Here is a 144,179-nt window from a genome sequence, read left to right on the forward strand (position 1 = left end):
CCAAGTGTTTTTTCACAACCGTTTACTGTTCGAATGAGCTCATGAACTAATTGCTCAAAATAATTTTCAGAGAATGCTTTTAGCACAATTTCGGATGATGTTTTATGCGTACCTCCGGATTTAAACATGTATTTTCCCCAACGTATCGAGTCTAAATTGAAGTCACCACCATCTATAACTGTATGAGTCAGGTACGTGTTTGAAATTTGACTCATGTTTTCTTAGAACTCTTCAGCAAATTGTATCATCTGTGTTGGGAGATCGGTAAAAGGATCCAGTTATTATTTTATTCTGGTTGCCAAATATGACCTCTATCCATCCTAAATCATAGGAACTATCAGCTTCAATTTCGCTGCAACTTAAACTACTTCTAAAAGCAACAAACACGCCACCACCAACTGTATTTAGCCTATCCTTTCTGAATACTGCTAGGTCCTTCCGAAAAATTTCGACTGAACTAATTTGCGGCTTTAGTCAGCTTCCAGTGCCTACAACTATTTGAACATCAGTGCTTTCTATTAGCATTTAGAGCCCTGGTACTTTCTCAACACGGCTACGACAGTTTCCGAGTATTATTCCGATGGTTCCTAGATTTACGTTCTTCCTGTGTTTGACCTGCATCCTTTGAGACTGAGGCCCTTTTTGTGTTTCCCCGAGACCTTTTAACCTAAAAAACCGCTCAGTCCACGCCACACAGCCCCTGCTACCGGTGTAGCCGCATCCTGTGTGTAATGGGCTCTTGACTTATGTAGATGAAAGTGGAACTCCACCACCGTACGGTGCAAGGTGAGGAATCTGCAACCTACATGGCCACAGAACCGCAGAGCCTCTGATTCAGACCCTCCACTCGGCTCTTTACCAGACGTCTGCAGTCGGTCCTACCGACTATGCTGCAAATGGTGAGATCGGCTTTCATCTCGCAAGCGAGACTGCAAACTTAATACTTCAACGAGCTGCTCGAAACCAGAAAGAATCTCTTCTAATCTAAAGCGACACCCATAATTGGTACCGACGTGTGCCATCACTTGCAATTGGCTGCACCCTACGCTCTTCATGGAATCTAGAAGGACGCATTCCATGTCTGGAATGACTCCATCCGGTATGCACAATAGAGTACACACCGACTTTCTTCCCCTCCTTTACAGCCATATCCCTAAGGTGACTCATAATGCACCTAACATTGGAGCTCCACTGCCAATAATCCGACCCTCTGTTACTACCCAGATCTTGCAGGCTGAGAGGCCTCAAACAGCATAAGCGACTGAATCTGGCCCAGGAACATTGTCAGGCACACACATCACCAGGAACCTGTTTGTCTGAGTAGCCGGGGAGGTCTTAGTCTGCCCCCCTCCCCCGCACCCCAGAAAGCATTTCGCAGCTTGCCATGCCCCGAGGGGACCCCTCACTAGATCGCAGGTGAAGAGTCAACCTAAAATCGAGCAGTAACTGGGGTGGTCACTGGTGCAGACCGACCGTCGGACTCGTGGGTCAGCCGGCCGTTGTGATCGAGCGGTTCTAGGCGTTGTGACCGAGCGGTTCTAGGCGCTTCAGTTCAGAACCACGCTGCTGCTACGGTCGCAGGTTCGAATCCTGCATCGGGCGATGATGTGTGTGATGTCCTTAGGTTAGTTAGGTTTAAGTAGTTATAAATCTAGGGGAATGATGGCCTCAGTCCCTTAGTTTTCAGAGCCATTTGAACCATTTGAACTCGTGGGTCGTTACGAACGTCCACTGGATCCCCACAGCCGGTTCATAACAGTGATGCCGATCCACTGTAGCCTCAAGGTGTGTAACTGGAGCCAACACAGCCAGGAGCTGAGAGTGAAGTGTCACCAACTCAGCTCGCGTACGAACACAGCAATCACAGCCCCTGCCCGTAGTAAAGACGGTCGCAAACTACACTACGTAGGCAAACAAACGCCTAACGACACGCACTGTAGAACTCTACTGGTGACACTGAAGGAAACGCAAGAAGTTTATCTACTAAATTAGATTAATACGCAGAGATTCAAAAACTAAACTACCAAAGCACACAGGTGAAACTAAATAATTCGCTTCTGGAAAAGAGCTTGTAAAATGTCACAAAATCGGTTACTTTCTGACACAAACGAGGACGCAAGAACTGTGTCTAGTACATACTAAATCATATTTTAAGATTCCTTTTCTTAAGGTCTTGTGTCAGTATTTGTATGGGTTGGATTGTAACAACTGTGTCTATATAAGCAATAAAATTGGACACGCGTTCAGTGGCTTGTTGCATTTGAATTAGTCTATACTATCACTTCCAAAAATATTTACCAAGATTTGGAGCTGTGTATTCTCAGAGCAGTTTACTTTCCAACTCGGCGCTTATAGTATGCCAAAACAGGCCATTTGATGTTGATCGATTTGTATTATAATGCACCCCAAGTCCTCGTCCTCTCCTCGCCCGTCCTCTCCCCCTTCACCAACACCCTTTCCTACCCATATTCAACTGAGAGCTGAAGCGGTGGATGCATGTCCCAACAGGCGAAATACACATAACAGGGTGATTATCTTTCCGCAGTCTCAACAGTTCGAGAGAGAGGGCGCAGTGGCAACACACAGTACTCGTATGCGGGAAAGCAGTCATTAAAAACACCTTCTGACCATCCACATTCAGATTTTCCGTAACTTCCCCAAAACGCTAAATGCGAATGCCGGAATAGTTCATTTGAAAGGGCATGGCCGATTTCTCTTTCCTATTCCAAGTTTGTGTCCCGTCTTTAATGGTGTCATCGTCAAGTCGTCTATTCTGCTACCGTCTCAACGCATTTTGGATAGTTTCGTGAGAGATGAAAGCCGACTTCCGATTTTTTTTCGTTTACTTTAGGGTGCAAGTATCGTACAAGACACTATTATTCACAGAATCGCCATTCGTTCATCAATAGATATAAACAGCTCCGTTGATAAGATGTACCATTTTCGGTGCAGTTTCTACTGTGTAAGCAAACTAGACAGCGAAAATTTGGAAGACAACAACGCTGAGTGTGATTCAGAACATTACATTTACGTATTTAGTGCTTTTTTCTCCTGACGAGCTTAATTTAACTCTGGCCCCACTCGCCTGTAACACACACCGGTCAACAATTGCCCAGTTTAGGGTCCGTATTGTGTAGTCCGTTTGAGCGTATATTAGTTTCGGAATGAGTAATTTACAGTAAGAATTCCAGCTGTGTTGTGGGATCTGTCTACAACAACCCGAAAAATTCATGTTCACAACATATTTAAGAGCTCGTTTCGCTTCTACAGATGTTAGATGCGAAGCACAAAGCACGCGTGTATCTCAATACTATACTAAGAAGCTGCGAGGAAGAAAGTGTTTACGAATGGTCAGAGCTTCTTCTAGATATTTTAGTGCTGTTGTAGAGTAACGTATTTTACCCCGCCCCTCCTCTCTCACCTTTTCAGTCGCTCAAGCTCATCCTCCGCTCTCTAACAGACATCTTTAAAATGTAGAAACGTCACCGTGCAATGACTACTTCAGTGCGAACACAGCGTTATTATTACCGGCGTGAAGTCGTCGGTCTTTTACCAGTTCTGAACTAGAGAGTTTATATACCAATATAAGTGCACACATAATAATTGAGTATTTGCAGTGTCACTGGTCAGTAATCACAAAAAATCACCACAAATGATGTACATATTTACAGCCTAAAAATCACTTCACAATAACATTTAAATATTTCAGCTGACTCATATGGGACTGAAATACATTTTTTGTATTTGGTTCGCGTTACTTCTGAAAACAAATTTTATGGAAAACTGGAAAATAATAAGTCTACAGAAAAAAATAAACGTCAATTACCTTATAATCTTGGTTTCCATTTATATTAGTATTAAATTTTCGCACTTTTTTATAATATATTATGACGTACTTCGCACTCAAATATTTTAGATATTTTTTCTTATTTCAGGGGCCATGAAGCTGCTAAACAAAAGATCATACACTAAAGGTTTTCGTGCGACCGCTACGATCGCAGGTTCGAATCTGCCTCGGGCATGGATGTGTGTGATGTCCTTAGGTTAGTTAGGTTCAAGTAGTTCTAAGTTCTAGGGGACTGATGACGGCAGAAGTTAAGTCCCATAGTGCTCAGAGCCATTTGAACAAAAGGTTTTCTAACAGTTGACTTTCAGCCCAACTCTTGAAAGTACTATTGAAAAATTCCAGATGATTTTATATGTAAATTGTTCAGCAGAGAGAGTACAAAATTCATGTAAATTAAATAATAATTCTGAAAGAAGATGTGGAGAGTTTACTGAAAAAGACACTGAATTCTTCAGACGTAAAGATGGTACACTGAAAAGTTCACTGATTGGTACTTGAAGCTACTTTTATTAAGTAACAAAAGCTGGTCTTGACTCTACATACAGTACCCAATTGATCTTCGAATTGCCTGAAAACAAAACACCTTATACGACAAGAGAGGATCTCATTGAGCCTGGAATAATAGATGCGGTGAAGTTAGTTCTTGTAGACCAATATTTGTAAAATAATAAAGGTCTATCGACTCATCTAAGTTCAACACAAATAAAGTCTTTTATTTCATTTCACTGAGATTGTACTGGTGGTACCATCCCATTACTTTAATTCAAGGTACACTATATTTTTAGTATCTCGTCGCGTTTATAATCCGAGAGCTCTGGAGAAGGGATGTACCGAATTGTGTTACTTTAATTTCTGGAGCATGATTTGCTTGCGTGGTTACGTGAGTAGTTGTTTTTCCTTTGAGTATCATGTTACTGCTAGTTGTGTTATGTGTGAATGAATTGCTAGCGTCGTTTCGTGACTAGAGTAGTGAAATTTTTTCTGCTACTTAATATCTGGGACAAATGCTTGGCAAAGAGGAAGTTCAAGTCAGAGATAACCTCTAGTGGGGAGTGTTAAGTCTGGATTGTCCTACAGGGTTGGCAGCGGCTCTTCCCCAGCCAATTTGCATAGCTCAAAGAAACCACTAGGTAGCTCTCGGCCATTTTTCGGCATTTGGGTTGCTGCTTGGTAAGGGAATAGACGGTTTCTGTGATTGTCTCATTTAGGTTGAACAGTGAAGTATCAGAATGAAGTATAGTATATTTGAGATAGCTAATCCAGTCTTTTTCTGGTCTGTTTCAATTATGGTAATGTTGTGATCCCCATTTTTAGTAACTTTGAAACGTCCCCTTAGAAAAATTGCCAATACTGCCAGCTAAATAAAAGATTCTAACTACTGCAGTCGCTAACTACTGATAGGCATAGTTAGCAAATAAAAGCTAAACAAAAAATTCTAACTACTGTAGTCACTAACTACTGATAGGCATAGTTAGCAAATAAAAGATTTTGATAGAGAACAAACAATGTATTTACCTTAATAGTTTTCAAATGTCATAATATATATATCAGTTCATGACATCCAGTCTTACAAATTTACTGTCTCTGATGGACACACGTCCAGATCATCCGCTCTCAAAACTCCACCATCTCTCTCACCACATCCACCACTGCCGGCGGTTCACCTCCAACTGCGCAACACTATGCGCTGTTAACAGCCAACTGCCCAACACTACAATAGCGAATTCCAACAATGTAAACCAGCCACAGACTGCTCACAGCACAGTCAGTGATTTTCATATAGAGCTCTACGTGGCGTTACCAACATAAAAACCTAAACAGCCTACTTACAACTTTTCAAATAAATCCAGTGTTTTGGACTTAAGTTTTCTAACGGAGCCTTCGTTCTCATTTCAAACCAACTGGGTGTGCTTAACTAAACGGTGACTTCCGCACGTTTAGTGTATGCCTACATTATGCCATGTTGTGTTTTGCCTATTCATTTTCATTAGTTTTTTTTTGTAAAATCTTGTATCATTTGAGATAACGCTCGCCCAAATAAAGCTGTTTTAATCCAAAATGCTCTACAGAGCGTCGACATGTTGTCTTGGACTGCTAGATCACCAGATCTGTCTCCAATCGAGCACATATGGGACATAATCTGATAACAACGCCAGAGTCATCAACAAACAGCATTAACCATACCAGTATTGACCGACCAAGTGCAACAGGCTTGCAACTAAATCTCATAAACTGAGTTCCGGCCTTGTATAACACAATTCACGCCATTTTCATGCCTGCATTCAACAGTCTGGCGATTACATCTGTTACTAATGAACCAGCATTCTACATTTGCAATGGCTTATTTCGCTCTTACATTAACCTGTAGGCCTAATTTTGCTATGTTAATCACTTAATTATGTTGGCTAGAGTAATGTATTCCCGAAATTTCATTACTGTACTTTAATAATTTTGGGTGTTGCGTTTTCTTCCGTGAGTGTGTAATTATTTCAGCTCGATTATCAATAAGCATGAATAGTATGAAATATATAAATGTTCTTGCGTGCGAAATTAATTAATTTTGTCTGCCAAATTTTGTGTGGTCTTTGTCTTCATGCTGCCGAGTGGGCATGGCAAGACAAACAGCGCACCATACCCATCCTAATTAGGTTAAGGCTAGTTACTGCGTTGTGATGTGCAAAATTTTGGCTACGAGCCAAGAACGATCCCCAAATAGTGCATACAGAATTTGCCACTGATTTCCATTCACCTATATTGTAGTGGCTTCATAGTCAATGAACCCTGATGGTTCTTCTAGATTTTGATGTGAGGCAATGCATAAAATTAATGAAAATCAGTCTCATAAATTATTATTTAGATGCGTACAAACTTCTGAGCTGCAATCAACATGTCTTTCGTTCACGCCACAGCACAGAATCAGCCACCCATGCCTATGCTGAAGAGGTTTTCAGGAATCTTGACAATACAAACATGTGTAGTGGGAATAAACTTAGATCTATCGAAAGCCTTCGATACAATAAGTAACCAAATTTTGTGAAACAAGATGGAGGCAATAGGAGTAAGAGGAGTTGGTTTGAATCTTACCTTCAAGCCAGAACTCAGGTTGAAAAAATCAACTCAGATCATAATAACCAAAAGATCAAGTGGGTTTCAGATGCAAAAAAAGTGGAAAGAGGCATCCCACAGGGCAGTGTTCTTGGTTCCTTAACTTAAGTTCAAAATGGTTCAAATGGCTCTGAGCACTATGGGACTTAACATCTGAGGTAGTCAGTCCCCGGGAATCGAACCCCGGCTCTTAGGATTGACATTCTGTCTCGCTGACCACACTTTATTTTTCCCAACTTTTTTGTTTATTTTTATTTTTTCTTTTCTTTTCTTTTTTATTATTTCTATTTTATATATATAAAGAAAGAAAATTACCTCTTACACTTCTGGCGTTGGCCCCTATCACCCATACTACCCCCAAAAACCTATCTAACGTAAAAACAAAAACAAAGCTAGTGCCACCGCCACTTTCATCCTAAAGCTAACTAGGACGGCCGTGAGCCACCACTTCAGTTTCCGCCCACGAACAAAAATTCAATATGCCTCTGAAACTTTTATTAAACAAAGAAAAGGAGAAAGGAAAGGGTACAATACTTTATTATATTTTATTTGTTGCTCATTTTGTTCTTATGTATATCTTCGTAATTATTTTTTTTGTTCTATTTTTCTTTTTTTCTCGGGGGGTGTCTACAGCAGCCAGACGGCGGGATGTCCTGATCGTCTTCTCGTTCATCGAGGGTGAAACACCCTATAATTACCGTTGATGTCTCTCATCAGTCCATCATGTGCAATCTCTCAGTTTCTTCTCACATCTGGTACACCGCAATGGTCTGGAGGGTGTAGTGGGACGCGAAATTGAAGCGGCACCCATCAACCAGTGTCAGCCCAGTTTGCAGGTGAATATAAGTTTAATTTAGTGTTTTGTTTATGTATTTTATAATATTTGTAATGGTTGTGGATTATCTAAAGTTTTGTATTTATTTTTATGTTTCATGTACGGAGAGGGCGGCGCAAGGAACGGAGACAGCATCTTCACTGCCGGGACCAGAGAGAAAATTGCTGACCACTATACGTCGCGGGTCTACACCCAAAGAGCAACAGAAGATCCTGAAACCGACAAGGCCGCCTGGAACTTGGCAACGGCCGTAGCGGCCATCGGGCGTAATGATTAAGTTTCGGAGCGAGGTACACGTTGACAAAATGTACCCGCATGATCAAGTCAAGTGGTCGAAAGTTATGGAGGCGAACTTGCGTGCTGATCACCTTAAGTAGCCTGCGACACGTGTATGCTGCTGTACGCTGCACGTTGCCACGGAACAATGGAAGGTAACTCCCAAACTCTTCATCGCAGGGACTTCGGTAATGGGCACAGGCGTACTCGTTTGCAGTTCTCTGCCCACATCCATGTAGTGCTCCTGGCCACCTCTCCGTATTGCTGAAGCCTCGCCGTACATATATCTTCTGCGGACATTGCCAAGAGTACTACATCGTCTGCATAGGCACAACATTTAAAATGCACATCGCGGAGGCGAATGCCCTCTAAACGCTGTCGTAGACCATGAAGTGCAGGCTCGAGGGCGACGGCGAAGAGAAAGGCTGACAGATGACATCCTTGTCGCACTGAGCGCTCTATAGCGAACGGTGGCGAGCGGTGGCCGTTGACCAGAACTGTGGAAGGGGCTCCGTGGATGAGACGGAGAACCACACCTGCCGATATTGAGGACATTCCCATCTTCTCTAAGACAGCCTGCAAGAAATGGTGTTCAACTCGGTCAAATGCGTGGTCTAGGTCAACCGCCACGAGGGCTCCTTCTAAGCGGCAAGCCGACATGAGCGCCACCACATCTCTATAAGAGCTTAACGCCGTGTGTATATTTCTGCCACCTCCCAGACATGTTTGATCGGCATCAATGGCATCTTTGACAACAGCGAGGAGGCGAGCACGAAGAATGTCGGCAAACAGCTTATAATCCGAATTCAATAACGTCAACGGCCGGAAGTCTTGCGGTATGCAGCCCCCGATTGGTTTTGGCACAGGGATGATCATGCCCTCCAAGAACTCGGGGGGGAGGGGGGGGGGGGGGGAGAGACGCGTAAGGCCCGATCCAGGAGTTCGCAGCATATCTGCCGCCAGACCTCCCGCATCAGGTCAGAAAAGGTGCTATAAAATTCAAGCGGAAGACTATCAGGTCCAGGTGATTTGTTTCTCGTATCCCACGAGAGGACTATGTGCATTTCTTCCCATGTGACGGCCTCCAAGATTGTGGAGTCACCTTGCGCCCTACCCTAAGGTGGCAGGTCGTGCAGGTCGTCTTCAATGTCATTCTCACGCCGTTGATCTGCTAGGTAGAGAGTGCGGTAATAATCTGTGAGGGCACGGGGTATGGTAGTGTGTGTCTCTGCGCGTTGCCCATCCGCAGAAATAACTGCCGTGATGAGTCGTCCATTTCGGTGTCTCCTTTCTCTGACGATGTGATAAAGAGAGGCCCGTTCCTCTGGGATGGAATCTTGCGGTCTCGATCGAACCCGCGTGCCGTCCAATCTGTCAGCTGTGATCTGCAGAAGACGCGTCTGTGTCCGGTGGACGGCCATTTGGCGCTCTGCGAAGGTGGTTGAGACGCTAGTTCCCGCAAGACCGTGTAGTAAAACTCAGAGGTGGATCGGAACCAAAGCACCCTGCCTCGTCCATATGCCATGAGCTTGCGTCGAAGAGCTGGTTTGGCGCAGTATGCTCACCATCGTGTCGTGGAATCATAGGTATGGCGCCGTCGCTCACATTTGTGCCAGGTATCAGTGATGGCTACACGGCAAGCCTCTTTCCGGAGAATGTTACCGTTAAGAGTCCAAGATCTTCTACTACGGTTCGTCTGTTGTCGTGTCAGAGTCGCGGTACAGATGAAGGCCTGGTGATCTGTGAATGCTGTGGGCCACAGCTCAGCACCAACAGTTGCTGCCCAAAGACCTCAGGAGACATAAACCCTGTCCAACCTGCTGGACGAGTAGCTGGTGAAGTGTGTATATTCCCATCGGTCACCGTGGATTATCGTCCTTGTATCATGCAAAACGAGGTCTCTGATCATAGCATGTAGGGCTGGACATGGGACATGGTGAAGGATCTGATCCTCAGGGCGTAAGACGCTGTTAGAAGTCCCTGTCCCCCACCAGGTGCTCTGTAGCGCCTTGAAACAATGGAGTTACCTCAATGGAGTAATAGAGTGTTCGCTCTCGACGCTTCGCAGTACCAGACGGGGCATACAGATTCACAAGACGGACTGCACCGATGATGAGCGCAATGCCTCTCGCTGATGGCAAAAACTGAATATCCGTTTGTTCGATGCTATCGCGTAGTAGTATGGCTGTACCATCACCACCGTCGGAAGTTGGGTTGACGTGAGACGCGTATCCATAAACATCCAGGAGCAGATCAGGCCGTACCTCGTGAAGAAACACGATATCAATGCCTGCCGCTCGAATCGTGTTCTTCGACAACAAAGTTTTGATCGTGGGGCTAATGCCGTTGACATTGACTGTACCTATCCGATACACCTGGGTTCAAATGGCTTTGAGCACCATGGGACTCAACATCTTAGGTCATAAGTCCCCTAGAACTTAGAATTACTTAAACCTAACTAACCTAAGGACTTCACACACACCCATGCCCGAGGCAGGATTCGAACCTGCGACCGTAGCAGTCCCGTGGTTCCGAACTGCAGCGCCGGAACCGCTAGACCACCGCGGCCGGCTACACCTGGGTCATTTGATAGTACGATGACGTATCCTGCAGTCAATTAAGCCTGTATGCGCCACATCGTCCGTCCAACCGTCCCTGTCACCCGCACCGTATATATTATTGATCTGTTGAGACATCCGACGATCCGCCTGCCGCGGGCATCTGGTGTCACTCGAGTCTGATATCATTCTCTCCATCTCCGTCTCGGACGCCCAATCACCAAGCTGGAGATGTGGTACGTTAGGCGACGCATGACGCTCTTCTGATGTCTTAGCCGCAAAATCGCCAGGAGGTTCGTCGGTGAGCTGAGCATCGTCAACTTGGCTTTGTCCTGGGGCGGACGTTGCGAGCAGCGAACCAGGAACCGTTGGTGTGAGGTCCACAGCCCTGGCCGTAGATGGGTTTTCCTCATCCTCCTGCAACGTGTCGCCATCTCGAGAATCATTTCCTGCGGACAGTCTCCTCTTCTTTCGTCGCTGCTTGCGGGAACGCGTGTCCGCGTCCTGTGGTTCACGACAAACAGTAGGCACCTCCCGCATCTCCGTGTCCGTGCTCGAATCGATTTGCTGACGCTCTCCTTCCTCACACAGCTGGGGTGCAGACGTGGTCGCTGCTGTCGAGCACGGCGACGGTTCCGATGGAAGCTTCGTCGTCGTGGGCGCGGAAACCGGGCCAGCGGGGGTCGGCAACTGGAACGGAACAACGTCCGCGTCCGACATGTTCCTCGCTGCCTCAACGTATGTAATAGGCAGCGTTGTCTGTTGTGATGTAGGCGTCGTGTCTGCACGTGGTATCTGGAATAGGCATCGCTGCAAGTATTCAGAGCGTACATGCCCTTCCTGCCCTCACCCTGAACAAGTCCGTGGTTGACCGTCATAAATGACGAGCGCTCGACAGCCACCAACTGTGACGTACGACAGGTTGTGTTTACACAGTTCGATTCGCACCTGACACACTCCATTCAGTACAGGATACGTCTCGAACGTATGCCACTTTTCTTCCTCGTGACTTAGTACTTCCCCGTAATGCCGCAGCACGTTCACGACAAGCGTGGTCGGAACTTCAAACGACAGTTCGAAGATTCGTATGTTCCGAACGCCAAGTCCTGCATAGTCAAAAGTCACTACACCCACGTTGCCATCCGGGTGGTTGAAACGATATCCATGGGTGGAACGTCGAAGAAGTCGTTCGCATGCTGCTTCATCTATATAAGTTTCAGGTAAACTGTAGTGGAGATGATCGAAAGATGTATACCGATAAGTTCCTGTGGATCGACGTGCATTACTTCACGCAGGAAACACACTTCTTCGTAGTCAATCTGTTTACACTGCAATACCACTGCCCGCGCTAGTTTACACGGCCCGCTTGTGGAGCGCAGCACAGAGCCCCGCGCGCGTCCGCTTCACAACACGGCTGAGAGCCGACTTGATCGTTGTGTTTGGTCGTTGCGGACGCCACATGACTTCCGTTCGTTTGTTGATCCTTCGACTCAATTTTTTTTATTACAGAGGCCAACCGGCTCTCCGACCGAACACGCTGAGCTACCGTGCCGGCATCTCATTTTGTTCTATATTGTTCGTTGTATATGTTCGGGGAAGACGTCTCATGACAACCGTTCAGGTTGTTCGATGATCCGTTCACTCAGTTTTTTTATTACAGAGTGTAGCTAACCCTCTGACCGAACACGCTGAGCTACCGTGCCGGCTGTTCGGTATTGTTCGTTGCGTTTGGTCTGCGCGGACATCACAAGACATCCATTCACGTTGATCGTTGATTCTTTTACTCAGTTTTTTATTACAGAGAGTGAGCAGCCCTCTGACCGAACACGCTGAGCTACCGTTCCGGCACTCAGCTACCGGGGGCGGACATTAGGATGAAGTGTCCATAGGGGTGCATAGATTTGTACGAGACCTTGCGTTGTCATGTACTCGTAGAATCAGAAGTTGGTTTGCCGCGCGGGATTAGCCGAGCGGTCTAGGGCCGCTGCAGTCATGGATTCTGCGGCTGGTTCCGCCGGAGGTTCACAAGAGTCCTCCCTCGGGCATGGCTGCGTGTGTTTGTCCTTAGGACAATTTACGTTAAGTAGTGTGTAAGCTTAGGGACTGATGACCTTAGCAGTTAAGTCCCATAAGATTTCACACACATTTGAACATTTTTTTTTTTTCAGAAGTTGGTTTGCAGTCCCAGAAGATCGTCGCATTGATTTTACCAGCTGAGGGTGCGGCTCTGAACTTTTTCTTAGAAGTGGTGAAGCTCCTCCAGTGGATTACAGTTTTGTTTTCGGTTCGAAGCGATGAACTCATGTTGCATCGCCTGTGACAATGTTCTACGAAACACTGTTACGATCAGCCTCGTAAACCACAAGAAATTCCGCTCAAATGATCCATCATTGCCCCTTATGGTCTTCTGTTAAGCTGCGAAGAAACCAAGAGGGTACACACCTTTGAGTTCCCTAGCTGGTAGACGATTGTGTCAGCACTAGCAACAGAGATCTCCAGTTGAGCAGCGAGATGTTTGATTGTGATCTGTCGCTATTTTGAGGACTCCGCCACCAATCGGAAATTCACGTAAAACAACAACAGGGGCTTAAGCAGGAATGTTCCACGATATCCCACAGCATAGTCCTCACTTTTTTAAACCGAAATTATCCGAGGAGAAAAGTATTGCTTTATTTATTGACAGGTTTGCGCGACCTGGTTGGGATGATGACAAACGCCTAACCCAATGACTCACCGTGCTTTTGTTCACTGCTAGGACTCCGTAGACATTCTGTAAGCGCCTATGAATATCTGCGATGCTCTGGTTTGCCGCCACAAGAAGCTCAATGACAGCTCTCTGCTTGAAAGGCACCTCCGTTACAGACGCTATTTTGAAGGCTAAGTATAGGATCGCCACCAATCGTAACTTCATGAAACTATAGGGGCTTAAGCAGGAATATTCCACGATAACCCATAAAAAATTCCGCATTTTTTAAACTGAAGTTTGCCGAGGGAAAACGTGTTGCATTACTTACTGAAAGCCCCTCGTACAGAAGACGTAGACGTTATATGATAAAAACTAACATGCCTAAGCAAGAAGACAATATTTTCATTTCTATAGCAGCGTATTTTGCGGCGAATTGTATGGAAATATGGCAAACATTTTCACAGCTAAACATAAGATTACAAATATTCGTCACAAACTGCAGCTTAAACAACTCAGGGATGAAGCTGAGGACGCTTTGATGTTTCCGGAACTGACAATGGTGCTCGACATTGACAGATAAAATTAGTCGCAAGTTATCATCAGTTGCTGTTGTTGTTGTGGTCTTCAGTCCTGAGACTAGTTTGATGCAGCTCTCCATGCTACTCTAGCCTGTGCAAGCTTCTTCATCTCCCAGTACTTACTGCAACCTACATCCTTCTGAATCTGTTTAGTGTATTCATCTCTTGGTCTCCCTCTATGATTTTTACCCTCCATGCTGCCCTCCAATACTAAATTGGTGACTCCTTGATGCCTCAGAATATGTCCACCAACCGATTCCTTCTTCTAGTCAAGTTGTGCCACAAATTTCTCTTCTCCCCAATTCTATTCCGTACCTCCTCATTAGTTATGTGATCTACCCATCTAATCTTAAGCATTCTTCTGTAGCACCACATTGCGAAAGCTTCTATTCTCTTCTTGTCTAAACTAGTTATCGTCCATGTTTCACTTCCATACATGGCTACGCTACATACAAATACTTTCAGAAACGACCTCCTGACACTTAAATCTATACTCGATGTTAACAAATTTCTCTTATTCAGAAACGCTTTCCTTGCCATTGCCAGTCTACATATTATATCCTCTCTACTTCGACCATCATCAGTTATTTTGCTCCCCAAATAGCAAAACTCGTTTACTACTTTAAGTGTCTCATTTCCTAATCTAATTCCCTCAGCATCACCCATCTTAATTCGACTACATTCCATTATCCTCGTTTTGCTTTTGTTGATGTTCATCTTATACCCTCCTTTCATGACACTGTCTATTCCGTTCAACTGCTCTTCCAAGTCCTTTGTTGTTTTTATTCCTTCTCCATGGATTTTAATACCTACCCCGAATTTTTCTTTTGTTTCCTTCGCTGCTTGCTCAGTATACAGATTGAATAACATTGGGGATAGGCTACAACCCTGTCTCACTCCCTTCCCAACCACTGCTTCCCTTTCATCTCATCAGTAATAAATTCAATTAGCAACCATTTTTATGTTTGGAAAAATTGCCATTTACAATGTTCAGTGGGTAAGGAACATTTTTCGATAGCAAAAATCGACACGAAGTACAGTTTTTTGTGCTCGACGAAGATGACACAGGAAAATAAATTGTGATAAAACAGAACTGGCAAACTTGAGGTTGGTAGGAAGTATCCATAACTATAGCAATAAAGCACAAGAATACTGTTACCACGTATTAAAAGTGAGGAAATGGTTTTTCGACTATAGTACGATTAAAATTAAAGGGGGTAAGGAATGAAACTGGAGCATGTCTTACGACATACTTTGCCTGAAACCAAACCGAATCTAAAAATGAATGTTAAAAATTAGCAGTAACATTCGTGTCATTGTTTTTTTGTTTTAATAAGCATACAAAAAATGTGAGTTCTATTTGTTGGAACGTAATTTCAATTTTGTTTGTCTTTTGCTATTTTAAATTTGGAGAATTAAAATAATTCAATTGAAAGTTAAGTCCTAACTTTGTCGGAGCTAATAGTTGAGTGGCTGAAGTCTAGCGGCAGCTCAAGTTCCAAAATGTGTCGCTGTTGCCGCAGGTACACACTTCGCTTGGTATAAAACATAACTGTAGGAAACGAGTGCTGACCTTCAATCTCCTGCAGGCGGCACGTGTAGCGGGGATGCTTCGTCGGCTGACGGCGTGGTGACTGAAATATTTCGATGCTCACACAGTCCCTGTCCATGTGCTCTCTGAACATACGTATAGCTGACAACTCCAGCAATTCGTTTTCCTTTGATACCTAACAAAACAACATGCAGTCAGTAATTAAGGATGATCAGTAACTTTTGATTTGTCTGAAGTTATCTCAAATTTTATATCACATTCCCGAAAGGAATACGGGTTCAAGAATGAGCCATGATGCTTTTAGCATTCTTAATAGGGTCAACAGGAAGATTTACGCACTTATTATTTTCTGCGTGGCTCATTTTATGAAGCAAACCTTTCATAAGACCCTTTTTGTCGGTTTTGGTGAAATGACGTGTTAAATGTCCAACAGCTTACCATCACTGACTATGGAGGGTGCATTGCAGTGTTTTGTGCTATTTATCAGCGGCGTAGAAAGAAGGATGCTGGGGAAGCGGTCCCCAACGGGTACCAGCTCCTTGGGCGTGACGAAACTTGCTACGTACTGTGACACGAGTTGTAGACATCTATATATTCTTTCATCGTCACTCCTGACACTTTACGTATTTGGGCAGACAACTAGAGAGTTTATGGACTGGGCCTGACCCATTTGCATGCGCGCGTTTTAGTGTGAAACTAGCGTCTAAACAAAATGGTATGTATGTTTATAGTGTATATGTCTGGAATAGTGTAATCGGAGTCATTATGGTATTATTATTTCACGTTAAACTGCCATTACTGTGCTTCCGACCCTTGCGAGTGTTGGCATTGTTCTATATTCTCGTGAATGACCGGAAGCGAGTGAGTGCTATCTTCCGCAAAGGATAGCTTACAGAAGATCGAATAAAATATTTATTCATTATTGTGTAAGTAAATGGGGTTATTTATGAATATTTTTGTATGTCATTTTCCTTTCTCTTAGTCGTAAGGAAGGTGACAAGGGGTTTCGTATTCCTTGATTCAACGTGCCTAAAAATTATTGCGAAATTACTTTTCGATAATGATGATGATGAATCTGTGAAGAGCTTCTCTGAGCTTAAAACTGATAAGTTTTAAAACAGTGAACACGAAATTTATGTAGATATTACTGCCACTTCTAGTGTTGAAATTGTCACTGTAGACGATGGTTCCTTTTGATGTGACCTAAACGGTAAAACCAAATGAAAGAAGCAGCTATGATACAAAATGTTTTGTTATAATGCCGAAACACTGTTTCCATACTGCTGATAAGTAAGTGTAAATGCTGTTTGCACTTAAAGAATCAATAGTTTTTATAATTATTTCGTTTTTTCAATGAGCAGTCGCCCTTATGGACTAAAATAAATTTTAGATAAAATTTATTTACTTATTGTTGCCGAAATAAAATTTAAAAATGTACACAAACATGAAACCACATCGTCCAAGTGGAGGATAAAAAAAGGCCTGAAGTTTTGAAAGAGCAGTTGCTGGGCAGCTCAGTGCTGAAATTTATGAAACTTTCGACGTCCGCAGACCAAAATGACGTGGAAGACGATGTAAAATCGTCTGAATCTGAGAGTGACTTTGTAGGTAACGAAACAACAGCCAATGTGACAAAAGTGAAGAATCAGTTAGGCGGGACATTCACAAGGAAACTGAATGGGTCAGAGAAAACGTAGAAAATTCTGTAGATAATTTTAATGTAAATGAAAATAAACTGGAGGACTGTGCACCAGACGAATAAAGAGAGAATGAGGAAGAAACCACTGAAAGTAGTGGTAACATTTTGTTTTATGACTTCTGTTAATGGCCTTTCCCTGTTCCAGAACATCTAAGGGGTTATTTAATTAAAATAGGGAGTGAAGCATTTCAGAACAAAGGTGTACAATTTATTTTTATTAACAGACACATCGTTAAGGATAAGACGAAAAGTGCTAAAGAGTAGTAACATCCGATGGTTGTGTATCTATCAGAAAAATGGTGAGAAAATTCTGGGAACCTCGATGTCATAGACAACTAAAACCCAAAGTTTATACTGTTTTTGCTACAGGCACTTAATTACAGACACAAGTTTGAATAATGCATCTCAATTTATCACTAAGTTGCAAGATCCGAGGAAACGTAGTTGGAAAGTTGACAACAAAGAATCGTCAGAGAAGTATCAGGCTGGTTTTGAAAAACAGAAACTCTTCAGATAAAGTTGCATTACCAACGTAACAATATACCCACACAACATGTAAAACAGAAAAAAAGAAAATGGGGAAAATTTTTAAAAAAAGACTGGCGCCGCTATGTTTTTGACTGAAGAAAACCATGGATTTTGTAGCCACAGAGAGCATATGGTGCCACAAAGCGAAGGAGATTATCTGCACCTAATTAGACTGTTATCTAAGTATCACACTGTACCAAGGGCAAACTTGATAAAACTAGAGCAGTCTACCGTCACAATCGAGTGAGCTCCTTATCCGCTACCACACAAGACGAATTTATCTCACTTCTGGGTGCAATTGTTAAGGAAAAGATTTTAAATGATATAAAAAATGTAAGTATTTTTCCATCTTCTTTGACAGCACACTGGGCATTTCGCACATGGGCCACATCAGTGAAATCATTGGTTAAGTTCCTAGAGCATAAATGTGGAAGCTCATGGGATAGAAGTAGAATTTTAAATCCTTTATAATAGTAAGTGTATATCAAACATTTGCTAGTACTTTAATCTGTTTGCGAACCACCTAGGATACCATTGGCATATTAATAGTAACAATATCCGTGTAGGACACAAGCACCACTCAACGATTTTTGTCTGTTATTGGAACTCATATTGGTAAGTTAACAGTCGTAGTCAGACTTTCGGGAAAGTTTTAATTTTAAGTTTGGAGTCGGATAACAAATGACATAAGAAACAATTTTTATCTGAAATAATCATAAATTAACAATTTTAGAATGTTTTTCTTAACGTGTACTGTGAAACCTTGCTTCCTGCTAAATTTCATGATCCCAGGTCAACGGAAAGCACCCTATCGACTTTGATGAGTGAATTTACTAATATCAAAATATACAAAATAAATGACCTTATTTTTTAATTTCATTGATGCAGAAGCCTAAATTTTTTACATCACCAACAAGGTAGTGGGACAAGGCTGACTATGGTGCATTTTGGTAGTGTGGCTTGTCTACATTCAGGGACAAGGATGCACTAAAGGGAAAACCTACTGTTCTCTTTTCATTCACAGATACTTAACCTACTGTTCTGCTAAGGGGATTAAGACCCCCTTGGGCATAATTCACACTTTTGACTGACAGGTCCTTAACCTATTATTCCCCCATCCCTCCTCCTCCTCCCCCCACCATGGAATATTTAAACATTTGCAGCCCTTTTTTATTCTGTTCATGCTTGGAAACGATAGGTAGGTTTAGTTTATATCTGCTGCCAGAGTCAGGGATGTTATATTTTTTTATTATTTACTTTCCGCACTTTTCAGAGCACACTGGTGTCTAAACACAGACGGGAAAATCGGAACAATTACATATCTAAAAGTTCACTGTCACTTTCTGCAGATGGACAAATTACTAGAACCTCAGCAGCAAACTATTTTGTACAGATCGAGAAACATACAACAGTCATATTGCACTGGCAGTTAAATTCTACAAAAGTGGTCTGCAGATGATGAGTGGAATGAAGTGTGGCATAGTAGCTACCATTTGGGGTCTCCCGTGCATATCACTATCGCCAGGGCACTGCCACGATGGTCAAAACTGCCTAATGTCCTAATTACAGATCACGTTACTAAATACCACTGACCATAGCCCACATATCAGCCTCCCTTGATTTCGCAACCCCCAAAATCTAAACACATGCTCATTCTCCATTTGTCCTCAAGTCCTGCTGGGCTTGCACATGCCGTCAGTTGCGGTTTTATCGAAACGCAAACACAGCAGCACTTACACTGTAAATTGGAATACCAATACATGCAAGACGCCTTCTTTCCAAGGCAAATTCCCGACAGAATGGATTCTGCCATGGGCTCTAAACTGCTGTCTGTGCTGGAACAAAAGGATCTCACCATAAGAAATTTAATTATATAGCACAGGATATAGTGTTTGTTTATAAAATTCAATTTGCAGGAGCTGAATTTCACTTTAATTTGGTGGGAAAGGCTCATATTCAGCAACTACAGTTCCTATTTACATAATTTCACTATGTCAGATTGAAGGTGTCATCTTATTGAAAAATTCTCCTCTCTGCACTCACCTTGACATGCATCATACGACTGAGCTAGTGCATAATACCACCACCAGCCAATGTTCCAACCTACCTACCCCTCAGCCCTCCCATCCCCACCCCTCCCAGAAAAATTTACTAGGAAATGATTCACTCTGTGCTGGAGAAGAAAGATCTCATGACAGGAAATTTAAATCAGAGTCAATAATATATTGATACATATTGTTTATTTAATCCATTTGTGGGAGACAGGATTCCCCCACTTGGGCAAATATTGTGACTGCACTCCCACACCCTTGCTCCCCAATGACATAACAACTGTAATCAAAAGGGAATGGAATAAAGTGTGTTATAGTAGCCATCATTCGTGTTCTCCTGTATATTTACCTATTGTCAGGGCACTGCCCAAAAGTCAAAACAGCCCAATGTCCTAATTACAGTTCACTTTACTAAATACCACTGACCATGCCCCAATATCAGCCTCCTTTGATCTTGCGGTCCCCAAACAAAGGATCAAGTGGCAACATTCTGTTGATCGGCAAAATCCATACTCGATTCCTGTTTCTGTCGCTCCCAAGAATCCACTCCATGCCTGTCTGTGTAACCTCACATCTCCAAACACAAAGATGAGGTTTTCATCTCTCCTCAGAACATTGTATTCCAATTGGCTAATGCTGGAGACAAAGGGAAACCTGACGCAATTTCGACATCAAAAATAGAGTGCAGTAATCCATTTGCACTAGACTGTCAAATTAATTATTTAACAATTTATGGGAGTCAAGTAGATGGCTTAAAACACTCACTTCCACCTTACCATGATCCTTCTTCAGAAGAAAACATATTTTCAACATTTAAATATCATACACAAACATCATTCAAATCAAGTAATGAAATATCTGTCACAAATAGATTGTACCACTAAATATATCTGAGGTCTTGTATGCACCATCCTCCACCACAGGGTTTCCAGTAAACAAATCTGGTGAAAAAAATTCTGACGACCACACAAACTTGCAATCATGATGCACGCACCTCTTGCTATTGGGTGTCACTGTTGTTCGCCGTTGTGTGACAACCATGCCTCCCCAGAAATTCGAGCTGTATGGTCGACAACATCATTGCATCAGATTGGTTAAGTAGAATTTTTTTTAAACTGGTGGGTCTATGACAGTGTGGAACTGTTTAGAAGTACTGTAGATGTATTTCAGAGTGTAATGTGGCTGCCTGCAAGGGTGGTCACAAGGAGTCAGCAGCTGGAAGTAACGAATTAGCTCAGTCTTCGACATATACAAAGAATGTGTCCATCCTGCCCATGGCAGCGAGGGCTGGCGAAGTGACCAGTGTGCTGAGTGAGCATGACAGAAGCAGATGTGTGTGTGTCGCATGACAGAAGATTCAGAATGATGGATGTTTGGGCTGTATGTAACGATAACATAGGAATTCCTTCCACTCCAATAGTCCCTGGATGCCCTTCATGGTCAGGGTGGTGCACTATGGCATACACGGATGTCACTGACTGTGGCTGTGGCCACAGTGGTAATTTACACTGACCTCTTTATGTTTCACAGGCGGCATACGATGGGGATGCAGGCGCCATGTGTGTAAGTCCAGGAGGTGAGTGGGTGACGTGTGAGTGTTTCCATATGTCTCTGACATCTATCCACAAGTTTCTTGTTATGGACTTGATCATGGCTTAAGTGTGTTGTTTAGTCTTTCTCAGTACCTTGCTGTGGGCCATCTTGCAGTGGTATTTGCTGTTGTCTCCATTTTATCATGCACCTTCCATCCTCCTACCAAGTGAAACAGAGAACAAATTTAAGAATTCTATAGTACATTTAAAAACTCATACCAATGTTAAATTCCTGATTGATCAATTTCTTGTTTCCAATAGTTGTTTGCAGAATGCATGCATTTGCTATGGAGAGGCATGGCTGTCTCACTGCAGCAAACAAGACTGGCGACCAATAGCAAGTGGCATGTGCATCACGATCGCGAGTTGTGTGATCGTAACGATTTTTTTCACCAGACATGTTTAGTGGAAACGTTATGGTGAAGGAGGGTGCATACAAGGCCTCAGACATATCTAGTGCTACGATCTCATTTCTGATACATATTTCATTACTAGATTTACAATTTGTTTGTGAGTGATGCTCAAATGTTGAAAATATGTTTTATTCTGAAGAAGGATCATGCTAAGGTGGAAGTGAGTGTTTTAAGCCATCTATTTGGCTCCTGTACATTGCTAAACAATTAATTTGACAAGGTCGTGCAAATGGATTACTGCACTCTATTTTTGATATCGAAATTGTGTCAGGTTTCTCTTTGCACCATAGTCGGCCTTGTCCCACTACTCCTTTGGTGTTGTAAAAAATTTAGGCTTCTGATCCAATTAAATTAAAAAATAAGGTCATTTATGTTGTATATTTTGATACTAGCAAATTCACTCATCAAAGCCAATAGGGTGCTTTCCGTTGACCTGGAATCATGAAATATAGCAGGAATCAAGGTTTCACAGTATACATTAAGAAAAACATTCTAAAATTGTTAATTTATGATTATTTCAGACAAACATTGTTTCTTATGTGGTTTGTTATCAGACTCCAAACTTAAAATTAAAACTTTCCCGAAAGTCTGACCACGACTGACAACTTATCCATATGACTTTCAATAACAGGCAACAATTGTGGAGCAGTGCTTGAGTCCTACACGGATATTGTTACTATTAATATGCCAATGGAATCCTAGGTGATTTACGAACAGATTAAAGTAATAGCAAAGGCTTGTATACACTTACTATTATAAAAGATTTATAAATTCTACTTCCATCACATGAGCTTCCACATTTTGTGCTCTAGGAACTTAATGAATGATTTCACTGATGTGGCCCATGTGTGAAGTTCCCAGTGTACTGTCAAAGAAGATAGAAAAATACTTAAATTTTTATACTATTTAAAATCTTTTCTTTAACAATTGCGCCCAGAAGTGAGATATATTGTGATATTTAGATAACAGTCTAATTAGGTGCAGATAATCTCCTTCATTTTGTGGCACCATATGCTCTCTGTGGCTACAAAATCGAAGCTTTTCTTCAGTCAAGAACACAGCGGCGCCAGTCTTTTTTAAAATCTCCCCATTTTCTTTTTTTCTATTTTACATGCTGTCTGGGTAAGGAAGAGGAGGGGTAGGGGTGGGGGAAGAATAGGTTGAGGTCCTGTCAGTCGAAAGGATGGATTTTCCCCATTGGGTCTCAATCCTCTTAGCAGAACAATAAGTTCAGTACCTGTTAATCAAAAGAGAACAATAGGTTTGCACCTGATTGCATCCTTGCCCCTGAATGTAGGCAAACTTTACACACTAAATACACCAAAAACAGCTTTGTCCCACTACTCAAGGGATCATAAACCTTAGCAACAACCTGATATGGCAATACGTTCCTGAAAAAAGGCCTTTAACAGATGGACAGAGAGTTGGATAACAAAGGATAAAAAATTTTTTCTTCATGTGATGAATTTAAAAAATTTTTTGGATTTTTTCCTTACTTTTACTGTGGAACCTTGCTTCTTACCATATTTCATGACTGCAGGTAAACGAGATGTACACTATAGTTTCGATGAGTGCATTTATGAGCATAAAATATGTGTAATAAATGGTAGTGTCTTTTGATGGAACTGACTTATATGCTTACATTTGTTACTATACCAGGAGACATTAGACCTTAATATCTGGCATAAATATCAGCTTGACACATCTACCCACTCCTAAGAAAAAGAGGCCATAGCAAACTGTCGAATAAACAGACAGTCATACAATAAATGACAATTTTTTTTCTTGCGATATGATTACAGAATAACAAATTTCACATTTTTTCCTTTAGTTGTACAGTGAAAACTTTTTCTTCTGGTGAATTTCATGATTGTAGGTCAACAGGAAGTAACCTATACATTTTGATAAGTGAGTTCATCAGCATCAAAACATGTGACATAATTAGCCGGCTGTAGAACTTAGTATGTGGCATGTACTTCAATGTGACATCCACTCATTCCTGTGGAAAAGGATTTTTTACAGTTGAACAGAGAGATAGAAGGAAAAGAAAGTAATCCATAAGGGTTCCTTTTCACTGATGGAAATAGAAACCCTAAAAACAAACAGATAGTGACTGCTGGTGATTTTAATACAAATTTTCTTAACAATTCTTGCAGTAAGAATTTATAACAACCAGTTACATTATTATTCAACTTAATTCCTTTTGTTAGCTTTTCAACTAAGGTAGCTAATTGCTCAAAACAGTCATGAATAATATATTTATAAAAAGGCTTAATAAATAAAATTATATCACAAAAATACTAGCCAAAGGCTCGTCATAGCATGAAATGCAGTACTTTGCCTTAATTTTTATTCTTATCAGCGTACAAAATCTACTAAATCTGAGGCCAAGAGTGTAGTCAGTGAACAATAGATTTATTATTTTAGGAAATTCCTCAAAGACATGAGCTGGAGTGATGCATACAGTGCTCATGGCATGAGTGTAAAATCAACACATTTCATAATAAAGTTCTTACCTTAACTCAAAGCAGTTTTCGCTCCAGAATGACTGGGATTGGCCCAAATTCTACAAAGAACCCGTGGATTTTTCAAGGAGTAAAGGAATCTTATAAGGCAAATAGAAAATATATCTTTCACTCAGAACCAGCTCTGGCGTTAATATTGGAGCTCATTACCAGACAAACTGCAAAATATTGAAGATAGTAATACAGACATCAAAGTAAATTCAATACAATAAAAATAGCAGGAGACTGGTGGAACAAGAGAGGAAGAGCAGGCGATGGTATTAAGAGAAAATAAAAATGCATAATGTGCAACTTCTTAACGAGCATTTCATGACTGTCATTAAAAAGATGGGGTTGTAACGTTCAGTGAATGCTGCCATGGAATATCTCTGACCAGCCATCACAAATAACTTTGGTAATATGAATGTGACCCCCACTACACCAGTAGGAGTAATCTGCATCATAAAATATATAGAACCACAAAATCCTAGTCGATATGATACAATATCAATCAAGTTAACTAAAGAGAGATTTTCTGAATTTATTAAGATATAAAGCTACTTCTTTATCTAGTTATTTTATCAGTGGAACATTTCCCAAATGGTGTAAATACGATTTTGTATAGAAAGGTGATGAAGAACTAGCATCCTCCACAACCATAAAGAAAAGTTACATACAATCGGCTTCGAAACCATCTGACAACAAAGAGTCCTGTATCAAGCTACAAGGTATAATCAAACTGCGAAATTTTCGTGTCCGGAAGGGTTCTATCTTAAAGACCTTATTTTTCTTGTTTACATCAATGACCTTCAATCAGTAATCCTCCCAGATACCATGTTTGTTTTCTTTGCAGATGATACAAACATTGCAATAAATAGCAAATCAAGTATGGGCTTAGAAAGATTGTTTAAGAAAATTTTCATGGGTATTAATAAATAGTTCCTAGCCAATTGTTTGTCAATAAATTTTGATAAAATTTGCTTTATGCACTTCAGGACTTGTACAAGTTTTCTCGCAAATATGTGCCTTAAATATGATCAGAAGAAGTTAAAATAGACCTACAGAACTAAATTCTTGGGGGATAATAAATTCAACTGGGAGGAGCATACTACAGAACAGCTGAAGTGAAGTGCCTAAACAAATCTTTATTTGCACCACGGATTTAATCAGACACAGGTAATATAAAAATAAAAAAGCTAGCATATTTCGCTTACTTTCATACCATAGTGTCATACCAGATCAGTGTTTTGGGGAACTCATCAGAAAAAGCTAAAGTTTCTTGAGTCCAAAAGGATGTGTAATATAAATTATATGAGGTGGGAACTCAAGAACACCCTGCAGAGTGTGCTTCAAAGAAATGGCGATACTAACTACTGCTTCCCAACGTATTTATTCTTTAATCACATTTATCATAAATACTGTATTTTTCCAAATGCACAGCACATTTCATGGAACCATTGGCAGAAGTAAGAATAATCTTCAAAAAGATTTAAAGTCACTTTTTCTGGCCCACAAAAGTATATCTCAATCAGGAACACACAATTTCTCAGTAACTTGCCAGCAGCCATAAAAAGTTTAACTAAGCATCAAATTCAAGTTAAGAGGAGCCTAAAGGATTTATTGGTGGCCAACTTTTTCTGTTAACGAATTTCTTAGTAGAACTGACCGATATTTATATATTATCACTAATATCGAATGAAGTGAGCTTTAAATAAGATATGACTTCTGTAAATCTTCAGTAGGGTAATGTGGTCAATGTAAATAAGTGTTGTAAACCGATTTTTCTCTTTTGTGATGCGTGATGACAATAGCCTAAGAATTATCAAAGACAACTTGTATGGTAGATTTACATGTTTTGAGATAAATTTGTCACAAGCTTTTAAATGAAAATATGTTTAAGATTTTTTGCACTTATTCCATCTCGATGACGAACATTTGACTTAAGATTTGTGTAAGTTACATTAAGATATCTTTCTTTCTTTGTGACTATGTATTGAGTATCCTTGTTTTATGACATTTTTACAGCCGACAGGATCTCCTTGCTAAGGATCTATGGAACAAACAGTACATATAATATAATCTTCACAACGAAAAAAGGAATGTACAAAATAACTAGAATAAGTAAAGATCCAGAAATACTTTCATATTATAAAGAGTACTTTAGCATATTAAGGGGATACGGAATCACCTATCCCCGCAATGTTAATATATGCCTACTATAGGGAACATTTTCTCACAAACTACTGGAGACAGAGAGGTAAAAATTTTACTGTATGTGCATTCATATGTTACAACAATACTGAAACAACAGTTTATTGTCAAAGTATTTTCTTACAGAGATATTGTACATTTATTTTTAAGTAAATTTTTTCCATCGCTTTTTACTAGACTATCACCCCTTAGTCTTTTGTAAATCAAGTAATTAAAAAATCGTTGTTTCAGTATGTAATAGGGACCTATGTCACTACGTCATAAAAATTTCAGACTTCTAGGTTGACCAGTACCTGAGATAATGTTCCTAGATGAAGTAAAAAGTAAACTTACGGGAAACGGAGAAAGAAGATTAAAACATTCCTGATCCGTAGCTAATACCCCCTTCACAGTCTTCATAATCATCTTCAAGTCTTCTTTTGGCACCCCTCTGCACCTGTCTTGCTTTTTTCACTAATGTCTTGATTATATTATCAGCATGCCTTAGTCTGTGCTGATCTAAAAAGAACATAGCACGTACCGTACGGGAACCAACACACATACCCAACTTTTGAAGGACCTGGCATTTAGTTATATTTCCAAGATTGAAGGTTGCCACAGCATCATACACACCAAAATGTAGTGTATTAATTCCGACAAACACTGTTTTTGGGAGACGATGCCATATCACACTATTCAAGCACTCGTTGGGGTTCTGCGTTTTTCCGTGAAGACATTTCATCAGAAGACTTCTGTCAGCCAGATCTCTTAAAATGGGCTTTATTTCTGCCATGATGGCTGATGGTAGACTGTGGTGGTGAATGTATTTCTCTCCTGTTGTTAGTCCCCTATTGTATTTACACCAGCTGTTTTCACCTTTGGGGCACAAACCATGTTGTGGATGCTCATCCGTGGATGCGGTGTGGAAATATAAAGCCCATATAGCTCTCCTCATTTCTTCAAGATTGCCTGTATTTTGCCTGATTGCAAGGCCATAGCAGTTCTGAATGTGGTCTATTATGGAATCAGTCAATCTTCCTCTGCCATCCAAGGTTTTCCCATCATCTAGTTTTTTCCCTTTCATAACTGATTTTAACCTTCTCAGCCTGGCACCCATTCTCTTCTGCACATGTCCTATACATTCAAGTTTGCTTATATTTACACTGTCCCCATATGGTTTGCTTTCCAAAACTTCTTTGAATGCTTTAGAGTCACCATCTCCCAGATATTTGACATAGCGAACATTATACCACTGTGAAGAGCGATGAAAAATTTTCTTCACCCCAGCAACCTCCATGCCACCACTACTACCATAATAATTAGCAATACAGTCATCACTGTGTTCACTTTTCAGCCTGCCTGTGCACCTACAGTATTTAGACATTATTGCAACATCAATAACCTTGCCAGTATCAACACTAGTTGCTGTTACAACACCATTGTTGGAGGTGTGGCCCCTTTTCTGCCACGTGCCATCAAACGCCACTGTGAGGTCACGACTGCCGTCATTTTCTTCCACTGCTTCTTCCACAGCAACCTGCATTGACTTCTGTGCTACATCTTCAACTACAGATCCTAGTACATAATTGTAAGCTTCAAACTTTGAAGGTGCACTTGGAAGATTTAGAACACCACATAGCATATCACCAGCTGCTTTGCCCTTACCAATTGCTCGCAATCCATAAACTAACCTAATATTTACACTATAAAGTTCAGTTTTCTTGTATCCATTATTTACAGTTACTGAAACCGAACTTGGAAACTTACAGCTGTATTTACAAACACTGCATATTAAATTAAACTGGGCAGCCAGGCCAACATGGGATTCTACTTTCAGAGAAACGTTTCCATGACATTTTTTGCAGCACAAACTGTTTTCAAGAGCTTCACACAATATATTCGTATCAATGAGTTCAAAAACTTCATTCCCTCTATCAAGTAAATTATATTTCTCTTCCAAATCTCTTAGTTTTTTTATGAGAAGCACTGTTTTCATTTGGTGTAAGTTCGTTCGGCAAATCAGTAATAAGTGGATTCACATTTTCCAACAGTGATGATGATGAACTGCTTTGCTTTGCTAATGAATCATTATTTCTTTTCTTTTGCCAGTTCACACGCTTTTTAAATACTTTTGCTTTAGCTCTAGGCATTTTCACTGCGAAAAATGAAGCACTAAATACGAAATAACTCAACAACAACTACTTTCTTATATCACACTGTTTACAAAACAGTCCCGCCACAAAGTCAAAGAGTAACTTGAGGAAACCAGAGAGAAACATTTTCGGGCAACTAGTGTATAAATAGTCGCTGGAAACCGGGATATTTGAATTCATGTCACTTTAAAGGTACTGCCAAAAAGTTCATGGTCAGCCACGAGAGACGTGTATAACTAAAGCGCAATACCCGATCTCACAAATATATAAAAATAAAATAGTTATAATTGTAGTAGAGCTATGTATGATACGTCATTTTAAAGAGGAAACATGGCAGAATATAATACGCCAATAAAAAAAAATTCGATTTTTTAACCCAAAATCCGATTCCGTATCCCCTTAAGAAATGTTCTAAAATCCAGGAATATGCACATTGCCAGATCAGACAGTAAAATCAAATCAGTATGGAATATTGTTCAGAGACAGACAGAGAAAGAAGCCATAAAGAGTACATTAGTTTTGATAAAAATAATGAAAGCATTGTAAAGGACAAGTCACATGTAATAGATACTTTTAATAATTACTTTTTAAAAAGGTGAGAAAATATGTCCAAATATTTCAGAAGAGGAAGAAAAATTGTATGCCAAAGAACCGATAGAAAATTTAGTGAAATAAAATTAATCCCATATCGCCATCTGAAATAAGAAAGACAGTCATGAATCTGAAAAGTAGAAGTTTGTAAGAGATTGATATATTTCCAACAAGACACTAACACATTGTGGCTCTATAATATTTCATATACTTAGCCACTTACATAATACTCATTAATTTAAAGTATTTTCCCAGACAAATTAATACTATTGTTGTTATACTTTTCTATAAGAGTGGTGACTCCACAGATGTACTTGATAACTCTACACAGGCTATTAGCTGACATCAAGACCATAGCGACGATGTTTGGTTTCCAATTTGGGTTCACAACTTTCCATTTGCAAGTCTGAAAAATTGAGCCAGAAATGCTATATATAGCCGCGCGGGGTAGCCGCGCGGGGTAGCCGCGCGGTCTATGTGTCTTGTCACGGTCCGCGCGACTCCCCCCGTCGGAGGTTCGAGTCCTCCCTCCGGCATGGGTATGTGTGTCGTCCTTAGCGTAAGTTAAAGTTAGATTAAATAGTATGTAAGCTTAGGGACTGATAACCTCAGCAGTTTGGTCCCATAAGACTTTACCACCAATTTCTAATTTCCAAACCCTATGTAATAAAAGAGATGTTGACCTAAAATAGGGAACCTGCAACAGTTCGCTCCCTTATAAAGTCGAAACTTGGTATGGTGAAAGAAGGTTGAAAATAAAGCGACACCTATTTCGGTTTAAGTACCAACTCTGAGCAGTTTTCGAGAAACTGACGGTCAAACTTTTAATGCGACTTCATAAATTTCGCGCCCCGTTTCAAACCTAACATTATATTTGTTGCGGCGGGCATCGTAAAATAGAAATGAATTATTGACTAAAGAAATAAAAGTTTCAAATTTTATTGAAGATAGATTACATCATCACAAATGTTATGTAATTAACAGTACTTGAAATTTAAAAACATAAAAATTCTAGTATTTCAATTTTAGCTCTGTATTTTACTTTTATGCCTCAAGACAATCAGTGCCCCCATAAAAACGTTCAAAGCATAAATGTTCGAAGCACCACGAGCAACATTTAAAGGGACGTATACAATTCACATTTTTGTGCGTGCGTGTGTGTGTGTGTGTGTGTGTGTGGGGGGGGGGGGGGGGGGTGAGTAACATCAGGAGAACAACCTCTCGACCTAGCCATAATCTCGCGGTAAACAAAGCATATCGAAGCATTTATCGAACGCTGGAGCCTGTAACTGATTATGATTCAAGTTGAGTATTTTAACTGCATCGCTTCTACTTGTGATTTCCCTTTGCCGTGCGATGATAGTAGGTCACTTCCGCAAGCGGCGAATATATTTCTTCATCTGTCAGTAAAAGTATACTTTGGACGGATTCCATAACGGTAAAACTTCGGCCGAGTAACTTTTAAAAAACATGTCGGTATTCCCATCGGATAACGAGGGATCATTTTGTCCACCGCACGAGTACAGAAACGGTTCGATTTGTAATTTATGGCCATAAGTTTTGTCAAGAAAGCGAAATTTCTTTTGTGAGCTTTCTACATTTTGTGGCTGTTGCGTACGTACTCCGATGTAGTTCCAATAATTGGTTTATGTCTTCATGCACTCGATGACTAACCTTGTCACCATCTTCTTGGAGAGAAATGAAAACTGTTGGTAGCAGTGTTCTGGAAGGTGTTAACCCGTGTCAGTTGTGATTACTGAGATTTGAAACCTCTTTCTTTTGCCATAAATTCCATTGTATTTCACGATGATATAAAAATACTGAAACTCTATCACATGCACATGTTTAGGAAATGCACGGCCTGTAGATGCAATTATCATGCTAAAAGCGTAGCGTGCATGTGCACTTTCATGAATGAGATCATCACTGACAAGAGAAAAACAGTGAGGTATACGAACGAAGTCATCAACACATGTGAATATTGATACCTGTGATGTGCGCCAGTGGTAACTTCGAATTTTGTTGTGCAAAGTAACAGACAATTTCTCAGCCAAGTTGAAATGAAGAACTAATGTGTCAGTATTCTGGGATGTGGCTGACTTTACTGCTGCTATGGCCTGTCTCTGAATCATCCGGATATTAAGGTAAGCTACTTTCATGACCGAATGCCTAATCTCTGTAACAAACTTCTCTGGCTCTACTGTCTTCTTCACCAACTCTCTTCCCTATCACAATGCATGGTCTCAGTATCCTGAAGGTTAGATGCGTCAACAGTCACCACTTCAGAACTAGGACACATTGCACACTCCTACAACCAACATTTATCTTGCGGCTCCTGACATGTACACAAAACCATCAGGTTCATCTCTGTGTACTTCTATTCTGTAACAGTGCTTATAAGCAAACTAGTCGCAAATTAGTGCAGTAATTACATGTGTGTACTTCCTTCACTGGCTGGCATTTTACCCATTTTGGTCGTAGGGAGTGACATTTTGTGAGAGCATTTTTAAATTCCGGTTTTCCTTTATCATTACGAGATATGCTGCTCGTACTGATCTTGTCATATATCTTTTTACCTTCTTAATTTTTTTAATTCTTCGATGTACAGTTTGAACAGTAGGGGGGGGGGGAGGGGGTAGAGAGTACATCCTACATCCCTGTCTTACACCCTTTTTAATCCGATCGCTTCATTCTTGGTCGTCCACTCTTATTATTCCCTCTTGGCTCTTGTGCGCATTATGTATTACCCGTCTCTCCCTATAGCATACCCCCATTTTTCTCAGAATTTCGAACACCTTGCACCATTTTACATTGCTGAACGCTTTTTCCAGGTCGACAAATGTTATGAACGAGCCTTGAATTTTCTTTAGTCTTGCTTCCATTACCAACTGCTCCATCAGAATTGCCTCTCTGGTGCCTTTACGTTTTCTCAAGCCAAACTGACAGTCATATAGCACGTCTCAATTTTATTTTCCGTTCTTCTGTATATTATTACCATCAGTGACTTGGATGCATGAGCTGTTACGCTGATTGTGCGGTAATTCTCGCATTTGTCAGCTCTTGCAGTCTTCAGAATTGTGTGAATGATATTTTTCCGAAAGTCAGATTGCATGTCGGCAGACTCATTCATTCTACACACCATCGTGAATAGTCACTAAGTTTCCGCTTCTCCCAATGATTTAAGAAATTCTGATGGAATGTTATCTATCTCTTCTGCCTTATTTAATCTTAAGTTTCCAAAGCTATCCTAAAATTCTGACTCTGATCCTAGATCCCCTGTCTCTTCGAAATCGACTACTGTTTCTTCTTCAATCACATAAAACAAATCTCCCCCTCATAGAAGCCTTCAATGTACTCTTCGCACCTATCTGCCCACTCTTCTGCATTTAACAGTGAAATTCCCGTTGCACTCTTAATGTTACCACCCTTGCTTTCTATGTCACCGAAGGTTGCTTTGACTTTCCTGTATGTTGAGTCAGTCAATCTGACAGTCATTCCTTTTTCGATTTCTTCACATTTTTCATGCAGCCATTTCGTCTTAGCTTCCCTGCACTTCCTATTTATTTCATTGGTCAGCGACTTGTATTTCTGTATTCCTGCATTCTGTTGAACATTTTTGTACTTCCTTCTTTCGTCGATCAAATGAAGTATTTCTTCTGTTACAAATGATTTCTTCGCAGTTGCCTTTTCGTACCTATGTTTTTCTTTCCAACTTCTGTGATTGCCCTTTTTAGAGATGTCCATTCCTTTTCAAATGTACTGCATACTGAGCTATTCCTTATTGCTGTGTCTACAGCCTAAGAGAACTTCATGTGTGTCTCGTCATTCCTTAGTACTTCCGTATCCCACTTCTTTGTGTATTGATTCTTCCTGACTAATCTCTTGAGCTTTAGCCTACTCTTCATCACTACTACGTTGTGACGTGAGTCTATCTCCTCCAGGATACGCCTTATAATCCAGTATCTGATTTCGGAATCTCTGTCTGACCATGATGTAATCTAACTGAAATCGTCCTGTATCACTAGATCTTTTCCTCTTCTTGTGATTCTTGAATAGAGCATTCGCTATTACTAGCTGAAATTTATTACAGAGTTCTGTCTTTCTCCTCTCCCATTCCTTGCCCCAAACCCATATTCTCCTGTAACCTTTTCTTCTACTTATACCCCATAACTGCGTTCTAATCCCCCAAGACGATTTTCATCTCTCTTTATGAATTGTATTGCCCTTTCAATATCTTCATTTACTTTCTCTATCTCTTCATTTCGGCTTGTGACGTCAGCACTTATAGCTGAACTATCGTAGTCGGTGTAGTTTTGCTGTCGATTCTGACAAGAACAACCCTATAACTGAACTGTTCACAGTAACACATTCTCTGCCCTGCCTTCCTATTCGTAACGGATCCTACTCCTGTTATACCATTTTGTGCTGTAGTTGATATTACCCTATACTCATCTGACCAGAAATCCTTGTCTTATTTCCATTTCATTTCACTGACCCCTATTCAGATTTTGTAGCTTTGCTATCACATTCAAGCTTCTGAAATTCCACGTCCCGACTCGTAGAATGCTATCCTTTCGTTGATTATTCTTCCTTTTCTCATGGTAACCTCCCTCTTGGCAGTCCTCTCCCAGGACCGAACGGAGGACTATTCCAGAATCTTTTGCTAATGGAGAGATAATCATGTCAGTTTCTACAATTACAGGTCACATGTCCTCTGGATACACGTTATGTGTTTTTAATGCAGTGTTTTCCTTTGCCTTCTGCATCCTCACGCCGTTGATCATTGCTGATCCTTCAACCTTTAGGGGCAGTTTCCCACCCCAAGGAAAAGAGAATGCTCTGTCCACTCCTCTGCCCTCTTTGACAAGGCCGTTGGCAGAATGAGGGTGACTTCTCGTGACGGAAGTCTTCGGCCGCCAAGGCACTGGTGGGTTTCGAACCCGGGACCGAGGAAAGGAGCTACCCCTAGACCACAGGTCACAAAGCACCTTACCAAGTACAAAAATTTAAATACAACAAATTGACTTCATTTCTTAGCACTTATGATATAGAGGTCTAATATATATTTTTCAAGAGAAGTTCATGACCACGAGTAGCATGACTTGTACAATTTGAGATGAAATGACCTCTCTATGGGTTTTCTTTCTCGGATGAAGGTGGTATGTCATATATAAGTTGATCTGCATGCTTTAGAGAGAATATTACACGATTACACGGTTATTACCATGTGTTCACTGGTAACCTACAACAGTCTATGAGATAAAAGCAAGTGCATAATGGCAGAAGTACTTCCAGGTACGTTTTATTGTCCCCGTTCGAATGACATGGCCTGCTTGTAAGAGCTCTTCGTTTATTTGAGATTCTGATGGCGTGTACGTGTACGAATGACATTATGAAAACTAGATTTAGAAGATTCTTTACCTGACATGAGTTTTTTGACCTCCTAATCTAGAATTTCAAATGAGCATTCGAGACACATGTGAATGAGTTTTGCATCACCCTGGTTCCCAGAACTCAGGAAGACAGACGTTGACTGTGGCTATTATATCACAGACACAGTCCCTTTGACTGTTCAGAGATGTCACTAAACCCGCCCACAGATGTAAACAACCATGCATGAGCAGCGCCTAATAGACGAAGGGGGTCCAACAGCTGATTAGTGCCAGTCATTGCACCAGAAAGGAAGTACACGGCTCGTGTTATCTGTATTTCAACCATGCCTAGACGGCCAATACCGTGGTTCGATCGCGTTCGCATTGTTATTTTGTGCCAGGAAGGGCTCTCAACGAGGGAAGTGTCCAGGCGTCTCGGAGTGAACTAAAACGATGTTGTTCTGACATGGAGGAGATACAGAGAGACAGGAACTGTCGATGACATGCCTCGCTCAGGCCGCCCAAGGGCTACTACTGCAGTGGATTACCGCTACCTGCGGATTATGGCTCGGAGGAACCCTGACAGCAACGCCACCATGTTAAATAATGCTTTTCGTGCATCCACAGGACGTCGTGTTACGACGACGCAATAGGCTGCATGACGCGCACCTATACTCTCGACGTTCATGGCGAGCTCCATCCTTGCAACCACGATACCATGGACCCAACAACATACCGAATGGACTGCTCAGGACTGGCATCACGTTTTCTTCACTGATGAGTGTCGCATATGCCTTCAACCAGACAATCGTCGGAGACGTGTTTGGAGGCAACCCAGTCAGGCTGAAAGCCTTAGACATACTGTCTAGCGAGTGCAGTAAAGTGGAGGTTCCCTGTTGTTTTGGGGTGGCATTATGTGGGGCCGACGTACGCCGCTGGTGGTCATGGAAGACGCAGTAATGATCGTACGATACGTGAATGCCATCCTCCGACAGATAGTGCAACCATATTGGCAGCATATTGGTGAGGCATTCGTCTTCATGGACAGATCTGCACATGTTGTGAATGAGTTCCTTCAGGATAACAACATCGTTCGACTAGAGTGGCCAGCATGTTCTCCAGATATGAACCATATCGAACATGCCTGGGGTAGATTGAAAAAGGCTCTTTATGGACGACGTCACCCACCAACCACTCTTGAGGGATCAACGTCGAATCGCCGTTGAGGAGTGGGACAATCTGGACTTACAGTGAGTGCCTTGATGAACTTGTCGCTAGTATGCCACGACGAATACAGGCATGCATCAATGCAACATGACGTGCTACTTGGTATTAGAGGTACCGGCGTGTACAGCAATATGGACTACCACCTGTACGGTGGTACAACATGCAATGTGTGGTTTTCATGAGCAATAAAAAGGACAGAAATGATGTTTATGTTGCTCTCTATTCCAGTTTTCTGTACAGGTTCCGGAACTCTCGGAACCGAGGTGATGCAAATTTTTTTTTTCGATATGTGCAGTTTATGCAGACAATAGATAATGAACAGTTTTCGGCCCATACTACCAATATTTTCAACACAATATTAGAGTGGGCATTTAAAATCACGCTTTATACCGAAAGACACCAGCAATGATATTTTCCGAGAGGTAGATGAATTGGAAGTGAATATAAGTGTGGCTGTTATCCAGAGTTAGTCATTTCCTTCCTCACGAAATTTGTCGCTTCTGTTAACGCTTCTACACTCCTGGAAATGGAAAAAAGAACACATTGACACCGGTGTGTCAGACCCACCATACTTGCTCCGGACACTGCGAGAGGGCTGTACAAGCAATGATCACACGCACGGCACAGCGGACACACCAGGAACCGCGGTGTTGGCCGTCGAATGGCGCTAGCTGCGCAGCATTTGTGCACCGCCGCCGTCAGTGTCAGCCAGTTTGCCGTGGCATACGGAGCTCCATCGCAGTCTTTAACACTGGTAGCATGCCGCGACAGCGTGGACGTGAACCGTATGTGCAGTTGACGGACTTTGAGCGAGGGCGTATAGTGGGCATGCGGGAGGCCGGGTGGACGTACCGCCGAATTGCTCAACACGTGGGGCGTGAGGTCTCCACAGTACATCGATGTTGTCGCCAGTGGTCGGCGGAAGGTGCACGTGCCCGTCGACCTGGGACCGGACCGCAGCGACGCACGGATGCACGCCAAGACCGTAGGATCCTACGCAGTGCCGTAGGGGACCGCACCGCCACTTCCCAGCAAATTAGGGACACTGTTGCTCCTGGGGTATCGGCGAGGACCATTCGCAACCGTTTCCATGAAGCTGGGCTACGGTCCCGCACACCGTTAGGCCGTCTTCCGCTCACGTCCCAACATCGTGCAGCCCGCCTCCAGTGGTGTCGTGACAGGCGTGAATGGAGGGACGAATGGAGACGTGTCGTCTTCAGCGATGAGAGTCGCTTCTGCCTTGGTGCCAATGATGTTCGTATGCGTGTTTGGCGCCGTGCAGGTGAGCGTCACAATCAGGACTGCATACGACCGAGGCACACAGGGCCAACACCCGGCATCATGGTGTGGGGAGCGATCTCCTACACTGGCCGTACACCACTGGTGATCGTCGAGGGGACACTGAATAGTGCACGGTACATCCAAACCGTCATCGAACCCATCGTTCTACCATTCCTAGACCGGCAAGGGAACTTGCTGTTCCAACAGGACAATGCACGTCCGCATGTATCCCGTGCCACCCAACGTTCTCTAGAAGGTGTAAGTCAACTACCTTGGCCAGCAAGATCTCCGGATCTGTCCCCCATTGAGCATGTTTGGGACTGGATGAAGCGTCGTCTCACGCGGTCTGCACGTCCAGCACGAACGCTGGTCCAACTGAGGCGCCAGGTGGAAATGGCATGGCAAGCCGTTCCACAGGACTACATCCAGCATCTCTACGATCGTCTCCACGGGAGAATAGCAGCCTGCATTGCTGCGAAAGGTGGATATACACTGTACTAGTGCCGACATTGTGCATGCTCTGTTGCCTGTGTCTATGTGCCTGTGGTTCTGTCAGAGTGATCATGTGATGTATCTGACCCCAGGAATGTGTCAATAACGTTTCCCCTTCCTGGGACAATGAATTCACGGTATTCTTATTTCAATTTCCAGGAGTGTATTTACCAAACACTTTTTTTTTACTTTGTTGTCGCTGAAGTTAATACGTATTAGTTTACCTTAAAAACAAGATCCATCATGAAATTAAGAACGGTGAACCGTATTTTGCGGAATATAAGACATACTTTTTTGTTCGGAAAATTGCCTCCAAGTTTCAGGCGGATCTTATACTCAAAATTAATATATAAATGGCTAGTGTTTGATTTAAAATTGCCGCCAATCTTGAAAATTCCACATATTCGATGCCGCGGGAAACCTGTCTCTACCTGTGCAGTCTGCGATGCCAGTGAACTTGAACTGAAAGTGATTTGTGAGATCGGTTAACAGTACAATATTTTTGTTAGTAACTAGTTTCGTAATGGAAAGAAATGAAAGATATTCATGTGATGAGGGCTATAAATGAAAGTAATAGCATATGCAGAAGAACATGGAAACAGAGGAGCTGAGGGGCATTTCGGGCCTCCACCAAAAGAAAAAAATCATTCGTGCTTGGCGAGCTAGTAAAGAAGAACTGAAAAAATGAGGAAGACTAAATGTGCAAGTAGACGACTGAATGCAAAATGGCCAAAACTAGAAGATGACGTACTGAAATGGATTCATGGACACCGTCAAAATGAAATTGGAATTAATACAAAAATGATTCATATCCACGCTCGTAAGCCAGCGCCACAGTGGAACTTATTAAGGATGGAGTTGGTTGGTGCTACAGGTTTATAATGCGTCGTGGACTTAGCATGCGAACCAAAAGAAAAATATCTGCGAAAATACCGTAAGAGTATGAAGAGAAAATATTGTTTTTCCATCGCTTTATTAATCAATATCGAAAGAAAACCAGTGTGGAACTAAATAGGGAATATGGACGGACGAAACTCCTCTAACATTTGCTGTGTAGAATAACAAAACTGTTGTCATGAACCGTGCCAAACTGGACATGAAAAAATGCAGTCACTGTTGTCCTTGCATGTTGTGTTGATGGTACTAAACTTATTCCAATCATAATTTTCAAGCGCAAAACATTGCCAAAACCTTCTGAAATATCGCCGGGTGGCGTTGTTCACGTACGTGACAAGGGCTGAATGGGCGAGTTCGATATGAAACTATGAATTAACAGATTGTGGGAGAGGAGGAATGGTGCTTTATTGAAAAAGAGTTCTCTTCTAGTGCTTGATCAGTTTAGTAGTCATTTGAAATATGCTGTTAAAGAGAAATTGAGATAGGGAAATACAGAGTTTTCTGTTAATTCCTAGAGGTCTTACTTCACAATTGCAACCTCTTGGTGTCACGATAAATATACCATTTAAATTATATACGAGAGAGAAACTGAACAAATCGATGATGGATGAAACCCAACATGAATTCACGCCGAAACGGGCCTTTAAAACGATCTGAAAATAAACATGTGATTCAGTGGATAAAACAGTCGTCGTCTAGAGTGAGAGAAGACTGTGTTAAATCTTCCAAGAAGTGCGGCGTAAGTAACGCTCTCGATGGCAATGAATGTCGTCTTATATGTGAAAACGACAACGATGACGACGAATAGGAAGAAGAAAGTGACGATTTTCAGGGAATTTAAATACAAGTTCAGTTTTATACTCTAAGAAATTTTTTCGTCTGGTTTGCAGTCTAATAGTAACAATGGTAAAAATGTCATTCTCTTTAAAAAAAAACTGCTTAAAACTTCAGGTGCATTTACAGTCCGTAACGTCTTATACTAAACTCCGTCCGAACAGGCCTTGGGAGGCCCAACGGTACCGGCCGGCCGCCGTGTCATCCTCAGACCACAAGCGTCACTGGATGCGGTTATGGAGGGGCATGTGGTCAGCACACCGCACTCCTTGCCGTATATCAGTTTACGAGAGCGGAGCCGCTACCACTCAGTCAAATAGCGCCTCAGTTTGCCTCACAAGGGCTGAGTCAGCATCCCCTAAATCAGGGCTTCACAACATATGTGCTCGCAGAGCAAGCTGTGAGCAGCAAGGCGCGAGCACGGAGCAGTGCGAGCACGCTACCCCCACTACGGGACCAGAGCGGAGAGTGGGGAAAGTCACGTGGGGCACACAACAGCTGCCGCCAGTCAATGTAAATCCGCGGCCACCTGCAGGGATATCACTCACGAATTATTACTGCGACAAATGAAACAAATAAAGGAGAATGTACACATGCCACATAATTTTATTAGCTCAGTGTATGCCTCTACATTCGCATTAATTTGTGAACTGTTACACAATAAAAGGTGTCACTGAAGTGTGGGATTCTCGGTTATCTTGTACTTTTTCCCCTTTACAATTGCGTCTATGTTCGGAGTAATTGTTCTTGTGCATTTTAGGCGCAGCGTGCAGTTTAAATTTCGATCAGACAATGCGTTTCTCAGGCGCGTCTTGTTACATTTCATTGCAGAGAACAGTTGCTCACAAACATACGTGGAACCGAACATTGATATTATTGTAGCCGCCAGTTTGTGCAAACAAGGAAATCTATCCTGAGGGAAGTATCTGTAGAATTCCAAAATGTTTTTCTTGTTCTGAAATTTGTCTCTGTATTCTCTGACACACTGCATGTCAATAATTTCTTGCTGCAGCTCAGGACGAATCTCTTAAATATTCGCTGAATATGGAGAGAACAGATCAAAATCACTGTCTAGTGCTGTCAGATCTTGAAAGCGCTGATCAACTAAACTATGTGAATAACGTTCACAGTCTTTGTGAACATCTTGCATGGATGATAATTTAGGAAAATGAGCTAGGTTTCCTGCTTCCAGCTGACTCACCCAAAGTGTCAATTTCATTTTAAAAGCTCGCATTCGATCTATGAAATGAGTAATTAGCAGATCTTTACCTTGTAGTAAAATGTTCAAAGCATTCAGATGGCTAGTTAAATCTGCTAAGAACGCGAGATCACATTCAAACGTGCGCGCGCATTTCCCCTCCCTCCCTACTCCGCGACCTTGCACCTGCTCGCGTGCACGTGCCTGAGCAGACGCGAGTACTCGCGCTCAAAGCCGGCCAGTTGTTAAGCCCTGCCCTAAATAAAGATGCTGGCTGAGTGCACCACGCTTGCCAACAGTGCTTGGCAGACCGGATGGTCACCCATCCAAGTGCTAGCCCAGCCCGACAGCGGTTAACTTCGGTGATGTGACGGGAACCGGTGTTAACCACTGCGGCACGGCCGTTGGCCGCAAACACCCAGTCTCTGGGCGGAGAAAATCTCCAACCCAGCCGGGAATGCCAGCGCTCTGCCCACTGAGCTACGGTGGCGGACGTAACGTCTTATAGTCTGTAAAATACGGTATATTTTTGCTCCTTTTTTAGCTGAATGGCCGCATAGAAGTGTAGCAAATATTGCAGTGAAACATACATAAGAAATCCACCAATACACTGCCAAGCTTTATGCAAAGCGTATCTCCTAAAATTTGCACCAAAAAATTGCGTTATGGAAACTGCTATTGATGTGCCGTTTTCACACAATGAATTGGTAGTTAAGTGCTCGTACTGTTAGCTAATAAAAAGATTGTAATAATATTTAGAAAGTGTACTTTTTGTGCAGACATGCACTTTTTTAAATGAAACATTACCTACTGACACTGACAAACTAAAAGTATAGTAAATTAAAATGTCTGCGCTGTTGAATTGCGCAAATGAGTCATTGCGGAAATTTTCGAAATACGATACCTCGTGAACGACTCGTGCAAGACACTGACACTGACAAACTAAAAGTATAGTTGCTAGATATGATGTTCTTATGTTTCCTTACAGTGTGCTTGTGTGTTCCGTGACTGCATTGCAACTTGCTGGTTAGTTAGTGTGTCAGTCCAAGCAGTAGGTCGTGAATGGACGATAGGATTTACTAAGCAAAAAAAGCCAACATGCTCATGGTGTATGGAGAGTGCGGGAAGAATGCAGTTTGTTCTTGTACAGTGGATACAGCAAGATATCCCAATAGACGTCAACCATCTTCTACAGTTGTTTATCAACGACTTCAACCAGTTACGTGAAAGTGGTAGTGCAACAAACAGACAAAGTAACAGAAGGAAACAAGTGACGACAGAAGAGAGATAAATTACTGTTTTTGCTGCTGTTACAGTTGATCCGCACGCCAGTTCCTGCGCAATGGCACGAGAAATTGGAGTGAGTCAGGCAGGTGTCCTACGCTTTTTATGAGAATCGTGTTAACTTCTGTTCATGGACATCAGAAAGGATACTCCACATGTATCATTTGTCTTGTTTAGTGATAAAGTCACATCTTCCAACCACAGTCAGGTAAACCACCGAAACATGCACCATTGGTCAGTTAACAATCGCCGTCGGCTTCGTCAGATGGAACGTCAGCGCCCATGGAGTGTAAATGTGTGGTGTGGGATAGTGAGCTATCACTCATGGGCCCGTTTTCCTTAGACGGAACACTGTACGCGCACAAGTATCCAACTTCCTAACAGACCACCTCCAAAGATGCTAGAAAACATTCCTCTGCAGACTAGGAGGAACCTAGTGTACGTGAGATTGTCTTCGAGAATTGTTTCCAAATCGTTGGAGTGGACGGAGAGGATCTGTACCTTGACCGTTCCACTGCCCGGATTTGACGCCTGTAGACTTTTATCTGAAAGGCGCTGTCTACGATGGCATACCAGCTACACCCGATGATATACAACGACGTATTACTGCAGCCTGCTGGGACATCTGCGCTGAAATACTATAGTTCAATTCTTTTATTATGGCAGCTCGCGCATGCCCGCCCAGACGCGGAAGATTGCTGGGTTGCCAGTTGCAAACGACGCACGCGCCAAGAGAAGCAGCGCCATAGCATAGTGTAGTTCGCAAACTTACGTTTAGGGGGGAGCGTGCAGTTCAAGAAGTAAAGCCACCACGGCCACTTTAACCCTTTCGCTGCTACAGAGACGTGCTCCCTGCATTCCGCGCTGTGCGCGATTTTGTCATCACTGCACTGCTCGCCTGTGCTGACACATGGTGTTACGACTGCTTTGACACACTTATCATTCGATTTCACAAAAACTATTTGGCCCAAAAATTTGATTTTTACACATCTTCTTGACTGATACCTTCCACCCCCGCCCCCCCCCCCCCCCATTAATGACCTAATTTTGTTTCGCTGTTCAACGCAGTTATTGTGCAGCATTAAATGTATTAAACCACTGCACGAAATTTTGAAGAATTTGCAGAGGTAAAAGTCCATAGCGTATACTTTCCGTATGGTCGATTTTAGTTGCCACAATGTTGAGAATAAAATGTAAACAAGATACCTAAATTTTATATAAAATTTACTACATAACAATATCTCATTTAATATAAGTACCAGATAGGTGTCGTATGGAATATTTGGAAATATTCAACCTTTAGTGACTGTAATAACACTTTCATTTATACCAGGGTCTTTTCTTTTTTCTAAAACGTTCTGATTAAAACAACGTTGGCGAAGTACACATAACTGAATTGTGGACGTAATAAAACATAGAAACTAAAATATATTGCCAGTGAGGCGCAGTGCGCAAACAATTTGTGTTTGTCACAACGGACAGCAAATACTTGCCAAAACATAGATCAGTCGACGAAAACATTGAATATGATGTTGCCAAAGCAGCAAAGCAAATAATTGCGTCAGACAATCAAGTAGCTCGGCAACATACGAGCCGAAATTCTGCTCTAAATAATACTTTTAATACTGTCGCAAAAGAATATATCTCAATATGAAGAGAAAAACAGCGACTGCGGAAGAGAAGATATACAAACAAAACGGATAACATGCCTATTGTATGTGTGTGTACCTTTTCACTGTTTTTAACTGCTGTGATAGGAAAATATTTGAGGACACAATTAGAAAAATCGAAAACTTATTATGATTATAATGAAGAGACAAAGCACTAGAAATTTAAAAAAATTACATTCAAATGAATAAAATTCATGAAGTAAGACACTTCGATATTGTTTATAAATAAAGAAAATAATTTGGACTGAACAAGGTTGAACTCAGACCCTTTCAATTAGTAGCCAAACATCTTAACCATTACACTAATGATACTCAACATTTAACAGGCTTCATGGAGGACTCTAACATACCACGCAAAATAGCTACAAGCACTATTGGTATGACTATAAATTATTCACGTTTCGTCGAAGTACAATAGGAAATAAACAATTACCGCTGTTCTTTATTGCGAAAAAGTGGTTACTGAGAATGATACAAACACATTTCCTTGCTATCACCTGAATTAGGAGGATTATTGCTCGTTTGGTTTAATTAATTGATAGAATATGAAGCAATTGGTATAAAGAATGCTTTTTTCCAAACTTTGTATAAAAGAAAGTCTACTATCAAGACATTGCTTTTGTTCAATTATTTTATTTATGACTGAACGTTTCTAAAACTGAAGACACTTGTCCGTGCTCTGCACTGCATTCGAGCTCTGGCAACGTCGTTCTCTGGTCATTGGCTGGCTGTGTTTTGTGACGTCAGATGCGCAGAACGAACCTAAACTCGGCTGCCATCATAAATGGCGCACACTATAGCACGTGTGCAGCAGTCATTCCGTAACAGACTGGAACCGTGAAGTGCCGCTGCCAGCGGTCATTTTGAACACAACCTGTGATGGTCGAGCGTCTCGTTACTGGTAAGAATACAGATATCCAATATATACACTTGTGTTGTTCGTTAGCATGTGCTAGCGCAGATACTGTACAAGTGTTGGTGTTAGAACTTTTCAAAACACGGTATCTCATAGGCGACTTACACTAGAATCCTGCAACAAACACCACTGCCATTCTAACTTATCCTACTTTTAGTTTGTTAACGTCAATAAAGTTGTTCATTTTAAAACACTGTATGTATACGTGAAAAGTACACTTTCTAAGGCCGGCCGCTGTGACCGAGCGGTTCTAGGCGCTTCAGTCCGGAACCGCCGACTGCTACGGTCGCAGGTTCGAATCCTGCCTCAGGCGTGGATGTGTGTGAGGTCCTTAGGTTAGTTCTAAGTTCTAAGGGACTGATGACCTCAGATGTAAGTCCCATTGTGCTCAGAGCCATTTGAACCATTTGAACACTTTCTAAGTATTATTGCAATCTGTTTATTGGCTAACAATAGGAGCCCTTGACTACCAATCCAGTCTGTGAAATCCACACATCAATAGCACTTTCCATCTGCGCAATATTTGCGAGGCAAGTTTTAGGTAATTCACCATGTATACAAGCAACGGTGGCATCTTTTCAAATGGCTCTCTTCTCAGTGTTGTAAAAATATTTTTTGCCGTAGTCAGTGCTCTGCTACAGTTCATTTCATGCACCGTTATTCTTGAAATGTTATCTCCAAGGTCCTTTTGACAGGTTGAAAGTTGCTGGTTCGGGGTTATACATCCATCCTGCCGAGAGAACTGTTCTTTTGTGACTGAAAAAACAGTAGCTGGAAAAACGTCAGTCGACCTATACAGGACGCGTCATGCTTTTAACTGGAATATTGCTTGTCTCCTAGCGATTGTCGGTTAACCATATTTTGCTTCAACAAGCGTTCATCTGTGCGGTGTAACGCTCAAATTGATGTTGAGGATTTCTGTCTGTTGAGTTTTCTACAGTCATTGAGCTTCAGACGTTTAACTGTAGAAAGTCTCGCTCTGTAACGTACAATGTCCACTGTCACATCCCATAGTGTTGCTGAAACGATCACAAAAACTATGGTGATAAAAGATTTGCGGCGTTAACCAGCCCCCAGAAGAAGTGATTGATTTCCAGTGAAAAAAAGGGCAGAAAAAAGAAAAAGAACGGAGGATACACAGAATGATTGCAGTTTAACTACCCGTTGACGTCATTAGAATGTGCAAAAGCAATGTCGAGATTTTTAGAGATAGATCGATGGCTCAGCAGATGGAGGAATTACCGAAGGAAAAATTCCGTTGCCTTACTTAAGAGCCATCTTGCATTCGCCTAAATTAATTTTGAGGAAACATGGAAAACCTAAAACTGCATGTGGAGTTTACTTCTGTTCCTTCCAAGTAGAAGTCCAATGTTTTACCTCTACAGCATCCAACTGGATCATTTCATTGCAGATGGAGCACAAAATCTGTCGTCGGAAAGGGAATGTGCTGCAGCCTTGCTGAAGGAACCAACCGAAAACTTCTCTGAAATGGTTTAGACAAATCACATAAAACAAACATCAGAATTGGTATTAAAACTCAGGCTCTCCCGATTAAATGTACAGTGTCTTAACCATTGCTTCACTTCACTCGATAGGCAAGCCAAGAAATGATGTTGACATGCAAATAAAAGTTCACTTCTTTACAACGATACTGCCTGCATAAACGACAAGCAAGTTAATTTTTTTTACTTACCTCTGGCGTTATCTCGTCGTCCTCTGTCAGAAAACAAGAGTCATAATCCATATCTGCCGTCACTTCATCTTCAGTATCTTCTTCTTCCGTGCCTTCTATACATGCGTGTTGCTCGGAATTTCCTCCTTCCGACAATGGCACAACACTCTTGCTTTCAACTTCTTCCTGGTCCACAAGGCTTCGACTCTCATCACAATCTCTCCCTATTTCATCATTGCCTTTGTCCTCCACTTCCCGCTGATTGTTGTGTTTTTCAACATGATCGTTTTCTTTAATTATGCCATCATTGTTGTCTGCATGAACAACGACGGCACTGCAAGTTCTGTCTTCAGCATCATCGTCAAACATTTTCGTGAAAGTTTCTTCTCCTCCTACTGAACAGCTGTTACCTAAAAAAATAGAGAAAAATCTGACAGAATGGAGAATGTACTGTTTTAAATTTCTGAATATTTATGCGATGAATATTATAACAAAGCAAAAGAGTGACCTCGCCGATACCACAGTAAATAAAGAGTCATAAATTCGTCGCTGTCGATACAGTTTTCCCAAGTAGATAATGTGACAATAGTCAAATCTCTCGTTTCCTTTTGTATAGTTAACTATATCGATCGCTGAGTCGCTTAAGTTATACCTTTTTCTGGGAAAAGGTGCGTTCACCACATTGCATGAAATGGGTTGATGTTTACAACTATTTGTTTGCTAGAGGCAATGAAAACGTGGTTTTTTAATAACTCACAAAACCGCCGATCGCCACTGAACCAAGTAATATAGTAAGTCACTTTATCAATACAGCTTAAATTTTTGCACTAGGATTCTTAAAATACGAGGGTTGACTGAAAAGTAATACCTCCAGCTTCGTAACTCTCCAACAGTTGGCTGCATTGGTATGTGGCAGGTACTGGCATGTTCCGTAGCCTCTTCCCTACAGCTGCAGTTGGCGGGAAGCCTTAGCTTTGAACGGTTGTGTTGTTGCAGTGTAAATTATGGAACCCAGCGCAGACGGTCGGTCAATGCGATTTAAGCAACGTGCAGTCACTGAATTCTTGACAGCAGAAGGTGTCACCCCATATAAGATTCATCAGAGAATGAAAGCAGTTTATGGTGATTGTGTTGATGTGAATACTGTGCGTCGTTGGGCGAGAAGTTTAAAGATGTTGAGGCGGGAACATCTGACCTGCGTGACAAACAAAGAGTTGGACGTCCTGTGACAGCAACCACCGAGTTTCACAAGGAAAATGTTGACAGATTGATTCAGGACGATCGTAGTATCACTCAGAGAGAAACTATGAGCACAATCGGCATTTGCTTGGCTATCGGAAGATCTGTGCACGATGGGAATATCCTGGATGCTGACTCCTGAAATGCAAGCGCACAGACTTGAAATTTACCAGGAACTCCCTTCGCGTTACTAGAATGAAGGTGAGGCCTTTCTCCATTTAATTGTGACAGGAGACGAAACATGGGTACACCATTACGACCCGGAGAAGAAACATGAGCCTATGGAATATCAACACAAAGACTTTCCCCAGAAAAAGAAATTCAAGACGCAGCCCTCAGCTGGAATAATCGTGGTCACAGTGTTCTGGAACGCAGATGGTGTTATCCCTGTTGATTTCCTAGGTCGTGGAACAACAATAAATTCAGTGTTACATCACAACGCTGCGAAGTCTGAAACGACGGTTAACAAGGGTGCGAAAGGAAAAAGGAAATGGTTTCCTGCAGCATGGCAATGCCAAACCACACACTTCACGTGCCACCACAGCAGAATTTCAGAGACTTAATCTCACTATTGTACGGCAGGCATCCTCCATACGTCCAGATTTAGCACCGTCTGATTTCCATCTGTTCCTGACAATGAAAGACGATCTTAGGGGACATCGTTATGCATCCGATGAAGACCTTGAGAGAACTGTGAGACTGTAGTTGTGGAAACAGAGTGTCGACTTCTTCCGTGACGGCTTCAGAAAACTTGTTCATCGTTGGCAGAAATGTATCCAACTGGCTGGTGATTACGTGGAAAAGTGAATATTGTTAATTAAACATCACATTCTAAGGATTATTTCTGCGTTTGGTTTATTAAAATAGCCGGCCGGTGCGGCCGTGCGGTTCTAAGCGCTTCAGTCTGGAACCGCGCGACCGCTACGGTCGCCGGTTCGAATCCTGCCTCGGGCGTGGATGTGTGTGATGTCCTTAGGTTAGTTAGGTTTAAGTAGTTCTAAGTTCTAGGGGACTGATGACCTCAGATGTTAAGTCCCATAGTGCTCAGAGCCATTTGAGCCATTTATTAAAATATTCCCATTCAAATCCAATTAACGAAGGTAGAGGCATTACTTTTCGTTCAACCCTCATTCCCTCCTAAACTGGAGCTGTCCACAACTGAGTGTTCACCTTGACAGAGAACAAAAGAAACTGGAGCCGACTGAGTTCCATAGAATATGGATAGGCTACACATGTACTAAAATCGATCACACCAAGCTTCGGTCGATGTGTACGCATCCTTATCTTGGTCACCTGCGACAGTATGACGTGCTAATAGTAGTTGTCGATTTATTTTTTGTGCACTAAGGGTTTAGATAATTATCTACAGTAAATCCTTCTCATATAGCTCGCGCAGGATACGGTAGCCGCAGCGCAGTGACCAGTTTTTGTACAAAGCGCTGGGCGAGTTCGTTCGTTTGTTCGCAAGGAGACGCCAATAAGTGTTTTCCACCTCTCGACCGGTCACGATGACAGAATAGGTGCGCGCACTCTGCAGTCTTTCTCAAACGATTTTACTGAAACTATTTGGTCAAATAATTTCATTTTTGCTTTATATGTCAGGTTCATGATGATGTACCCATCATTTCGTTAATGGTCATAGTTATTGTGATATTTATGTGAAAGTAAGATACTGCACGAAATTCGGAGAAGTGTGCAATGCAAAATAGAGTTCGCTATGATTTTGCGTTTGGTCCGTATTACATAATATGTTGTTGCGTATGAAATTTAGTTAACATATTGAATTTTTCTTTGGACTTGGGTAGAGGTAGCTATCTTACATCTGTGTCGAGAAAACTGATCTGATGTAGCATACTGATTTGCGATCGCATCGCGCCAGCGATAAATCCAGAGTGAAATATCCACAACAATCCTCATATTACATAAACGGTTTCAGATATCGAAATTAAATTTTGGCAAATATTAGCAAGCAAAGAGGAGAATATTTTACCATATCTTTATTATGTAAAACTTTATTATCTCCCGTGTTATTCCAATAAAAGAGTTTTATCTTTAAGGGTCACCGATAGTAGATGCTATGGGTTTCGGACAGTGGCGGCTAATGAGTACACATTCTGGGTGTTCACAAATTTTTAGATTCAGATGAATTTGAGAGTGTGAAATTAGTAGCACGTGCTGTATAACAGTTATGCTTTCAATAAGTTTATACAACTACAACCACTGCCAATTATAACGGTAATAATAATAATAATAATAATAAGATGCATAACTATCTCACAAAAGAAAGAATTGTTTTTGTAGAATTTTTTTGTTTTGTAAATAATTAAGTATAGTTTAGGGGAATAACGAAATAAAGTGTAAGGTTTCGTAACTCTCCATTTCGCATTTTTGTGTAATTGGGACTTTTCGTGCTTTTCCATTTTTTCAGACAAATGTACATGATCTCTAACAGATGTATTAGTTCACGAATTTACTTCCGGGCTGAAAATAAGATACTCGTACACTGCACCCACATAACAAACAACTTGTGCTAAGTGTTCGTTTCCTTGTTAAATGTTGCTTACAGTCACGCTGATTTGATTTCGTTACTCTCTCAATCAAAGCATCATTTCTTGGAGGTCCTAGTTCTTTGCGGATAATTTTCCCTGCTAATTTACTGTTATGTTCCAGAATGAGATTTTCATTCATCGCCGGCCGGAGTGGCCGTGCGGTTCTGGGCGCTACAGTCTGGAGCCGAGCGACCGCTACGGTCGCAGGTTCGAATCCTGCCTCGGGCATGGATGTGTGTGATGTCCTTAGGTTAGTTAGGTTTAATTAGTTCTAAGTTCTAGGCGACTGATGACCTCAGAAGTTAAGTCGCATAGTGCTCAGAGCCATTTGAACCATTTATTTCATTCATCAGAGGAGTGTGCGCCGATATGAAACTTCATGGCAGATTGAAGCTGTGTGCCAGACCGAAACTCGAACTCGGGACCTTTGCCTTTCGCTGGCAAGTGCACTGCCAACTGAGCTATCCGAGCTCGACTCACGACCCATCCTCAAAGCTTTAATTTGCTTTAAAATAGATTCAACATAGTTCATGTTTACACTGCACACAAAAGCCAGTTCCTCCTCAGCAAACAACCAACTCCAAACACAAAGTACCGTTTGTGGAAATGATGAAACTCAAGTAATATTGTCTACCAACATGGTCACTTGACTACGATACAAATGGACGCTGAGATCCATAAGAGTCTAAAGCATACCGCTGTCGATCTCACATTGAATTGAATATCAGAGAAAACAGTGACACAGCTTTTCGCAAATTCTCATATACACAAAGTGGGCTTACAGCACAGATTAAAATGGCTCACCATAGGATCAACATATTTCAGAAGCGTGGTAATATGATACAGTCTCAAAATCGACAGTGATGTGTTTTAGGCCCTTATGATTTTCAGCGCCTCAAATGGATTACAGAATAGTGAAATTCATAACTTAAAGTAGTATAACTCTTTCAGAAACCCACAAAATTGGTTTATTGTCAGTACAACTTTAACAGATACTGACATCCGATCTAATTTTACTACAGTATATAGTGAGTGAATCAGTATATCTGAGAAGTGTGCTATTATCTAGCATTCCAACAGGATTTATGCTGGATGAATGTGGATAAATGTCTGCCGCATTGTGCTACCAAATGGTGGCACAGACATAAACTTCTAGTTTAAGTGGCAAGGGCTAGCTGTGCACATCAAGAACCGTGTATGTTGTTTATCAAATACGTATGTATTTGTCCCATAAAGCAATTACGTTACGCGAGTTGTGCATGCGCAAAGCTCCTTAAAACGTGCACAGCTGAAACACTGCCTGCGATTCTGATGCCAAGTTTCATGGAGTCTACAGGAGCAGTGTCATATCTTTCAGATTGCAGTATCTATGTCACGTTTAACAGAATACAAAGAAAAATAACCAATAAATCCGCAAGTTGTCGAAAGTTAGGGTGTTTACACGTTCTTACACAGCAGCCGCCACTAGTTTTGGAACAATTCATGTGAAGAGATTTTTTTTATACCAATGATGTGCCTTTTCATAAGATACTGACTTTAGTTTTCCTCAGTTCCTCAGTTAATAAACCACTGTCTCAGAATTCTTTCGCAGTTGTGTCTACACAACATGTTAGTAAGGTGAGACAACGTAAACTACGCTGTGTTTTGGCAAAAGAAGCAATTGTGACATGACAACCAGAGAAATGTGTAGGCTTTACTCCAAATTCGCCACTCATGACGCCTCTCTTAAAATTACAAATGGTTAACAAGCAAGGCAAAAATAAATCGCTGCACTTTCGGTACAATTCTTTCTAGTTACTAACGAAAGCAGCGGTGACAGTAGATCTTATTGAATGATCACCATGCAAGTGTGTGCGTGGAGGGACCCCATTTAATATTTACAAAAATGTGAATGTAGGCTTGAGTTCAGCATGGCACTTTTCCCTCCAGCACTCGGCATTTCCGCTACAGCGTTCTGAGCAACCGCCCACCACAGCCACGTTCCCCGCTATTCCCCAGTTGACTGCTGTAATGTTCCCCAAGTGTTAGCGGATATCGTGAATGTGTTTTCGCGCAGTAGCGCTGAGACGATTTTATCGCTGCTTAATAGACACTGCGATTATATTAAAACCTCTCTGTAAATATGATCTATGTTAAATGAACCAGACCGGCAACCTTTCGTTCTCTCCCTTCTTAATCAGCCATTGTCCGGTACGGTCGCAGTTAAGTAGAGATTCTGTTATTTCTACTCATTGTGTGTAATAATAATAATTATTGTTTAATGTCATTGTGTTTGAAATTAAGAATAACCATACCTTTTTTCCTCATCGTTTTTCCATGAATTTGATAATTAAATGTGGTTTACTTTGTGTGCGGATTTATGTTGGTGAATGACCACATATTAACGACACCAATTAGTGGAATACGATTGGTTTGTTTTTAAAATAGAACCTGTATCTAAAATTTCACTTTTTGCAAAACGAAGTCCGATAGCTTTTAGGCGCAAATTACGTGCCGGCCGCGGTGGCCGTGCGGTTCTGGCGCTGCAGTCCGGAACCGCGGGACTGCTACGGTCGCAGGTTCGAATCCTGCCTCGGGCATGGGTATGTGTGATGTCCTTAGGTTAGTTAGGTTTAAGTAGTTCTAAGTTCTAGGGGACTTATGATCTAAGATGTTGAGTCCCACAGTGCTCAGAGCCATTTGAACCATTTTTTCGTAAATTACGTCCCAAAATAATACTCGCCAACAGACAATTCCGGTTATGGTGGTAATTAAATTCCAAAATTTCAATATTTAATTTCAAAAAGATAAAAAAGGATAATAAAAAAACCGCCACCATACTTCCCGTCTAGCGGCCACAGCATTTGCGTGCACTATACTCACTGAATTAAATCATTCCCTAAATACGGATTTCTGATAATAAGTTTGTAATTACTGTTGCAACCCAAAATGATATTTGACCTCGCGGTAGAACATATCCTAAAAATGCTGTTGCTATAACTAAAAATGAAATTACTGTTCCACTTATTCACGTGTGTATACTCATATAAGGCCCTTGTCGGGGGGGAGGGGGGAGGGGGGAGGGTGAATGGAACCATTATAATATGGTGTTAGCAGCTAGAAATGTAAGACATGTCCAGAGTAGAGCGATATAAAAAAGATGAAGAAATCAAACATCTGTAAAGAAAGGTGACCACCATTGCCATCGATTTCTTGAAGTTATATATTTGGTTTTTTGTAACAGTAATCAATGACTTCTCTCAATAAATAATTTCTTTTATAATTATCCAATCACCAAGGTTGATATAATCCAATTACAGGCCAAATAAAAAAAAAGATAAAAGAGGTTGTTGCAACACTGGCTGGAATTTAGTCCTTTTATTCTTGCTTCAAACTCCTCACACCATGGAGAAAGGGGGGGGGGGGGGTTTCTCAGCAGTACAACATTGCGCCATGCATCCACATGCTGTTAAAATACAGATATCGACACAAAATACTTAAAAAGTGAAATAATAAGACGTGTTTTTAGAATTATTACAGATAATTTTAGTTGTTGGTATTTAATACAACATTGTTGAAACGAATGGCGAAGAAAGAGAAAGATCTTAAAAAGAAGCATTGCACATCCACTAAAATTATCACTGGGAGAAAACTACTGACGAATAGGTACAATGTAGATCAAGGCTGTGCAAGAGACTCAGAGCAACTATATTCCTCGCAGAGACAGTCTTTTCAGCAAGCAGTCCGTAATCTTCTGACGCATTTGTTTGAAGCCATAAGTCTCTGCTTGAAGCATCCTAAATATCATTCATGACCCAGTAGAATGTTAATTTAATCCTCCACGTGAGATTTGCAAGCAAAAGACAGGACTCTTAGGGCAAGACGACTTTCCTACGACACTATATTAGTTGTGACGATTAGGTCAGCGGCATGTTGGGATAATGTTTGGATGGAACTGAAAGTACCTGCCAACAAACTGAAGCCAGGACGAAAGACGTTTTAATAACTCTATGAAAAACTCAGTTCTTCTAAGGACATTGCTATGTGCGACCTTACCTTGAAGTGGAAAGTACATATCAACAAATACGGTGTCTACAAGGTCCTCACGTGGCGAGGAAAAGGAAGGATCTTGAAAGAGCGTCATCAGGAGCAAATATATCTCCAATTCGAGACTATTTGCTTATACCAGACTTGGCTAAAGAGGAATGGCGAGACCTTGACGGTGAAGAACGATTGCATGAATTTCGCGACTGGTCCTGATAGCACTGAAAGTACAGAATACATTTATACAATACAGTGAAAATTGAATAATGGAGGCATTTGAAAATTGTAGGAGAGATGAAACGAAACTGTTGAAAACCATTAGTTAAGGGATTTTTTATTCATCTTCTGGAGTTCGATGGTCTTACTCTGTCATTTATCTAAAATATTAATCGCTTGACCATCTGTTGCCGTCTTGAGCCGCACCGACGAATGATGGTCTTACAAGTTGAACGCTAAACTGCATAGGGTGAGCAGTACCTGGCTTACTTTCAGATCCATCGACCACTGCTACTAGAAATGTAGCAGTAGGGCATTACTCCTTTTGTGGTGAGTGCAGCACAGGTCAACGAATTTATAACTGCTGAGGAAAGTTCACCAGCTTCACCCTTCCGCTGAGGGATGATCTGCAGTGAGTCCAAAAAGTATTCGTCTAGCTGCATATCTTTTAGAAAACAAAGTCTGTGTAACATGAAACGAAATGTATTAAAATGTAAAGAGCCAGTCATGTAAAAATTACCCCGGTAAGTCATTTTTGTTGAAAAGCAAGGAAAGAAATATATCCAAATAAACAGAAAGGTTAACAAAATAGAAAATGTAATACAAGAGCTAGTTCATAAAATATTCGTCCACGATTAGAAGATGCCGAAATTATGCGCGCAGTGATTAAACCATAACGCTGACCCACGGCACACACTAGAGTCAACCGTGCGCGGCCCCACTATCGCCTGTTCTGGTTCTGAACGGCGGCGATACAACGCAATTAGCGCCATGGGCCGTAAGGGTAGTTCAAATGGCTCTGAGCACTATGCGACTTAACATCTGTGGTCATCAGTCCCCTAGAACTTAGAACTACGTAAACCTAACTAACCTAAGGACATCACACACATCCATGCCCGAGGCACATTCGAACCTGCGACCGTAGCGGTCACGCGGTTCCAGACTGAAGCGCCTAGAACCGCACGGCCACACCGGCCGGCCCGTAAGGGTAGTGAGACGACGCTGATCGAAAGAAAACTTATTCTGCGCTTACGTAATGAGTGCAAATCTTATTACGAGATTGCTAAGGTAGCCGATAGACCTAGATCGACGGTTCTGTCGATAATAGATCAATTTTGCGCAACAAAATCATTAAGAAACCAACCACGTACCGGACGCTCTCACACTTTGACTGATGCGGACATGAGACTTATGATGAGGGAAATGAAGAAGAAACCTAAACTCAGCGCTCCTAAGTTTCCTGGGGAGTTAAGAGTCTAGGGGAAAGAAGATACGTGCTAACACAATCAGAAATACCTTCAAAATATGTGGGTATCACGGCCGGCTAGCGCGCAAGAAATTTTGCGTCAGTGAACAGAATTGAAAAAAAAAAACTTCTTCATTTTGCGGTGGAACATAGATTCAAAAAGGAAGACTTCTGGAATAGAGTAATATTTTCTTATGAGAGTAAATATAACGTACTCGGATCGGATGGCAGGCGAATGGTGTGGCGTAAGAAGAATGTGGAGATGTTCCCACACAATCTTGTGCCAACGATTAAACGCAGTGGTGGCTCCCTGATGGTGTGGCGCTGTATGAGTGCTGCAGGTGTTGGAACATTACATTTCATACAAGGTACAATGGATCACCATATGTATATCAACATTTTAAAGGACAATCTGAATACTAGCGCTGAAAAATTAGGTCTGCATGGAAATTACATTTTTCAACAAGATAACGATCCAAAGCATACGACTGAAAATACAAGGCAGTGGCTAGTGTACAGTACCCCTCCTCAGAGCCCAGACATTAATCCTATTGAACACCTTTAGAAAGTACTGGAAGATAGCATCAGAAGAAGACACATTTCTAACAAGAGAGACCTAAAAGAAGTATTTCAAGACGAATGGGACAAAATTCCAGACTCTCTGACGGCAAACTTGGTCAATTCGACGCCCAGACGACTCCAAGCAGTAACAACTGCAAAGGGAAACCCCACTAAATATTAATTTTTGTAATTGAAATCATATTTTCAGATTGTAAATTTAAAAAAATATGAGTGGACGAATACTTTTTTAAGTACCCCTTGACTAAAATCTCCATTTTGTCAAATTTGTTATCGCTATGGATGTATTTATTTCCTTGTCCATCAATAAAAATGACTTACCAAAGTTCATTGCATATCACTGGATGCTCACATTTTAAGTTCCCTTCCCTTCACGTGACATATACATAGATTTTTAAAAAAGTTACAGCTAGACGAATACTTTTTGGACTCACTGTATATTAACTGCATAGGAATCACTCTCTGTTAACATAACTTATTACATTGCTGTACGCGCAGTATGCAGTCAGGTACCTAGAACAGTACAGCTAGCAGGTAATGAGACCAATGAGTAATATTTATTAATGTGAATGTCATATTCACATTTGAATTTCATGGTTATTTGACTTTATTTGTTTCTTTAAAACAATAATTGATTTTGTTTAACATCAGTGACTTGCTTACAGCTCAAAGCAACATCGGCGGTATACATTTGTGGTGCATTTTACAACAGAATACAAGTCCACAGGACACATGACATTATCAGAGTATACTGTTTGCGGTGTCAACGGCATCTTCGTCTACATTTAAATATCCCGGCAGTGCGCTACCATCGCTCACTGTTTCCGGAAGGGGGGCGGGGGGAGAGCCACGCATACACTACACCGGAAAATAATAAATTGACATAACCTTACTGCCTGCGACGCTGACTGGCCAGCTCGTCGTTTTAAACGGCCGCTCTCCGAGCTTCGCCTACATCTCACTGAAGCTACAGACTCATATCAACCTTACAAGGGAACCTCCCCATCGCACCCCCCTCACATTTAGTTATAAGTTGGCACAGTGGATAGGCCTTGAAAAACTGAACACAGATCAATCGAGAAAACATGAAGAAGTTGTGTGGAACTATGAAAAAAATAAGCAAAACATACAAACTGAGTAGTCCATGCGCAAGATAGGAAAATCAAGGATGGAAAGAGCTCAGTAGCGCAGCGGTCCCATGGTTAGCGTGATCAGCTGCGGAAGGAGAGGTTCTAGGTTCAAGTGTTCCCTCGAGTGAAAACTTTAATTTTTTTTATTTTCAGACAATTATCAAAGTTCAGGCACTCACATATAATCAACTCCGCTCTCCAAAATTCCAGGACATGTTCAGATTTGCTTGGACATATGCAGGATTTGACGGTCTACACACGGAAAAATTTGAAAACGTTAAAAACATATGTTTTGACAGAGCACAGGGAAAACTGTGCGACAGTGAAACTGTTGCATTCATTTGTTGCAGTTTACGTGACAAACTCTTATGTTTTCATCACTTTTTGGGAGTGATTATCACATCCACAAGAAAACCTAAATCGGGCAACGTAGAAGAATCTTTTTACCCATTTGCCAAGGGTACAAGTCAGGTGGGTCGACAACATATTCCTGTCTTGCGACTCACATGCCGTCACCATTGTAGTGTAGAATATGGCTCTGAGCACTATGGGACTTAACATCTGTGGCCATCAGTCCCCTAGAACTTAGAACTACTTAAACCTAACTAACCTAAGGACATCACACACATCCATGCCTGAGGCAGGATTCGAACCTGCGACCGTAGCAGTCGCGCGGCTCCGGACTGAGCGCCTAGAACCGCGAGACCACCGCGGCCGGCGTAGTGTAGAATATATCAAACGCGTTTTCCTGTGGAGGAATCGGTTGACCTATGACCTTGCGATCAAATGTTTTCGGTTCCCGTTGGAGAGGCACGTTCTTTCGTCTACTAATCGCACGGTTTTGCGGTGCGGCCGCAAAACACAGACACTAAACTTATTACAGTGAACAGAGACGTCAATGAACGAACGGACAGACCATAACTTTGCGAAAATAAAGAAAGTAAACCTTTCACTCGAGGGAAGACTTGAAGCAAGAACCTCTCGTTCCGCAGATGCTCACGCTAACCACGGGAACACGGCGCTCCTGAGCTCAACTTCTCCTTGATGTTGCCTATCTTGCGCATGGACTACTCAGTTTCTATATTTTGCTTATTTGTTTCATAGTTCCATACAACTTCTTCCTGTTTTCTCGATTGATCAGTGTTCAGTTTTTCAAGGCCTATCCACTGTGCCAACTTATAACTAAATGTGAGGGGGGTGCGATGGGGAGGTTCCCTTGTTAGTACAGAAGACTGCAGAGAGGAAAATATATCGACGTAGCTCGACGCAACTAACGAGGAAAACACGACAAATTCCGTAACCCCATTTTCCAGAAACTTCGCTCAGTGGAAGAGGAGCCAAAATAAGCTAACACGTGTTTCGGCTTATCCGTAGATATTCGCCCTTCTCTGAGAAAACGGGAGTCAAAGTTGGCGATATATTTTAGATGATTCTTAACGCGCGGCATGTTCAGGCCAGCTCATAACATAGAGGTCAATGTTGCGGCCTTTTGCGTCCCGTGTTCGTAATCCGATTCTTGTTTTCATTTATTTTATTTTCTTCATTTTTTCCCCATGTCCGTAGAAGATAACGACAAGAAGTTTCTTATCACGTTAGAGGATACAAGGGTGTTATATTAATTTCAAAATTACAACTTGGTTCGCAATAAGTGTCATACGTTTATTAAATAATATATGCGTGTATGGTATTTTCCAAGGTTGCAACAGTTTTAAATTCTCATAGTCTTATATTTAATTCTTATACTTCATTTTTGTGTTTATTCTTCAGGGAGATTTGGTGCATTCCCAGGATGATACTGATCGTAGAAACATTTCAAACATAGACATTACGAACACCACATGCATCGCATAAGGACAGCTTTCCACAGCGATATTTCTTCGTATGAATCTCACTAGGGAAAGAAACGTCGTTAAATTTGCTGAAGACTTCACGCATTGGTAATAATTTTGCGGCAAATCACGCATAACGTATCACTTTTGCGAAACCTGGTACTTGCAACTGATTTCATGAAGATACACTACAGTAATTTCACCGAAAACAATTTCAAATAACTTTTCCATTCATTTACCAGATGTAAAATTGGTAGGAGAATAAAATCAATGTTATTTCAATATGCATTAGAAAACATACATGTAATAATTTTCTATGGACGTGGGTGGATAATGAAAAAGAAAAATAATAATCGGGTTTCGAACACGGGGCGCAGAAGTGAAGCTCCAACGGTAGATATTGTGTCACTTCGGTTAAACTGTTTACTCACTAAAAGGAACATAAAGAACCTTTAAAACTTCGACGGTCGTTTTCTCAGAAACAGTCGACTATCGACGGATAAGCTGAGAGACGCTCGCTTATTTTTACCCCTCTTCCACTGAGCGAAGTTCCTGGGAAATCGAGTTATGGCACTTGGCATGTTCTCCTCGTAGGCATTACTACGTGTCAGAGACTTATCGGATTGCATCAGCATTCAAGATAATTTGTTTCTATCAAGAATATTATTCTCATTGTATATAATTCAGCTCTAGAAAAGGACCTTATGGCACTTAAAAGTTATTTGAATCTCAGTTCTCAGTTTTTTAATTTTATTTTTTATGCGGTGGCGGTTAATTTGGTTGAGAAACCACCGACAGGGGCGCGGCGCCACCAACAGAAGTTGCCGTATACCGCGTCGGACCAGCCAGAAAAAGTTTTTGTGTGCTACAATTTACCCATTTCCAACGATTAGTATGTGTGCTATCAGCGTCCTTTGGCTAGGTTCAGAAGACAACATCAGTTAACAACAGCATAGTGAGTTAACAACAGCATAGTGAAGTGGTACAAGAAATTCGAAGAGGATAGTTGTCAGCGCGATGAAAACGTTCAGGATCACCAAGCATGTCAGAGCGTACACTGTGCCGTAGAAGGTTCGTGATGCACAGGGTGCAGTTCTGCATTGATGTACAGAACTATACTGAAAATGACGATTTCGCAAGCAAATTAACCTTCAATGACCAAGTCATTTTTCATTCTTCGGGAGAAAGTTAGTCGATACAACACGTGCATATGGGGAACAGATAATCAACAAACGACTGTCGACAAGTCTGGGATTCCGAGAAAGTTAAAGTATTGTTTGTCGTCTCCAAGAAGATAGTGCCGCGCGGAGTGGCCGCGCTGTTTGAGGCGTCACGTCACGGACTGCGCGATCCCTCCCGCCGGAGGTTCGAGTCCTCCCTCGGGCATGGGTGTGTTTGTTGCTCTTAGCGTAAGTTGGTTTAAGTTAGTTTACGTAGTGTGTAAGTTTAGGGACCGAGGACCTAAGGAGTTTGGTCCCTTAGGAATTCACACACATTTTTGAACAAGACAGTCATAAATGGACCGTTCTTCTTCGCAGAGAGGATTGTCATACGTTATCACTTGTCTCGACATGCTGCAATCTTTGTGGTTCTTACCATAACCTGAAACTGATGGCGGGGGTTTCAGTTTTCAACAATATGGCGCCCCTCAACATTTCCACAGTTGGGTACGAAACTACCTGAATGCGACGTTCCCACAATGCCGAGAAGACCGTATTGCAGCCGCTGACCATGCGCTACTCAACTGGCCAACACAGTAGCTGGACTTGACGTCTTGTAATTTTTTCTCGTTGCGTTACGTCAAGGATAACATTTACGTCCCACCTCAACCACCGAATCTGAAAGCCGTATGACATTGGATTGTAGCAGCTTTTCCTGATACTATATCATTTGCTACATAGCTCTTGAACATTTGTCTGTACCAATTCTTTAAATGTTTCATGGACTTCATAGTTAGCCTTTACTGTAAGCAGTTGCCACAGAAAGACAATTGTTCATGACTAAAGGCCACACTTTTACTACATCAGTTGAAATAACATAAAAATGAAATTCAATGTGCCCTGTTCCACGTATTAGCCGGATATCAACCATAATGAAAGTACTTGAGACGTAATCGAGTGCCAACTTTTTCGTATTTTGCAGGAAATGTTGCTACCTGTGGAATGGCATCGGGCGCTGTCTATTTTCGAGAACGAGCACGAAATTATAGAATCAATTGACCGACCCAGTGCTATATGTGTCTGTACAGCAGTACGTCACCACAGCAAATACAATGAGTGCATCAACGGACTAACCTGTATCGATATTATCACTACATTATCGAACTATACGAATTTAACTTATTACACTATTGACCATTAAAATTGCTACACCACGAAGACGACGTGCAACAGACGCGAAATTTAACCGACAGAAAGAAGATGCTGTGATATGCAAATGATTAGCTTTTCAGAGCATTCACACGAGGTTGGCGCCGGCGGCGACGCCTACAACGTGTTGACAAGAGGAAAGTTTCCAACCGATTTCTCATACATAAACAGCAGTTGACCGTCGTTGCCTGGTGAAACAATGTTGTGATGCCTCGTGTAAGGAGGTGAAATGCGTACCATCACGTTTCCGACTTTGATAAAGGTCGGATTGTAGCCTATCGCGACTGCGGTTTATCGTATCGCGACATTGCTGCTCGCGTTGGTCGACATCCAATCACTGTTAGCAGAATATGGAATCGGTGGGTTCAGGAGGGTAATACGGAACGCCGTGCTGGATCCCAACGGCCTCGTATCACTAGCTGTCGAGATGACAGGCATCTTCTCTGGATGGCTGTAACGTATCGTGCAGCCACGTCTCGATCCCTGACTCAACAGATGGGGACGTTTGCAAGACAACCATCTGCACGAACAGTTTGACGTCGTTTGCAGCAGCATGGACTATCAGCTCGGAGACCATGGCTGCGGTTACCCTTGACGCTGCATCACAGACAGCAGCGCCCTACGATGGTGTACTCAACGACGAACCTGGGTGCACGAATACCGAACCGTCATTTTTTCGGATGAATCCAGGTTCTGTTTACAGCATCATGATGGTTGCATCCGTGTTTGGCGACATTGCAGTGAACGCACATTGGAAGCGTATATTGGTCATCTCCATACTGCCGTATCACCCGGCGTGATGGCATGGGGTGCCATTGGTTACACGTCTAGGTCACCTTTTGTTCACAATGACGGCACTTTGAACAGTGGACGCTACATTTCAGATGTGTTACGACCCATGGCTCTACCCTCCATTCGATCCCTGCGAAACCCTACATTTCAGCAGGATAATGCACGACCGCATGTTGCAGGTCCTGTACGGGCCTTTCTGGATACAGAAAATGTTCGACTGCTGTCCTGGCCAGCACATTCTCCAGATCTCTCACCAATTGAAAACGTCTGGTCAATGGTGGTCGAGCAACTGGCTCGTCACAATACGCCAGTCACTACTCTTGATGAACTGTGGTATCCTGTTGAAGCTGCATGGGCAGCTGTACCTATACACGCAATCCAAGCTCTGTTTAACTCAATGCCCAAGCGTATCTAGGCCGTTATTACGGCCAGAGGTGGTTGTTCCGGGTACTGACTTCTCAAGATCTATGCACCCAAATTGCGTGAAAATATAATCACATGTCAGTTCTAGCATAATATATTTTTCCAATGAATAACCGTTTATCATCTGCATTTTTTCTTGGTGTAGCAATTTCAATGGCCGGTAGTGTAGTTACAGTGTACAGTTATTGCAAGCCATCTGGAATGTTCTGATCTTCATACTTTCTTTAAGACTCAACAAATAATGATTTTTGCACGCACATTTTATTGACTGTTTTGCTTCTTTTGGAGTGAGTAATGTGCCCCAAAAGTTTGAAAATGTATTTATTAAGCATCCTGTAGTTCAAAAAGTACTTTTGAAGTATATTTTTGCAACGCCACTTTTGATGACTGCTAGTCAATGGCACACACCGTATGTAATTTTTGTTGGTGTCCATCAGTAATTATCAGTTTTATCTCAGCCGCTCTGGCATTTTTCTATTCATTTTTTTTACTTTTAGACATCCCCCTAATAAAATCTGCGTATTAGTGAAAGTATCTTTCTTAATATTTCCTACCTTCGTACCTCAATTTGGAAATAATTTGGTTGGATGTTCTCTGGATTTATTAGTGTGAAGATGTAAATTCGAATTATAAACATAAAACAACTGTCATTAATAATCATATTAATTTTTAAAATACATGTAATATCCATATTCTATTTATAGACTTCAAGAAGGCCTATGATAGCATACACCGACAGACACTCTTAAACACCATGAAAGAATTTGAAATACCATTAAAATTAATCAAATTAGTTAAAATGTGTTTGGAAGAAACCATATGCAAAGTTAAGACACCTGCAGGAGAGACTGAAAATTTTAAGGTGTACACTGGACTGAGACAAGGGGATGCCATCTCACCTATTCTATTTAATATTATCTTAGAGAAGATTGATAGAGAATTCACCAAAACTAATCCACAAGGGATCCAACTGCAGGGACAGAACATTACTAGACTTGCTTATGCAGATGATGTAGCCTTAATAAGCACTTCAAAAGCTGAATTAATCAGGATGATGCAAAATTATTACAAAATAGCTGAGAAAGCTGGACTTCATGTGAATGAAGAAAAGACAGAATATCTAGTCATAAGTAAAAAACTCCAAAAGAATACACCACTGACCGTAAATGGTCTCACTTTCAAGGCAGTTGACCACTTCAAGTACTTAGGGAGTCTTTTTAGCAGAGACAATAGAGCAGAAATAGAAATAGACGCCCGTCTAGCAGCAGCTAATAGAACTTTTTACAGCTGTATCAAAATTTTAAGGATGAGATCACTTAGTACTGAATTCAAAATCCGTTTTTATCAGTCAACTATTGTACCAGTAGCATTATATGGATGTGAAGCTATTACATTCAGGAAAAAAGATGAAGAAAAACTGTTGATATTTGAAAGAAAAATACTAAGAAAAATATTTGGACCAATCTTCGATGAAAATGTCATGGAGTGGAGGATAAGGAAAAATGAAGAACTACGGGATCTGTACAAACATAGTACCATTGTGGAAATGTTAAAGAAGAGAAGACTGAACTGGGCTGGTCATGTAGCAAGGATGCCGGAGAACAGACTACCCAAAATAGCATCCACTAAGAAATTAGAAGGAAAGAGAAGAAGAGGAAGACCTCGAATTAGGTGGATGGAGAATATCCGGGAAGATGCAGCTAGGATGGGCATCAACTCTGATTGGACAACAATTTCCCTGGATAGAAATAATTGGAAGAGGCTCGTAGAGCAGGTGTATGGTCGATAAGGCCTTAGCCACGTGTAAAGTAAAGTAAAAGTATGTAATTCGTGAACCTGTTTGCTAGCGACAGACATGAAAATGATTGACGTTTACGTCTGGAATGTATTGAATGAATAACTATCAACTTTGGAAAATAATGAGTTTTATGTATATCATGTAGATTGAGATCTTGAAGCAAACTTACTGACTCGGCTATTCACTGACCCCCATTTCTTGGACGAATTTCTGCAGAAGCGCAATGCTTTCACGTTTAAGATATTTTTCAGTGGTTTACGCGAATGATTTCATTAAATCAATCGGGGTGTTCAGAAAAAAAGTGAAATACGGTAGAATGTAATAACTGAACTTTATATTCATGTATTCACATTTCATAACTGAAAAAGGAAGAGATCTCTAAATGTGCTTCATCGATCTAGAAAAGACATTTTGCAGTATGGCTTGGGTCAAGCTGGCGACTATGATGAGGGAAAAGGTAGTGGACTGGAAAACCAGAAGACTAGTAAACTTATTATACAGGGTGGTCCACTGATAGTGACCGGACCAAATATCTCACGAAATAAGCGTCAAACAAAAAAACTACAAAGAACGAAACTCGTCTAGCTTGAAGGGGGAAACCAGATGGCGCTATGGTTGGCCCGCTAGATGGCCCTGCCATAGGTCAAACGGATATCAACTGCGTTTTTTTAAATAGGAATCCCCATTTTTATTACATATTCATGTAGTACGTAAAGAAATATGAATGTTTTAGTTGGAGCACTTTTTTCGCTTTGTGATAGATGGCGCCGTAATAGTCGCAAACTTATAAGTACGCAACATTCCGCCAGTACAGGCGGTATTTGCTTCGTGATACATTACCCGTGTTAAAATGGACCTTTTATCAATTGCGGAAAAGGTCCATATCGTGTTGATGTATGGCTATTGTGATCAAAATACCCAACGGGCGTGTGCTATGTATGCTGATCGGTATCCTGGACGACATCATCCAAGTGTCCGGACCGTTCGCCGGATAGTTACGTTATTTAAGGAAACAGGAAGTGTTCAGCTGCGTGTGAAACAACCACGACCCGCAACAAATGATGATGCCCAAGTAGGTGTTTTAGCTGCTGTCGTGGGTAATCCGCACATCAGTAGCAGGCAAATTGCGCGAGAATCGGGAATCTCAAAAACGTCGATGTTGAGAATGTTATATCAACATCGATTACACCCGTACCATATTTCTATGCACCAGGAATTGCATGGCGACGACTTTGAACGTCGTGTATATTTCTGCCACTGGGACACAAGAGAAATTGCTATCACAGATTTTTTGCTCGCGTTCTATTTAGCGACGAAGCATCATTCACCAACAGCGGTAACGTAAACCGGCATAATATGCGCTATTGGGCAACGGAAAACCCACGATGGCTGCGACAAGTGGAACTTCAGCGACCTTGGCGGGTCAATGTATGGTGCGGCATTATGGGAGGAAGGGTAATTGGCCCCCATTTTATCGATGGCAATCTAAATGGTGCAATATATGCTGATTTCCTACGTAGTGTTCTACCGATGTTACTACAAAATGTTTAACTGCATGACAGAATGGCGATATACTTCCAACATGATGGATGTCCTTCACATAGCTCACGTGCGGTTGAAGCGGTATTGAATAGCATATTTCATGACAGGTAGATTGCTCGTCGAAGCACCATACCTACGATGGCCCGCACGTTCACCAGATCTGACGTCCTCGAATTTCTTTCTGTGGGGAAAGTTGAAGGATAATTGCCCACGTGATCCACCGACAACACCTGACAACATGTTTCAGCACATTGTGAATGCATGTGCGAACATTACGGAAGGCGAACTACTCGCTGTTGAGAGGAATGTCGTTACACGTACTGCCAAATGCATTGAGGTTGACGGACATCATTTTGAGCATTTATTGCATTAATGTGGTATTTACAGGTAATCACGCTGTAACAGTATGCGTTCTCAGAAATGATAAGTTCACATAGGTACATATATCACATTGGAACAACCGAAATAAAATGTTCAAACGTACCTACGTTCTGTACTTTAATTTAAAAAACCTACCAGTTACCAACTGTTCGTCTAAAATTGTGGGCCATATGTTTGTTACTATTACGGCGCCATCTATCACAAAGCGAAAAAAGTGCTCCAACTAAAACATTCATATTTCTTTACGTACTACACGAATATGTAATAAAAATGGGGGTTCCTATTTTAAAAAACGCAGTTGATACCCGTTTGACCTATGGCAGCGCCATCTAGCGGGCCAACCACAGCGCCATCTGGTTTCCCCCTTCACACTAGACAAGTTTCGTTCTTTGTAGTTTTTTCATTTGACGCTTATTTCGTGAGATATTTGGCCCGGTCACGATCAATGGACCACCCTGTATCTGAACCAAAAAGCAGCAGTTAAAGTGAGAGGAGAAAGTACAAACTGGATCTGACTAGTAAAAGGAGTAATACAAGGATGCTGTCTATCACCTACCCTTTTCTACCTCTACTTGGAAAATTAGATGACAAAGGAGCAGAAATTGGAGGAAGAAGAGTAGGGTGTTCGAGGTTTGCTGATGACATGCTCCTTCTAGCCACAGGGGAAAAAGAATTATAGGGTTTAATGGACACAATTGAAGCTAACGGAAAAAATTATGGTTTGAAAATTAACACAAAGAAAACAAAGTATTGGCACTAGGAGGAAATAAAGAAATAAAAATTATGCTGAATGGAGAAGTATTAGAACAGGTGCAAAATTTTAAGTATCTTGGAAGCAGGATAGACACCGACTGGAAGTGCAGCACAGAAATTAAAACAAGGATAGCAATGGCAAAAGAGGCATTTTATAAGAAAAGGAGAAATTTCTGCAGCAGTCTGGACAGAGAACTGAGGAAAAGACTCATAAAACGTTATGTATAGTGTGTTCTTCTCTATGGCGCTGAAACATGGACTTCGGGGATGAAAGACGGAGAAAGGCTGGAGGCTTTTGAGATGTGGACATGGCGGAGGATGGAAAGAATAAGTTGGATGGACAGAGTATAAAATGAAGTACTGAGAAGAGTGGGAGAGAAAAGACAGTTACTAGATGTAATAAAAAGAAGAAAAAGTAATTGGATTGGGCATATATTAAGAAGGAATGACGGACTGATAAAAACAGTTGTAGAGGGTTATGTAGGAGGGAAAAGGGAGCAAGGAAGGAAGAGATTTCAGATACTGAATGACGTGATGGACGGTACAACATACAGCAGCCTTAAGAAGAAAGCAACGGATCGCAGAAAATGGAGAGTCAAAGGACCTGCAAATATAGCAGAAAACTGATGATGATGATTTTCATAATCATCAAAAAAAGCTGTGTTAAAGTCTACATATCTATCGAAATACTTGATGCGAGTGGGCAATCTTCTTAGTAACAACTTGCGATCTGATATTGTGACATGTGAATGTTACCAAAAGACTTCCCCGTATATATGTTTTGGAAAGGTGTCTACAAAAAAGGCAGTTTTGCCTCATCCTTGAAACCACAGTGAATCAGCAACGAATATTCAGTCTTACGTGTAAATCATATAACTATGTATCATTTTACTATCAGCTACTCTAAATGGTAGGTTACTTTACCACATGATGTGACTGAACTCTGCGGACAAAGATTCAGAGGTTAATGAAAGATCGGATATGAGGAATCATTTCTCTTCAGTGTGTCATTAAAGACTAATTCGTTCATTTGTTATTCCAATTATCACTGTCTCTTTACTAAATTGACGACACTTGCATACCGTTGAAAGTTAGTGTAATGTAAAGAAAATCTCTCCACAGAGTAACGGTAAACACATTAAATGAACCCTCCCTCCCTCCTCTCACTTTCCCCGCCCCCTTTAAACTCTGAAAATAATAAGATCCTCTTTTCTTTGGAAACTTGCAAAACAAAGAGTAATGCAACGTTGTTACTATACAACAGAGAACTCAACATAGCAATACAGAACTATTTCTATACAGCTGTTCAAAATGTTGAAACAGATAACTGAACTGGCATTCACCTTGCGTCTTTCGAATGTTATAACCATGAATATTGAGCCAACAGGTACCTTAAAATTACCTGTTGTCAGGTCGGTCTTCTCTGATGGGTGGCCGCTTGTATGAGAGAGCGGCGAATTGTCATTAGATTTCACAGCGTCGACAATCTGTGTCAGGATTCCTTCCATCTCTTGCAAAACTTGGCATAATTCTTCCGACAAATCTGTCAGACAAAAATTTTATTAGCTGCTGTACAAAATATACTTCCCATTCTCATGGAATTAAGCTGCTGGTAAAAAATAACGTTAACACAGTAATCACTACTAAAATGAATTCGGCACTCGAGGAATGAGAAACTTGAATAACGCTTTAGAGGAGAAAAAATTTACCGAGTGAAACGAAACAATGAAATCGTAACATGGATAAAGACATATGAGGTGACAGTTGACGGTGAAGAATAACGTCACTGTTCGAATGAGGTTAACAGAAATCATTTACAGTGCTCTACCTATTTTTTTGTTTTTGATATGCATATTATTATAGGCTTACAGCAAGTTATACTTTTCACGTTACTACACACATTTTACATATTATTACGTGTTTCCTGTCGCCAGCAAATAAGGTTGCCAGGTCCAAAAACAAAATGGCGACTCGGCATTATAAGTAGCGCAACTTTTGCCCCAAAAATCGGACTGCCTATTTTAAATAGACATAAAGTCAGTTCGGAATTTTCAGTGGCTCATTAATAATGAGTTACAGAGAGTTTATTGCGAGATCAGTCTTATGCGTTCCCCCCTCCAAAAAATAAATAAATAAATAAAATAAAAAATAAACTCCGCTGCGCCATTTCCAAGCCCGGAGCCTCAGCATACAAGAAGTGAGGAGGGAGGAGGGGAGAAGTAGCATCCTCGCTAAAAAAAAAAACAAGTTTCACCTGCCCCGGGTGATAGTACCTTGTAAGGGCTCCTTGCTAGGACTACAGTGAAGATCTCAACGGTGGTGAAGGCGGAGGGAATAGTTCTCGGTACGGAGGAACTTGTGGAAGAGGCAAACAAAGAAAAAAAATCCACTTGGCGTCTGTCTTGAAACAAGCGGCTAAGTGGTCAGCGTCTGTCCACAGGTGGTATGGCTGAAAACCGTTCCTCGGTGTAACAACCTCGAGTAGAATCCTTAGGGGACTTGTTCCCATAACCCAACAATCAACAATGGATATGCACCTTGTAAAAGATTTTACTCCAGGGAGTAACTAATCTCCAATTTCTAAGGAAATTAAAAGTAGGCATTCGGATTCTGGAGGCCTACAGCAATGTGCGAAGGATGAGTCGGAGCATCCTGAAACCTGCCTTAAGCAAGCAACAAATAAAATTAAATACAAAAATATAAACCATTTGGCAACTTTCAATGTAAACTCACTTTTAAAAACAGGAAAGCTTAAAACATTAGTAAACTTTATAAAACAGAAAAATGTAATGATAACTGTACTCCAAGAAACAAGATATACTGATGAACATTCATTTGATTCAGAGGGATTTAGAATCTTCAAAGGGAAGCCGGGAAAAAGAGTTATGGAGAAGGTACCCCAGTTTAAAACAGGATTCATTGTGAACCTAAATATATTAAACTCAGTAGTAGAATTTGAATCTATCAATGAAAGACTTTCAACATTAACCTTCAAATCAGTAAACAAACTGTATACCATTGTAAATACACATGCACCAACAAATGAGAAAAACAGAACACAAAAAGAACAAACAGAAGTTTTTTGGTAGGAACTGTCAAACACCTTAGACCAAATTTCATCCACAAACACAATAACATAGCTGGGAGACTTTAATGCTCAAATCAGCAAAGAACGTCATCACCGATCCATAGTAGGCAAATTCACTGTATTTAAAAGAACCAATGCAAATGGAGAAAGACTTATTAGTTTATGCAGAGAACATAACATAGTTCTAAACTCCACCTTTTTAAAAAAAACTCCCTAGGAAACAAATTACACGGGTATCCCCGAATCCAGTCTATCGGGAGAAATATCTTGACCATGTTGCTATAAGCAGACAGTCTACATCAGAGATACTCAATGTAAAAGTTGCTAAGAGAGCAGTTTTCGATTCATATCACTATCTATCGTTAAATTCAAAATTAGATCAATATATAAAAGAAAGAGCCAATATCAATCTAAAAAGTTTGACACTCAGAAATTAACTAAGGAAGATAATCTCAGGACACTTTTGGAAAAGAGAACACCTAAAACATGGGAACAACTTGAAAAAGACAAGTACAGACAGCCAACAAACGGAAACATGCCTAGTGGAATGATGAGTGTGACGAACTAATCATAACAAGACAACAAGTTTGGAACATATGGAATGCAAATAAAAATGATAAGAATAGGAACTCCCTAAAAGAAGCCTGGAGGTAGCATCTAAAGGCCTTAAAAAGATCAAAGTACAATGCATGAAAGAACAACTAGCATTAATAGACTCTAACTTCAAACAGAATAATGCTAGGAACTTTTACAGAACTTTCAAAAATAGCTTAAAGAAATACATCCCACCTAGTCTATTTTTCACGGACCCAAAAAACGCAGAAACTGCATATAATAGCACAGAGAATTGTAGAATACTTGCCGAATACTTTGAAGAACTACATAACTGTGATCCACTGAACGAAAAATTTAATTTCGATATTGTAAACCCAACACCACCGGACTCAAAGCCGCCAACCACAGAAGAAATAAAAGAAATCATAATAGACCTTGAAAATAATAAAGCTCCTGGAGAGGATAATATAGTTGCTGAACTGTGGAAGTTTTCTAGTGACAACATGACACAACGTCTATCAGAAATTCTCAAAGAAATCTGGACAACCCACAGCTTACCACCAGAATGGACATCTGCACTAATACATTTACTACATAAAATAGGGAAGAAATCAGACCCTAGCAATTATAGGGGAATCTCCCTCTTACCAGTGACCTATAAGATCTTGTCTAAGGGGCTTTTAAAAAGAGTGGAAGAAATACTTGACAAACAATTAGGAGAGTATCAGGCTGGATTTGGGAAGGGGAGGTCATGTGCAGAACTAATATTAAACTTAAAGAACATAATAGAAATGAGGAAAATAAGGAACTTAAAATATGTAATTACTTTTGTGGATTTTAATAAAGCCTATGATTCACTTGACAGAAATACACTGCTTGATATCTTAAATGAATTGGGACTCGATGCGAAAACAACTGAAATAATTAAAGCAACTTCGACAAATACAAAAAAGAAAGTAAAATTTAGTGGAGAGCTCTCAAAATCGTCTGAAATAAAGTCAGGTGTCCGACAGGGAGATGGTCTGTCACCTCTGCTTTTCAATTGTGTGTTAGAGAAGGTAGTTCGAGAATGGAGGACGGCCATCAATACTAAAGGGATTCAACTAAGAAGAGATCCAAGCAAGATCACTGTTGACTATTTAGCCTTCGCAAATGACATGGCATTGATTTCGGATTCGCGCTAGGTAATGCCCAAGAACAAATAAGAGAATTGCAAAAACAAGCAGCCAAAGTAGGACTACAAATATCCTTCGAGAAAACAAAGTTCATGACAAACATCTGTGATGCCGCTCAAAATATAGCAGAGACAACAATACAATACACAAAACAGATTCCTTTAAGTACCAAGGAGAGTGCGTTATATACAATGCAAAAGAAAAGACAGCTATAGAAACTAGAGTGCACAAAATGGAAAGAGTGTTTCATATGACCAAAGTCGTTTATAACAAAAAAAACCTTGTCCAGGAAAACGAAATTAAGACACTACCAAACAGTTGCCATACCTGAAGCTCTGTATGCGGGAGAAACGCTTAAACTAACAGGAAATGGAGATCTTGAGAAAATAGAGAAGGTCGAAAATAGAATTTTAAAGAAAACAGTGGGAGGTAAAGGAAACGATAATGCTGAATACATGTTAAGACCAAACAGAGAGCTATACCTGAAAACTGAAAAACTAACTGATGTAATGAGGAAGAGAAGACTACAGTTTTTTGGACATACATTCCGAAGGTTGGTAACAACAGACTAACCAAGCGAATATTCACATTAACCAGTAGCTACAAATCCAAGCCCGCATGGTTCATAGATACTGAATAGAACATGGAAAACGCTGGAAATATACAATAGACAAAAGAAAACAGAATACATTTCAGAAAGGCATTTCAAAAGACAGACTTTCAGGAGAGAAAGAAAACAACTCGTCGGCTCAAGAAGAAATGGAGCAGCACTCTAAAAGGATGAAGGAAATTTGGAAACTAAGGAAATCTAATACAATGAAGAGTAGCCAAAGTTGATTCATCGTACCCTCCAAATGGGTTATTCGAAAGAAGAAAAAGAAAATGAAAAATAACAGTCTTATAATTTGCCTATTATGGTAGCTACTAAGTAGTCATTCTTCTTCATTGCTGTCTCCTCGCCAAGATAATCCTGTTTGAAAATAAACTAAAAGTCCTTCAGTAAAAATATAAACAGTTGCTTATTTTTCTTGGATGAAATACGAAAAGATATTCAAGAACTCTTGATTACATATTTCAGTTAGACTTACAATGAAATAACGTGTTTGTAATAATTGTGTCGATTTGATATTTATTATGTTCATTTGTCCACTGAGCGGCTGTCAAAGAGGACACCATTCTGACGTTGGCATTATGACCTGGAATTGCAAAGCAGTATTCTGCCAAATTCAATAATTCCGAAAAAACACCTCGTTATGCATTTGCATGTATCAGCACGTGTCGGAGAGGCGGGCGAGTTTGGCGGGGTGGGGAGTCCACTGAGGGCCGAACAATAACCCAGGGTTCGGTGAGGGGTGGCGGTGGGGTGGGTGGATTGCTGTGGCCTGTTGCGGGGTTGTGAACCACTGAGGGCTACGGCGGGACGAAGTCTCTCCGTCGTTTCTGGTTCCCCGGTTTAATACACAATACACACCTGTAATACCAACAATAAATGATTAATACGACGATTCAGTGCCTGTGTTGTTCAGATGTAAGATGCAATGTATTTCGGGACATGTGTTCATGACCGAAGAAACAGACACTGCGGCGACTACAGCCGTTATGAAATTTTACGAACAATCATCAGCTGCATAATGGAATGACGATGAAGATTTGTGGTGGACTGGGACTCGAACCCCAATTTTCCGCTTATCGCGAGCGGTTATCCTATAACTTTTTCTTTCAGTTTTTTTCTCCACAGGAACCTTTCTGGAGCCCATAGGGAAGGGTGGGGAAAGAGTGGGCAGGGGTCGCAACCCGAAACCAGGTCACGGTGTCCCGTTCCCTCTACCAGGAACCAAGGAAAGCGTAGGGAACGTGGAGTAGATGCACATAGCACGTCAATGTGACAAGTTTATTTTATTTTACGTTTCTTGTGTTCTTTTTTATGTTATTTTTATTTTTATATTTTTATACCATTGAGCGTAGCAGGAAACCGACATCACGAGGAGGAGAGAGTGGCAATTCTTCATACCCGGTGGGACTACTGACACAGTTTTTTGGAGAAGAACATTTCCATGACTAGAGACTAACCGATACTAACTGTGGAAAAGGCGTGGATCAACTCTTCGTTACAGTAACACCGCATCCCTGGGGTGGCTCAAGAAAGACACTATAAAGAAAATTAGAAAAAAATTGTCTGTATTTGATATTGCGGACCATTGCAAAATGTCGTTCATTAAGGAAGTGCCAAAAATCAAGAATATTTTTTTCGCCGTCAACAAACAGGTAGTGTACTGCGTGTCCACAAATCCACTTTACGGAGTTCGTCTTCTTTTGTGGGAAGTATCCCGACTCCAGAAAGAGGAATAGGTGAGAAGGTATCTGATGAAGAGTCGTACAGGTAGTTAGGGTCAACATCTGTCGAACCGAGAACCAGACACCTATTGCTGATGTGCATACCAGATGATGCTCATTCGCGTCTAACACATCACAGGCAACACACAACGGGTGTGTGCAAGGTGAATTTCGTGAAAGAGCGACCGGCATACATGCTTCCCACTGACCGTAAAGTACCATGCATACCGGACGCCAGTAGCAAGATAAGGAGCGCACACCTATCGCGAGACGGTACGCCAGTCAACGTGGGGATGCTTTCCCTCAGCCACCAGATCTGCTGAAGAAAGCCATAGATCGCCTTTGTAGACATCAAGTGCACTGGAAATATCGCAGTACGGGCGTAGCTCATTTAGAGAAAAAAATGTGGACGCAAAAGAAGGGCAGCAGGACGTCCGAAAGCTGGTAGAGGCTGCGAGAGAGCGTGGAGCAAGAACTTCTTGGAATATGCTGCCAAGGGACGTAGGACAACGGCGCCGCAGTGCCATTTGAGAGCTGGCGAAAATGGCTGTCTCTCTGTCAGGGACTTGGTACAGGCATAAACCGCCTCTGCATCATGGGAGGATGAGGATCTCGAACAGCAACCAATGGAAAACATACGAACCCAATGCCTGTAGCATGTAGCGGGTCATGCACGGCAGAATGGGGAGTGTCTGTGCCACGTGGGGGATGCGTGACCCTAAATAAACATTTTCTATCCATTGTAGAAGATCGAGGGCTCGTAAACGATGATCTAGGAGCCCAGCTCGTAATTGGGACGGTAGGCACCGGCAGTTGAGGGCAATCATGTGCTGCAGATCACTTGCGAAACAGAATCATAAGTATTGGCTGGTAGCAGCTACACGCAATGGAGCAGGAAGCCCAGCACCTACAGCCATAGCGCTCGATTTGCGGACGCTAAGGCAGATACCAGAAGCTTCGATGTAGGTGGTAACCCATGGCAACGACTTCCTGACCTCAGCACCGCTAAGAAGAACGAGAACGAGATCGTCCACATAAGCAGTGCAGCTGAATACATGGCAGCAGAGAGACGTCCCAGACAGGTATTGACGGAGTCCGCAGAACAACAGTTCCGCGGCGAAAGCATATAACAGTGCGGAGAGTGGACAGCGTACTGAACGACGGATCAAGATGGGATGAGTGAGCCGGCCACTGTAGAGCACACAGAACGTCGCTCCACGAAGGAGATGCATTGCGACATCGATGATAGTATCAGAGTATTGTATATTGCGGGGTACCCCTTCCTAGTGGTCATGATGGAACCCCCGGTTGAAGTCAAGAGCGCCCAAAAGTACAGGAACACGACGAGCGTAAGCGAGAGTTTTTATATGTCGGTAGCGACAGAGGACAGTGAAAATGTTATTGGCACCTTCCAGAGGGACTTGGTCAGGTGAAACTAAGTACCGAGCGTCCGTTTTAGCTGTGCAGCCAACAGCCAGGTAAGGATCTTCGTGTTGCTGTTGAGCAACGTTAAGGGGGCGATATTCGCACATCCTTGATGTACTGGGAGACTTGTGGATGCGAATGAGGCAACTATCTGGGACGTGCATGATAGGCGACATAAGGTCCCGAGAAATTTTCGTCCTCAATGGCGCCAGTAGAGGACGAAATGTCCAGTAAAACTCTTCAGGAAGGCCGTCAGGGTCGGAAGAATTGCTCGTAGTACTCGCCCAGATAGCATCATTGACTTTATACTTCGTGACGTTGGCAAGTAGATATATTGCTGAATCCCCAGGAACAGAGCCGAAGGAGAGCCGGAAGACTGCTGCAATGTTGGCAGGGTGGTGACGCTGTGCAGAGTGCAGCATAACATAACGTGCATGGAGGGCAGACCCTAATCTACACTGGGTATCTAAGCGCCACCCATAATCAGTCATAAGAACATTAATCAAAGTCCTCCGATGGTGGCGCCGTTCCACTATCACATGGTACATAGACGGATGCTCCTGATTTAACATATCGTGTGTATGAACCCTGACCATAGCTCCCTCAAAGTGACGTCGTCAGAGGACAGTGAGCTGTGCCTTGGCATGTTTGAACACCACGCGACACTCTGCTGAACATGGCATCATAGTATATTTCCGGAGAATGGTGAAGTAGAAATTCTGGGTTCGTCAACACTACGCCGTGACCTGCCTTCCATAACCAATCAAGGCTCTGTCGAGGACAGGTTTTGCTCAGAGGACCTATCGTGACAGGGCAGACTGACAAGCATCGCAGCATCGACGATAAGCTGTCCACGCATTCTATGGTTCAAATGGCTCTGAGCACTATGGGACTTAACATCTATGGTCATCAGTCCCCTAGAACTTACAAGGGAACCTCCCCATCGCACCCCCCTCAGATTTAGTTATAAGTTGGCACAGTGGATAGGCCTTGAAAAACTGAACACAGATCAATCGAGAAAACAGGAAGAAGTTGTGTGGAACTATGAAAAAAATAAGCAAAATATACAAACTGAGTAGTCCATGCGCAAGATAGGCAACGTCAAGGATTATAAGAATTCAGGAGTGCCGTGGTCCCGTGGTTAGCGTGAGCAGCTGCGGAACGGGAGGTCTGTGGTTCAAGTCTTCTCTCGAGTGAAAAGTTTAGTTTCTGTATTTTCAGACAATTTTAGTGTGAGAGTAGACGTGATTACCATTCCTCCAGGTTGTACACCTCTTGTGCAACCGTTAGATGTGTTTGGTTTTCGTCAAGTGAAATACTTTGTGAAAAGATTCTATGATTTTGCGAAGCTGCACAGGTACACAGAGCAGTATTGTTTACGTGATCGTGTGTCAATTATCAAAGTTCAGGCACTCACACATAATCAACTTCGCTCTCCAAAATTCCAGGACATGTTCAGATTTGCTTGGACATATGCAGGATTTGACGGTCTACACACGGAAAAATTTGAAATCGTTAAAAACATATTTTGATAGAGCACAAGGAAAACTGTGCGACTGTGAAACTGTTGCATCATTTGTTGCAGTTTATGTGACAAACTCTTATGTTTTCATCACTTTTTTGGGAGTGATTATCAAATCCACAAGAAAACCTAAATCGGGCAACGTAGAAGAATCTTTTTACCCATTCGCCAAGTGTACAAGTTAGATGGGTTGACGACATATTCCTGTCGTGTGACGCACATGCCGTCACCAGTTTCGAATGCTTACCGGCAATAATTCTTCCCGCGAAACATATGTGACAGAAGTACACTCAGTACCCTCTGCTACACACCGCAAAGTGACTTGGGGATATACATTTAGATGTTTGTCTGATACGACTGACTCTGGCTGCAACTCAGTAGGGAAACCACAAATCATAAAATCTGGGTGGTGCGATCCAGAGTTGAGACACTGTCCTCCCACCAAATGTGAGTCCAGAGTGCTAATCAACAAAGGCGCGCCCAGCGAGTGTCAGGGGAGGACATATCCCCTCCCTCACCTCCTCCCACTAAAGTATTATGACCTTCGCAGGAGGAACCCGTATTCACTTTCATTACAAAAGCAGACATATCATTTAACCATCATTTTACAGAAAACCAGAACATGAACTTCCTGCTGTTGCCAGCCAGTTTTTAGAAATGCGGTTACAGAAAGTATTTGCATGCGTTAAACGTTACCTGATTAAAAGCAAAGTTCTATGTACAAGTCGTATAAAAACTATACTTATTCAGTTTAAAGCAGTGTTGAGAGTCAATCAAACGCGACGGTGTGAAAACGTGAAAAGGTTTTTCAGAGACCGCTACCAGTCACAAAATTTGTTTACTACTAAAATTAATTAGTGAAGCAACATGTTTCGAGGTATAAACCTCATCTTCGTCCTACAAAGGCACCACAGAAACCTTTAACAGAAATAAACATAGATATTAAAGTTGTTATGTACAGTGTTGACACGTGCTGCGGTCATCGCGTGGAGAAAGAGAAAGGGAACCCAATATGGCTAAATATTCACTCAGTATGTTGGTGTGCAGTTCACATAAAAATTTTGTACGTAATCCCTCACTTCGGTCACATGAAATGGCTGTCTTCCTGTTGTGTGGAACTGAGTGCGGCCTTTCTATTTGCCGCGGCACTAAAAGGGGGAAAGATGATAAACCCCTGGCTCCGATTTTCTTTTACCCGCAGGAAATACCCCCGGTATTCATTTTGACAGCACGCTCAGTGGGTCTAGAGCTATCTTGGAATCTCTGGAACGAGGAAAAGTTCCAAATCCCTATCCGGGTTCGATCCAGAGACTTCTAGAGCCGTACTCTATCGTTGAACCCGCTACAACATCGCAGCCGCGTAGATGGCGGGTTCTTATCGTCATCTTTTATCACTACTAAGTTTAGAGTCTAATAATAATCAGTTCTGAAAAATTTTTGGGTAATATATTGCGACAAGAAGCCTTCGGTTTTTTTTTACCATCCATTCCTTTTTCACTATACTAATACAGTGTTGCTGAGGAGGGGGGGAGGAGAGGGGGCCTTGCCCTTTCCGCCTTTCCGTCCAGCGCAGATCTTGTTAGCCATTGAGCCACCTCGCTCGTTAGGGAAGTGTTATAAGAGTTACAAGTTGCACTACTGACGTCGAAGTGTGAAACATCAAAAGGAATGAGTTATTACTGGGCATTCTACTTGGTGCGTGTGCGAAACCAGCGAATGGAAGATGGTCGCACGCAGAGGGGAGCGGGTGATGGTGCACAACTTGATCCATCATGATCTCGTAGCATTAACAAACAATATAACTGTGTATTCACACAGTTGGTTCGAATCTGCAGCAATGCAGCGGCGTGAAACCTCATGTGTCGACAGTTCGATGCGGTCTGCAGAGCTGGACTGCGGCACACACGGCTTCATACTGTCCACAGACACCAAACGCCTCAAAATGCAGCTGGCACTGAATGCCGTCACTCACATCCTGAATGGCAAAATTTAATGTTTTCGCTCGAGTTCAACTTAAAGCTATCCGACAGTCAGCAGGCAGATACGTTTTGTACTTTATGGTCGTAACCACCGTCTAGTAGACTGCGTTGTTGTCTGGTAAACAGAATGAATGCCTGATGTATTGAATAGAAGGTAACGTTAACAGCAACTGTTTCTTCGGCATAGGAACGGACTATATATAACACAACTTAATGGCAATGTCACTGCGTGTAGTTGAAGCAAAGAAAGAATATAAATAAGAAAAATTAAATGTAGCAGTGGAACTTCTATTTTAAAAAACGTTTTTTGATTCTCAACAATATGTCCTACGTTTTATTTATTGATTAAATAACCAAGATTAAAGTAATATCTGGCTACAAATAATATACTATCTGATCGAAAATATGTGGACACCTGTTAGTGGACATTAATATGTGGTGTGTCTCTACTTGGGACACTTTCAACGAGGCGTCTGATTTTTCTTGGATGAATGGCGACCTGTTCTCTGTGATGAACCAAAAACAGAGAGGATAATGACGGTGGGCGCCGGAGGAACGGAATGAAATTGGCTTTCTAAGTCATCCGAAAGGCGCCCAATTGGATTCAGGTCGTGTCTTTGAGCAGACTGGTCCATTTCAGGATTGCACAGTGGTGCTAATACAATCACTGTTTCCAAACTGTTTCTCTACTGAACGCAGTAACGATGCCGTAAAATGTATGCTTGTCCTTCCGCATCTAATGTTTTCTTAAGAGCAGGAAGGGGGTTACACCAAATCACGAAAACCACCCGAATACTTTAGAACCACCTCCTTCATACTTCACTGATGACACCATACATGATAGCAGGTAAGAGTCTCCAGGCGTACGATGGAGCCAAACACTTCCATCGGATTCCCACAGAGTATTGCATGATTCATTATTTCAAATGAGTCGTTTCAAATAGTCAATGTCCAGTGGCATCGCTCTTTACTCTATCTCAAGCGTCGCTTAGCGTTAACTATAGAAATGTGTATGAAGATGGTATCTGTTTTTTCGGTCATGTACGAAAGAACAGACGCCATCTTCATACAGTTAAGGCTAACTGTTTCTCTACTGAACGCAGTAACGATGCCGTAAAATGTATGCTTGTCCTTCCGCATCTAATGTTTTCTTCTGTGCGGATGCACACGCATCGCCTGAACTCTTGCGGGACTCGGTCAGATTGTCTGCCAGGATTAATGAGTGTAATGGGCAGGGGCACTACGAATGTAGTGTGTGGACATTAAGTCGGGAATGTGGGTCTCACAGGGAGCGTGCAAGGGATAAGTCCCTGTAGTCGCACTATCCTCTGTGCCCTCGGTGGCTCAGACGGATAGAGCGACTGCCATGTAAGCAGGAGATCCCGTGTTCGAGTCCCAGTCGGGGCACACATTTCTGTCACCGTTGAAGTACAGGGTGATAAAAAAGTCAGTATAAATTTGAAAACTGAATAATTCACGGAATAATGTAGATAGAGAGGTACAAATTCACACACATGCTTGGAATGGCATGGGGTTTTATTACAACAACAAAAAACTACAAAAGTTCAACAAATGTCCGGCAGATGGCGCTTCATCTGATAATAATAGCAATAATTAGCATAACAAAGTAAGACAAAGAAAAGATGATGTTCTTTACAGGAAATGCTTAATATGTCCACCATCATTCCTCAACAATAGCTGTAGTCGAGGAATAATGTTGTGAGCAGCATTGTAAAGCATGTCCGGAGTTATGGTGAGGCATTGGCGTCGGACGTTGTCTTTCAGCATCCCTAGAGATGTCGGTCGATCACGATACACTTGCGACTTCAGGTAACCCCAAAGCCAATAATCGCACGGACTGAGGTCTGGGGACCTGGGAGGCTAACCATGACGAAAGTGGCGGCTGAGCACACGATCATCACCAAACGACGCGCGCAAGAGATCTTTCACGCGTCTGGCAATATAGGGTGGTTCTAATAAAACACCATGTCATTCCAAGCACGTGTGTCAATTTTTACCTCTCTATCTACATTATTCCGTGGTTTATTAATTTTTCAAATTTATACTGACTTTTTGATCACCCGGTTCAGCAAGGTCTGTCGGCAGCTTAGGGTCTTGATTTAATTATCGTTTCATAGAAATGTGTGGCTTGGAGCTGCTCGACAGTTTGTACCCTATTCTTTTTTGCTCCTTAAGCACTACCATTGTGCTAGATGCATTGCTGGTAGCACTTTGGACCTCACGAGCAATTCCTTCGGTTAATTTGATGTGATTTTTTTCTACCAGCCTTCGCAATGCTCGCTGTCCCTGTTCGTCAGTCCATGAGGCCTGCCTGGTCTTGAATAACTGTGTTTGTTCCTTTGCGTTTCCACTGCACCATCACATTACCAACAGTTGAGATAGAAGCTTTAGAAGGGTTGAAATGTCCCTTATGCATTCATTACTCAGGTGACATCCAATGACTTGTCCACATTTAAGGTCACTGAGCTCTGCTGACAGATCGCTTCTGCTATTAATACTTCTCTACTGAAAACACAGCACTTTTATATCGGCGGTTCTGCCGATCGTAAGATCTAGTCGTCGTTTCCCCATTACATAGGTGTGTCCGGATACGTTTAAGTAGCTCAGTGTACGTTATTTAACGATGAGGTGATTGTTGCAACACATTATATTAGACGAGAATCTGATGAAATCTACAGTGATCTGATAAAGAAGTACTTACCTGTTACTGTGCTTGTCTTCTCACGTGGTTTGGAGTGTTCACACGATTCCGAGTGCCGCACCTTTACTTCGCTGCAATAACGTATTAGTTGTGTGAACGCCTGCGCAAGTTCCTCGAAGACGGCAGACATCTGTTGGTCAATAACTGTCCGACAGACGGAAAAATTAGCACTATAGGTTCTCATGATGCTTTACACTTTTTATTTTTGGTGTGAGAGAACAATTTTATAATCACGTAAGAATTGCCAGAGAAGAATTAAAGTATGCAAACGCCTATAAATAGACCTACGGCTAGACAAACTGCATAGAGTTTCAATATAAACTTATTGTGTCATTCCTTCGGAAAACGTTCCTAAAAACCTGTCTACAAAAGTGGTTTGTTTTTCAGGGGGTCATACCTTGTGTTCTGTTGATCTCAGAGATAAGAGGTCAAGAGTTTTAGATTGTACTTGGCCCAGCGACCACTTGTACACCTATCTGAAGAATGGGTATACTGCAGCTATCCTGCAATACGTAGAGTCAAAATTGAAACACCACACACTTCCTTCAGCGCAGACAAATCGAGCAAATCGGTTGGTTCCTTTGCATCAGGTGTCGTCTAGGATGGGCCTTAGGAGGCTAGTAAAAGCACCATTTGTTCATGAGCGGGTCCTGAGAAAACCACAAAAATCGGATTTTAGTCGTTTTTTGCACCGCGAGTTGCACTTAACTAAATAACTAACCTATCTTTTGTCGCCACTGTCTTCCGACATTTTTTACATTTTACTGGTCACTTATAGAGGAGCGCGATTGTTTGTCACCCAAACACGCTACTGCAGAGATGGTATATTTTACACACACTGTAGACAGGACACTATTGCCACCACAGCAGATACCAACAATAAAAGTTCAACTACTGAAAGGCACGACTCCGAAAATCAACATACAGTGCTGCAAGCTTGGGACAAATATGTTTGGAGAACACCTGTCGCCCATGCGTTTAATTTAGGGTTAATTACGAATATGAAAACTCATAGCTCCTTGTGCCTACTCTCGCGGTAAACACGTTTGTTAGAGTTCGCCAAAGTCAATTTCAAGTTTTAGCCAAATGTCAGAATCGGCTATTATGCAAGCATACAGCTTTTCAATTGTGTTTCACGCTCTTAATCCAGGGTTAACTACGAATATAGCCCTTCACAGCCCCTGGAGCCGATCTCTTTGGCAAATAGATTTGTTAACTTAGAGTTCATTAAAATCAGTGTCAAGTTTGGCCAACTCTCATTACCGGGTATTAAGTAAGCTCACAATTTTTAGTTGTATTATAAACTATAACACTTTACTGCAAATGTTCCTACAATTGATCAGTAATAACTTAACGTTCTCATTTAGTGTATGCGCTCTTGAGGTATAAGTCCTTCGGAGCTTCCTGCAACACTGCAACAATCGTGGCTAGATGGTCAGTCGCCTAACCTACAAAAAGAAAAAACAAAGGCCGCCCAGTATTCAATTTGCTTCCTTTACATTGCTGTCGTCTCCTTAGAGGATTTGTTGCACTATAAAAATTCGACGCTCTCAGAAACTGGAGAGAAGATAGATTAATATCAGAAGTTTATAAATGAAAACTCTTCCTTTGTTAACTATTTTCTACAGCTTAGGAACATGTTTTATGTGCCAATACCATAGAGGGAAAAATTATCGTCTGCTAAAATAGTCACACTAAATATTTAAAACATTACCTGCTGCTGTAAGGCTCTTCTCAGATGAAGCTGCAATTGCTTGAAATATTGAGCGAAATAGAGACGACTGAATGTTTGCCTCGTCTTCTACTTTACTTCCAAAATGGTTCAGTATTTCTGCACTCATTTTTAATAAATTCCGAAGTCCACCTAGGAAAACTTTGATTGATAATCACGCAAAAATGTTGCTACATTATTTCTTTCGAATAACAGATAATTATTACAAATACACAGAAACTGATTATTGCATAAGACCTAGGCAGGACCAAGTCATAGATAAAATGAGCAGTAAATTAAAAACGATCTCATCAACGGAGATCAATTGGTCGAGAGTCTCCTTCATCTGAGAAGGAACAGTCTCAGTTTGAAGGGAAGGCCGGCCGGTGTGGCCGAGCGGTTCTAGGCGCTTCAGTCAGGAAACGAGCAACCGCTACGGTCGTAGGTTCAAATCCTGCCTCGGGCATGGATGTGTGTGATGTCCTTAGGTTATTTAGGTTTAAGTAGTTCTAAGTTCTAGGGGACTGATGACCTCAGATGTTGAGACCCATAGTGCTCAGAGCCATTTGAACCATTTTTGAAGGGAAGTAGATATGTGTAGGAGAAATCAGGCTATATTGTCTTCGAACAATATTTCTTGACTATGTGTCAGATTTAAGCGTGAACATAAACACCACAAGTGGATAAGTAAATGATTAGAGTCTCAATACTCTTTGACAAAATGGCTACTGTTCTAGGGTCGCTCGTGTTTAGTATTGTCACCAGGGCTGCTAGGGTATATGGGATAACGGGTGTGAACAGCGTCAGAGATCGCAGTGAATGATACGGAGATGCCCTGTGCTCTTGTGAGACAGCGTTATCAGCACCTCACAGAATTCGATAATGGCGTCATGTGGGTCTCCAATTGGCCGCCTGGTCGAATTGTGCAATATTCATGTTTGTGGTGCATTCGATTGTGACAGTGGCCCGATTTTGGGCTGAATGAGAACAGAGGGCAGGCATTCTCGTAAAGATTCTGGTCGACCACGTTTGAGCGCTACACGAGAGAATCGCTGAATTGTGCACCAAGCACATCGCAACCGTTTCACATCTGTGCCTGCCATCCACGAGTAAATAATGGACTCCCGCACCATTGTTCAGAGATTAGCAATAGTCGGACTTCTGAATTACCCGTAACATCACAACACAAACACTTACGTTTGACGTAAGCCGTGACCGGGAAGCATGGACGGTTGATGAATGGCGTCGCACTGTGTTCGGCGATGAAACGCCGTGCTGCGCTACCCCGAATGGCTGTCGTCAGCGAGTAAGGCGGCGATCTGGGAAGATGCCTCATTCCTCCAATGCTTCTGAAAGTCTCAGCAGAGTTACTGCTGACGTCATGATGTTGGGAACCATGGGGTATGACTTCAGATCACGCGGCTGATAGTAACTGACCGAAGTCTGACGCCATTCCAGTACGTCACGGGCATCGTGCGTCCTCATGTGTTACCTCCCATGAGACAGTATCATGGTATTATTTGTCAACAGGACAATGCTCACCCACGCGCGCATGGCACTTGTCTATGAACTGCCTGCGTGACGCTGAGGTACACCTGTAGCCAGCAAGATTCCCAGATCTTTACCCGATAGAATATGCGTGGGACCCGCCTTGACGTCCAGTCTGTCCTATTGGCAGTATCCAACAATTGAAGGACCAGTTGCGAGCCAATTTGCCTCAGGAGAGCATACGACAGCCTTACAACACCCTTCACAAACCGAATCAGTGCATGCATCCAGGCCAGAGGGAGTGCAACGTAATATTAATAAGTGGACCATACAGCTAGGTTATCTTATGTCCATTTGTACAGAGTCTCACACATGTTAAACGGCACTCACAACTTTCAGTAACATAAGTAATGTAAGTCATTCTCGATGTGTACTGTGCTGAGTCTCACACATGTTAAACATCACTCACAACACTCAGTGAACAGTACACATCAAGAATAACTTGCGAAGGTTATGTAAGTCATTGTCGATGTGTACTGTGCTCTGACATTTGTGAGTGATGTTTAATATATGAAGATGGGATCTGTTCTATCGGACATGTCCGAAAGAACAATTACCATCTTCAAACAGTTAAGGCTAACCGGCCACTGACCTTCTTCTTCTGTGCTGGATGCACATGCATTGCCTGAACTCATGTTCAAATGGCTCTGAGCACTATGGGACATAACTGCTGTGGTCATCAGTCCCCTAGAACTTAGAACTACTTAAACGTAACTAACCTAAGGACATCACACACATCCATGCCCGAGGCAGGATTCGAACTTGCCTGAACTCTTACGGAACTCGGTAAGATTGTCTGCTGTGAGTAATGAGTGTAATGGGCAGGGGAACTACGAATGTAGTGTGTGGACATCAACTTGGGAACGTGGGTCCCACGAGGAGCGTGCAAGGGATAAATCCCTGCAGTCGCACTATTCTCTGTGCCCTCGGTGGCTCAGATGGATGCCAGCACGGTAGTTCAGCGTGTTCAGTCAGAGGGTTATCTGCCCTCTGTAATAAAAGACTCAGTGAATATATCAACGATGATCTTGAAGGGTGTCAAGGGATGTCCGCCCCGAACAAATGCAGTGCACAATATCGAACAAAATAAAATTCAAAAAAATAAATAAATAAAATTAAAAAAAGATGGGTAGAGCGTCAGCCATGAAAGCTGGAGATCCCGGGTTCGAGTTCCGGTCGGGGCACACATTTTCAGCTGTCCCCGTTGATGTATATCAACGCCTGTCGGCAGCTTAGGGTATTGATTTAATTATCATTTCATTGATGTTTAATATGTTTGAGACTCTGCACCAATGGACCAGAAGAAAACTTAAAAATGGACAAAACAAAGCAGAACCTCACACATCGAAAACATTACGAAAGCATAGCACAGTACAAAGAAATACACAATTCAAAATTGGAATCGTTTCCCGAAACGCGTCGTGTAAAACGTAAATAAAAGAAAATCGTGACTGGTAGCAGAAAGTTATTTATAAACAAACGCATTGTCTTTACAGTCGCAGGCTTAAAAAAAGATTTATAATGGACAAAATCTGACTGAAAAGTTCTTTGTAAATTTTATAGTCAATGGAGTAACATCACATATCCTTCAACCGGTGAAGTTTCATTTCGTTTCCTCCTCCCCTTGCTGGTGCTTCATATTTTTTTGGCAGGAAAAAGCAACTACAGCCTGATGGCGGACAGCGGGATGATGGGTGCTGGATGCCAAATATTATGTCGCTTGTGTAGAAAAATATTCCTGAACCGCCACTGTTCACAGTTAAATGTTGATGCTGTATCTAGTGTAGGTACCACAAAGTATACGTCTTTCTCGGTGTGTCACAACAAGATACTCTTCAATTATGTTGCGCACACATGATGTTACTGGAACAACAACAGATTTTGGTTGACCTCAACGAAATTCACTCCTAACGAAAACACGACCACAACGAAATCTGCAAATAAACTGTAAACTGTCCCTTTTGAAGATGATGGTCTAGCTAACATTGAACTAAACGATTCGAGGGACCGTTAAATTAGACCTTTACGAAAACCGAAAAAGTTATCAGTCGAAAAGCCTTCATGCGAAATTTCCCTTGTTTCACTACACCGTCTCTTTAACGGCCCCCACCACTAAGCAAATTTATGAACTGCCACTGTATTAACAATAACAAACGGTATATTTTAAAACAACACTAATATCGTATCTCGTTATTGCAATTTTGTGGCTGTATATGACAAGATGACTTCTTCACAAATGAACAAAAAGGAACGAATACCTGATGACATTCAATATAATAATGTGTCGAGACGTCCCCATTTCGGCGGGACGGTTCCGGTTTTCGGAGTCCAGCCCCTTGTAACCATTGGGTTCTGCTCGGACGCCTAAGCCGGCCGTTGTAGCCGAGCGGCTCCAGGCGCTTCAGTCCAGAACCGCGCTGCTGCTACGGTCGTAGGTTCGAATCCTACCTTGGGCATGGATGTGTGTGATGTCCTTAGGTTAGTTAGGTTTAAGTAGTTCTAAGTCTAGGGGACTGATGACCTCAGATGGTAAGTCCCATAGTGCTTAGAGCCATTTGAAGCATTTGGGACGCCTAAATGTTCTGGTTTTTAGAAATAAAATCAAATTCTTGGTCGTGTGAGATTAAAACAGATAATTTTTTATATTTATAGCACTGTAAAAGTATCTACACTTTATGTCAATATCGTATCCCTAATCTAACATACCACGTTGCACTATATTATGAAATTGTTCACACGGCCTACCATATGATGCTTTCAAGTTCGAGAGCTTCAGTTAAACTTGAAGTTGGTAAAACTGAAACGCGTTTGCTTAGGAGTAATCCTAACGTTTTCATGTGTATTGCGTTGGTGTGAATATCATTGGACGTATAGCACAGTGAAAGGTGGCTACACTGAGTCACAGCGCCAGAGATTGCGCCAAAGAGTATTATTCAGCCGCCAGACATTGTTAGTTAGGACATTTGAAATAAAAAATAAAAATTTCTTTGCCTTCATATATATTGACGAAACATACACTCTGATCATTACAACATCCGCAATCGAACAGCGTCGGCTGTGTAGCCCATCAGAACAACTGCACACAACATGATACAGTAAGGAATACAAATGCTTGCATACATATGATTTTACATAACAGTTTACACAAGTATCATGTGGTTAAACAACTCAATCAATAGCGTGAGCAATGACGAATAGGTGCAGGTAAGAATCTCATAACATTTCATAAACAGTAAATACACAAAAAATCAGTTTATACAAATATTCACATAAAATCCTTTCAATAGTTCAATAAACAAGTAGGACTCCTCAAATAGTTGACAGTTCCAACAGTAGCACCCAGAAATGATCAACAGGTGCAAATAGCAGTCTCATAACATTTCATCAGCAGTATTTAAACAGCTTCAACAGTGGCATCCAATAATGGCGAACAGGCGCAGACACCAACAAGTGGAGGCGGCTGAATAATACTCTTTGGCGCAATCTCTGGCACTGTGACTCAGTGTAGCCACCTTTCAACAGCTAACAGGGTCTTTATTCGCTTTGTTTCGGCTGTAACCATCGCTGCAATTCCCAGACAGCGATGCATGATCAATTCGGAGCTTTTGGTGAGGTAAGTAACGTATTCAGAACCCAATGTCGTAAACGATGTGATACATGTAAGTCTGCCGGCTTTCGCGGCCATTGACACTAAAGGAAAAAGCTTCTGGGTTCTTAGGCCGCGTCATGCCTTTTTCTGAACGACTGATGTTTTGACCCCTCTGTGGCAAAATTTATATAGGTGAATCGGGAAGGACTGTTAAAGAACGAATTAAGGACCACGAACGTCACAAGCGGCTAAAACAAAATGTGAAATCGCGAGAACTGTAGTCTCGGCATCAATTTCAGTGCGTACGTTCAACAGTTCTCGTGATATTCCGCTACAGCCGGTGATTAATGTTAAGCAACTGAAATTTCTAAGAATCCATGTAACTTTAATAGAGAGGACGGCTGTAGGCTCCTCACCATCAAAGAAGTTGGAGAAATAGGGGAGAGAATGTCACTGAAATGATGCAGGATTTGGGGTGGACATCATTAAAACAAAGGCATTTTTTGTTGTGGAGGAATCTACTCACGAAATTTCAATCATCAACTTTCTCCTCCTAATGCGAATACATTTTGTTGACGCCAACCAACATAGGGAGAAACGATCACTATAATAAAATAAGGGAAATCAGAGCGCGCACGGAAAGATGTAGGTGTTCGTTTTTTCCGCGCGTGATCCCGGCGGAGGTTCGAGTCCTCCCTCAGGCATGGGTGTCTGTGTTTGTCCTTAGGGTAATTTAGGTTAAGTAGTGTGTAAGCGTAGGGACTGATGACTTTAGCAGTTAAGTCCCATAAGATTTCACACACATTTCAACATTTTTTCCGCGCGCTGTACGAAATTTGACTAATAGAGAATTCTGAAGATGGTTCGACGAACCCTCTGCCAGGCACTTAAATGTCATTTGCAGAGTATTCATGTAGATGCAGATGTAGAAGAAGTGAATACGCAACAGCGGAGTGTCGGCAATACAATCAACGCCTTGGCAGCAAACTCTGCAGACAATAATATTTTGGATGAACATTCCTCTCTCTTGCTCTACCCGTTTAGTTTCTAGTCATTAATGTTGACCCACCAATAGCAGTAGGAAGAATTTTAACCAATAACTCTTCTCCAGCATAACTGTGGAAAAATCGGTTTGTAACCAATGACGATGGCCCACCAGTGGTAGTCACAAGAGATTTTTCCACAACTCTCCTCTTCGGCACTATCGCTGGAATACTTCACTTGCTGTCTAATGAAAATGGCCCACCAATGTTAACCACAACAATTTTAAACGACCCTCCCACTTCTCCAGCACAAGCGCTGGAAAACTTCCCTTTGTATGAGAACAAGACACTGGCCTCGGACAGTGTTCAATCAACAGTGAACACCACAACATCCTAAAGAAGATTCCAGTAGAGGGGTCGAAACGTCGATCGGTTAGAAGAAATATGACGCGGCCTAATAACCTATAAGAGTTTAACTTCACTGTGACATAACTTTGTTTTCAATCAAATCGAATTTATGCGCATAAACTGTTATACACTATCATTTATTTACTTTTAAAACCGGTATCCACCAGTAATAAAGAGAGGTCCAACAGACTACAATGTCCGTAACACGAAATATACTGTCCTGTTTAACTTTTAAGATTTAAGAGTACTGCAGTTATACAGTAACTATGAATGTTCCTATGTTTTCGATTATGTTTGTTATATTATCATTGGTGCCTACTATAATTTCGTTGTAAGCTTCAGTAATGTGATACAACTACTGAACATTGTTGAATTCCAAACAGTGAGAAGTTATAAAATTAGTCCCAGCTTCGAAACCAGAAATATGGTCACCTTAAGTATTATACAGTTATACGGCAGAGAAACAGACGTTAATTAGTTAGTCACAAGTTCCATATATAATCTGAAGGGAAATGATGTGGAACGAGTTAGTGTACAGAATATGTACTGGGTGATCAAAAAGTCAGTATAAATTTGAAAATTTAATAAATCACGGAATAATGTAGATAGAGAGGAACAAATTGACACACATGCATGGAATGACATGGGGTTTTATTAGAACCAAAAAAAAAAATACAAAAGTTCAACAAATGTCCGACAGATGGCGCTTCATCTGATCAGAATAGCAATAATTAGCATAACAAAGTAAGACAAAGCAAAGATAATGTTCTTTACAGGAAATGCTTAATATGTCCACCATCATTCCTCAACAATAGCTGTAGTCGAGGAATAATGTTGTGAACAGCACTGTAAAGCACGTCCGGAGTTATGGTGAGGCATTGGCGTCGGATGTTATCTTTCAGCATCCCTAGAGATGTCGGTCGATCACGATACACTTGCGACTTCAGGTAACCCCAAAGCTAATAATCGCACGGACTGAGGTCTGGGGACCTGGGAGGCCAAGCATGACGAAAGTGGCGGCTTAGCACACGATCATCACCAAACGACGCGCGCAAGAGATCTTTCACGCGTCTAGCAATATGGGGTGTTTCTAATAAAACTCCATGTCATTCCAAGCATGTGTGTCAATTTTTACCTCTCTATCAACATTATTCCGTGGTTTATTAAGTTTTCAAATTTATACTGACTTTTTGATCACCCGGTATATACGACAAACTGTGTTTTATGTGAGGTGTCTCTCCTATGAGTCGTCTCGAGCATTTTCTTGGTTCAAATGGCTCTGAGCACTATGGGACTCAACATCTGTGGTCATCAGTCCCCTAGAACTTAGAACTACTTAAACCTAACTAACCTAAAGACATCACACACATCCGTGCCCGAGGCAGGATTCGAACCTTCGACCGTAGCAATCACACGGTTCCTGACTGAAGCGCCTAGAACCGCACGGCCACCGCGGCCGGCGTACACCACAAAGATAGATAGTATAAGCACATGGATCGGAGATATTTCCCATGAGGTCAGTAACTCATCCACCTCAGCTGAAGGTCACAAGTCATCTGCCCCCCCCCCCCCTGCCCCGCCCCCACACACACACACACATACACTGGCCCAATGCGAGATTAGAGCATCCTCAGCAGACTGAGGTCACACTTGTACAAAGGCTGCGTCGATTCCCCTTGGCACAAAGGCATTACCGTTCCTGATGCCGACCTGCTTGCTTGCTTGCTTTCTAGACCCATCTCCAGACTCTGGGATTACAAGAATATACGTATTTTCGTTTGGTTTACCAGACTACCATACCATTTTCGCTATACTTCTCGATATCAAGCACACAGCAGCATGCTACCGATAGCTTGCACAGTATAATTCTGGAAGACACAGCCTGGTAATTATTTCTCTAGAAACCCGAAACTTTAGCGAGGTGCATCGTGCTGTAAACCACTGAGTAACTAGAAACGTATCTCTTCTTCGAAGATCTTTACGTGAAACCCGAAATAAAAGCAGAGGAAACTAATATTTCCACTTGCAAATACCGATGTCGGTGATATAACAGATTCCAAATCATCCTTGTAATTTACAAAGTCAACTAAGGTGCTTCTCATGTCTAGAGAACCCGCAAACGTGTTTTCCACCAGTCTTCACCTGCTAAGTGCACACACCACAATCGATGTTCTCTTAACTAAATAAAGGTGGGAAATGTGCAGAAACAGCCAACCATACAATTTACAGGGGATGGAATAATGGTCCAGTGCAAACACATGTCCATATTGAATCTTCTCAAATTTCCACAGATAACACATGTGATCACGAAGGCTGTCCAACACATATTGAGTGTTAGTTCACTATTCAGCCCTCTACAGGATGGCACAGCTACATTCCTGTACCCCGACCGGTCTTTCCATTTGGATGGCTCCTGCTGTTAGCTGGAAACGTGAATCATTCCCACCACAAGCCACCGCTGCCATGCGCCACACACCCCGAGACAGAATTGTCCTAGGAAACTGGTTACATATATATTTAATCACTGTACTTACAATTAAATATTACTATCGCGGTCTCGATTGGACGACATATGACAATGAGCAAAGTACTGGAAATACCCCCTGCTGGTAGCTGTGGTTCTGAAAATAGAAATATCTGTACCATTCTTATGACTTGACATACTTTTTCGAGTAAAAAAATATCTTTCATTCCCTTTGTTATCACAGTATTCCACATCAAAACCACTATTTCCTTAAGACTGGACATAATCATTTTCTTTGCACATGTCTGAACACATACATATACTTTATAAGCCTGATGCTCAAGGCGAATCTATCACACATCCCCTACTACTATGTATAATACTTCGCCAATAACTGAATGCACGTGATACTAAACAATACTGAGCAAAAATCAGCAATGTGTGGACATGTCTCACATGTTTTTCTTGTGAGTGGTACCACAGTATCTTAGAAAGAGAAACGTAACCATCTTGCAAGCCACGAGATGTTAAAAACACTATCGCAACGACTATGTTACTATCACAATCAGTCTTGGTTCTACAGGTTGAAAACCACACAAGCCTTATAAATCGAGATATTGCATTACCTCCGAATGAAGTGCTTTTCCACACAAAATACCGCGACACTGAATAGAGACGGTGATCGCCGAAGTGTATATTAACAGACGGAAAGTGCGGTTAAGCGTCACTGATCGTGTAAGTTCGTTATAAAATCACCATATTTAGAAAATGATTGCTAAGGAACGTGGTATGAAGCCGGTATTTGCAACTTCCTCATGCCGCTGCTAGATATTTCTCCAGTATTTGTGATGCTTTCTGTCTTGATGCCACGTCAGAGGTTCTGAAATATATCTACTGGGTTATAGGCGATGGTTGATTGAGACTGATCACAAACAGTAGATGGTGTGCTGATTGAGATCGTAAGAAGTGTACACAGGCTTTGCAGATCTCTAGTGCTACACTTTCCGGTAGAAATGCGTCTGCGATTTGGAATCAAGTCTTTCCATTCAACCTCATATCTACGTTGGGTCCTAAGGAGAAGTCTTTTAATGATTACAGCCACTAGTAAATCATATCTCTGGCACACTCATACCTCGAAATGAGTCACTTTTTTCGAGCCTATCTGCTACAGTAAATTTCCAATGTGGTTTTAAATAGCCCCTATGCATCTTGCAACTGCTCCTAAGACTCTGCGCTGCCATCCCTGCAGCTCTGCGCATATGATCATTCCAATTTAAGTCGGAACTGAGCAGAAGTCGGAGAGAGCTATATCTACCACATTCTGCAAGCTGTGTAGAAATAAGCTAAGCTGCGTTAGTGCGACAGGATCATGTTTTGACAATTCGATGGAAATTGGAACATGTTGTCGTAGCTCCGTCAACTGTGTACGATGTGTAAGATCAGCGCCAAACGAAGCCCACTCCTGCAACACGGGGTAGTATAAAGACAGTATGAACAGTTACAGTGGTCTTTGTTATCGGGAAAATTAGAAAGACTCAACCTCATACAGGTACTGCCGTCCAAAGCAGATCCGCATCCCTCAGGGTCCATTCACGTCTATCACCACAACATTCTATCATCGTTATTCTGTACCATCCAATAGAGAAAAATTAAGAACTATAAAAGCTCTGCTAACTTCATCCGATATAGAACTCATAAGATTTTTACCGCATCTCTCTCTCTCTTCTGATGTATCGAAAACAAATACCGTCTTCGTACTGGCATCAAGCACAAGTGACGATCTCATTAAATATACAAGCCTCTATGAGGTAGTCTGTCAGTGTCACTCACATGAAGTATTTAAAAATCTGTCACAGTTGCAATACGTATATTTCGGCAACTAGTTTCGAATCTACTGAGCCTGCGCTATAAGTGTCTGATCTTAATGACAAGCACTTAAAATTGGTAATACATGCACCACACAATGGTGGTACATTGATGTTACAAAATGAAGGTCGCGCAAGATACGGTCCAAAGAGCTGGGCGAGTTTATCCGTTCGTTCAGAAGGGGAGGCCGACAAACATTTGCCGCCTTTCGGTCGGTCGGCGATGACACGCCCTGCAATTTTTCTCAAACGATTTTACAGAAACTATTAGGTCAAAAAACTTCATTTTTCCTTTACTTGTAGCTTTATATGTCAGGTTCATTATGATGTGCCCATCATTTCGTTATTGATGATAGTTATTGTGATATTTACGTGGAAGTAAGATATTGAACGAAATTCGAAAAAGTTTGCAATGAAAAATAGAGGGGTCGCTATGATTTTGTGTCTGGTGCATATTACATATATGTCGCTGTGTATCAAATTTAGCTAACATAGTGAATTTTTCTTTAGACTTGGTCGGAGTTCCCTATCCGTCACGTCTCGAGAAAACTGATCTGATGCAGCGCACTCATTTGCGATCGTACCGCGCCAGCGATAAAATCAGAGTGAAGTATCTACAATATTCCTCATTTTTCATAGCTGGTTTGAGACATCAAAATGAGATTTTGGCAAATGATAGCACACAAAGAGGAGAGTGGTGGTGATAACTTCCTATGGGACAAACTCTGAGGTCATCGGTCCCTAGGCTTACACACTACTTAATCTAACTTAAACTAACTTATGCTAAGGACAACACACACACCCATGCCCGAGGGAGGACTCGAACCTCCGACGGGTGGAGCCACGCGAACGATGGCAGAGCCCCAAAGAGGAGAGTATTTTGCCGTATGGTTGTTACGCAAAACATGGTTACCTACCGTATTATTCCAATAACTATACACCTTTTAAGGGCCATCTAGTAGCTGGCGAAACGAGAAATGCTATGGATTTTGGAACAAAAAAGTCATTATACGTTTATTTTGGACCGAGTATCGAGGATGTGCTTTTTCATAAGATACTGACCTTACTGTTTCTCAGTTCTTCACTTAACAAACGACTGCTTCAGAATTCTCTCGCAATTGTGTCTGCATAACATGATAGTGGAGTGAGACTGTGTAAACTCCGCTGAGTTTTGGCAAAAGAAGCAATAGGTTTTGCTTAAAATTCCCCACTCGTGACCCTTCTCTAAGAGTTACAAATTGTTAACAAACCAGGCGAAAATAAATCGCTGCATTTCCGGTGGAATTCTTTTTAGATACTAACCAAAGAATAGATGACAGATCTCTTCGAATGCTCGCCATGCAAGTGTGGGCGTGGACGGGCCCCGCTTAATATTTCCTAGAAATGTGAGTGTAGGCTTCAGTTTAGGATGACACTTCCCCTCCAGCGTTCAGCATTTCCCTACATCGCTCTGCGCGATCCCCCACCACTGCCGCTCTTCCCATGCTTCCCCAGCCGACTGCGCATCTAGCGGCTATGGCATTTTGCACGCGCTACAGGGTGTTACAAAAAGGTACGGCCAAACTTTCAGGAAACATACCTCACACACAAAGAAAGAAAATATGTTACGTGGACATGTGTCCGGAAACGCTTGCTGTCCATGTTAGAGCTCATTTTATTACTTCTCTTCAAATCACATTAATCATGGAATGGAAACACACAGCAACAAAACGACCAGCGTGACTTCAAACACTGTGGTACAGGAAATGTTCAAAATGTCCTCCGTTAGCGAGGATACATGCATCCACTCTCAGTCGCAATGAATCCCTGATGCGCTGATGCAGCCCTGGAGAATGGCGTATTGTATCACAGCCGTCCACAATACGAGCACGAAGAGTCTCTACATTTGGTACCGGGGTTGCGTAGACAAGAGCTTTCAAATTCCCCCATAAATGAAAGTCAAGAGGGTCGAGGTCAGGAGAGCATGGAGGCCATGGAATTGGTCCGCCTCTACCAATCCATCGGTCACCGAATCTGTTGTTGAGAAGCGTACGAACACTTCGACTGAAATGTGCAGGAGCTCCATCGTGCATGAACCACATGTTGTATCGTACTTGTAAAGGCACATGTTCTAGCAGAACAGGTAGAGTATCCCGTATGAAATCATGATAACGTGCTCCATTGAGCGTAGGTGGAAGAATATGGGGCCCAATCAAGACATCACCAACAATGCCTGCCCAAACGTTCACAGAAAATCTGTGTTAATGACGTGATTGCACAATTGCGTGCGGATTCTCGTCAGCCCACACATGTTGATTGTGAAAATTTATAATTTGATCACGTTGGAATGAAGCCTCATCCGTAAAGAGAACATTTGCACTGAAATGAGATTGACACATTGTTGGATGAACCATTCGCAGAAGTGTACCCGTGGAGGCCAATCAGCTGCTGATAGTGCCTGCACACGCTGTACATGGTACGGAAACAACTGGTTCTCCCGTAGCACTCTCCATACAGTGACGTGGTCAATGTTACCTTGTACAGCAGCAACTTCTCTGACGCTGACATTAGAGTTATCGTCAACTGCACGAAGAATTGCCTCGTCCATTGCAGGTGTCCTCGTCGTTCTAGGTCTTCCCCAGTCGCGAGTCATAGGCTGGAATGTTCCGTGCTCCCTAAGACGCCGATCAATTGCTTCGAACGTCTTCCTGTCGGGACACCTTCGTTCTGGAAATCTGTCTCGATACAAACGTACCGCGCCATGGCTGTTGCCCCGTGCTAATCCATACATCAAATGGGCATCTGCCAACTCCGCATTTGTAAACATTGCACTGACTTCAAAACCACGTTCGTGATGAACACTAACCTGTTGATGCTACGTACTGATGTGCTTGATGCTAGTACTGTAGAGCAATGAGTTGCATGTCAACACAAGCACCGAAGTCAAACATTACCTTCCTTCAATTGGGCCAACTGGCGGTGAATCGAGGAAGTACAGTACATACTGACGAAACTAAAATGAGCTCTAACGTGGAAATTAAGCGTTTCCGGACACATGTCCACATAACATCTTTTCTTTATTTGTGTGTGAGGAATGTTTCCTGAAAGTTTGGCCGTACCTTTTTGTAACACCCTGTATACATATGCTCACTAGTAAATTTGATCCTGACTTGCATAGTGACCACAAGCACAGGGTGTATCAAAAGGAATTATCCGACTTGGCACACACATATATATTTGAAACTAAAAAACATACACAATGAATTTTGTTTTTTGATGAAAGGGAAACTCAAAAAGTTTTTTTTTCATACCTTTTCATAGGTGTTCAATACGCCCCCTTGAGATGCACGGCATATGTCAATGTAGTATTCAAATTGTTTCCACACTGCAGAGAGCATGTCTTGAGTTACAGCTTCCACAGCTGCTATTATGCGATGTCTGAGTTCATTCATTGTTGTCGGTAATTTATAAACCCCCACAAGAAATAATCACATAGTCAGGTCCGGTGCCCTTGGAGGCCAGTAATGTAAGGCTGAATCATTTGGTCCAGTGCGACCGATCCATTGTTAAGTAATCCTTTGATTTCAAATTCCCGCTCTTCCAGACGCCAGTGTGGCGGTGCCAGACCCTGTTGGTAAATGAAGTCGTTCGAATCAGTCTCTAATTGTGGAAACAGGAATTTCTCAAGCATGTCGAGGTATATGCTTCTTGTAACAGTGTTCTCGGCAAAGAAAAATGGACCACACACCTTTTCCCATGAAACTACACAAAACACATTAAATTTTAGTTAGTCTCTCTCATGCTGCACAGCATCATGTGGTTGTTCTGTACCCCATATTCTCACATTATGATGGTTCACCTTTCCATTTAAATGGAATGTTGTCTCGTCACTAAACACTAAGTGTGGAAGAAAACTGTCATCCTCCATCTTGCGAAGGACGAAATAATAGAACTCCACACGTTGTTGTTTGTCACCTTCACGAAGAGCTTGCAGTAGGTGAATTTTGTATGGTTTCAAGTGTAAACGTCGATGCAACACTCGCCAGACGGACATCGGTGGCATGCTGAGTTGTCGAGCTGCACGGCGAACAGATTTCTGCGTACTCCTTGTGAAACTATGGCGGATGCGTTCGACGTCTGTGTCAGACACTCTGGGCGGCCCGGCGATTTGCCTTTACAAAAATAACCTGTTTCTCGGAATGGTTCATGCCACTGTCTAATGCTCTGATCTGTAGGAGGATCCACACCATACCTAGCACGAAAGTCACGCTGAACACTTATTACGGACCTGCACTGCGCGTAATGTAGAACACAAAACGCTTTCTGTTGTCCCGACACCATTTTTATTGGAGCTGAAGTGGGCGCACACTGCTGCTACCTAGCGGGAACCATGCAAAACTCGAGAGTATGCTCTTTCCAACAGTATGTTGTTGACGCACATTTCTTAAATAACATAATACTTACGATTTTTTTTTTGTAATTCAAGTGATTATTTTTCGTATACCCTGTACATTGGGGCATCTATCTACTGTCACTGTGTGATGCATTTGTTGCCAATCTTAGGTGGCTGCCATTGGAATTCGTCTCAGCTCAGTATGTCAGGCTTCAGAGTGAACCAGTCAGTCCGAAGTAGTCGCCAAAATGTATATACTGCTACTGCGATAGATCTAATAATAAACACTTCATGAAGTAGAAGGATTGCTGGTCCTACATCATCAAAATGTTGGAACTGCCGAAGTCTCACTCACAGTTATAGATGTTTCTCCAGGCAATAATTTTAGTTATAACGTTCTTAGTTTAACAGCAGTTTTTTAATCATAATATCTGACAAGAAGAGGAAGAACCTTAATATCTTTGTGATTGAATGCATTATTCTGACGTGAAATGAATGTACCTTTTAAATCACATCGCAATATATCTAAAGCACGAGGAGCTATATATACGGGGTGGTCCATCTGAAGTTTCGGATGAGATTATCTCGAAAACTATACATCGAGTAAAAATAGTGGATAATACAAGTTCGTAAGTTCAAGGGAGGACATCAAATGATACTACATGTGATCTCCAGCCCCTGCCCCCTTGGATGGAGCGGGGGGCAACTTTTAAATCTTAAAATGGAAACACCCATTTTTATTGCAGATTCGGATTCTCCATAAAAAAGTAATCAAGTTTTATCTGAAACATGTTTTTAATACATTGACAGATGGCGCTGAAATCGAGAAAAAGTAAAATAGAAGAAGAACTCTGATTTATTTAGAATTATCCGAGAAAGACGTATCAAATCCATATAAAATGTGCACCAATTCCTTCGTTACGACAAATTAAGCTATTTTTGTACAGAACATACTGATCCTACTTTTAGTGTTACCCAGGAGCAACGACATGGACGTAGTAGAATGATGTTCCCATGCGGTGCTTAATTAGTGTGAGTCCCCTTGCCTCTCACAATTTGGGGTGTTTAATTAATGAAATTAGCTACGAAGAAATTGTTCAAAATTATCCCCATTTGCTTCAGTCGTCGGCGAAAGTTGTCCACAGTTTTGAGCAGCACGTCCCGTGGTATGGTTGCACACGCTCTTCGAATGCGTTGTCCCGTATCGTTTCTGGTTGTGGGCTGTCTTTCATAAACAATGTTTTTTAAATAACACCACAAGAAAAAGTCAGGAGATGTTAGGTCTGGTGAACGTGGAGGCCACTGAATTGGACCGCCGCGTTCTATCCACCGACCAGGATACCGTAAATTTAAAACGTTCCGCACATTTTTAACACTATGGGGAACTTCTCCGTCCTGTTGGAACCACATTCGTTGCCTAGTTTCTAAATCAACATCTTCCATTAGCTCCAACAAATCATCGCGGAGAAATTGTAAACAAGATTCCCCAGTAACATTTCGGTCAAAAAAATACGGTCCTATCAAGTAACTGTATAAAATTCCACACCAGACCATTAACGACCATTTGTGTTGATTGTCAACGGTTATGTGCCAGTGTGGATTGACAGGGGACCAATACTGACAATCATAACGATTTCATTCGCCATTGTTTTTGAGTGTGGCTTCATAGGTGAACGTAACGTATAAAAAAAAAAACAATGTCAGCTCTTATCATTTCCAAGGCTTATTGCCAGAAATGCACGCGTATTTGCATATCTTTTGGCGTTAATGCCTGTGTCATTGTGATATGATACACATGATATTTATATGCCTTGAAAATCCTCAAACAGTTGATTTCGGTATTCCAGTTTGTCTCTGAATCGCACGACTACTAATTTCGGGATCCAGTAGAAACACAGGCGAGAACGGTAAGGTACGAGCGTCATTTTCATTGTATTCGCGATGAAGAGGTGGACGGTGCATGTATCCATTTAGAGCCAGTTGAGTGCAATTTCGAATAATATTTTCGCTTGGATGTCGTCTGTTTGGGAAATAATCCGCATACAATTGCGCAGCTGCAGCGTAATTGTAATGGCATTCACCTAAAATTAACATCACATCAACAGTCTCTGTAGGAGGGTAGTGAGCCATGCTTCGCTAAAGAATAATTTATTTTCGTCAGTTAATGTTTACGGTTCACAATCTGAAAGTGAAGTGACGTCTGACCGCATTGCAACAACATTTATACTAAGCCACAGTTCGTAGTTTGGCCACGGTAGCGCCACAGTCAGTGTGAGTAATGCATTTGTGAAGAGTTCCCTAACAAGATTTTAATACCATTCCGCCTCCCTCCATCAGAAACTGTGGTGGGTAGGATACATTTTGTAAAAAAATAGCTTCATTTGCCGTAATGAAAGAATTGGTGCATATTTTGTATCGATTTGATGCGTCCTTCTCGGATCAATCTAAATAAATCGCAGTTCTTCCCCAATTTTAAACTTTCTCAATTTCAGCGTCATCTGTCAATGGTTTAAAAAAATGTTTCAGACAAAACTTGATTACTTCTTTATGGAGAATCCGAATCTGCAATAAAAAATGGGTGTTTCCATTTAAGATTTAAAAGTTGTCCCCCGCCCCGCCCAAGGGGGCCAGGGGTCACGTGTAGTATCATTTGATGTCCCCCTTTGAGCTTACGAACTTGTCTTACCCACTATTTTTACCCGATGTATAATTTTCGAGATAATCTCATCCGAAACTTCAGATGGACCACCCTGTATTAAAGGTAACCCGTTCTCTAATTTGCGGGCCAAAGAAACTGGTATAGGCGAGCGTATTCAAATACAGAGATATGAAAATAGGTAGAATACGGCGCTGCGCTCGGCAACGCCTATATAAAACAACAAGTGTCTGGTGCAGTTGTTAGATCGGTTGTTACTGCTGCTACAATGGCATATTATCAAGATTTAAGTGAGTTTGAACGTGTTGTTATAGTTTGAGCACGAGCGATGGGACACAGCATCTCCGAGGTAGCGATGAAGTGGGGATTTTCCCGTACGACCATTTCACGAGTGTACCGTGGATACCAGGTATCAAATCTTCGACATCGCTGCGGCTGGAAAAAGATACTGCAACAGGGGGCCAACGACGACTGAAGAGAATCGTTTAACGTGACAGAAGTGCAACCCTTCTGCAAATTACTGCAGATTTCAATGTTGGGCCATCAACATGCCAACGGCACGACACAAAGCTTTACGCCTCGCCTGGGCCCGTCACCATCGATACTGGACTGTTGATGACTGGAAACATGTTTCCTGGTCGGACGAGTGTCGTTTCAAAATGTGTCGAGCGAATGGACCTGTACGGGTGAAACGTCCCCTTAGAACAAATTATACAAGACTGTGCTTAAACTGACACACAATATTTTTAGCGCAACGCAATCTGATTTTCAAAAATCCCTACAAAAGAATGACCCTGACTAACATTAACCTGTACCTTTCACAAATCACTTACCTCACAAAAATCTTCGTTACTCGAACTACTGCAATACAGCGAGCGCCACTACTGCCAGCTAAATAAAAGATTCAAACTACGGAAGGCACTAACTACTGATAGGGATAGTTAGCAAATGAAAGATTTTAATAGAGAGCAAACAATGTATTTACCTTAATAGTGTTGAAAACCATAATATACATAGCAGTTCATAATATCCAGTATAACAAATTTCAAAACTCCGCCATCTCTCTCCCCACATCCACCACTGCTGGCGGCTCACCTCCAACTGCGCAACGCTACGCGCTGTTCACATCCAGCTGCCGCTGCCCAACACTACAATGGCAGACAACAATGCAAACTAGCCACAGACTGCACACAGCACAGCCAGTGATTTTCATACAGAGAGCGCTATGTAACGTTGCCAATAAGAAAACATAAACAGCCGAAATTTGTTACACTGGATATTATGAACTGCTAAGTATATTATGGTTTTCAACACTATTAAGGTAAATACATTGTTTGCTCTCTATTAAAATCTTTCATTTGCTAACTATCCCTATCAGTAGTTAGTGACTTCCGTAGTTTGAATCTTTTATTTAGCTGGCAGAAGTGGCGCTCGCTGTATTGCAGTAGTTCGAGTAACGAAGATTTTTGTGAGGTAAGTGATTTGTGAAAGGAACAGGTTAATGTTAGTCAGGGCCATTCTTTTGTAGGGATTTTTGAAAGTCAGATTGCGTTGCGCTAAAAATATTGTATGTCAGTTTAAGCATAATTTGTCCTAAGGGGACGATTCACGGGTATGGAGACAACCTCTTGAACCCATGGACCCTGCACGTCAGCAGGGGACTGCTCAGGCTGGTGGAGGCTCTGTAAAGTTGTGGGGCTTGTGCAGTTAGAGTGATATGGGACATCTGATATGTCTAGATACGACTCTGACAGATGACACGTACGTAAGCATCCTGTCTGATCACCTGCATCCGTTCATGTTCATTGTGCGTTCCGACGGACTTCGGCAATTCCAGCAGGCAAACGCGACCCCCCCCCTCCCCCCACACATCCAGAATTGCTACAGAGTGGCTCCAGGAACACTCTTCTGAGTTTAATCACTTCCGCTGACCACCGCACTCACCAGACATGAACATTATTGAGCATATCTGGGATGCCTTGCAACATGCTGTTCAGAAGAGATCTCCACCCCCTTGTACTCTTACGGATTTATGGACAGCACTAAGGACTCATGGTGACCATCCCACGCCGGCCGCTGTGGCCGAGTGGTTCTAGGCGGTTCAGTCCAGAACCGCGCTGTTGCTACGGTCGCAGGTTCGAATCCTGCCTCGGGCATGGATGTGTGTTATGTCCTTAGGTTAGTCAGGTTTAACTAGTTATAAGTCAAGGGAACTGATGACCTCAGATGTTAAGTCGCATAGCGCTTAGAGCCATTTGAACCATTTTTGTCCATCCCCTCCAACACTACTTCAGACATTAGCGAGCTATGCCACGTCGTGTTGCGGCACTTCTGCGTGCTCGCGGGTGTCCTACACGATACTAGGCAGGTGTAGCAGCTTCTTTGGCTGTTCTTTAATTTCCATAACCTTTCTTTCTCCATATCGCGATAATTTTTTTCCCAAGTATAAACATGAATTATGAATGTAACAAAATCACTCCATATGAAAACTATATACGTTTAGGGAAAGACAGATTGCTACTTACTGTAAAGAAGACGTCACGTTGCAGACAGGCACAGTTAAAAGACACTCATAGCTTTCGTTAGTAAAAGAGACACACGAAAACACACACACACACACACACACACACAGGCAAGCGCACCTCATGCGCACCCGACCGCCAACTGCACCATCTAGGGCTGGACTTTTACGTATATAATGTTCGTTGTGCAAATATTTTTTTCCAGACGATTCCTAGCAGATTTTGAAAGTTGGTTGGCCAAAATACGTGCGAATGAGTTGGGAACACTGGTTTAAGCATCGCTGGGCTCAACAGCGAGTTTCGCGGTTATATGTTTTGAGCACTCGGATAACATGAGACTCCTTAATTGGAGTCTACACATGCGGCTGCTTGAGAACAGTCATTCGATGCAAGCAGTCGAATGTTAGCCGAGTTAAGTTCAAATGGTTCAAATGGCTCTGAGCACTATGGGACTTAACATCTGAGGTCATCAGTCCCCTAGAACTTAGAACTACTTAAACCTAACTAACCTAAGCACATCACATACACCCATGCCCGAGGCAGGATTCGAACCTGCGACCGTAGCAGTCACGCGGTTCCGGACTGACGCGCCTAGAACCGCACGGCCACCACGGCCGGCCCGAGTTAAGTACACAAAATATAACTTGGCCCCTACCTACGCAGAATGAAGTCTGGAAGGTAGGGGACGAGATTCTGGCAGATGTACAGCTGTGAGGGCGGCCCGTCAGTCGTGCTTGGGTAGCTCAGTTGGTAGAGCCCGCGAAAAGCGAAGGTCCCGAGTTCGAGTCTCGGTCCGGCACACAGTTTTAATCTACCAGGAAGTTTCATATCAGCGCACACTTCGCTGCAGAGTGAACATCTCATTCTGGAAACATCCCCCAGGCTGTGGCTAAGCCAGGTCTCCGCAATATCCTTTCTTCCAGAAGTGCTAGTTCTGCAAGGTTCGCCGGAGAGCTTCTGTGAAGTTTGGAAGGAAGGAGACGAGGTTCTGGCAGATGGTGCGCTGTGAGGGCGGGGCCTGACGTGTGCTTGGGTAGCTCAGTTGGTAAAGGATTTGTCCGCAAAAGGCAAAGGTCCCGAGTTCGAGTCTCGGTCCGGCACACAGTTTTAATCTGCCAGGAAATTTCAACTTAAGGGGTGGCTGTTGATTTTCTTGTACAATTAATCACAATTACACAGTATTTTAGATTCGAAATTATTATTTGGAAACCTCTGTTTTTGTACAGGACCAATATCACACTTCAACAACGAAACAACTGTACTCTAGATCTCTTACTGTGCGCATATCAAAATGTCATTTGTTTTGAAAATGGAAATAAAAATAACAAAAAGAAGAATTATTTACAGAACTGTAGATCATGACTATAAACACAACCAGGGACGACCAGTGAAGCAGTTCAACAGCTACAGCTTACTCGCAAGTAGAGCTTATACGCTACAGCTAGCAAATCTGCAAACGATCACATTAACAGGTTATAATAGTAAAACCAATAATTCGACAAGTCAACCGTTTATTTGTAAAAGCACAATGGGCTACATGGATACACTGAAACTGGGATACATTTTCGCCTGACTTGTAAAACCTTTCTTTTCCTTTTGTTGTTGTTGTTGTTGTTATGGTCTTCAGTCCTGAGACTGGTTTGATGCAGCTCTCCATGCTACTCTATCCTGTGCAAGCTTCTTCATCTCCCAGTACCTACTGCAACCTACATCCTTCTGAATCTGCTTAGTGTATTCATCTCTTGGTCTCCCCCTACGATTTTTACCCTCCACGCTGCCCTCCAATACTAAATTGGTGATCCCTTGATGCCTCAGAACATGTCCTACCAACCGAACCCTTCTTCTGGTCAAGTTGTGCCACAAACTTCTCTTCTCCCCAATCCCATTCAATACTTCCTCATTAGTTATGTGATCTACCCATCTAATCTTCAGCATTCTTCTGTAGCACCACATTTCGAAAGCTTCTATTCTCTTCTTGTCCAAACTATTTACCGTCCATGTTTCACTTCCATACATGGCTACACTCCATACAAATACTTTCAGAAATGACTTCCTGACACTTAAATCTATACTCGATGTTAACAAATTTCTCTTCTTCAGAAACGCTTTCCTTGCCATTGCCAGTCTACATTTTATATCCTCTCTACTTCGACCATCATCAGTTATTTTGCTCCCCAAATAGCAAAACTCCTTTACTACTTTAAGCGTCTCATTTCCTAATCTAATACCCTCAACATCACCCGACTTAATTCGACTACATTCCATTATCCTCGTTTTGCTTTTGTTGATGTTCATCTTATATCCTCCCATCAAGACACCATCCATTCCGTTCAACTGCTCTTCCAAGTCCTTTGCTGTCTCTGACAGAATTACAATGTCATCGGCGAACCTCAACGTTTTTATTTCTTCTCCATGGATTTTAATACCTACTCCGAATTTTTCTTTTGTTTCCTTTACTGCTTGCTCAATATACAAATTGAATAACATCGGGGAGAGGCTACAACCCTGTCTTACTCCCTTCTTAACCACTGCTTCCCTTTCATGTCCCACGACTCTTATAACTGCCATCTGGTTTCTGTACAAATTGTAAATAGCCTTTCGCTCCCTGTATTTTACCCCTGCCACCTTTAGAATTTGAAAGAGAGCATTCCAGTCAACATTGTCAAAAGCTTTCTCTAAGTCTACAAATGCTAGAAACGTAGGTTTGCCTTTCCTTAATCTTTCTTCTAAGATAAGTCGTAAGGTCAGTATTGCCTCACGTGTTCCAGTATTTCTACGGAATCCAAACTGATCTTTCCCAAGGTCGGCATCTACCAGTTTTTCCATTCGTCTGTAAAGAATTCGTGTTAGTATTTTGCAGCTGTGGCTTATTAAACTGATTGTTCGGTAATTTTCACATCTGTCAACACCTGCTTTCTTTGGGATTGGAATTATTATATTCTTCTTGAAGTCTGAGGGTATTTCGCCTGTTTCATACATCTTGCTCACCAGATGGTAGAGTTTTGTCAGGACTGGCTCTCCCAAGGCCATCAGTAGTTCCAATGGTATGTTGTCTACTCCGGGGACCTTGTTTCGACTGTCAAACTCTTCACGCAGTATCGTATCTCCCATTTCATCTTCATCTACATCCTCTTCCATTTCCATAATATTGTCCTCAAGTTCATCGCCCTTGTATAGACCCTCTATATACTCCTTCCACCTTTCTGCTTTCCCTTCTTTGCTTAGAACTGGGTTTCCATCTGAGCTCTTGATATTCATACAAGTGGTTCTCTTCTCTCCAAAGGTCTCTTTAATTTTCCTGTAGGCAGTATCTATCTTACCCCTAGTGAGATAAGCCTCTACATCCTTACATTTGTCCTCTAGCCATCCCTGCTTAGCCATTTTGCACTTCCTGTCGATCTCATTTTTGAGACGTTTGTATTCCTTTTTGCCTGCTTCATTTACTGCATTTTTATATTTTCTCCTTTCATCAATTAAATTCAATATTTCTTCTGTTACCCAAGGATTTCTACTAGCCCTCGTCTTTTTACCTACTTGATCCTCTGCTGCCTTCACTACTTCATCCCTCAAAGCTACCCATTCTTCTTCTACTGTATTTCTTTCCCCCATTCCTGTCAATTGTTCCCTTATGCTCTCCCTGAAACTCTGTACAACCTCCGGTTCTTTCAGTTTATCCAGGTCCCATCTCCTTAAATTCCCACCTTTTTGCAGTTTCTTCAGTTTTAATCTACAGGTCATAACCAATAGATTGTGATCAGAGTCCACATCTGCCCCTGGAAATGTCTTACAATTTAAAACCTGGTTCCTAAATCTCTGTCTTACCATTATATAATCTATCTGATACCTTTTAGTATCTCCAGGGTTCTTCCATGTATACAACCTTCTATCATGATTCTTAAACCAAGTGTTAGCTATGATTAAGTTATGCTCTGTGCAAAATTCTACCAGGCGGCTCCCTCTTTCATTTCTTAGCCCCAATCCATATTCACCTACTACGTTTCCTTCTCTCCCTTTTCCTACACTCGAATTCCAGTCACCCATGACTATTAAATTTTCGTCTCCCTTCACTATCTGAATAATTTCTTTTATTTCATCATACATTTCTTCAATTTCTTCGTCATCTGCAGAGCTAGTTGGCATGTAAACTTGTACTACTGTAGTAGGTGTGGGCTTCGTATCTATCTTGGCCACAATAATGCGTTCACTATGCTGCTTGTAGTAGCTTACCTGCATTCCTCTTTTCCTATTCATTATTAAACCTACTCCTGCATTACCCCTATTTGACTTTGTGTTTATAACCCTGTAGTCACCTGACCAGAAGTCTTGTTCCTCCTGCCACCGAACTTCACTAATTCCCACTATATCTAACTTTAACCTATCCATTTCCCTTTTTAAATTTTCTAACCTACCTGCCCGATTAAGGGATCTGACATTCCACGCTCCGATCCGTAGAAAGCCAGTTTTCTTTCTCCTGATAACGACATCCTCTTGAGTAGTCCCCGCCCGGAGATCCGAATGGGGGACTATTTTACCTCCGGAATATTTTACCCAAGAGGACGCCATCATCATTTAATCGTACAGTAAAGCTGCATGCCCTCGGGAAAAATTACGGTCGTAGTTTCCCCTTGCTTTCAGCCGTTCGCAGTACCAGCACAGCAAGGCCGTTTTGGTTATTGTTACAAGGCCAGATCAGTTCAAAATGGTTCAAATGGCTCTGAGCACTATGGGACTCAACATCTTAGGTCATAAGTCCCCTAGAACTTAGAACTACTTAAACCTAACTAACCTAAGGACATCACACACACCCATGCCCGAGGCAGGATTCGAACCTGCGACCGTAGCAGTCCCGCGGTTCCGGACTACAGCGCCAGAACCGCTAGACCACCGCGGCCGGCTGCCAGATCAGTCAATCATCCAGACTGCTCCCTTGCAACTACTGAAAAGGCTGCTGCCCCTCTTCAGGAACCACACGTTTGTCTGGCCTCTCAACAGATACCCCTCCGTTGTGGTTGTACCTACGGTACGGCTATCTGTATCGCTGAGGCACGCAAGCCTCCCCACCAACGGCAAGGTCCATGGTTCATGGGGGGGGGGGGGGGTTCCTTTTGTTGCTATGTTAAAATTAAGAAATTAATTTTAACTTAACTCCTTTTGTTGCTATGTTAAAATTAATTTCTTTTACCAAAACACAGCGGGGTTTACATAATTTCACCTCACTAACATGCAGGTGTAACTGCAGTAGAGACAAACTCGTGAATCAGACTGTTACTGAACAAACAATTGAGAACAAGTCAGGCCAATAGCTTATGAAAAGCTCGTGGTCGATATAAAAATAAAGGGTAATTTCGTCATTTATGTTGTTGCAAATCCATGTTCATCTCATTTCATCACCTATCGATGGCCCTTAAAACAATTACATTGTTTGTGATTACTTGCAGATCACTGTAGATAAGGAAGTTCACGTGTTAAGTATATGGCAAAACTCCTGCTGCCATTTGTTATAAACTCATTTCGATATCTGAAACCGATTATGACATATGAGGCGTGTTATGAATATTTCACTTTCACTCTATGGTTTATGCGAGGGTGCAGAAGTGAGTGCACTACATACGATCCTTCGTCTCGATACTGAATACAGATATAGATCTCATCTCAGATTTAAAGAAAAGTTCAGCATTTTGTACACAGCAATATACGACCTAAATGAACCGAACACAAACTCATGGTGGCTCCTATTTTTCAATGCACGCTTTTCGTTTTTCAGGCAGTTGCTTTCTTACTGTCGAATATCAGAATAACTAAGACTATAAACGAATTTATAAGCAGTTTTATCATGAAGATGGCGAATGAGACTATGAGATGTGAGAGAATCGAATTTTTTTATCAAATAGTTCCTGTCTTTGAAGTCTGAATCTCTCAAAAAAAGTTGAAATTTTATTCAAATTTTGAGACATAACTTTGTTACTAAAATTCAGTAATTAGTTGCAAGAAAGCATGAAACACACTAATAATGACATTCCAGTCAATTGTGCACAATGAACTCCACTCCAATGAGCATCATATAACGGTAATTAAGAAACAATCAGTAATCGACAAGAGGAGGAATAATTATGAAGGACGTGAGCTAACATAAGGAAATTTCGAAAACTTTTATTGTCCAGGTGTTCTAATCACTAGTAAGAGTAAATGATGACAAAAAGAATTAGATTAATTAATAAAAGATGTGAATACATTTTGCAGTACTTGCCTGGAACTTCGGTTGATGAGTCTTTATTGCATTCAGCTTTGTAGTCTGACAAGACGTCTAGACATTTTCGGAATCCACACGCTAAACCTAAGACGAAGGAGTCCACGAAAAACTGTGAAATAAATAAACTGTCTTAATGTCATGTCATATGTGTTGTGTTTTTAAGTAACAGAGTCATAACACAGACAACATGAAGTATAAATACCAAGAAATATGATCCTGAAGTTCAAACTGTTGCCTTTTTTTGCGAATTTGCTTCCCGTTAACAAAATGTCGTCATCGGAGATGTTACAACTGACTATTTTCCTGTTACAAAAGGAGTAAAACTGCCAAAGTTCTCGTTAAACAAGATAATTGCTACAGAAAACGATCAAGGTTTTATTGTAGAGGTGCAAAGTGGTTTTGAATAAATAATTTTTGTAGCAATGTGTGCATACGCTAGCTATTTCAGAATCAAAGCATTTTAACAACTTCAACAGTCTTAACGCTTACTCACGGACATCAACAGACTGTTTTACACTTTTGAACTTCCTTGCAGTTCGTTTAAATGTGTAATTTTCTCGTACACCTACAGGATGGGGTAACACGTGTTACAGTGCCACAAACTAAACTTTTCTTCAAGCTGTGCACCGAATGATCACAAAGTACTATCGCTCCCATGTATTACATAGATGTTAATGAATTATTGCAAGTGCTGATACACATCTAAATCACGGCTGATGAGTCCACTTACACCATGGAGGAATGGATCGTAATGAGCAAGTGAGCTCACGAACGATCTCATAAAGGAAAATCAATGAGAGATATTCAACATAGTTTAATTGTAAGGTTTCAGAAACCTTCCCCACCAAAACCAATATTATTACAGTGGGAGGAATAGCGCTTTGCAGCTGGCTGCATGAAGACAAGTCTCACTTAGGACGACTACCAACACTGCTGGACCATGGGTGAATACTGCAACGAGCGACGAAAGTTCACAAAAAACGTCCATTCATAAGCGGTCCACATTACAAAAACATACAAAGAACTATTTGAAACCTTTGTTTATAAACGAATTGAGTGATAATGACATGCAGAAACATCGTCAGGCTTGTGGGCGGATGCTCGATGTATTTACAGCTCTTCCTTCAATCGGGTAGCTGTTTCTCTAGCACGAGTGTGCAACATATCGCAGTGAAAATGCGAAAACATTTTTTTATGGACTAAAGAAAACTCACATTTTTTACGAATACATTAAACACAACCCACCACATGTCATGATCCGGGCTGCACTATCTGTAACCCAATTGGTAGGTCCATATTTCTTTGACAGTGCTGTGGGACACATGGCTTGTCACATCGTGTTACATGACTTTCCATACCTGCTATATCGGGGACTGCTAAGTCGTGTATGGTTCGCCAAGGATAGGGCACCAGCCCATTTTACTGTTTCCATTAAACAATATCCCAGTTAGGTAACGTCTGATAAATGGATTGGCGTGAATCTTTCTCTCCATTTGCCTGCACCTTTGGAGTGGCCACCCCGAAGTCCTCATACGTCATCTTGCTGCAGCTCGTCATAGGACAGTCGACGAATTGAAGAATGCTGTTCGATGTGCCTTACTGCTATCACGCCAGCAATGTTGAGGAAAATCTCAAATCATATTTTGAATAGAAACATACTTTGTTATGAAAACGATAGTCTACACAGTCACTCAGAAACAAACAACGTATAGTCACATTACCTCAAAGTTGTTCTCTGCTGTGATCTCTCATTAATACAATGCGATCATCTACGAATGTGTGGACCGCGAAAGGGCGTAATGGGACTTCGTAATCACACTACAGTCAAAAGCCTTTTGTAGAAGATGATTTGTACACAAGTAGCATTGTTGGTATCTACCACTTGTTCTGACTTGGGATTGCTATCCATAGATGCCGTACTTATCTAAATATCATTAACATATATGATAATTAAAGTTTAATAGTAAGTTTGATACAAGAACCACAGTTATTATAACAATAACATGAAGAGAGTTGAGTCCCCCGGAAAGAGCAAATTTCTATCTAGCATTCACGAACGGAAGATACTGAACAGTTGATACTTTATGCTGCCGGTGATTTTCCACTGCGCAATGCTGTAGGCAATTGCTTATCGTCGGCCGTAGCCAATTAGGTGATGTCATTGGACAGTAACCTAAAGAGCCTTATACACGACTGACGGATCTGAGTATGAGCGACCGATCGCTTCGTAGATCGCACGTGTGTGGACAAATCGCAGCGGTCGGTGATCGCTGATCGCATGGAAGTCCCAGGCAATCGAATGAATCGCATGCGATTCATTCACGCAATAAGCATACCAGAATTACTGAAGAATGGGATAAAACCCATCGGCATTGACCAATGACGTCAGCAGCAAAGACAAATGTTGAGAAACAAAGAAATGCAGGACAGAAAAAACAAATCAACTGAAACATGGTATGCTAGTCAAAAACGAAAGGAAAAAAACGGACGGTAGTATCGTTAGCATGGAATTACTTAATTGACATGTCTGAGTTATATCTCGAACTTCAGTCGATTTATATAAGTTAACTGTATTACAGGATACAAATTTAGCGTATGTTGACTTTTTCGCCTTCGCTAGCGCTATTATAGTACCCCATTCTTCGGTTGTCCTAAGTAGATCAATTGAAGTACGAGATACAAATTTTACAAGTGTTGCTTTTTTCGCCTCCGTTACTACTAGCATCCCATCTTTCAGCTGATACTAGAACTACCGAAGGCGAAAAGAATGACATACGTAAAATTTGTATCCCATACTTCAGCTGATCTATATAGGTCAACTGAAGAATAATGCTAGCGAAGACGAAAAAGCCGACGTACGTAACATTGGCGTTCTGTACCTCAGATGTCTACACGATGGCGAAAAAAAGCGACATACATAAAATTTGGATCCAATTCTTTAGTTCACCTATTTAGGTGAGCTAAAGTAACGAATATTTTTTTTTTTTTTTTTGTCTTCGGTACTAGTGGAGTCAACTGAAACTGGTCAGTAGTACTAGCGACAGCGAAATAACCCACAACAGTAAAATTTGTATCCCGTATTTCAGCTGACCTATGTAGGTCAACTGAAGAATAGATAATGGTGTTAGCGAAGGCGAAAAACTCGACATACGTAAAATTTGTATCCTGTACTTCAGTTGAACAATATAGGTCAACTGAATAATTGGATACTTGTGCTAGCGCTGGTGAAAAATAGTGACATAGATAAGATTTGTACCGCGTCCTTCAGTTTATCTATACAGTTCAACTGAAGAACACGATGAGGTACACGATGCCAATGTTACGTATATCGTGTTTTTCGTCTTCGCTAGCACTAGTGTCCTATTCTTCAGTCGATCTACATAGGTCACAGAATAAAAATTTTTCGTATGTCTGTCTTTCCGCCTTCGATAGCACTAAAGTGCGCGTCATTTATGTTGGCGGCCGAGTTTAGGTTCGTTCTGCGCATCTGACGTCACAAAACACAGTCAGCCAATGAACAGAGAACGACGATGCCAGATCTCGACTGCAGTGCACAGCATGGACGAGTGTCGTCAGTTTTAGAAACATTCAGTCATAAATAAAGTAATAGAACAAAAGCAATGTCTTGATAGCAGACTTTCTTTTATAGAAAGTGTGGAAAAAGCATTCTTTATACCAATTGCTTCATGTTCTATTAATTAATTAAAACAAACAAGCAATTAGACTACTAATTCAGACGATAGCAAGGAAAGGTGCTTGTATCAATTTCACGAACCGCTTTTTCGCAATAAAGAACAGCGGTAATTGTTTATTTCCTATTGTACTTCGCCGAAGCGTGAATAATTCTTAGTCATACCAACAGTGTTTGTCAGTATTTTGCGTGAAGTGTTACAGTCCTCTTGGCATTCTGACGTCAGACAGGCTGCGTTAGCGTAACGGTTAAGGTGTTGGGCGTCAAAGTGAAAGGTTATGAGTTCAAACCTTGTGCACTGCTGAACATTTTCATTATTTAAAAACAATATCGAAGTGCCTTACTTCACGAATTATGTTCATTTGAATGCAATTTTTTTGAAATTTCTAGTGCTTTGTCTCTTCATTAACCCTTTCGCTGCTGCAGACACGTGCTCCCCGCATTCCACGCTGTGCGCGATTTTGTCATCACTGCACTGCTCGCCTGTGCAGACACATGGTGTTCCCACTGCTTTGACACACTTATCATTCGATTTCACAAAAACTATTTGGCCCAAAAATTTGATTTTTACACGTCTTCTTGACTGATACCTTCCCCCCATAAATGACTTAATTTTGTTTCGATGTTCAACGCAGTTATTATGCAGCATTACATGTAGTAATTTTATATGAAATTTAGGTATCTTGTCCACATTTCATTCTCAACATCATGGCAACTAAAATCGACCATACAGAAAGTATACTCTATGGACTTTTACCTCTGCAAACTCTTCAAAATTTCGTGCAATGGTTCACTATATTTAATGCTGCATAATAACTGCGTTGAACATCGAAACAAAATTAAGTCATTTATGGGGGGAAGGTATCAGTCAAGAAGACGTGTAAAAATCAAATCAGCAACATGGCTGTGACGTATTCTTTAGTGATTGTGCCGTTTTGTTTCGTTTCGTTTTATCCACTTTGAGTAAGAAGTTAAAATTTATAGTTATTCAGTGTCCACGAAATGTTGTCATTTATATTAAGAAGTACAGTCCGATTTTGCAATGCTTGCCATTTTGAAACTTGTGCATTAGAAGTAGAATTGATGGGAATTTCATAGCGATAGCCGCGATACTATGGGATTCATGGTATGATTTAGAGTTAATTATGAAATAATTACATGCATTATTAAAGTTTTTAATTACTAAACAGAATGACATATATACCTACTGTAATATTAAGAGGGCATTTTAGCTTAAATGTTCAGGGTAAACCATTTATACAGCTATACTCAAGTCCCTTGTCATTTCCTATAATCTAATTCTCCTTCATACAACTTATAACAAGAGTTATGCTAGATAACTAGCAGCGCTGCTATTGGCAACATATCTCTATAGACATATCTGGCAAATTGAGTAAGTATTTGCTGTTAAACTATAAGACTAATGACTAAAAAAGAAACTCTTAATAAACGAAAAACGAATTGAATTGGCACACTGAAAAGATGGACCCAACAGATTTGGCGTCAGTGAAAAATATAATATATTCGGTACAGTAAAATATAGTTCTCAAGAAAATCGTCTCAAAACCAATTTAATAAATTATAGTTCCCGTTTATTTTAATTTTATGTTTTGCACGTATTCTTTGCAATACGTAAATCAACTGCAACTGCTACTAAACATAGCAGTTCACTTTCCATATAGGAACTTGTCGACACAGAGACGTTCATAATATCGATTGAAATGGCTCGTGAGTGACCGAGGTGCGCGACCAATTGCAGACGATACCGCATGCGACGGATCGTTGCGATCCGTTGCTCGTGTGTCGTGCCCTTGTGAGCACAACTTTTAAACTGCTGCGAGCGAAACAAAATAACATGTTGACTTTCCATCATTCATCGCACTAACTATAACCAACAACACCAGGCAAAGAAAAATTCACCGACAGCGGAAGTGGACTTTACTGATACCAAGTTTGTCCATAAAAACGTGCCAAATAAAACTGATGACTTATCCAAAAATTCAGAGAGGAAATACGTTTAGAATGGCATCATCCTCTCTTTATTTTCTTCAACAGGTAATTAACAATAAAATATTAACTTTCCGATTACCTCAAATGCGATGTGCGGAACAATCATAGATAATGGATTCAATAAAATATTACCGAACGCTACATACCTTATCCGACTTGTCCATTTATATAGTCTATCTTGTTAATAGATAACTGCTAGAATAAAAGATGAAACATCAAAAAATTTGTCGTTATTCGTTACTAGAAAATTTGAGAATGTTTTTGTCCAAAAACCAAAGATATGCACTTCTACAGCGACAAAGATTTTCCAGCGATGTCTATACTGGCAGGATGTTACAACCATGGAGGTAAAAATAAAGAGAGATGGTACTACTTACGCTGTACGTTGTTTCGAAGCAGGTGCCACCATGTTACATGCCCCAAAAATTATCAGACTATTATTTACATGGTGATTGTTTGCGGTTGCTTTTTGTTCGTAATTTCTGCCGTGTGCACGTGACTGTTGCTGTAAGTAGTAAATTTTACTTACGGTAAAAAAGTAGTGTCAGGAGGACATTTTCAAACTTTTCTGGTCTTAAATGCGTTTTTGATCCAGTAAAACGACGCATTTTTCCTCTAAATGTAACATTCTTTTTGCTTATACATTTCAAATAAACAAGAAGAGAAGTACTTGATGCAAAATGCATGACTTCGTAGTCGATTTAAGACCTATTTTTACTGTATTTGCGCCGATAGCTGGTGATGTTAGAACTCCGAAAACAATGCTTGTTCACTTACTGGTTTTTCATGTATACAACCAAGAACATTTGTTTCTGAGCACAGAACTCCTGCGTACCTGATGATTCCTATGCTTTGCTTAATCTTCTGTGTTGCAGTCGAGCAATGAGTTTCCATCGGTCTGTACACGATTAAGGATTAGTTATCCATTTCAGGTGATAGCGACATATTGCGGACTATAAGAGTAACTGAAGCAGGGAATAATTGTGAAATCAGCAGACACTGGAATACTTCAGTAGAAGAGTTGTACACAACCAGAATAATTTTCTTCGCATTTGCTACGAATTTCACGATCTATCTCGTGCTTTACTTCCCGCATATGACAAAAGAAAATTTACTGCTTCAGAAGTTTTCGTGCGCTTTGTATCTTTCCTGATCCTGCAGGAAATTGAGAAACATTTGCAGTACTACTGACGAAGCTGTTATCTTATATAATTGTGTACCTGTGTTATCAAAATAGACCACATAAGTGCTGAAAAGTCAGTATTTAAGCCCTGTTCAAGGAAATGTACTGAAGCATTTGCAGTTTCTCTTACCACTTTGATTGGCAGCAAAAATGGTGGTAGGGAATTTAGCACTTCAGTTATCAAGTTGTAAAAATAGATAAGTTCTAAAAATAGATTTAGTTTTATATTGAGACGAAGGAACCATTCCACATTCGAATATAAGTACATATTTAATGCGTACATGCATTGTTCACACTTAATATTTATTATTAGTACTGGCATGTCTATGCAAACGATGTCAATAATTTCTCCAGATGGGTCTGCATTGTTTACCATCCTTGATTGTACAAATTACATACATGTAAAGGTTATGGCGAATATAATACCCAATTTATTGATTTCTTTTACATCTAATGGCACTCTTGTGCACGACAGTGGAATGTAGGAGTAAAATACAAGTGAAATAAAGCAGAATCAGTTTTCTGTTCATTTTGTCAAAGAGATTTTTGAAGTGACGCAGCAGAATTATGGAAGGTTCGTTTTTATAGTTGTTTGAAATGTTCCATCTTGTTTTTCTGTAGAAATATGGAACATTCAGTGTAATGGGCTCACGCGAATGCACATCGAAATTATTTACCTTTGCAATATATTGTCACTTCGTGATCGCCATATTGTAGTTGGCAAGATACGAAGTGTCAGGATCTTGAGCTGGTATGCCTACACAATTGGAGTCCAGTTGATATAGAGATCACTCATATTGTCATACAGTGAAAATTTCTTGCAGAAAAAAAAAGCCAGCACAATACATATGATTAGCTTCCAGTAGAAAATACCGCGTTTATTGTTCACGGTCTGCGAAATGTAGTTTAATTCTCTTTCTGTAGCCACTGTGGTGAAAAAGAGGAGATGAATGGTTAGCACAGTTTTTTTACTGACTTAAACGTATGTTTATTGCGGATATAACTCCAGCAACGCACCTCACTAATGTCAAATTAGAAGATGAAACGTAATAGACTAGCATGTTGTTTATGTGTCATCCTCATAGTTCATGTCACAACTAAAATACCTATTAACTTTCCGTTGATTTAATTAGTCTAAAATTAATATAAATAAAATCGGAAGAAAATTTTTCTATACGATTTGTGAGCTTTTTTACTTACATGACTGATTGAAAAACGACTTTCTGGTAGCCATCCGCATTGACAGCTTAATTTTACGCATAACATTTCGATAACTTACCTGAAATAATTACATGGGACCCACATTGGATTCTCGTCTGTCATAAGAACGTGGCTGTTTACAGAACCAAAGCAGTAGTATTTCTTGTGATTGGAACCCAGAATCTTCTTCATCCGATTTACTGCTCAAATATGCTACCATTGTGCTACGTTTTTTCCCTAAAAGTATAATAAATCTTTCTATAGGACACCATACAAAGGCTTCTTGAACTCTTAAGAATCCATCTATGAATACAACATGATGGAGAGGACTTTCAGGAATTGAGAAGATAACTTTTCGGAAAAGCATTAATTTCCACTACTTTTTTTTAAACATCCAAAGTTGCTTTCATACAGTATGTCATTCATTCTACGGATCGGATTCAGACTCAGCCCATAGACCAAGAGCAATAGTGATGTACCATAACCAATTTATCTGTAATTAGCATGTCTTTTTTTTTCTGCGCAAGATTCGAAATTGGTATAAGGGGCAGTCAGATGAAAACGAGACAAATGGAATAAAGATAAGTAGACCGTTCACTGTCTCAAAAGTAAATTCCAAAAACTGTTAACACATTTACCATACTGACAGAAAGATGGTCAGTGCCTCAGTGGAAAAGTGTCCATGGCTGAAACTTCCTGGCAGATTTAAACTCTTTCAGGAGTGCTACCTCTCTAGGTTCGCAGGAGAGCTTCTGTTAAGTTTGGATGGTATGAGACGAGATACTGGCTGTAATGTCCCCACAGAAAATACCCTCTACCACGCACCAATTAATCATTTTCAATCAAACCATCCACATTCATTCACTTTGGAAAAGTTATCTGATCTGATTTTCTCGTAATATATGCGGCGACAGCTCGACGATGCCAAAGTATTTTCTAGTGCGTTTATTCTTTGAAATAACAGAGATGCATATATGCATTCAAATGGCTCTGAGCACTATGGGACTTAACATCTATGGTCATCAGTCCCCTAGAACTTAGAACTACTTAAACCTAACTAACCTAAGGACTTCAACACAACACCCAGCCATCACGAGGCAGAGAAAATCCCTGACCCCGCCGGGAATCGAACCCAGGAACCCGGGCGTGGGAAGCGAGAACGCTACCGCACGACCACGAGATGCGGGCATATATGCATTCTCCATAGTTGTTAAGAGTGGTAACTAGGACAGCTTCTGGAGTATCTGTTGAGGGATCGATGTGTTTCTGAGAGATACATATTGTGCTTTTCTTCTCGCTAAAGCGAGCCAATTAACATTTGTGCCGCTAGCGGTTTGTTTGAAGAGAAAGAGACTGTAAACGGAAAATAATTAAGGCGTGGAATCACCGGAGATCTGGACATGTAATGGTTGGGGGGGGGGGGGGGGGGATTGGGGAAGGAAGTCGACCGTGCCTTTTCAAAGGAACCATCCCGGCATTTGCCTGGAGCGATTTAGGGAAATCACGGAAAACCTAAATCTGGATGACCGGACGCGGGATTGAACCGTCGTCCTCCCGAATGCGAGTCCAGTGTCTAACCACTGCACCACCTCGCTCGGTACATGTAATGGAGATGGATTTAATACGCAATTTCCTCCATAAATAAGGTTTGTGATCTTTTTGTTCTGGAGTGAATGAACGAATGAGTTTTTTCTGAATCGTTTGATGATCACGTTGGCCCTGTAATTAGTGGGGAAGTTTCAGCTGTGTCGAAGAGAGCCTGCAATCACTGGGTCAGCGTTAAATCGTCCAAAAAGGCTTCGTACACACCTGGAATTCTCAATCTTTCGTAAAAGGAACAAATTGTCCAAACGATTGATTCTCCCGACTGACTGCAGTGTTTAATAGTAATAATAAATGTAAAGATCTCTTACAGCAAGTCAGCCGCTGATCACCAAGACGAAGGACTCCACCAAAGATCCTATTTGGCTGATTTCACGTAATGAAATATTATGTTAAAAACTGTACATAGATAAAGGAGAGAAAGAGAGAGAGCGAATGAAAATAGAGATAATACTAATAATCCTCCATTAGTCTAATTTTTCGCCTGTCTTATCACGGATCAGCCAAGAACGGGGAGGGCCTTACTTTACTGTATAGATTTATGTGTGAAGGTGAAGGGATCTTAAAGGCAACAGATACACGTCTATACAGACAAGACATTACACAGAGATAGCGGCTAGCTGCATTCATCATCTATTCTTAGATAAAGAGACGGCAACTTATTATCCGAACATTTAAAAAATGTTAAAATGGCCAATCCGTGACAGGACACGTTTTTGGACGTTGCTAAAATAATTTTGTTCTCTGTTTCATGTCAATTACGACGAGCTTACCTAACTGACGCTTGGAAAAGACAGGAAAGACTCGCAGGTGATATAATTGGATCTACAAATAAAGCCGAAAGACAGCGCGCTGGGCGCAGAGAAAAGGCCAAAACTATACTTATAGCCGGCCGAAGTGGCCGTGCGGTTAAAGGTGCTGCAGTCTGGAACCGCAAGACCGCTACGGTCGCAGGTTCGAATCCTGCCTCGGGCATTGATGTTTGTGATGTCCTTAGGTTAGTTAGGTTTAACTAGTTCTAAGTTCTAGGGGACTAATGACATCAGCAGTTGAGTCCCATAGTGCTCAGAGCCATTTTTTTCTATATTTTTATTATTAAAGCTTACTGTACAGTTGAAGTATACGCTTTCCTGTTTAGTGCTATTTGATATTAGAGCATTGATTAATTGTGTTCATGTTAGATATAGGAAGTGTTTTGAATGACCTCTCCCAGTTGCATTTATCTGTATATATACATTAAGAAAGTAGACACAGAAGTACTCTTGTGTGAAGGGAGTTACATACAGTGACAGCAGAACATTTATATGGTTTTAACTAGGGCAATGTTTAGGATGAGTCAAGCAAAGCAAAGCAGCACCCATCAGCCTTCAGCTGTTAGCACTGATAATAATGAAGCAGTAAGAAGTGTTGTAGTTCCGATGGCTACAGACAGCGCAACAGAACACCCTGTAGACACGGCTGGAGGTGTAACAGCAAGTACGCAGCAGGGATTAGATCCATTTGTAATTATCATGAGACAGATGCAGATGATAACCGAGAGCATGAATACTTCGAAAACCGACATTAATGCGAAATTTGCCTTAGTTACTGAAGGGCAAAATGATTTGAACGCGAAATTAGCCTCAGTTACTGAAGGGCAGGACAATCTGAAAACCGATATTAAATCACAATTAGTGACAGTCACTCAAACTCAAGAAGAGATGAAATTAGTCCAGACTGAGATTAAGCAGCAGTTACAAGACAGTTTTTCCGAATTAGAGCAGCGGATAGAGGCGAAGACCAAAGAACTCAAAGATCAGGCCGAAGAGACGGAACAAAAATTAACTGCACAAATAGAATTGGTGAAAGCACAATGTGAGGCATCTACTCACCGCGTACGTGTCGAAATGAAAGAGTATGTGGCTATTAAGATAGATACCGTACGGGAACAAGTGGAAATGGTTCCGCAATTAGTACAAAAGCAAGACGCCATGTCATGTGCAATTGTGCAACTGCCTGAATTGACACGTACACAGACTAACCTAAAGGAAGGCGTTGAACATCTGACAGAGCGTCAAGACGTTACAGACAACCAAATTAACGAATTAACGGGTAGATTATCCGAAATCACATTAGAAAACAAAAGGCTAATGTGTGAAAACGTTGAGCAAAATGTTAAGGCAGCATTCCAGAGTTTATCTGGCAAACAGGAAGAGAATTTGTTTGCGAAAGGACTTGAGGAGGTGCGACAGCAGCTAGGTGCTGATTTGGAGCATTGGAAACAAACGACAGAAGAGTCGATGGGCGCTTCACAACAAAGCTCAGAACAAATGAAGACAGGGCAGCAGCAGAAGTTGGCAGCGACTATAGAGCCAGTTACTGCCTATTCGCACACAATACCGACTTGTGCAAGTAATTCAAACATTAAATTGCCACAAGCTGGTTGTTCGCGTGAATTCTTATCGAACGGAGATTACGAAAGCCTTTGCCATGCCGAAGAAAAAATGATAAAGCATCGGCAATTCCAGATTTTTAACCCTGACAAAAGGGGGGTCCATCCAATTGTTTTTATTCGAAGTTTCAGAGGAGTGCTACCCAGAAATTGGTCGGAGTGGCAGAAGATCAGTTTTGTTACAGGATATATACAAGGTTCGGGCGCGATCTGGGCCTCGGACATGACTTCTGTTTGCCCGACATATGACGATTTTGAGAAGGCGTTTTTAGCAAAGTTCTGGTCAGAAGGGGTACAGGAACGCCTAAGGCAGGAGGTGCTCTACCCAAAGCCTTTCTCCTTTTCGAAAGGAAGCCTTAGAAGGTATTTCGAAAAATATATAAATAAAACGATATACTGGGACAGACCTATGCCCTTGCCAGACATAATAAACATACTTAAGGCAAGACTACCAACTAGCATCCGGAATCAGTTGATTTACGACAACGACAAAGACTTGGAGTCGTTCCTCACGACGTTAGACCATATAGATATTATCGAAGAGAACAACCAGAAAGCCCGTGATAACAGATTCCAATATAGGGCGATAGAACCTCCGCCAAACGGTAGGCAAGGTGGAAGTATGGGTTATACCAATGGCGATCAATCGACACTTAGAAGGAATGAACAGAGATCGTTAAATAATGGAGGAACCCCTCAAAATCTCAATAGTAATCCCGGCAATGGTCTTGCGAGGGGCTATCCAAGGAACAACAGGAACGGGAAAAGATACAACCCCGTGTGGGGGAACGAAAGAAATTTCAGACCCCAAGCCTGGGACAATAACAATAATAGAAAGTGGAATCAACCGGGAGGAACGAATTCTAATAGCCAACATCAGTGGGGACGGACATCTACGAATCAACCGATAATTACCGAAATGACGGATGATGTCAAACAGCAGACAAATCAAAATCCATCAAACTTTTAAGGACCCACTCGTGCCCCGGAGGAGCGGTCAACAATTGGTTGAGGGGCGATAGGATATGTGTACCCATGCTAACGTATAATGATGGACGATTACTGACAGATGAACTGACCGAGGACTTAGAACCACAAGATGAGGATAAGGAACAGGTGGCAGTAGCCGAAGTGCAAGTCATTATGGAGACCGTACCTATAGTGGCGGTTTTAGACACAGCTGCAACCACAAATGTTATTTCGGAGGCACTATTCAACAGGATCAGAAATATGAGACGAGTACCAGTTTTTCCAGTTCAGAATTGCAGAATAATAGGCGCCGTTGGGGCTCGATCGGATAATGTAAAGGTGCAGTCACTGCTTGGTGTGGAATTCGGAAATGTAGCAATATTAAGCACATTCCTTGTTGTGAAAAATTTGGTGGTAGATTGCATTATCGGAGTCGACAGCCTACGTCAATACGGATGTAGAATAGATTTTAAAACAGGAAAAATTTGGTTGAATGTTAATAAACAAGAAATTGAGTTGGAGTTGTTGAAAAAAACGCCTTACGAGAAAATATAATTGTGGGATCAGTGTGCAAGTAATCAGGACGGCCCAAAATTCTAAAGAGCACATAATTAATGAGTTCCAAGTCAAAGAAGATTTCGGCCAATTAGTATTTGAAAAGTTAAATGAATCCGACTGCATTATCAAAGATCATAAGAAGCAGCTCAATGAATTATTATTAACGTATGAAAACGTTTTTGATGAAAGGCCAGGAGTTATTAAGGGATACATATGCCATCTCTCCCCCCCCCCCCCCCAATGAACCATGGACCTTACCGTTGGTGGGGAGGCTTGCGTGCCTCAGCGATACAGATAGCTGTACCGTAGGTGCAACCACAACGGAGGGGTATCTGTTGAGAGGCCAGACAAACGTGTGGTTCCTGAAGAGGGCAGCAGCCTTTTCAGTAGTTGCAAGGGCAACAGTCTGGATGATTGACTGATCTGGCCTTGTAACAATAACCAAAAAGGCCTTGCTGTGCTGGTACTGCGAACGGCTGAAAGCAAGGGGAAACTATGGCCGTAATTTTTCCCGAGGGCATGCAGCTTTACTGTATGATTAAATGATGATGGCGTCCTCTTGGGTAAAATATTCCGGAGGTAAAATAGTCCCCCATTCGGATCTCCGGGCGGGGACTACTCAAGAGGATGTCGTTATCAAGAGAAAGAAAACTGGCGTTCTACGGATCGGAGCGTGGAATGTCAGATCCCTTAATCGGGCAGGTAGGTTAGAAAATTTAAAAAGGGAAATGGATAGGTTAATGTTAGATATAGTGGGAATTAGTGAAGTTCGGTGGCAGGAGGAACAAGACTTCTGGTCAGGTGACTACAGGGTTATAAACACAAAGTCAAATAGGGGTAATGCAGGAGTAGGTTTAATAATGAATAGGAAAATACGAATGCGGGTAAGCTATTACAAACAGCATAGTGAACGCATTATTGTGGCCAAGATAGATACGAAGCCCACACCTACTACAGTAGTACAAGTTTACATGCCAACTAGCTCTGCAGATGACGAAGAAATTGAAGAAATGTATGATGAAATAAAAGAAATTATTCAGATAGTGAAGGGAGACGAAAATTTAATAGTCATGGGTGACTGGAATTCGAGTGTAGGAAAAGGGAGAGAAGGAAACGTAGTAGGTGAATATGGATTGGGGCTAAGAAATGAAAGAGGAAGCGGCCTGGTAGAATTCTGCACAGAGCACAACTTAATCATAGCTAACACTTGGTTTAAGAATCATGATAGAAGGTTGTATACATGGAAGAACCCTGGAGATACTAAAAGGTATCAGATAGATTATATAATGGTAAGACAGAGATTTAGGAACCAGGTTTTAAATTGTAAGACATTTTCAGGGGCAGATGTGGACTCTGACCACAATCTATTGGTTATGACCTGTGGATTAAAACTGAAGAAACTGCAAAAAGGTGGGAATTTAAGGAGATGGGACCTGGATAAACTGAAAGAACCAGAGGTTGTACAGAGTTTCAGGGAGAGCATAAGGGAACAATTGACAGGAATGGGGGAAAGAAATACAGTAGAAGAAGAATGGGTAGCTTTGAGGGATGAAGTAGTGAAGGCAGCAGAGGATCAAGTAGGTAAAAAGACGAGGGCTAGTAGAAATCCTTGGGTAACAGAAGAAATATTGAATTTAATTGATGAAAGGAGAAAATATAAAAATGCAGTAAATGAAGCAGGCAAAAAGGAATACAAACGTCTCAAAAATGAGATCGACAGGAAGTGCAAAGTGGCTAAGCAGGGATAGCTAGAGGACAAATGTAAGGATGTAGAGGCTTATCTCACTAGGGGTAAGATAGATACTGCCTACAGGAAAATTAAAGAGACCTTTGGAGATAAGAGAACCACTTGTATGAACATCAAGAGCTCAGATGGAAACCCAGTTCTAAGCAAAGAAGGGAAAGCAGAAAGGTGGAAGGAGTATATAGAGGGTCTATACAAGGGCGATGTACTTGAGGACAATATTATGGAAATGGAAGAGGATGTAGATGAAGATGAAATGGGAGATACGATACTGCGTGAAGAGTTTGACAGAGCACTGAAAGACCCGAGTCGAAACAAGGCCCCCGGAGTAGACAACATTCCATTGCAACTACTGACGGCCTTGGGAGAGCCAGTCCTGACCAAACTCTTCCATCTGGTGAGCAAGATGTATGAAACAGGCGAAATACCCTCAGACTTCAAGAAGAATATAATAATTCCAATCCCAAAGAAAGCAGGTGTTGACAGATGTGAAAATTACCGAACAATCAGTTTAATAAGCCACAGCTGCAAAATACTAACACGAATTCTTTACAGACGAATGGAAAAACTAGTAGAAGGCGACCTCGGGGAAGATCAGTTTGGATTCCGTAGAAATACTGGAACACGTGAGGCATTCTGACCTTACGACTTATCTTAGAAGAAAGATTAAGGAAAGGCAAACCTACGTTTCTAGCATTTGTAGACTTAGAGAAAGCTTTTGACAATGTTGACTGGAATACTCTCTTTCAAATTCTAAAGGTGGCAGGGGTAAAATACAGGGAGCGAAAGGCTATTTACAATTTGTACCAGATGGCAGTTATAAGAGTCGATGGACATGAAAGGGAAGCAGTGGTTAAGAAGGGAGTAAGACAGGGTTGTAGCCTCTCCCCGATGTTATTCAATCTGTATATTGAGCAAGCAGTAAAGGAAACAAAAGAAAAATTCAGAGTAGGTATTAAAATCCATGAAGAAGAAATAAAAACTTTGAGGTTCGCCGATGACATTGTAATTCTGTCAGAGACAGCAAAGGACTTGGAAGAGCAGTTGAACGGAATGGATGGTGTCTTGAAGGGAGGATATAAGATGAACATCAACAAAAGCAAAACGAGGATAATGGAATGTAGTCGAATTAAGTCGGGTGATGTTGAGGGTATTAGATTAGGAAATCAGACACTTAAAGTAGTAAAGGAGTTTTGCTATTTGGGGAGCAAAATAACTGATGATGGTCGAAGTAGAGAGGATATAAAATGTAGACTGGCAATGGCAAGAAAAGCGTTTCTGAAGAAGAGAAATTTGTTAACATCGAGTATAGATTTAAGTGTCAGGAAGTCATTTCTGAAAGTATTTGTATGCAGTGTAGCCATGTATGGAAGTGAAACATGGACGGTAAATAGTTTGGACAAGAAGAGAATAGAAGCTTTCGAAATGTGGTGCTACAGAAGAATGCTGAAGATTAGATGGGTAGATCACATAACTAATGAGGAAGTATTGAATAGGATTGGGGAGGAGAGAAGTTTGTGGCACAACTTGACCAGAAGAAGGGATCGGTTGGTAGGACATGTTCTGAGGCATCAAGGGATCACCAATTTAGTATTGGAGGGCAGCGTGGAGGGTAAAAATCGTAGGGGGAGACCAAGAGATGAATACACTAAGCAGATTCAGAAGGATGTAGGTTGCAGTAGGTACTGGGAGATGAAGAAGCTTGCACAGGATAGAGTAGCATGGAGAGCTGCATCAAACCAGTCTCAGGACTGAAGACCACAACAACATGCCATCTCTACGTTAAGCCGCACGAAACGTATTGTAGAACTTTCTATCCTGTTCTCTGGAGGTTAAAGGCTCAAGTTCAAAAGGAAATAGATCGCATGTTGAAATGGGGTTTGATCGAACCTTCTACAAGCCCATCTTGCTCCCCATTGTTAGTCGTGCCAAAAGCAAATGGGACTGGTAGACTGGTACTCGACGCCAGAGAAATAAATAAAATCATAATTCCAGTGAGAACACATCCGGAAAACATAGACGAACTTATACAACGGTTCCAGGATGTCCAGTATTTGACGAGCATTGATTTGCGGAGCTCTTATTGGCAAGTCAAGCTGGATGAGTCATCAAGGAAGTATACGGCTTTCATTTATTCCGGAAGAAGTTACCAATTTACCGTAGTTCGTTTCGGACTCAAAATTAGTGCTGGAATCTTTATAGCAGCTCTAGATTATGCACTAGGCCCAGAACTCAGAAGCAGGATAACAGTGTTTGTTGATAATTTGCTTATTGCATCGAAAACTTGGGAGGAGCATATTACCTTACTGAACCGAGTGTTGGACGTGTTCAAAACCACGGGAATAACTGCTAACCTACTGAAATCCCATTTTGCAGTAAACAGAATCAAGTTCCTGTTGCATATAATTGACGCAAAGGGAATTTTACCAACCAAGGAGAAGCTAATTGCGATTAGTAAGTTTCCAACACCCAGGAATAGGAGGCATTTAAAAGGGTTTATGGGCCTTGCCTCATTTTTTAGAAGATTCATAACAAATCAGGCGATGAACGCAGCAGCTCTAAATAGTCTGTTGAAGAAGGATGTGGCCTGGCTCTGGACATTAGAGTGTCAAGAAGCATTCGAAGAGATAAAGAAGCAATTAGTAAATGCACCGCTTTTGTACCATCCGGACATGCAAGAAGAATTTTACTTGTCAACAGATTCTTCGAATGTGGGTATTGGAGTGTGCCTTTTCCAAGTACGCAAGATAATGGACAACTCACCTTCTGTCCTATTGCGTTTGCTAGTCGTGTTTTGTCCAACTGTGAACGAACTTACACGACGACAGAATTAGAGGCTCTTGCGGTCATCTGGGAATTTAAAAAATTTCATTATTATCTATATGGTCAAAGGCTATCGTATATTGCGATCATCAATCATTAACGTTTTTACAAACGTGTAAACTGTTACACCCCCGACTGGCTAGATGGACTCTCACTCTGCAACAATACCAATTTAAGATCGTGCATGTCTCAGGACAGCAAAACATTATTGCTGACGCTCTATCAAGGTCACCACAGGGTTTGACCAAAGAGATTGAAGTAAATAATAACTCAGAAGTCCCTGTATTGCTGCTGCAGGAAAAACCATATAAGATGTACTACGTCAATTTGTGTGCGCATATGGCACAGTTACAGAAAAGAGATGCTCAATGGGGAAGTGTCATTCAAAGATTACAACAGAACCCTTCGGATCAGATGGCAAATTATTACAAGCTGGTAAATGGCGTATTATTTTTCCTCTGTGGAAGGCCCAACAAAGTCCGTTGGTGTGTTTGTATACCTGAGGTGCAAATAGAGAAACTCGTATGGTTCACCCATTTAACCTGGGGACATTTCGGTGCGACAAAATGTGCAGACAAGATAAGTGTGTACTGTTATTTTCGCAACATAAAGCGCAGAGTGCATGAGGTCTTGAAGAAATGCATAATCTGTCAAAAAGCAAAGCCGGATTCAAAAGGGAGTAAGCACCCATTATGCTCTATATTAGTCCTAGAACCAAAAGAATTAATTCGTGCGATCTGTGTGGACCGTTACCTACTTCAAGAGGAGGTGTTAGATATGTGTTGGCATTTCTCGATGTGTGTACGAAGTACGTAAAGCTATACCCGATAAAGGCGGCTACAGCAAAAGTAATTGTATTAAGAGTGACAAGGGATTATCTTCCACATGTTGGTATACCTAAGGCGATAATAACAGACAATGCTAAGATATTCATGGGACTCCGATGGAAACAGGCTTTGTCTCAAGTCGGTGTGAAACACATACTAACATCATTTTACCACCCACAAGGCAATTTGGTTAAGAGAATTTTTAGAGAGTTCAATCAATTTATGAGGACCTATTGCCATAATAAGCAGATTGCGTGGGAAAATTACGTGGAAGAATTTGAGCAGATATACAACAACATTCCCCACTCCTCCACTGGTTATACACCTCATGAATTGATGTTCGAGGCAAAAGAAGAAAACTTCTGGACTGAACATATGCCCAAAACTCAGGAAACTGAGATACCTTGGGAAGAAAAAATAAGACAAGCCATCATAAATATGACGCAAAAGGCTGATCAGAGAAAGCAACAATATGACAAATTAATCAAGAGGGTACAGGCGTACCACGTCGGAGAGAAGGTACTAGTCAAAAGACATACCAAATCATCCTTAATAAAGAAGAGTATAAAGAAATGGGAGTTATTATATACTGGCCCATACATCATTCTACAAATTCAGAACCCTGGGGCTTATCTGTTAACATACCCAGGATCTAACAAAATTAAAGGGTTATTTTCCCATAACGACTTGAAAAAATTTAATGAAGATTAGAAGATAGGGAGGAATGGTGTTGCGAGTGACAGAGATGAACGCTCGTAAAAACATAACAATAAACTGTGTGTGTTTAGTGTTAGAAAACTTTAAACTGAAATAATTAATCAGTGACACAGATTGCAGAAATAGTGACTAACTATTACTATCGAGTGCTGCAAAGAAGATAGTGGAAATAGGCTTCACCTGTGTTTGGGTAAACATAGAACTTTAGCATTGCTAATGTCATCAAGAATTATAAAGGATCTGAATGACCTTCAAGAAGAAAGAAATATTTCCCTAAAATGACGCTGCATAATCAAAAGAGGTTCCCAGTGAATGTTCATATATAATTTCAAGTGCACGCTTAGATGTGTAAACGTGTGCAGTGAAGTTTTGTGGTTAAGTAGTGAATCATGAGTGACGGTTAACGCCGCAAAGATAATTTCCCGCGCAAAACATTTGACGTCGGCGCGAGAGTTAGAATCGATATAGACGACACAGATATGCTTTGTAAGAGACTCGCATCAAACGCGGGGGGAAACTGATTGATGTTGAACTTCAAAAAAAGTATCATAATTAGACGTTAAGAGTTCTTGATTTATTGTTGAATGTCAAAAGAAAGTAATATTCATAGAATTAGTAGTTATTTAATGGGTCTTGTTCACTTTGGAATTTTGTTTGAAAATCCATTTCCATAGATGTGCATGTATGAATGCCGGATGAATCAGAGAAGGAATGAAAGAAGTGAATCCACATTCCTCACTACTAATAACTTTTACATTACAGCAATCAAGCGGAGAAATATATGTATTTAGGATAAAATTTTTATGAGTATAGATAAATTATATGACTTTTCAAGGAAATGATGGATTATGTCTTTGTATAAAATGAACCACACTTTCCATTATTCGATGATTTGAATCCAAAATCTACTGCAAGTTGAATGAGTCCTTTAAATTACGAAGAATAAATCATTGACAGAAAATGTGTCAGAATTTTCGGACTTATAAGCACAAGTGGTGATGCGAAGTCCAAAAGAAAATTCAAGCTAGAGTAAATATTATGTTTTCGGCAACAGCATTAGTCAATCGATAAATGGAAACCTTAAGTCAATGGCTAAATTCCTTGCAGTACATCGTAAGAAAAAGGATGCATGAAGCCATAGGGATTTTGTTTTCAAAAAGGAGAATCTTGGACGGTGCAACCTAACCAGTTCTTTTACAGGAAGAGTTTCCCTTTCGATCATTGCTAATTCTTTTGGAATGAAAGTTGCATGTAAAATCTGGTATCCCTGTCCCTTCTACTCTTCCCATTGTGGGCCGCGTAGAAGATCGACTACAAATGTGGACGTCAGGGACATGCTAGATCCGGGGGAGTTTCAGCACCGCAAGATATTGTCCTGGGAACAAGATTGTAAAAAAAAAAACTCGAGTAATTGATTATTATTTTTTTTTAGCTAGAGGCACAAATCACTCTTCTCCAAATCGTTATATAAATCGATCCCTATCTTTCCTTCAGAGATCAATTTTTAAATTATTTTTTCTCTTCTGTAGGCATCCTATCTTCTATGTACCGTACGCTGGGGGTCTAGGCTTAAGAGGTTTTCCAAGGTTTCCCTGCTTAAGAAAGTTCGCGAATGGGTAGACCCTTATAACAGTTTCATGAAAGATCATCTTCCTTGGTTGTGCACAGCAGACATAACATCTTGATGCACGTAAAAGCAACACAACCACGGTGCCTGTCTCTTCATTTCTTCTGTTTTCAATGTTTCTTTTCTTCGTCTGTCTTAAACATAATTTTTTTTTTCAGTCGGAGGACTGACACTCATCACTTCCGGGTTACCCACACTAATAGATAGCTCGCGAAGTGTGTTTGGTAAATCAAAATTAGGCTCACAAACTTCGCTCGCTGCGAGGGGCATTGTAATGTCCCCACAGAAAATACCCTCTACCACGCAACAATTAATCATTTTCAGTCAAACCATCCACATTCATTCACTTATGCGGCGACAGCTCGACGACGCCAAAGTATTTTCTAGTGCGTTTATTCTTTGAAATAACAGAGATGCATATATGCATTCTCCACGGTTGTTAAGAGTGGTAACTAGGACAGCTTCTTGAGTATCTGTTGAGAGATCGAGGTGTTTCTGAGAGATACATATTCTGCTTTTCTTCTCGCTAAAGCAAGCCAATTAACATTTGTGCCGCTAGCGGTTTGTTTGAAGAGAAAGAGACTGTAAACGGAAAATAATTAAGGCGTGGAATCACCGGAGATCTGGACATGTAATGAAGATGGATTTAATACACAATTTCCTCCATAAATAAGGTTTGTGATCTTTTTGTTCTGGAGTGAATGAACGAATGAGTTTTTTCTGAATCGTTTGATGATCACGTTGGCCCTGTAATTAGTGGGGAAGTTTCAGCTGTGTCGAAGAGAGCCTGCAATCACTGGGTCTGCGTTAAGATTAGATTAGATTAGATTAGTTTTTCGTTCCATAGATCCATGCTGAGGAGATCCTCATGGATGTGGAACATGTCAACTTTTTTCTTTTTCTTTTTTAGCTGAAATAACAATACCAATAGTATGAACATATACAATACATCATTTGTTTCTATTAAAAAATTCGTCAGTGGAGTAGAAGGAGTTGGCTACTAGTAAGTCTTTCAGGCTCCTTTTAAACTGATCTTTATTTGTAACTAAATTTTTTATGTTTGTTGGCAAATTATTGAAGATGAGTGTTCCTGAGTAGTGGAAGTGGTTTTAAGTCTTTGTGCAGATCATTTTTGTTCCTGGTATTGTATGTATGAACTGAGTTGTTTGTTGGAAAAAGAGATATATTATTTAGGACAAATTTCATTAAGGAGTAAATATACTGAGAGGCAGTGGTTAGTATACCCAGTTCTTTGAAGAGGTTTCTGCATGACGTCTGTGAATTTACTCCACAAATAATACGTATTACACGCTTTTGGACTCTGAAAACATTTGTTTGACTTGAAGAGTTACCCCAAAATATTATACCATATGACATTATGGAATGAAAGTAGGCAAAGTACGCAAGCTTTTTCATTTTTATGTCACCTATGTCTGCTAACACTCGAATTGCAAATACAGATTTGTTAAGGCGTTTCTGCAGTTCTGTGGTGTGCTCCTCCCAACTGAATTTATTATCAAGTTGTAATCCCAGGAATTTAAGACTGTCAACCTCTTTTATCTGCTTTTCTTCATATTTTATGCATATGCTGGGTGGAAACCTCTTAAGGGTTCTGAATTGCATATAGTGAGTCTTTTCGAAGTTTAATGTCAGTGAGTTTTCTTTAAACCATTTATTAATATCCATGAAAATATCATTAGCAGATCTTTCTAGAACTACACTCGACATACTATTTATCTGCAAACAAAACTAACTCTGTTTCTGGCAGTGTAACTGATGAGAGATCATTAATGTACACAAGAAAAAGCAATGGCTCTAAGATGCATCCTTGTGGGACACCACATGTAATTTCTTCCCATTCTGATGATGACTGATGACTTAATTCACTAATCCCTTGCACTGACACCCTTTGTTTCCTGTTAGCGAGGTATGACTTGAACCATTTTGCAGCACTGCCCGTGACACCATAGAATTCCAATTTATTTAAAAGTATGTTGTGGTTCACACAATCGAATTCCTTTGACAAATTATAGCAAATACCTGCTGCCTGTAACTTGATATTTAATGAATTAAGTACATTTTCACTGTAGGTGTAAATAGCCTTCTCGATATCAGAACCCTTCAGAAATCCAAACTGTGTTCTTGATAATATGGTATTTGTGATCAGATGGTTGAGAAGCTGCCTGTACATTACTGTTTCTAAAATTTTTGAGAATGCTGGCAAAAGTGAAATTGGTCTGTAGTTTGATGGTATCTCTTTATCCCCTTTCTTGAATACAGGTTTAACATCTGCATATTTTAGCCAGTCAGGAAATGTCCCAGTTATATTTGACTGGTTACACAAGTAACTTAGAATTGTGCTAAACTCACAAGAACATGCCTTAATTAACTTTGTTGGTATTTCATCGTAACCACTAGAATGCTAAGTCGTCCAAAAAGGCTTCGTACACACCTGGAATTCGCAATCTTTCGCAAAAGGAACAAATTGTCCAAACGATTGATTCTCCCGACTGACTGCAGTGTTTAACAGTAATAATAAATGTAAAGATCTTTTACAGCAAGCCAGCCGCTGATTACCAAGACGAAGGACTCCACCAAAGATCCTATTTGGCTGATTTCACGTAATGAAATATTATATTAAAAAATGTACATAGATAAAGGAGAGAAAGAGAGAGAGTGAATGAAAATAGAGATAATACTAATAATCCTCCATTAGTCTAATTTTTCGCCTGTCTTATCACGGATCAGCCAAGAACGGGGAGGGCCTTACTTTACTGTATAGATTTATGTGTGAATGTGAAGGGATCTTAAAGGCAACAGATACACGTCTATACAGACAAGACATTACACAGATATAGCGGCTAGCTGCATTCATCATCTATTCTTAGATAAAGAGACGGCAACTTATTATCCGAACATTTAAAAAATGTTAAATGGGAGAAGCAAAGCTGTGAGGACGGGGTGTGAATCGTGCTTGGGTAGCTCAGTTGGTAGAGCACTTGCCCCCGAAAGGCAAAGGTCCCGAGTTCGAGTCTTAGTCTGGCACACAGTTCTAATCTGCCAGGAAGTTTCTTATCAGCGCACACTCCGCTGCAGAGTGAAAATCTCATTATGTCTGTGGCTGTCTATTGAACCATGACTGTATCCAGGCGTGCACCTCATCGGCCGACGCAAATCGACGTCCGCAAATGTCTTTCTCAAGGACTCCAAAAATATGGAAATCTTTTGGGCAGGGATCGCCTCTGCACGGAAGATATGTGAAGATTTCGCAGAGACTCTTTTGCAGCATAGTCGAAACAGCCTTGGCAACATGTAAGCGGAATGTGGCGCTCGTTGGAACGAACAATGCCTGTAGTCCAGTGTCATACTTGGATCTTTTAAGCAGAGAAGATAGAGAAGACAAACCTCGCTCACAAAATTTCAATAAAGCTCAAAATCTGGAGCATTGTCCCCGGTACTGCTCATTGTTCTGCAGATAGTTAGGTTGTGACTTCCTTGGACTTGGGACGTGGGTTTAAGAACTGTAGTGTTCCCCTAAATGGGTCAGGTGTGCACTTCACTTCAGAGCCTTCTAACTAGGTAGTTGACTGTTCCTGGGGCGCACACATGTGTTTTTAGTGTCAGGCAACTCTCTATCCAGTCCAGACAACGACAGCTGTAGGAAGTGTTAGTATAAGATCCAAAAAATGCCACAGGTAGGCGAGATTATTAAAACCCATGAGATTAACTGCCAAACCATTCACACAAAAGTATGAGTTTGAAGTGCTTCCAAAAATCAGACGATCTCACATAATAGTATGTACAGAAAGTCTGTTAATGCTAGAAATGGTCAGCAAAGAAATTTTGAGGTAAAATGAATGTGATGGTGGCGCACAGGATATTCGAAAATATCTGTGCAGTTAAAACATATGTTGAAAATGATATCCACGGGGGGCTATACAAGTCTGAAGACTGAATTCGTTTAATCTCATTGGAAAACACTTTCTGCAGATATGATTTGACATAAGGGCACCCATTCTGGGGCCGTATGCCCCGCACCCCCTTACTATCAGGGAAAGGAAAATATATAGTCTAGTCAGATGTTTTACTTTCAAGAACAAGACTGAAAAGTCGGCATTTCGCAGATATTTGACAGGATCGGAACTGGATCTTTTTAATGGCTACTTATAAGTCACCGTTCGTCTTCCAGAATATTAAAAATACTCCATGCCTCTAGATTTTGGCCTCCCCCCCCCCCCCCCCTACAAACTATCGTTTGGGCACCCTTATTGTGATATGCTTCTCACATACCGTACGCCGTTATACGAGGATCGTTCAATAAGTAGTGCCCCACAATTTTTTAAAAAAGGCATTAATATACATAGACAAACGTCCTTGTTGGTGCTTCACATTTGATGTTTGTTCTATGTGCCAGTGAGGTTTCGAACCGTTCTGGCAGATGGCAGAGCCGTAGTACAGCGTCAAAATGGCGTCTACATACGACTCACATTACAAGCAGCGTGCTGTTATTGAATTCTTGTGTACAGGAAAAGAAACCGTGGTGAACTTTTGTGTGCAGTGTATAGCGATGCTGTAGTTGCTAGAGTACAGTTGGGCAATGGGTAAAGAAAGTTACAGCCTCAAGAAATGCAGAAACAGAACTCCCATGATCAGCCACACTCGGAACGTCATTGCCTCATCCACCCTACAGTCCAGACCTGGCACCCTCGGACTTCAATCTCTTTGAGCCACTTAAAGATTCTCTGCGGAGAACACACTTTGTGGATGATGAGAGTGTAATCATGTAGTGAAAACATGGCTATGCCTGCAGGACAATAGCTTTTACCTGCAGGGAATACATACTCTTCCACAACGTTGGTGTACGGCCATAGGACGTGATGGAGACTACGAAGAAAAATAGGGCATGGACAAGACATGTTGATGTATATTGTCACCAAATTCTGACTTTTAACAATAAAAAAATGGTTCAAATGGCTCTGAGCACTATGGGACTTAACATCTGAGGTCATCAGTCCCCCAGAAATTAGAACTACTTAAACCTAACTAACTTAAGGACATCACACACATCCATGCCCGAGGCAGGATTCGAACCTGCGACCGTAGCGGTCACGCGGTTCCAGACTGAAGCGCCTAGAACCGCACGGCCACACCGGCCGGCTCTTAACAATAAATATGTTCTGAGAAAATACGTGGGGCATCACTTATTGAACAACCCTCATACAAATTTTTAATTCACAAAGTGTGCATGGGCATTTGGGATAGGCTATAAAGTTTGGTGGAGTAACGACGAGTGAGGTACTGGGCCGTAGACAGTTTTAGATGACACATTCCTCGAAAGCTCTTCCAGAAGACGCGTAGCGCCATGTTGTTGAAACCATGAGTAGTTGATTTCGTCTTCCCTTGGCTGGCCAGTGAGAGCGTGTACCATTAAACAATAACATTCACTGTTCATGGTTTCTTACAAAAATAAAGATCCAGTAATGCTACAACTGGATATTGCTACCCACACTCCAATTTTCCAATCATGGCGTTTCAAGCACAGTATAAGGATCTTTAGTTGACCATAATCGTCTGTTTTGTTTGCTAACGTAACCAGTGAGATGGAACCAGATCTCGTCTGCGAGCCTATAGGAGGTGACGCCAAGAATATTCCTCCCAATAATAGATGTAAACTACTTGCAGTAACAGATTCGCTTTTCGTGATTCGCATCTTTTAGTCCATGCACTGCTGTCACTTTATAAGGGTACAATTTCAGTGTTTGGCTAACCGCTTTATGCGCAGATGGTAGCCCGATATATTTTTCTTGTGCCAACTTGGGCAATTATTTTGGTAGGCTGTGCTGCAAAGAACCAGAAACACCCAACAACTCCTTTTCGTTTAGTTTAAGCTCTCTCCAGTTCGTTCGCCATCTAACACTTAGCCTGCCGCTCAAAGTTTCCCAGTAAGTCGACGACTCGTATTACAGTGAGGTAAAGCTGTTTCCAGGAATTTTTCAGCAGATGTCTCCTGCATTAAATATAAATATTTATCGCCTTGTCAAAACATATATTCAACAAGAAAAATACGTTCCTTAGTTGAAAGCACCACAATTTAAAAACAAACTGAACACTAAACACTACACATCACACTACAAAGCTTTCATCAACTGAACCAAATTGTTGAATTCTACGTAACAATAGAAATAAATAAAAAACAATCGCGTATTTATGAAAAAGCAGTTCTGCCAACTTTGTTCCGAACTTCCAACATAATCTACATCCGTAGTCTGCAGGAATTGAAATTGTATGCGAAATTGCCTTTGCAAGTATTAAGTGTGTCTATAAACTTATAATACTTATCCTTGTGTCAACCACCAGACTCACCTCGAGATATAACAAATTACATTACAGAAAAATAAGTTCGCTAGTACTTCAATTTCCCCGTCAGACTGCCATCATCGCAGAAGACTTTAATCATCTAACAATCAACTGGGAAATTTATAAGTGGGGCGTCACAAGGCGAAACGTTATTAAATGCCTTCTCAGAGAACTACCTGGAGTCCCAATCAAGACGGAAATATACTGGATCTAACAGCAACAAATAGACCTGACATCTTTGAGGATGCCCACATTCAGACAGACAACACTGTCCATGAGGCTTTTGTATCAATAATGATTACTAAAGTACAAAGGGCAACTAAAACAAGTAGAAGGAATTGTATGTTCAGCAAAGTAGATACAGAGGCAGAATTGTCGTCCGAATAGAAACTCCAAACACTTAGCTCTGGAACAGCATATAGAAGAACCATGGTTCAGGTTTAGAAGAATAGTTAATCATACACTTGAGAGATGTTTACCTAGTAGACCAGTCCACGATGGAAGAGTCTCCCCCCCCCCCTCCCCATGATACACAATCACTATGCCCATGATACACAATCACTGCATAGAAACGGAGATTGCTGCAAACAGGTATGATATAAAATACAAGGGTATATATACGGAGATGCTGAATGAAATGCATTTGGCTCAGAAAACCCAAAGAAATTTTCGTCATGTGTAAAGACTATTAGTGATACCGAAGTTATTGTCAAGGTACTCTTTGACAGGGCAGGAACTGAAGTTGAGGAATGCAAAGCAAAAGCAGAAATGCTGAAATCCGCTTTCAAACGCTCCGTTACAAAGGAAAGTACATGGATTCTGCCCCCCATTTAACCCTTGCATCCTGCCGGAGCACAAAAAGGCGAATATGTTTCTCTTTAAAAGACTCTGACAAAACGGTGGGTAAACAGGTTCCCCAATCATCATACTGCCGTCGTTACAAAGATTTACCGTGCTCTCTTTTAACACAGAACACTCTAAACCCTTTTAGCCAGTCTCTCTTTGTAGTTAAGACTTCATACTCAGCATCTCCATCTCACAGCCACTGTCTATAAATGTCTCTCTTCCATTGTCTCGTTTTCCTCCCGCGGATTTACGGTACACTGAGGCGACAAAAGTCATGGGGTACCTCCTAATATCCTGTTGGACCTCCTTTTGCAAGGTGGAGTGCAGTTAATCGATGTGGCATGGACTCAACAAGTCGTTGAAAGTCCCCTGCAGAAACAATGAGCTATGCCGCCTCTATACATGTCCATAACTGCGGAAGTGTTGCAGGTGCAGGATTTTGTGCACAAACTGACCTATGGATTATGTCTCATAAATGTTCGACGGGGTTCATATCGGGTGATCTGGGTGACCAAATCATTCTCTCGAATTGTCGAGAATGTTCTTCAAACCAATTGCGAACAATTGAGACACGGTGACATGACGCGTTGTCATCCATAAAAATCCCATCATTGTTTGGGAACATGACGTCCATGAATGGCCGCAAATGGTCTCCAGGTAGCCGAACATAACCATTTCCAGTCAACGATCGGTTCAGTTGTATCGGAGACCCAGTCCACTCCATGTACACAAACACCCACCATTATGGAGCCACGACCAGCTTCCACAGTGCCTTGTTGACAGCTTGGATCCGTGACGTCACGGGGTCTGTGCCACACTCGAAACCTACTCATCAGCTGAAATCGGGATTCAGGCCACGATTTTCCAGTCGTCTACGGTCCAACCGACATTGTCACAAGCCAAGGAGTGGCGCTGCAGGAGAGGTCGTGCTGTTAGCAAACGCACTCGAGTCGATCGTCTGCTGCCTTAGCTCGTTAACGCCGAATTTCGCAGCACTGTCATAACGGATACGTTCGATATATGTCCCACATTGATTTATGAGGTTACTTCACGCAGTGTTGCTTGTCTGTTAGCACTGACAACTCTAGATGAACCGCTGCTCTCGGTCGTTAAGTTAAGGCCGTCAGCCACTGTATTGTCTGTGTTGAGAGGTAATGCATGAAATTTAGTACTCTCGACACACTCGTGACACTGTGGATCTCGAAATATTGAATTCCCTAAGGATTTCCGAAATGGAATGTCCCATGCGTCTATCTCCAACTACCATTCCATGTTCAAAATCTGTTAATTCCCGTCGTGCAGGCATATTCACGTCGAAACCTTTCCACATGAATCACCTAAATGACAACTCCACCAGTGCACTGCCTGTTTGTATCTTGCGTACGCGATATGACTGCCATCTGTAGATGTGCATATCGCTGTTCCATGATTTTTGTCACCTCACCCCAGAGTATATCCCACTGCCACTGTTTCCACCATGCATGGGCAGCTCAGAGATTCTGGGAGAGAGGAGGGGGAGTCCAACTTAGTTTTTCCCTTTTCCCCTGTGTCCACGTGTTTAAATTTTTCGTCCAAAATTCCATTCCCCCTTATACCCATGTCTTAAAGATCTCGCGGATCTTTACGGGGGCGGGGGGTGTCCAGACCCCTTCCCTGTTTTGTTTTTTATTTCACTGTTTCATCTCTGTTTTGGTCCCACTTCTTCTATTCCCAGCCATCTCTCTTTCTCTTTTACTGACACTACCTCTCACTGTTCTCTCTTTGGTTCCCAATGCTACTGTCTTCATCCATCTCTCTTTGTCTTTCACTGCCACATTCTCTCTCCCACCATCGCTGTATCTTCTCTCTTTCTCTCCCACTGTCGCTGTCTCCTGTCTCTTACAGCGTCAGTGTCTCTCTGCTACTCTCTTTCAGCACAAAAAGCACAAACATGATCGTATGCCAAAATGTTTTGTTGAGGAAGGCGGAATGTGCACTGAAAAACCGGTATCCGAATTTTCTATCAGAATTTCTCAAAGAGGAAAATATTCGATTTTTTATGCTCCTACAGAAATATTTTCCACTGGTTCTCTTCTTTTCCCTGATACAACAATGAGTGCCATTTATATAAAACGAATTCTACAGGTCAATAAAGTTTTGACAGTTAATTTAGATACTTCGACACGTCTGTATATCTTTGATACATATAAACAACACGAAAGTACGCATAATATAAGGTTAATACAAAATCGTTTCCTTTACATTTTTCTGGATAATTTGCTTATCGATTGCAGTCCATCGAAAACGCCTAGCTTATGATTCGTGTTTCACTAGAGAAAAAATATTATTTGTACTATTTTACTGAATTTGCAGTGTTTCCAATTTTATATAATTTTTGACATTCATTTTAAAGTTCTTTTCAGGCATTTTAAGAACCTTTCCAGCCCATTTTTGTCACTGCTGTACCACCCTGGGCATGTTTTACTGTTCCCCGAGAATATCACCTTAAGAACATATGGTAAAAAATTCGACGATTTACCATGAATAGAAATTACGTAAGTGGCCATTCCCACAACTAGTACTTTTCATGCTTTCAAAAATCACAGTTTTTCGGAACTTACTCATGAGCTGCCCATGAACAAATGGTGCTTTTATAAGCCACCAGTTAAAAACTGGTCGCTAGGCAAAGGACTATTCAAAACACTTATCTCTTTATCTCTGTGATCAATAGATCCCGAGATATGATCGCCTGAATTTTCACTCACAGCTTTTTGGGACATGTTGGTACCGTGTACTGTCTTGCACGGACCGATTAATGTCAGTGATGTTGGGAAAAGCTGAAATCGCTAAAAGTGAACAAAGCTCCATGACTCGATGAAATGCCTTTCAGATTATATACTGAATCTACTGCCGAGTTATCCCGTCTTTTAAACATTATATACCATAGATCATTCGAACAGGAAATCTTAGAACATATTCTGCGCTCGAACAGAATGACCTTCTCCGTGCCAACCAGCATTGGTTCCGAAAACATTGATCACGAAACCCAACTGGCTCTTTTCTCACATGACATTCTGAAATCCACGGATGAAAGCAATGAGATAGATGCCGTATTTATTGAATTCTGGCCTATTATCGAAAGTACGATCATACAGATTACCAAGCGAAATTTGTGACTGGACTGAGGATTTCTTGATAGTGAGGACGCAGCACGCTACCTTGGGAGGAGAGTCACAGACTGGTGTAGAAATAACTTCGGATGTGCCCCAGTGAAGTGTGTTAGGACCCTTGCTGTTCACGTTGTACATTAGTGACGCTGCTGACAGTATTAATAGCAAGCTGACTATTCGCAGATATGCATTTATCTATAACGAAATCTGTAGAAAAGAAGCTGCACGAATGTTCTCTAGGATCTTAATAATACACTCCTGGAAATGCAAAAAAGAACACATTGACACCGGTGTGTCAGACCCACCATACTTGCTCCGGACACTGCGAGAGGGCTGTACAAGCAATGATCACACGCACGGCACAGCGGACACACCAGGAACCGCGGTGTTGGCCGTCGAATGGCGCTAGCTGCGCAGCATTTGTGCACCGCCGCCGTCAGTGTCAGCCAGTTTGCCGTGGCATACGGAGCTCCATCGCAGTCTTTAACACTGGTAGCATGCCGCGACAGCGTGGACGTGAACCGTATGTGCAGTTGACGGACTTTGAGCGAGGGCGTATAGTGGGCATGCGGGAGGCCGGGTGGACGTACCGCCGAATTGCTCAACACGTGGGGCGTGAGGTCTCCACAGTACATCGATGTTGTCGCCAGTGGTCGGTGGAAGGTGCACGTGCCCGTCGACCTGGGACCGGACCGCAGCGACGCACGGATGCACGCCAAGACCGTTGGATCCTACGCAGTGCCGTAGGGGACCGCACCGCCACTTCCCAGCAAATTAGGGACACTGTTGCTCCTGGGGTATCGGCGAGGACCATTCGCAACCGTCTCCATGAAGCTGGGCTACGGTCCCGCACACCGTTAGGCCGTCTTCCGCTCACGCCCCAACATCGTGCAGCCCGCCTCCAGTGGTGTCGCGACAGGCGTGAATGGGGGGACGAATGGAGACGTGTCGTCTTCAGCGATGAGAGTCGCTTCTGCCTTGGTGCCAATGATGGTCGTATGTGTGTTTGGCGCCGTGCAGGTGAGCGCCACAATCAGGACTGCATACGACCGAGGCACACAGGGCCAACACCCGGCATCATGGTGTGGGGAGCGATCTCCTACACTGGCCGTACACCACTGGTGATCGTCGAGGGGACACTGAATAGTGCACGGTACATCCAAACCGTCATCGAACCCATCGTTCCACCATTCCTAGACCGGCAAGGGAACTTGCTGTTCCAACAGGACAATGCACGTCCGCATGTATCCCGTGCCACCCAACGTGCTCTAGAAGGTGTAAATCAACTACCCTGGCCAGCAAGATCTCCGGATCTGTCCCCCATTGAGCATGTTTGGGACTGGATGAAGCGTCGTCTCACGCGGTCTGCACGTCCAGCACGAACGCTGGTCCAACTAAGGCGCCAGGTGGAAATGGCATGGCAAGCCGTTCCACAGGACTACATCCAGCATCTCTACGATCGTCTCCATGGGAGAATAGCAGCCTGCATTGCTGCGAAAGGTGGATATACACTGTACTAGTGCCGACATTGTGCATGCTCTGTTGCCTGTGTCTATGTGCCTGTGGTTCTGTCAGTGTGATCATGTGATGTATCTGACCCCAGGAATGTGTCAATAAAGTTTCCCCTTCCTGGGACAATGAATTCACGGTGTTCTTATTTCAATTTCCAGGAGTGTATTTGAAAATGGTGCAAAGCTTGGCAACTTGCTTTGAATGTTCAGAATCGTAAAATAGTTCGCTTCACAAAGCGAAAATGGTGTTCTGTGACAACATCAACGAGTCACAGTGGAAATCGATCAATTCACATAAATATCTGGATGCAACAGTTTGTAGGGTTATGGAATGGAGCGAGCACATAGGCTCTGCTGTAGGTGAAGCAAGTGACGGACTTCGGTTTATTGAGAGAATACTAGAGACATGCAGGCAGTCTACAAGTAGATTGCTTACAAAACACTCGTGCTGTCCATCCTAAAGTGTTGCTCATGTGTGTTGGTCCCATACAGAATAGGACTAATAGGGAATATTGATCATATACTGAGAAGGCAGCACGAATAGTCACAGGTTTGTTCGGCTCATAGGAAAAGTCATGGAGATGCTGAAGAAACTGAACTGGCAGACACATGAATATAGACGCTAACAAAGTTTCAGGCATCAGTTGTAAATCATAAACCTAAGAATATACCACAATAATAGGGCCAAGACTTCATCGTAGCTGTGAACTACCATTTCTGTGGTCACCAAAAATGTAGTACTGTTGAATACATTCTACATACCGTTTTCTGAAGCAGATATTTATGTGAGCCACTCAGTTTGGAGAGTAGTGCTAGATGAGTTCCAGTTTACCTTGCAGATTAATAGCGGACGTGTTTTGATTCGAAAAGATGCTGGAAGTCTTTATAATCTAGCT

The sequence above is a fragment of the Schistocerca cancellata genome, chromosome 1 (genome assembly GCF_023864275.1).
Source record: "Schistocerca cancellata isolate TAMUIC-IGC-003103 chromosome 1, iqSchCanc2.1, whole genome shotgun sequence".
NCBI lineage: Eukaryota > Metazoa > Arthropoda > Insecta > Orthoptera > Acrididae > Schistocerca > Schistocerca cancellata.